The following is a 144,179-nucleotide window of genomic DNA, read 5'->3' on the forward strand; positions in this document are numbered from 1 at the left end:
GTGGTTATGCACATTTTATCAGAAAAATAGGTGAGGTTTATAATTTTTTAACATTTAAATTTTCGGTTATTGTGTGTGTGTAAAGGAACATTAGAACCCATTAATTTTTGTCCAGAAAAGCATGCATTTTTGGAGCCAAAAATGCAGTGGAAAAGCAGGTAAAAAGCATGAAAAACGCAGGAATTGTGATTTTGGTTGCGTTTTGCCATTTCTCATTGACTCCAATGTTAAGGAAACGCTGCAGAAATGGCAAAAACAACTGACATGCTGCTTCTTTTTAGCATGGTTTTTGACCACAAATATGCAAATTAAACGCTGCAGAAAAAAAAGCAAAGTGCAGACAGGATTTCTGCTTTTCCCATAGACTTTGCTGGCAATCAAAAAAGCATGCGTTTTAGCGCAAAAACGCTGCTGCTAAAAACGCTGCAGAAACGCGGAAAAAAACGCAACGTCCGAACATAGCCTTACACAGCCTGGAGGTGTGTTTGGGGTCATTGTCCTGTTGAAAAATAAATGATGGTCCAACTAAACACAAAACGGATGGAATAGCATGCCACTGCAAGATGCTGTGGTAGCCAAGCTGCCTCAGTATGCCTTCAATTTTGAATAAATCCCCAAAAGTGTCACCAGCAGAACACCCCCACACCATCACACCTCCTCCTCCATGCTTCACGGTGGGAACCAGGCATGTAGAGTCCATCCATTCACCTTTTCTAAGTCGCACAAAGACACGGTGGTTGGATCCAAAGATCTCAAATTTGGACTCTTCATACCAAAGCCCAGATTTCCACTGGTCTAATGTCCATTCCTTGTGTTCTTTAGCCCAAACAAGTCTCTTCTGCTTGTTGCCTGTCCATAACAGTGGTTTCCTCGCAGCTATTTTACGATGAAGGCCTACTGCACAAAGTCTCCTCTTAACAGTTGTTCTAGAGATGTGTCTGCTGCTAGAACTCTGTGTGGCATTGACCTGGTCTCTATTCTGAGCTGCTGTTAACCTGCGATTTCTGAGGCTGGTGACTCGGATAAACTTATCCTCCGCAGCAGAGGTGACTCTTGGTCTTCCTTTCCTGGGGTGGTCCTCATGTGAGTCAGTTCCTTTGTAGCGTTTGATGGTTTTGGCCACTGCACTTGGGGACACTTTCAAAGTCTTACCAATTTTTCGGACTGATTGACCTTCATTTCTTAAAGTAATGATGGCCACTCGTTTTTCTTTACTTAACTGCTTTTTTCTTGCCATAATACAAATTCTAACAGTCTATTCAGTAGGACTATTAGCTGTGTATCCACCAGATTTCTGCACAACACAACTGATGGTCCCAACCCAATTTATAAGGCAAGAAATCCCACTTATTAAACCTGACAGGGTACACCTGTGAAGTGAGAACCATTTCCGATGACTACCTCTTGAAGCTAATCAAGAGAATGCCAAGAGTGTGCAAAGCAGTAATCAAAGCAAAAGGTGGCTACTTTGAAGAACCTAAAATATGACATATTTTCAGTTGTTTTTGTTAAGTATTTCATTCCACATGTGTTAATTCATAGTTTTGATGCCTTCAATGTGAATCTACAATTTTCAGAGTCATGAAAATAAAGAAAACTCTTTGAATGAGGTGTGTCCAAACTTTTGGTCTGTACTGTACGTCAAGACGTCCCCAGAAATAGATGAAAACAAAGTGCTGGAGAGTTCTGAAGTGGTCACTAGTGATGAGTGAGAACTACCATGCTCAGTAGTCGTAAAAAGCAATTGGGTGCTCGGATGTTTGTGAGTTGAGTACCCGAGTAAAATGAAAGATAATGGGATACTCAAGCATTTTTCCTAAAGATTTTAGGGAAAAATGTTGGAGTCCCCCATTGACTTTTTTTCTCAGATACTCAACTCACAACCAACGGAGCATCCAACTGCTTGTTACGACTACTGAGCATGGTAGTGCTCACTCATCATTAGTGGCCAGCAATGAGATCTGGCTCTAAATCCCATTGAACACCTGTGGAGAGATCTTAAAATTGCTGTTGGGAGAAGGCGCCTTCCAATATGAGAGACCTTCAGCAGATTGCAAAAGAAGAAAGGTCCAAAATTGCAGGTGACAGATGTAAGATGCTAGATGATGGTTATAGGAAAGGATTGCAGTCATTTACTCCAAAGGGTGTGTAACAAATTAGGTTCAGGGTGCCAACACTTTTGTTCTTTTATGTGGATATGTATGAAATTATGTCGTTTCCCTACCTCATCAGTAAATGGTTCAAAAATAAAAATGTGAATGCCAGAATTATGTCGTTTTCAGCCGCACCCACAAAAAAAGGCCAATCCAAACATATCCACCCCAAATAGTTTCAATTAAATCATCGGCTCAGGGCACAAAAAACACAACTGACTCATCCCCATGGACCAAAAATTGTGAGGGGTTTCGCCATTTCACCATTCTTGGAAGATTTTTTTCCCCGCAATCATATAAAGTGTCATTCAAAAGTACAGGCCATCTTGCAAAAAAACAGGTCATCGTATGTATGTGAACGGGAAAATATAAAAGGTACGGCTCTGGGAAGAAAAGGAGGAAAAAACTAAAGTGCGAAAAGTGAAAGTTCGCCCATTCGGGAAGGATTTATACGTGCAGCCAGCCCATTTCTCTGGGTAAATGCCCCTGCTGGGCTGGATTTCTCCCATTCACGTCATCCTCGGGTTATACCTCTGACCTGACATGGCTTTGATGCATTTTTTTGGTGCATTTCCAGAAGAACAAAGCACAGAAAATGCAGGAATGAGTGTGAACCATGTACAGGACTATAGGCGCAAAACTGCTGCAGATTTCAGCTTAGTGTGAACAGAGCCTCTATAACCACAGGGACGGGTCACTACGGCTACACCTGCTGCCATGACTGCCTGACCATAATACACAATACAGAAAGGTATTCGGCGGGCGATTTCCCTCCACACGTGAGGGCAGACACGACCCCTGCTATCATTTCATGGCCCTGGTGTCTTGCACACGGTGCAGAGCAGCCTCCGCTGTCCTCGGTGCACACGGTGCGGAGCAGCCTCCGCTGTCCTCAGAGCACACGGTGCGGAGCAGCCTCCGCTGTACTCAGAGCACATGGTGCGGAGCAGCCTCCGCTGTCCTTGACTCGCCCACCCCAGGGCTGTGGGACACCCGGTGCCGGGCCGGACTAGTCCGGTGGTAGTCAGTGGTGGCTGGGCCCAGCTCCGTGGCCCTGGTGGGTGTCAGTGGAGTATGTGGCTTGAATTAAAGTTTGTGTTCGTGACGCCACCTGTGGTATGCGGCTAATAGGCCGCCGCTGCTGTATGAGGCCTCCGGGGGATGATATGGCAGCAATGGTGGTACTACTCCCCACAGGTGGAGCAATGCCCCGGGGCACACTGTTGGTGCTTGTGAGTGTCTATGCAGATGAAATAACAGAGGCAACTTCAAGGGTACAGTTTCAAGTTCTTTACTCACAATTCTTGTCACAGTCCTGCAGGGACCCTCGGACTGCTGGGACCACTGTCAGGGACCTCCGCCGTTTCTGGGTGATTCTGAGAGTAAAAGCCGGTACCCTTCTCTTAAGTGTCTCTACCTTCAGCTGTCTTCCTTAGCCTTGCCTTGGCAGGTTGAACCTGGCTTGGCCTCCACAACAGCCTCCAGGCTGGGGAGTCACCTGTCGGCTGATTATCCCTTTTCTGGGGGTACTGCTGTGGGCTGTGGCCCAGGGAGTTTACAACATTCCCTGGGCCTCGGTTTTTACTGTTTGGAGATGATTTTGCACTCCTCCGGTTTCTAGGGACCGTCCCCTGTTGCAGCTTGATCCCTCCACTGATGTTCTTGTGGAGCAGGCCACCGCAGCTCTACAACTACCCGTGGTACCTCTAGGACTACCCATGGCCCTGGGACCCTTTCTGTTCTCTGCGTGGTGTCACCTGGACCCTCTGAGTCCCAGGATCTTCATCAGGAAGCGTCTCTTTCTTTCTTTCAGCTCCTGTCTGACTTGGAGCTCTGTTTCCTTTTTTTTTCTTCTTCTCCTCCTTGCCTGCCTCCAGCAGGTCTCCTTCTCCTCCCTCTCTTCGACTAACTAAACTTGACCTTCCTTTCTGTGTCTGCTCTCAGATGGCTCCTCCCACCTCCCCAGTTGCTCTGATCTACCCTATAGGAGCAGGGATGGGTCTTATGACCCCCTCCCAGCATGCAGCATGGGAGGGTTATCTGCCACTTTCCCTGGTCCCAGTGTGTTCCTAGCAATGGGTGTAGTGTGGATTTACCAGGGGACCGGAGTTCACTCTCTTCCTCTCCCAGAATGGGGCATCACACCGCTGGATGGGTTGCAATGACCTGTGGCGACGGAAGCCTCAGGGGCGCCACATCCTCAGAGCACACGGTGCGGAGCAGCCTCCGCTGTACTCGGTGCACATGGTGCGGAGCAGCCTCCGCTGTCCTCGGTGCACACGGTGCGGAGCAGCCTCCGCTGTCCTCGGTGCACACGGTGCGGAGCAGCCTCCGCTGTCCTCGGTGCAAACGGTGCGGAGCAGCCTCCGCTGTCCTCGGTGCACACGGTGCGGAGCAGCCTCCGCTGTCCTCGGTGCACACGGTGCGGAGCAGCCTCCGCTGTCCTCGGTGCACACGGTGCGGCGCAGCCTCCGCTGTCCTCAGAGCACACGGTGCGGAGCAGCCTCCGCTGTCCTCAGAGCACACGGTGCGGAGCAGCCTCCCTGTCCTCGGTGCACACGGTGCGGAGCAGCCTCCGCTGTCCTCGGTGCGGAGCAGCCTCCGCTGTCCTCGGTGCACACGGTGCGGAGCAGCCTCCGCTGTCCTCGGTGCAAACGGTGCGGAGCAGCCTCCGCTGTCCTCGGTGCACACGGTGCGGAGCAGCCTCCGCTGTCCTCGGTGCACACGGTGCGGCGCAGCCTCCGCTGTCCTCAGAGCACACGGTGCGGAGCAGCCTCCGCTGTCCTCGGTGCACACGGTGCGGAGCAGCCTCCGCTGTCCTCGGTGCACACGGTGCGGAGCAGCCTCCGCTGTCCTCGGTGCACACGGTGCGGAGCAGCCTCCGCTGTCCTCGGTGCACATGGTGCGGAGCAGCCTCCGCTGTCCTCGGTGCACATGGTCTGTCCTCGGTGCACACGGTGCGGAGCAGCCTCCGCTGTCCTCAGAGCACACGGTGCGGAGCAGCCTCCGCTGTCCTCAGAGCACACGGTGCGGAGCAGCCTCCGCTGTCCTCGGTGCACATGGTGCGGAGCAGCCTCCGCTGTCCTCGGTGCGGAGCAGCCTCCGCTGTCCTCGGAGCACACGGTGCGGAGCAGCCTCCGCTGTCCTCGGTGCACATGGTGCGGAGCAGCCTTCGCTGTCCTCCGTGCACACGGTGCGGAGCAGCCTCCGCTGTCCTCGGTGCACATGGTGCGGAGCAGCCTCCGCTGTCCTCGGTGCACATGGTGCGGAGCAGCCTCCGCTGTCCTCGGTGCACACGGTGCGGAGCAGCCTTCGCTGTCCTCCGTGCACACGGTGCGGAGCAGCCTCCGCTGTCCTCGGTGCACATGGTGCGGAGCAGCCTCCGCTGTCCTCGGTGCACATGGTGCGGAGCAGCCTCCGCTATCCTCGGTGCACACGGTGCGGAGCAGCCTCCGCTGTCCTCGGTGCACATGGTGCGGAGCAGCCTCCGCTATCCTCGGTGCACACGGTGCGGAGCAGCCTCCGCTATCCTCGGTGCACACGGTGCGGAGCAGCCTCCGCTGTCCTCGGTGCAAACGGTGCGGAGCAGCCTCCGCTGTCCTCGGTGCACACGGTGCGGAGCAGCCTCCGCTGTCCTCGGTGCACACGGTGCGGCGCAGCCTCCGCTGTCCTCAGAGCACACGGTGCGGAGCAGCCTCCGCTGTCCTCGGTGCACACGGTGCGGAGCAGCCTCCGCTGTCCTCGGTGCACACGGTGCGGAGCAGCCTCCGCTGTCCTCGGTGCACACGGTGCGGAGCAGCCTCCGCTGTCCTCGGTGCACATGGTGCGGAGCAGCCTCCGCTGTCCTCGGTGCACATGGTCTGTCCTCGGTGCACACGGTGCGGAGCAGCCTCCGCTGTCCTCAGAGCACACGGTGCGGAGCAGCCTCCGCTGTCCTCAGAGCACACGGTGCGGAGCAGCCTCCGCTGTCCTCGGTGCACATGGTGCGGAGCAGCCTCCGCTGTCCTCGGTGCGGAGCAGCCTCCGCTGTCCTCGGAGCACACGGTGCGGAGCAGCCTCCGCTGTCCTCGGTGCACATGGTGCGGAGCAGCCTTCGCTGTCCTCCGTGCACACGGTGCGGAGCAGCCTCCGCTGTCCTCGGTGCACATGGTGCGGAGCAGCCTCCGCTGTCCTCGGTGCACATGGTGCGGAGCAGCCTCCGCTGTCCTCGGTGCACACGGTGCGGAGCAGCCTTCGCTGTCCTCCGTGCACACGGTGCGGAGCAGCCTCCGCTGTCCTCGGTGCACATGGTGCGGAGCAGCCTCCGCTATCCTCGGTGCACACGGTGCGGAGCAGCCTCTGCTGTCCTCGGTGCACACGGTGCGGAGCAGCCTCCGCTGTCCTCGGTGCACACGGTGCGGAGCAGCCTCCGCTGTCCTCGGTGCACACGGTGCGGAGCAGCCTCCGCTGTCCTCGGTGCACATGGTGCGGAGCAGCCTCTGCTGTCCTCGGTGCACACGGTGCGGAGCAGCCTCTGCTGTCCTCGGTGCACACGGTGCGGAGCAGCCTCCGCTGTCCTCGGTGCACACGGTGCGGAGCAGCCTCCGCTGTCCTCGGTGCACATGGTGCGGAGCAGCCTCCGCTATCCTCGGTGCACACGGTGCGGAGCAGCCTCCGCTGTCCTCGGTGCACATGGTGCGGAGCAGCCTCCGCTATCCTCGGTGCACACGGTGCGGAGCAGCCTCCGCTATCCTCGGTGCACACGGTGCGGAGCAGCCTCCGCTGTCCTCGGTGCACACGGTGCGGAGCAGCCTCCGCTGTCCTCAGAGCACACGGTGCGGAGCAGCCTCCGCTGTCCTCGGTGCACATGGTGCGGAGCAGCCTCCGCTATCCTCGGTGCACACGGTGCGGAGCAGCCTCCGCTGTCCTCAGTGCACACGGTGCGGAGCAGCCTCTGCTGTCCTCGGTGCACACGGTGCGGACTGCGGAGCACCACACTGCACCGCGCTATACATTCACTTCACAAATAACAGGGAACTGAATGGCGTTTACGCCTTTTTACTACGCCACACCTCAACCAAACTAATATTTAGAATAGAAGTGATCGACAGATAACAGCAGCCAATGAAATTGCGGGATAGTGCCCCAACGCCTCCTCGCCGTTCCATAGTAGTAAAGCAGATGGGGGCGTGGCTTTAGCGCAGTGAGAGCAGCAGGGTAGGTTGCAACTGGCGGCGGCTTCTGCTGCACGCAGTGTGTGTGGTGCTGCTGCTGGAGCGGTCACGTGTTGCTGAGACGGAGGCGGCGGGAGCTGAGAGAGGGGGCGGGGCTGCGCTCCCGGGAACTCAGACACAGACACAGCTTGTTTTGGTTTATTTCGCGAGGAGAGGCGGGGGGAGAGGACGCCTGGCAGAAACTCCGGCAACTCCTGCACCGAGCTCTCCCCGGAGCACTTCTTATCAGCGGAGCGCTGCAGCCACGGTCCGGCCGTGCTCCCGGAGTGAGTGAAGGAGGGGGACAAGTCTCCAGCCGGGGGTGAGGAGCCGGCGGGTGCAGAGACCTGCCAGACTGCCCATCACATGCCACTCTCTGCAGCGCGATGGGACTGAATGGGCAGCCAGTGACCCCCTCCCGCCAGTGACATTGCCCGCAGTGCCGCCCACGATGAGGCTCCCCGGGTGTGGACGCCTGCCCTCGGTCCCGCTGGGCTCCGCCGCTCTGTGGATGTCCTGATCCAGGGGAATACAACTCTGCCCAGTGCACGGTGCTGAATGAGCTGGGCACACTGACTTTATCTGCAAGGACTACGTATTGTCTGCATTTTGTAGGATTATTTATACTTTGGTACCATGGCCAGCCCCACAGATCCTCCACCTCAGGAGAACAACTTCTCTGATGTCAAGAAGGTAGGGTACCTTAGAAAACCCAAGAGCATGCACAAAAGATTCTTCGTGCTCCGAGCTGCCAGCGACTCTGGTCCAGCCCGTCTGGAGTATTATGAGAACGAGAAGAAGTGGCGGCACAAATCTGGGGCCCCAAAAAGGTCCATTCCACTGGAAAGCTGCTTTAATATCAACAAAAGGGCGGATTCAAAGAACAAACATTTAGTCGCCCTGTACACGAAAGACGAGTGTTTTGCCATTGCTGCTGATTGTGAACAAGAACAGGAGGGATGGTATCAAGCGCTAGTGGATCTGCATAATCGGGGTAAAACTCACCACCACCATCACTACAGCGAAGGAGCTGCCAATGGGGTGCATGACGGAGTTAATGGAGAGGATGTCTATGGGGAAGTGACCCCCCCTGGTTTGGCCTTTAAGGAAGTGTGGCAAGTGATAATGAAGCCGAAGGGTTTAGGACAGCTTAAAAATCTTGTTGGAATCTACCGCCTGTGCCTAACCCATCGAACAATCAGTTTGGTTAAACTCAATTCAGATGCGGCAGCCGTAGTGTTGCAGCTCATGAACATTCGGCGATGTGGACATTCAGAAAATTTCTTCTTTATCGAAGTTGGTCGCTCTGCCGTGACAGGGGCTGGTGAATTCTGGATGCAGGTGGATGACTCTGTTGTGGCGCAAAATATGCACGAGACAATCCTCGAGGCCATGAAAGCATTGAGCGATGAATTTCGACCTCGTAGCAAAAGCCAGTCTTCGTCTAATTGCTCCAACCCAATTTCTGTGCCTCTCAGAAGGCATCACCTTAACCATCCTCCTCCAAGCCAAGTAGGGCTAAACCGGAGAGCTCGTACGGAAAGTGTAACCGCCACCTCTCCTGCTGGAGGAACCGGTAAACATGGATCTTCATCCTCGTTCAGGGTTCGAGCTTCAAGTGATGGAGAAGGTACAATGTCAAGACCAGCCTCAATGGATGGCAGCCCAGTTAGCCCAAGTGCCAGCAGGGCCCAGTCGCATCGGCATAGGGGCAGTTCTCGACTTCATCCACCTCTAAACCATAGTCGCTCCATTCCCATGCCAACAAGTCGCTGCTCTCCCTCCGCAACAAGTCCTGTAAGTTTGTCCTCCAGCAGCACCAGTGGACATGGCTCCACTTCTGACTGCTTGTGTCCACGAAGATCCAGTGCCTCAGTTTCAGGTTCCCCCAGTGATGGAGGATTTATTTCTTCTGATGAATATGGATCCAGTCCGTGTGATTTCAGAAGCTCCTTCCGCAGCGTGACACCAGACTCTTTGGGGCACACGCCTCCAGCTCGAGAAGAAGAATTGAACAACTACATCAGCATGGGCAAATCTAACAATCTAATTCAGAGAAGCACACCACAAAGGTACCATTTAAGTAGAGGTGAAGAGAATAGCGACCTTGACAAAGTATTCAGAAAGAGGACTCATTCCTCAGGTACTTCCCCACCTACTGTTTCCCATCAGAAGACCCCCTCACAGTCATCCATGGAGGAATATACCGAGATGATGCCTTCCTATCCTTTGCGCCTCTCATCATTTAGGCACTCAGCTTTTGTGCCCACTTACTCATATCCAGAAGAGTGCCTAGATCTCCATCTAGAAAACAGACCAAACCACAGTGATGATGGCTATATGCCAATGTCACCAGGTGTTGCTCCCGTGCCTGCTAAAAATGGTGACTACATGCCCATGAGTCCGAAGAGTGTGTCAGCCCCACAGCAGATTATTAATCCGAGACGACATACACAAGTAGACTCCAATGGCTATATGATGATGTCTCCTAGTGGCAGTTGTTCTCCAGACAGCTGTAACTACAGCAAAATTTGGACAAATGGTGTCAACCCAAAATTGTCCATAGAGAGCAATGATGGTAAATTGGCTTGCAGTGACTACATAAATATGTCACCAGCTAGTGGTTCAACTACTAGCACTCCACCTGATTGCTATCTGAATTCTGTTGAAGAGCCATCGAAACCTGTCTATTCTTACTTTTCTTTGCCAAGGTCCTTTAAGCACGTCCACCGGAAGAATGACGATGGCCACTCTCGCTCATCTGTAAGTTCAGGTCATCCTTTATACACAGAGGAATCCTCCTCTTCTTCCACAAGCAGTGATAGTCTTGGAGGACAAGAAACCCAACAGAGCCGTAAAAGTGAAATTTGTCTCCATGGAAGAAGCAGCAGATTGAACAGGCCCACACGGTTGTCCTTAGAAATTAGTAGTAAGGCCAGCACGTTGCCAAGGGCTCGGGAACCTGCATTACCTCCAGAGCCAAAAAGTCCTGGGGAGTATGTGAACATAGAGTTCAATGAAAAGATATTCCCTGGGGGATTAATATCTTCAGTACATTCACCATCCTTTGTGCAGAGTAGAGTGGTTCCTCAGAGAGAGAACTTGTCTGAATACATGAACATGGACCTCAAGCACTGGAGGGCAAAAAATGCTTACACATCATGTAAACCTGTCAGCACCGTGTGCTCAACAGACCTGTGTAGTAGTCGTCCGCCTGTTCGAGGAAAGCCGGCTCAGCGGGACTATATGAGCATGCAACTGGGTTCCCTTTGTTCAGACTATAGTCAATTACCACCTGCCCGTACCACTCCCAAGCCAATCTCTCCATCTTGTAACAGTAATTATGCAGAAATGACAATTGGCGTAGTCCCTGATAATTTGCCTGCTCCCCCACCATCCGGTAATACAAGCCTAGCGGAAACATCCTGTCCTCTTCTGGGCCAGGGCTCTGGCCCCAGCGCATTTACCCGTGTTAGCCTAAGCCCAAATCGCAACCAGAGTGCCAAAGTTGTCAGGGCAGGTGACCCACAGGGTAGGAGGCGACACAGCTCGGAGACCTTTTCTTCTACCCCTACCACAGCCCGAGTTAGTGCTGGACCTGTTTCTGGAGATGATGTTAAGAGACACAGTTCTGCTTCATTTGAGAATGTTTGGGTCAGGCCTGGAGACTCTGTAAGGAGAGAGTCTCAGCAGCCTTTAGACCACCATCAAAATGGCCTCAATTACATTGATTTGGATCTAGTTAAAGATTTGACTGGCCTGGAACATTGTAACCCCCATCAGACTGTGATCACCCACCCCTCAGATGATTTGAGTGCTTACGCTAGCATCACTTTCCACAAGTTGGATGAACGCAGGAGCCAGACAGAGACAGAAGGTAGGTCACAGAATTGCTCCTCATAAAAACTTAGGTCCTTTGAAGACCAGTATGTGCATACATCTAGCAGGTCCTTCTCTCTAACCCTGGTGCTATTACAACTGGTTTTATTGTCAATTCTTACTGTTTGACCATATCTCACCCTGCCAGGTGTAGCAGACAGACAGGGTGTAGGGTGTTCGGTGTAGGAATGGTTGAGTAAATAGTTTAGCTTGTGTGTCATATATATATATATAATATATAATATATATATTATTTTATCCCCTCACTGGACGACCTTTAAGCTTTATCAAATGTTGCCCAATTCTTTGTATTTTGTGTCCTTTTTCGCAGGTGGGACAGGTTACACAAGCTTCACAGTTGTACATGTGGTGACAGAGGTCAATAAAGGTGGGGCACAATTGTCCTGCTCCTGCATCCGATCTGCTAGGTCCCTTTTAGGCTATGTGCCCACGCTGCGGATTTACCGCGGATTTTGCCGCGGATTTCCCGAAAATCTGCAGCAGCGGCACTTCCAAGCCATTTCAATGGCATTTTGGAAATGCTGTGTCCATGCTGCGGATTTTTACGCTGCGGATTTGCCGCGGATTTTGATGCGGAAAAATCTGCAGCATGTCAATTGTTTGTTGCGGATTTTGGTGCGGATTTGGGTATACAATGGGGAAAAAAAAAAAAATCCGCGGCAAATCCGCGGGTGCGGATTTGCCGCGAAAGTCACGGATTTTCAGGCAGAAAAGTCCGCAGATACATTCTACCGTGGACACATAGCCTTACCGTTCTGGTTTGAAATGAGTTTCTTTTACATTCTAGTTGTTTTTTTGTGTTGCAGAGGTGAATTTGTAACTTCATTATTGCATTGTGCGTGTATTGTATGTGCTTATCCTCCAAGAGACATGCCGGCAATGTTCTGCTTATCTTCTTACCATGTGATGTTGGAAGTTATTGTAGTGGGGCCACGTGTCTGATTCTGCCAGGGTGAGGCATGTGCGGCTCTGCGGAGGTCAGGAGTCTTCTGTGCCTGATGGTGGCATGTTTTCTTCATGGTTGTGGTGTCTTCTGTTGATTACAAATGTCAGTGTTGTGCCATGTGCTTAAACTTTGTGGCTTGTCATGGGGCTGATTTAGCTGGGAGCAGTCATTAGTCTTCAGTGCTCCTTTGTTTCACGTCTTTGTGTCTGGCTGGAGACCACCACACACATGAGAAGTCAGTCCTAAAATATTAGCATCTCTCCTTTGATATGCTCTGCTTTTACACAGCTGGATGTATTGCGCACTTTTGGCTGTGTGATAACATAGTCTAGACTGCTCTCCTTCACGCGCTTTACAACCGTCCCTTAAGATTGTGCTTGTTGATGCTTCAGGAGTTTATTAAAAATGAAATCCTAATGGGTTTAGCTTGAAATCATATCCTTTCTCTTCCGAGTTTAATTGCACGGTGAAAACCCAATTAGAGGAAATTCCGTTACTAATGTGATTGTTTTATTCTCCGCAGTAGTCAATTATTCTCTGTAATTAATTGCGGCTTTTCCAGGATATGATTAAAATATCCAAGAACAAAACTCTGCTTTCTGTTCATCCAAACGTTCCTCAGGTTCATGTGAAACCTAAGGTGCACGGATTGTTCTGCAGCATTTTCTAATGTTGAGTGCTATAGTCAGATTTATTAGAGACTTTAGGACATTATTGTAAATGATATATATACAGTGGTTGTGGAGCTTATTACAACATGACCTGAGTTTTTCTTTAGTGTATGTTTCTTAAAGTGACAGTGCCTATATAGAGTATATGCTGTACGTGTATGAGGACGTGGTAGGTAATAGGTTGAGGATGAGGGTGTAATCCTGCACTTTTCTTTAGTGGACCAGCAGAGCTTCATGAATGAAGAAATTAGAGCGTGGGAATTTGTCATTTCATGGGCTCATTGCTTCCATCCCGCCCTCTCTTCCTTCTTATTAGCACACATCCGCTTAACCCCCAAGCCTCTCTAACCATTTGGCAGCTGTATGCTCTTCTGTGTGTCAACTTGCTTACCCTTCCTCCTCCTGGATGGGCTCACACTGTGCTCCTTGTTTTTTTTTATGCCTTAAGTCAGTACATTGTCTCGTGCAGCCATCTTTTGCCATGACTTCCTTTACCCAAGCCCTTTTTGGCTCCTCTGGTTGGATGAGATACTCCACATCTGTCTCCATGTGCATCCTATTGTGGCTCCTCATAATGGTTCTTACAGAGCGCCACAAACTGATCACTTTCTTAACTCTTTCACTGCCTTGTTTGGTAGAACCTCACTATTTTCTTTTCTTTTTTTGTTTCACTTAGCCTTCTGATGATCAGACCCTTTCTAGAATGGAAAAACAACCTGCAGCTGGCGCAGTTGCATGTGCAGGGGCTGCCGGCAGGTGTGTGCAGTACAGCGTGCTCGCCGGAGACACCCTGTCTGCTTTTTGTGTCTGATATGGAGGGAATTGATGTTTACTGGTGGCCTGTCTGAGCTAGAGCCCTGCATCAGCAAAATATTTCGCCGGGATTGCGACTCCAGTTTCTGTTTAGATGGCCTTTTTTTGTTTCGTGTTGATGTTTTTACATAAACCTTTTAGATTAAAATGTAACGAGTCAGGAGTAAAGGTGACTGACGTGTTTGTTGTCTGTGTCCTCGGTAGGTAAACAGTTCCGTGTTTGTGTCCAGGTCGTAATGCTTTGGACCTGGCTTTGATTGTGATCCAACAAACGGCAATCTTTAGAGTTTGGACTCGCTGACTATGTGTCAATATTTATCATACGTGAAATGCCCTTTATAACTATTGATAACTTATCTCTGCAAATTCTTCTTGGACACTCTCACATCGCAACCTGTGTTGGGTAGAGACTGACGTATTAAATAATGTGGCATCGATAGGAGCTGTGCTTAATGAGCTAAGGTCATGTAAGGTAATCTGATCTTAGACGCTGTACGGAGCACATTGCTGGGAGTGTACACTAAGTACAGCAGGACGTTTTGAAATGAGTCTCACTCCCTTTAAATTACAACTTTAGAAAGTGCTTTTGGAAGAGAGGCCTGTGTTAATAATGTAGCATCAGATGTTAATAGTAGATACTGTATGAAGTGGTGAAAGTCATGTCAGTGATGGGTGAGTGCCAATGATCAGTGTTAGTATTTTGGATGCTGTGTGTTTTCGCTGCATCCAAAACACTGCATTGTACAGTACAAGCACAGCGGATGGGGTTTATAGAAATTCCCTGCCAACTGTACATCTTTTAGACACTCCATAAACTGACCTGCGGCGCGGCTTTCCAATCCACAGCATGACTATTTATTCTTGCCGAGCCGCTAGTGCTTTGAGCGGGCGAATACAGCAAAAAATATGTTGCATCGGTAACCCTGATTGTGGGCACGGGCAGCGCATTCTACCACACAGGACACTAGCATCTCTGGAAGAGAAAACACACTGCATCCAGACACTGACACTCCTGGTTGTGTGCACGGGCAGCGCATGCTACCACACAGGACACTACTGTCTGGAAGATTAAACACACTGCGGCCAGATCACTCTCCTGATTCTGGGCACTTACAGTGCATTCTCGCATACAGAACACTAGCGTTCCGGAAGAGAAAACATGCTGCATCTAGACACTGGCACTCCTGACACTGTGCATTCTCCCACATAGGACACAAGCATCTCCAGAAGTGAAAACACACTGCATCCAGACACTGGCACTCCTGATCATGTGCATGAGCAGTGCGTTCTCCCACACAGGAGACTAGCATCTCTGCAAGAGAAAACACACTGCGTCTAGAAAACAGGCACTCTCGATCGTGGTATTGACAACCCATAGGACACTAGCGTCTGTGCAAGAGAAAATGCCCATGTTGAGAATCTCAGGACTCATACTTACTTCCACGCAGTTTTTAAACACTTATAATGCCATATTATTTCCACTGGGTGTAACTTGTGCTGAGTAGTCACCTAAATTGTCCCAGCAGCAATCTGGTGATCTCAATCACATCATTGCATTCATTGCAGTAAAGTCGCATGTTCAGTATTCTTTGTCTAAGGCTAGGTTCACATTTCCGTTGTTTTTCATCAGTCACATGCGTTGCTTGACGCATGTGACTGATGCGTTGTACAACGGATGATAAAGAACAGAATTCTTTGTCGGACTCCGTTCTGTGCGGGGGGCGGGGCGCGAGGTGGGTGGAGCCGAGCGGGGCCGTGGCTGAGGACGTCAGTGCCGCGGGGACTGCAGGGCCAGGGACAGGTGTGCGTATGTATGTGTATATATATATATATATAATATATACACACACATGCGGAGTGCGCACTTATCCAGGGTAAATATCGGGTAACTAAAAGCAAAGCACTTTTTGCTTGGTTAGTCGATATTTACACTGGTTACCAGCATGCACCGCTTAGCGCTGGCTCCCTGCACACGTAACCAGTGTAAATATCGGGTAACTAACCAAAGCGCATTGCTTAGTAACCCGATGTGTATCCTGGTTACGGTGTGCAGGGAGCCAGAGAGAGTATGCGCAGTGAAATCCTACGCATTGCGCTGCTCAAAAACCGTTACAGGCTGCGTTCCTTCCGCCCGGCAGTCAGTCGTTCCACGACTGATCAGTCGGGCGGAGGGTGCAACGCAGCATCATCAGTCACAATCCGCCGCTCATACAAGTCTATGGGAACAACGTAATCCGCTAAACGTATTCCGTTGTTTACCAGAGCAGCGGATTGTGACTGATACAATTTAACGGAAGTGTGAACCTAGCCTTATTGTTTATTGCATTTTGTTTCCTTGTATCCTGATGCATTGCGGAGGGATGGCATTTGCCTGCATTATATGGCTATGAGATCTGTTCACTTGTTTATGGCTTTTGACTTGGAAGTGTCTGCATAGATGCTGATCTGTTTCCTCCACTTCTGTTGGATTGATCTGAACCTGTCACATGCTGTTTTTCGCTCTGTTTTTGGAGCCTTTGTTCCCAGGCCAGACTCTTTTTCTCTTTCCAAACCAGCAAAAGGCTAAAGAAGTGATTGACTGCTGAGAATGGCATATCAGTTTCCCATGTTCAGGCCAATCTACTAGAGTATTTTTTTACTTAATTAAACCACAGGAATGCCATTCCATTCCCAGAGCTCTGCTATATTGTTATAGCAGCGGTGCATTCACATCTTCTGCAGATAAAGAGCTTTCACTCTGTGGACGTCATTATTAATGTGTTTTGTTTAATATCTTCTATTTCGTGTCTTGTCTGCATTTATCAATAGCAAAGGAAAGCTGCATTCACATCATAGCAGGCCATATTTTGTCAGCAGTCGCCAGCTTTGTAAAGCGATGAGAAGAGTGGGCACCGTTTACTTGGAGTGGGCATGGTCTGCAAGTGTCGACAGATTTCTAAATACGACAGCCAGAAAATGGTGAACATTTTGTCATAAATCTGTGACCGTTCATAACAGGCGTAGATTAATTTTCTGGCTTTAGGACAGCCCTACGGGTGCCAGATTTAGAGACGAGTGCCTTTTTAAATAAATGTTATATTTTACTCCAACACCACTTTAAATTTTATCTTCCGCTGACATGAAACACCCCTCTGAACAAATCTGCCCCATTGTGTCTACCATGGACAAACACCCTCACCTTCATATTGTTTTATTAGTTTTCCAATGTGGTGTCTGGTGCTGTTCCCCTGCACTGCGGGAGGCCGGGACACTATTTAAAGGGAACCTGACAGGTGCAATACGCACCCAGAACCACGAGCAGTTCTGGGTGCATATTGCTAATCCCTGCCTAACCGTCCCTGTATACACTAGCATAGATAAAGGGATTTTTAGAAAAAGTATATCTAAAAATCCTTTATTATATGCTAATGAGGCCAGCAACTAGTCGGGTGTTTGTTCCCTTAGCTAGTCGGCTCACATAGCTTGTTAGCATACCCCTGTGGGTGTACTAACATGCTAATGAATGGGCAGTGACGCCGCACATACCTCACTGTTCATGGCGGCCAGCACAGGATGCATGTACCTGAGGCTTCCGATCATGCGGACTAAACTGATGCCGGGTGTAAGCTTCTTGGTTTAAGTGAGGTACAGTGCGCATGAACGTAAGTGCCGAGGACTCCGGATCATGCGCAGAGCGCATTCATTGTCTGACGGCCCCCATGAACAGTGAGGTATGTGCGGCGAAGCTGCACGCCCACAGGGGTATGCTAGCATGCTATGTGGACTGACTAGCTAAGGGAACAATCAACCTCGGGACTAGTCCCCGCCCTCATTAGCATATAATATACGATCTTTAGAAATACTTTTTCCAAAGATCTTTATCTATGCTAGTGTATACAGGTACAATTAGGCAGGGATTAGCAAAATGCACCTAGAACTGCTCGTGGTACTGGGTACATATTGCACCCAACAGGTTCACTTTAACAGGAAAAGACTAAGGCTGCTTTCACACCTCCGGTTTTTGCTATGCGGCACAATCCGGCACTTTGCAGGAAAATCGCAACCGTTTTTTTTTGCTGCCGGTTGCGATTTTCCTGCATAGACTTTAATTAGTGCCGCATTGTGCCGCATGGCCTTGCGTTCCGTCCGTTTTTTTGCCGCATGCGGCAGATTTAGCCGATGCGGCGGCCGGATGGAACGTTGCCTGGCACGTTTTTTCGTGCGGCAAAAAAAACCGCATCGCGCCGCATTCGGCCGACGCGGCGCATTTTTCAATGCATGCCTATGGAGGCCGGATGCGGCGCGATGCGGCAATAACCGCATCCGGCCGCCGCATGCGGTTTTTGCCACTGCGCATGCTCAGTAGCATGCCGCAAGCGGCACAAACCGGACTGGCCGCAAAGGAAAAACTTATGCAAAGGATGCGGTGTTTTCACCGCATCCGTTGCATAGCTTGCACAGCCGGATTGAGCCGCAGAGCTCAAGCCGGATGTGTGAAAGTAGCCTAAAGGGGATATAATACTGTGAATAGGCACAGCATATTTTTTTATTCTTGGGGCTCTAATTTACCTTAGATGAGTTTACGTATAGGGGGTTTTCCCATGAACAAAGTACATTTTAATCAGTAGATCTTGGAATAATAATAATTTCCCCAATTGGATGTGTTGAAAAAAAAAATGTTCCTGTGCTGAGATAATCTTGTATGTGTCCCTGCTATGTACTGTGTAATGGCCGTGTCTGACCTAGTCTGATCATACCACATCTCCTGGGATGGGGAGGACGCAATTGAGTATAATGACATTATAGGATGGAATCACAATTAATTATTTCTTTGAGGTAAAACTTTTTTAAAAACAGGTAAGGAAATGTTTTACCTCACAAAGAGAATCATCTGTGATCTCCTGCTGTAATGTCTGTATACTCTCTTTTGCATCCTCCCCTGCCCAGGAGATGTGGTATGATCAGATAATGTCCCTGTATGGTCAGACACGGCCATTACACAGTACATAGCAGGGGCACATATATAAGATTATCTAAGCACATAGGGAGAAGGATTAGGACTGTTGAAATTTCAATCCCAAATCCTTTTGTTTCTAATGGAGATTTGCCGCTGCCAGAGATGTCTTGCAGCAGCTTTCTCCTCTCTTTAAGGCTATATGCACACGCTGTATCTTTGTGGTGACCACAAACATGCATGTTTTTTGGCCCAAAAAAACGCTCCTGCAGCAAAAACGCATCCAAAAAACACATGCATTTTTTATACGTTTTTGTTCAGTGCGTTTTTGAGTTGAAATCGGTCTGGAAGGGCTCAAAAACGCTGGCAAAAAAAACTAAAGAATTCACATGCTGCAGTGGTCACCACAAAGACGCAGCCAAAATAAACTGCAACGTGTGCACCGCAAAAATTAAATCTCATAGACATTGCTGTGGAAGGAAACGCATGCAAAACTGCACCCAAAAACATGGCAAAAAAATGTAGTGTGCGCATGAGGCCTAAACACATGAATGCTTGGTTTTGGTTGAGCTGGGTGTGGATCCACTTGGGGACATTGGGAGATAACCTTTTAATGTCTGTGTATCCCTAATGATATAAGGATGGCGTATACTAGTAATATCATCTGTAGTCTGTTTTGTAAGTCCTGAAAGGCATAAATAATCGAATTGAACTTTTCCAAAAGTGTGGCACTACTCTTCAACAGCAGCACGGTCAATATTATACTCCTATACCTGTATCATTTATCATTTTCCATATCCTATATGTCATTCTTTTAAGACATTGTTATGGCCCCTTAAAAAGGACTGTCTCTTAAAGAATGCCCACTGGGGCAGATGGATTTCTAAGATGTTGCTTTTTGGACACAATCAAAGAGTAGACATGTATTATATGGTGGGCAGTTCACTTGATTCTAGTATTACACGTAGCATGTAATATTATATCACTGCTGCAGAAGATGCAGTATCCAGCAGCTGGACCTGTCCATCCGCTCATCGCCTTGCCTCAATTTACCGGTATTTGTCTTTAAGTTTTAAAATTGCCAACCTTTCAGTAGAACTTAAAAATATATTTCTTCAAAATGCTGAACGATATATAGATATATCTATATATAATATATATGGTCATTTTCCTGTAATTAATAATAATAATAATAATAATAATCTTTATTTCTATAGCGCCAACATATTCCGTAGCGCTTTACAATTCAGGAGGATCATATACAAACAAGTAACAGTTATAGAAATACAATATTTAGAGGGGAAAAAAAATACAACCCTGCTCGTGAGAGCTTACAATCTACAATGAGGTGGGGGGAGAGGCAAGGTTCAAGTGCTTATTTACAATGACAATCCAACCATCTCACGGAAATGGGGCTGGATAATGGTTTCCTGGACCAGTGGGCCCGAGCCTTGAGATGCCTTTGGGTGCCATGGAGGTAATTTTTCCTCTTTAACAAGGCATGTATGTATGTATGTATGTATGTATGTATGTATGTATGTATGTATGTATATGTATATATAATATATATATTATATGTATATACATACATGCCTTGTTAAAGAGGAAAAATTACAGGAAAATGACCATATATATTATATATATATATATATAGATAGATATATCTATATAATTTTAGACAAATGCGTTGTTAAAGAGGATATGTATGCATGTATGTATGTATGTATATATATATATATATATATATATATATACATACATACATACATACATACATACATACATACATACATACATACATACATACATATCCTCTTTAACAACGCATTTGTCTAAAATTATATAGATATATCTATCTATATATATATATATATATGTCATTTTCCTGTAATTTTTCCTCTTTAACAAGGCATGTATGTATATACTAATATATAAATATATATTGTGAGACTGTGACCGGGGTTATCTATGACGGCCGGTACGTCTCGCCCCGGTTGTGCTCACTCCATGATAGAAAGTAACTCCACTCCGGGGTTAATGCTGTTTCCCTACAGGCTGAAAGGAGGGTTAAAAGGAAACAGGAAGATGGGTGTGGTGGCCTAGTGTGAGGGAGTGAACACAACTCCCTGAGTTTCTGCCGGAGATAACACATGGGTGCTGTTGTGGACTTTTGTTTGTACAATAAACCGTGTGCTGTGACCATTGGTGCCTGGATCCCGTGTCTTCTGCCGCGCAGCCGACCACGCTACCTCACAATATATATACATACATACATACATACACACACACACACACACACACACACACACACACACACATACATATACATATACATATACATATATATATATATATATATATATATATATATATATATATATATATATATATATATAATAAAATATATTTTGTGAGATAGCGTGGTCGGCTGCGCAGCAGAAGACACGGGATCCAGGCATTAAGGTTCACAGCACACGGTTTAATGTCCAAACAAAAGTCCACAACAATATATCTGTGCCTCTCCAGCAGAGAACTCAGGGAGTTCTGTTCACTCCCTCACACCCGGCACACCTGCCCTTGTTCCTGTTTCCATTTAACCCTTCCTTCAGCCTGTAGGAAAACAGCATTAACCCTAGAGTGGATTTACTTTCTATCATGGAGTGAGCACAACCGGGGCGAGACATACCGGCCGTCATAGATAACCCCGGTCACAGTCTCACATACCCCCCCCCTCAGTTCAAGCGTGCGGGGTTGAACTCCCGCCATCAAACACGGGCCGCGGGACAAGGCATCGGCGTTGCCCTGCAACCTACCGGCCCTATGTTCAACCGTAAACCGGAAATTCTGCAGAGAAAGGAACCACCGGGTAACCCGGGCATTCCGTTCCTTGGTGGACCTCATCCAGACCAGTGGAGAGTGATCCGTCACCAAGCGAAACTGCCGTCCCAGCAGGTAATAGCGTAGGGACTCCAAGGCCCACTTGATCGCCAGGCACTCCTTCTCCACTACGCTATAATTACGCTCGGGAGGGGTGAGCTTCCTACTTAAGAAGGTGACGGGGTGTTCCTCCCCCTGAACCACCTGAGACAGCACTGCCCCTAGGCCGACCTCTGAGGCGTCAGTCTGCACTATGAACTCCTTCCGGAAATCAGGGTGTACAAGAACGGGCTGTCCGCACAGGACCCCCTTCAGGGCCCGGAAGGAGTCCTCGGCCTGCGGAGTCCAGCGCAGCATGACTGACTTCTTGCCTTTGAGAAGGTCCGTCAAGGGGGCTGATAGTCCCGCAAAATCCTTTACAAACCTCCTGTAGTATCCCACGATACCCAGGAAGGCCCTAACCTGCTTCGTGGTCAGGGGTCTAGGCCACTTCTGGATCGCCTCAACCTTGTTAACTTGGGGCTTAATCACTCCTTGGCCTATCACGTAGCCCAAGTAGCGGGCTTCCGTGAGTCCCAACGCACATTTCTTGGGATTGGCTGTCAATCCGGCTGTTCGAAGCGCGTCCACCACCGCTTGTACCTGTTCCAAGTGGGTCTGCCACTCGGAGCTGTAAATAATGATGTCATCAAGGTACGCTGATGCATACGCCTGGTGGGGTTCCAGCACTAAGTCCATCAACCTCTGGAACGTGGCCGGAGCGCCATGTAACCCAAAAGGCAAGACAACATAGTGGAAGAGACCCTCTGGCGTAACAAAAGCGGTTTTCTCCTTGGCGGACTCCGTCAGTGGCACCTGCCAGTACCCCTTGGTCAGGTCGAGCGTGGTAAAATATCGCGCCTGTCCCAGCCTATCAATCAGCTCATCCACCCGGGGCATGGGGTAGAGATCGAACTTGGATATTTCGTTCAATCTCCTAAAGTCATTGCAGAACCTTAAGGAGCCATCGGGTTTTGGTATTAGGACAATCGGACTAGCCCATTCACTCCGGGATTTTTCGATGACCCCCAGGCGTAACATTGTCTTTACTTCCTCCGATATGGCTTGTCGTCGAGCCTCCGGTACCCGGTATGACTTCAGGCGTACCTTCAGGTGGGGCTCGGTGACAATATCATGTCGTATCAGACTGGTCCTACCGGGCAGCTCGGAGAAGACATCGGGGTTCTGCTGAACCAACCGTCTGGCCTCTCGCCTCTGAGTCTTGGTGAGGGCTTCTCCAATCCTTACTTCCGGTTCGTCCTCTCCGGAGGTCGCTGGAGCCGGATGTGAACGACCCGAAGAGGAGGGAGATGGGGAAAAAACAGCCATCAGGCTTTCCCGTTCATGCCAAGGTTTTAATAGGTTGACATGGTATATTTGTTCAGGTTTCCGCCTACCGGGCTGCAATACATAATAGTTAACCACCCCGACTCTTTCCTTTATCTCGTAGGGGCCTTGCCACTGAGCCAGGAATTTACTCTCCGCCGTGGGGATTAATACCAACACCCGATCCCCGGGTTTAAAGGTCCGCACGGTGGCTTGTCTATTGTAGCGGCCGCTTTGTGCGGCCTGAGCCTCCTGTAAATGCTCCTTCACAATTGGCATGACCGCGCTTATGCGGTTCTGCATACCCAAAATGTGTTCAATCACACTTTTATGGGGGGTGGGCTCTTGCTCCCATGTTTCCTTTGCCAGGTCCAACAATCCCCGGGGATGTCGCCCGTATAACAATTCAAAAGGCGAAAACCCCGTGGATGCCTGTGGCACCTCACGGATGGCAAACATCAAATAGGGAAGCATCATATCCCAGTCTTTCCCGTCTTTTGAAATCACCCTTTTGAGCATGGTTTTCAGGGTTTTATTGAAACGCTCGACTAAACACGTCCGTTTAAGGATGATACACAGACGTACGCAACTGCTTGATCTGGAGTAGCCGGCATAGCTCTTTGGTCACTTTAGACATGAATGGGGTCCCCTGATCCGTAAGGATCTCCTTGGGCAACCCCACCCGGCAGAACACAGCAAACAACTCCCGAGCTATAAGCTTTGCTGCAGTATGTCTGAGAGGTATCGCCTCGGGATACCGGGTGGCATAGTCAACGATCACTAGGATGTATTGGTGCCCTCGAGCGGACTTTACGAGGGGCCCCACCAGATCCATCCCTATCCGTTCAAAAGGGACTTCTATAATGGGTAACGGTACCAACGGACTGCGAAAATGGGTCAGGGGTGCGGTAAGCTGACACTCCGGGCAGGTTTCGCAGAACCGTTTTACCTCCCCAAAGACTCCGGGCCAATAGAACCTTTGCAATATTCGCTCCTGCGTTTTCTTGACACCTAGGTGGCCACTCATCAGGTGTTTATGAGCCAAGTCGAGGACCCGCCGGCGATGCGGCTGGGGCACCACCAACTGCTCTACCCCCACGCCCCGTATTTCATCTACCCGGTAGAGTAAATCCTGCTTAAGAGCGAAATGGGGGTACCTTACCTGGGCACCGGGCAGCTGTGCCACCCCGTCAATTACTGTCACCCGACTCCGGGCATGTATTAATGTAGGGTCCTGGAGTTGGGCAGTCCCAAACGTATCCGGGGACGCCTCCAACTCCGGGATGGGTTCGACCGTCTCAGCCTCTCCTGCCAATACCTCTAGGGGCGACCTATTGGGTTCACATTCTGTCCCTATCATGGGGACCCCTACGGCAGGTGTCCCGGATTCAGGATTGTAGGGCTCAGGTCCCGGACAGACCAATATCTGAGGAGTCTTAGGGGGTCCCTTCCATAAAGTCCAAAAATAGGGCAGATCCCTTCCTAGGATCACGTCATAGGGAAGAGTGTTAAGAAGTCCCACCTCATGTTGCACCTGACCGCAAGGTGCTGTGATGGTGACAATCCCTGTGGGATAGTCTCGGCGGTCCCCATGTATGCAAACCACCCCCACGGTACGTCCTGTGGCCTTTACTTTAGCCCTCAAGGTGGATCGCACAAGGGTCACTAAGCTTCCGGAATCCAACAATCCTGTAACCGGACATCCATTCACCTGTATTTGGCACAAGTGGGGCTCCGTCTCTGGGGAGACCAGGTCAGCGGTACACACCACCTGAGCATACATTGAACCCCGCCGGGTAACCCCACAATCCATGGGCTCCGTGGTGAGTGGACACTGGGCTTCCATATGTCCCACCCGCTGGCACCGCCAACATCTAATGGGGACAGAAACCCCCTTGACGGGTTGTCGTTTAGGGTACAGAACCTTCCGGACCTCAGGAATGGCGGCCGCGGCCTCAGACGGGACGGTAGGGGACTCCTGCACCGTTGTCAGCGGTGGGTCCTTGGCCCTAGGCTTGGAGGGGCCGGACCGACGGGCGGTATGCAAAGTCTCAGTGTCCCGTATCAAGTCCTGCGTAGCCACATGCCGCTCTACCAGGGACACTAATTGGTCCAGGGTACTCGGGTCACCCTGTCCGACCCACCGTTGAACGGTGACGGGTAAAGTGCGCACAAAACGATCCACTACTACCCTTTCCACCATTTGCGCTGGGCTCAGAGTGTCAGGCTGCAACCACTTTTTTACAAGATGCAACAAGTCATAGGCCTGGGAGCGTACGGGTTTGGCTTCCTCATAGAACCACTGATTTACCCGCTGAGCCCGTACATAGGTATTCACCCCCAACCGAGCCAGTATTTCGGCTTTCAGGGTCACATAGTCAATGGCGTCCTCGGTACAGAGGTCCAGGTACGCTTTTTGGGGTTCCCCCGTCAGATAGGGCGACAATACCTCAGCCCACTGGGGGGTCGGCAGCTTTTCCCGCTTGGCCACCCGCTCAAACACCGCCAGGAACGCTTCCACATCATCCCCCGGGGTCATCTTTTGCAACGCTTGTCTCACCGCTTTACGGACGCTGCCGTCGTCACCCGGTCCCGGGGTTGTTGCTGCCGGTCCGGCACGGATCGACTTGGCCAGGAGAACCATCTGTTCTTGATGTCTTTGTTCCTGCAATTGCAAGGCTTGCTGCTGACGTGCATTGGCCTGAACCAGCTGTTCTTGGTGCCTTTTGTCCTGCCCTTGCAAGGATTGCTGCTGACGTTCCAACGCCCGGAGCAGGTGTGCATTGGTCTGTTGCTGCTGTGCATTAGCCTCTTGTAGCTGTGCATTAGCCTGTTGTTGCTGTGCATTAGCCTGAGCCAGCTGCTTTAGTATGTCCTCCATGGCGTCACCGGGTTTGGGCTGTAGTATAGCCGCTCGAATCCAGGACATGTGCTACTGGGTCACCAGGGATAGATGCTACACCTCACCGGCTGGCATGCCCGCATTCTCCACCATATGTGAGGTAGCGTGGTCGGCTGCGCAGCAGAAGACACTGGATCCAGGCATTAAGGTTCACAGCACACGGTTTAATGTCCAAACAAAAGTCTGCCCTTGTTCCTGTTTCCATTTAACCCTTCCTTCAGCCTGTAGCAAAACAGCATTAACCCTAGAGTGGATTTACTTTCTATCATGGAGTGAGCACAACCGGGGCGAGACATACCGGCCGTCATAGATAACCCCGGTCACAGTCTCACAATATATATATATATATATATATATATATATATATATGTATGTATGTATGTATGTATGTATGTGTATATATATATATATATATATATATATATTATATATAAAATATATAAATTTTATACAGAAATGCATTGTTAAAGAGGATAAAGGACAGAAAAAGGGCCATACATATATTGTGTGCGTACCGTATTTTTCGGACCATAAGACGCACTTTTTTCCCCCCAAATGTTGGGGGAAAGTGGGGGGTGCGTCTTATGGTCTGACTATAAGGCTGCGGGGAATGAGGGTGCAGCGGGTCATCGGCGGCACGAGCAGGCTGTAATAGCCTGCCGTGACCACGTGGGCCCGCTCATTACATATGCACGCCCATCCTCCCGCCCATCATCTCTCAGCGAAACCGGCGCTGACAGGTGGGCGGGGTGATGGGCGGGGGGGGGTGCGTGCATAATTAGCAGCCAGCCGTGATCACCCCTGGCAACTACAGCCTGGAGTGATCATGTGCGGCTGTATTCACTGCCTCCCGTGCATCATTATCAGCGCGGGGTGCAGTGAATCAGTGTACTCACCCGTCACCGTGTGTGGAGCCGCCCCCCTGCAGCATCGCGTCTTCCTGTCTGTGCCGGCGGTCAGCTGATCTGGACACTAGCGGCGCGCACCGCGATGACGTCATCGCTGTGCGCGCCGCTAGTATCCACCAGAATCGATCAGCTTACCGCCGGCACAGACAGGAAGACGCGATGCTGCAGACACCGGTGACGGCTCCACACAGCGGCACTGCAGCTGAGACAGAGATCGGTGCTTCAGGGAGTGAGGAAGGGTAAGTATAAACGTTTATTTTTTTTTTCCTGTGCCACAGGATACACGCCATTTACCAGGATGGGGGCATTTCATGAGCAGGATGGATGGGGGCATTTCATGAGCAGGATGGATGGGGGCATTTCTTGAGCAGGATGGATGGGGGCATTTCATGAGCAGGATGGATGGGGGCATTTCATGAGCAGGATGGATGGGGGCATTTCATGAGCAGGATGGATGGGGGCATATCATGAGCAGGATGGATGGGGGCATATCATGAGCAGGATGGATGGGGGCATATCATGAGCAGGATTGATGGGGGCATATCATGAGCAGGATGGATGGGGGCATATCATGAGCAGGATGGATGGGGGCATATCATGAGCAGGATGGATGGGGGCATATCATGAGCAGGATGGATGGGGGCATATCATGAGCAGGATGGATGGGGGCATATCATGAGCAGGATGGATGGGGGTATATCATGAGCAGGATGGATGGGGGGTATATGAGCAGGATCATATACAAGGCAGGAGGATCCTTATCAGAATGGGGTACCTTAGTAGAGAATTTGGGGACATTACCCCCATAACAGTGTCAGCAGCAGATCCTCGCCCCATAAAAGTGTGTCATGACCATATTTTTTGGTTAAAATCTTATTTTCCTATTTTCCTCCTTTAAAACCAGGGTGCGTCTTATGGTCAGGTGCGTCTTATAGTCCGAAAAATACGGTATATGTATGTGTGTATATATATATATATATATATATATATATATATATATATATATATATATATATATATATATATATATATATATATATATATATATATATATATATATATATACATATATAATACAATATATGTATGGTCATTTTTCTGTCCTTTATCCTCTTTAACAACCTATTGTACCATCACCCATTCCCTGTAGACTGTGGGCCCTCGCGGACAGGGTCCTCTCTCCTCCTATACCAGTATGTTTTGTACTGTTAATGATTGTTGTACGTATACCCTCTTTCACTTGTAAAGTGCCATGGAATAAATGGCGCTAATAATAATAATTATATATATATATATGAGTACATACATACATACATACATACATACATACATACATACATACATACATACATACATGCCTTGTTAAAGAGGACAAATGACAGGAAAATGACCATTAATGATGGTTCGTATTGACGCATGGGTTTTTGTGAACTTTGCGGCTTATACCTCCTGTTTGTGCTGTATATCTTTTAGTAGTCCTTCATTACTGCTCCAAGACTGTAAGGGGTGCTTCACACACAGCGAGCTCGCTGCCGAGATCGCTGCTGAGTCACGCTTTTTGTGACGCAGCAGTGACCTCATTAGCGATCTCGCTGTGTGTGACACTGAGCAGCGATCTGGCCCCTGCTGCGAGATCGCTGCTCGTTACACACAGCCCTGGTTCGTTTTCTTCAAAGCCGCTCTCCTGCTGTGACACACAGATCGCTGTGTGTGACAGCAAGAGAGCGACAAATGAAGCGAGCAGGAGCAGGAGCCGGCATCTGACAGCTGAGGTAAGCTGTATCCAAGATAAACATCGGGTAACCAAGGTGGTTACCCGATATTTACCTTAGTTACCAGCATCTGCAGCTCTCACGCTGCCTGTGCTGCCGGCTCCGGCTCTCTGCACATGTAGCTGCTGTACACATCGGGTTAATTAACCCGATGTGTACAGCAGCTAGGAGAGCAAGGAGCCAGCGCTAAGCAGTGTGCGCGGCTCCCTACTCTCTGCACATGTAGCTGCATTACACATCGGGTTAATTAACCCGATGTGTACTGTAGCTATGGTAGGAGAGCAAGGAGCCAGCGCTCAGTGTGCGCGGCTCCCTGCTCCCTGCACACACAGCTGTGCGCTGGTAACTAATGTAAACATCGGGTAACCATACCCGATGTTTACCTTAGTTACCAGTCTCCGCAGCTTCCAGACGGCGGCTCCGTGCAAGCGCAGCGTCGCTTGCACGTCGCTGCTGGCTGGGGGCTGTTCACTGGTCGCTGGTGAGATCTGCCTGTTTGACAGCTCACCAGCGACCATGTAGCGATGCAGCAGCGATCCTGACCAGGTCAGATCGCTGGTCGGATCGCTGCTGCATCGCTAAGTGTGAAGGTACCCTAACACACTGCTTGTTGAGAAAAGGAGGTAATGAAGGAATGCAATCCTCATTGGAAGCTCCATTTGCTACTGTTTATCTAGTAAAGCTTCATCACTACATAGCCCTTTATATGTTGTGCCAGACTGTGTGTATGCTCTGAATTATTAATGCCTCTCTGCTGTCTAGAATCATGAATGGATTAACTCTATATGGTTATAGAAACTTAAAGTAATGTATGTGTCTTTACATTGACAAGTGTGCGATGACCCATACAGTGAATTTAAGGGCCCCTGGTCATGTCCTCCTACATCACGGCTGGGAGAAATTACTTTCGAGCAAGGTGATTGTGGGGGGAGAAGGTGCTTAGCTTTTTTATTTCTAGTGGAAAACAATCTAAAAGGTTATCCATTCAGTAAGTCTCCAGGAGCAATGGCTGCCTGGACTATAATTGCACTGCACGTGGTCTGGAGGACTTCGTGAATGGGTTTTTGGATGAAGAACGAGGGCCATTTTTTTGATTCCTGCAGCTGATCAGGCAATTGTAATTGTTGTTTGGTTTTTTTTTTTTTGCTCATTAGAGTTAAATTATTGTTACACTAATGTTTTGGGGAATGTGGATTTCCACTGCCGTCTGTGAGACCGGTCACTGCCCAGTGTTGTAGTCTGGGTGAGGCTGCGTTGGAGATCATGCTCTGCAGCTTCCCATAGAGCCTGCACCTTGACTTTCCATCATATGGTATACATATGTAGTAGTCTGACATTAAGCAGCTAAGTAACTGTAAATTAGAAATAGGGGGACATCCAGATAGACCTGCTTGTAGGTGACATTTTGGATAGGTATTTGTGTGCTTTGGAGGATTTAGTAAGTGTGTCAAGATAAATTTGTGTTTCCGCTGCAGAGGATGTGCTTCCTTATTATCAGAGGGGAATCCAGTGATGCATGCAGATGTCTATGTGATGGGAAGACCAGGGGGAGTAGAGGACGCCTGCGCTAATCAATATAGGGTTCCCCAGATCAAACTGCTCTTGTATTGTTATAGGTTGTAATATGCCGTGACCCCAAACACTCCCCTGACTCAAATCTTACTGGTTTATTTATTTGTTTTATTTATTTATTTTTAGCAGATTCATTATACTGATAGGATAACCGGTAATAAAATCTATTTTTTTTCATTCTATTTTCTGCACTTGATTTCTTGAGGCACAAGCGTGCTTTATTGCCTGTGCAGAGGTCATTTCACAGGGAGGAGATCAGTCGTATGCAGCCCCACTTAATATAAGCAGAGGGTCCTGATTTTGTTATGTTAATAGGGGTTTTTTTCATTGTAATCCTGTCTGTGATGATAATGAAATGGCTGCTGAAAAGGGATCTCTGCAGAAGAGAAATTAGATGCCTATTACGAGGCTAAAGGCTAGGACACACGGTGAGTAAGACGGACCGAGTGGAATGTGATAAAAAAAATCGCATTCTACTCGGACCCATGTTACTCTATGGGGCCGTTCCCATCTGCGATTATTTTTTTCAGTCCTAATTGGGCCGAGAAAACAGTCGCAGAATGTTGCGGATGGAATCCGATCTGTATTCACTGGCATTCATACAAGTCTATGGGTGCGAGAGAAACATCGCGCTGTACTGGAATGACACCAGAGTGAAGTGCGATAATTGTATCAGCTGGCAATGGAGGAGATGGGGAGATTAATCCCTCCCTCTCATCCGCAGCTGTGATCCGATCTCAGTGGCATGACACTCGGCTCACACTTGCAGGAGAGCAGGAGCTGAGGATCATTAACATGTCGCATCAGATGCCATACACTAAAGTGAACCCAATTTACAAATGGATAGTGGGAGAAGTGCAGAATATCATTATCTTTTTACTGTGGATAGTGAGATGGAAAATATAAAAAATAAACCAATGAAGTATGTGTAGCATATAAACTATTGAAATAATGACTTTCTGACAATTTATGCCTTTTAAATTAATATTTTGCACTGACAGTAAATATTTTAGCTCCTCTTATATGGGAACCCCCTATAACTTTAGCAAACTTGTAATGTCAGAGGATTAGGACGGATGCATACAGGACCCGTGGTATCTGACGTCTGCTAGACCTTTTCCCACATGTAGAAAGGTATCTCCATCAGCCACACATCAGATCGAAGAAGCATGATAATGGCAGGATTTGTTATGGGAAAGGATCCGTTCCCCCAATGCTGTTGTGATGGGTCTAATGCTCGGTCTTCAAGGCTTATAGGTAATCTTCTGCCTTGGGCAGGCTATTCACTCTCTGGTAAAACATTGTTAGGTCTTTTGAAAATGATTAAGTTCTTCGCCACCAGGAGATTGCGTTATGCTCAGCTCTTATAGTAGGATCACATTTTTAGTGTAGTTCAGGCAAAAGCATCTTGGGATAGGATGAAATGACAATTTTGCTTGTTTTGTGTATATCTGGTGCAAACAAGAATGAAAATTGAAGAGATTTTCAACTTAATTATTGATAACCAGTTCTAGGGATAAGAACTAATTTCTTGCAGGAGTTTAAAGGGAATCTGTCAGCAGGTTTTTACTATGTCATCTGAGAGCAGCATGATGTAGGGACATAGACCCTGATTCCAACAATATATCACTTAGTTTACTAGGCACAGCAGTTGTGATGGAATCAGTTGCTGATCTAGCAAAAAATTGTTACTCTGTAATGTCTCTTATTGTCTGTACATATCTGCTCTGAATTGTGAAGTGCTGCGGAATATGTTGGCGCTATAGAAATAAAATTATCATACTTTATTATTATTACATTGCAAAATCTTGGTGACAGACTTCCTTTAAAGTGAACCTGTCAGGTCCCCAGTGCAGCCAGAATCACTAGCAGTTGTGGAGACATGTCTATAATCCCTCCATAACAGTCCCTTCTTATAGTAGCACACAAACATATCTTCAGAAAAAGTATTTCTAAAGATCGTTTACGAGATGCTAATGAGGGTTGTGACGATCGAAAGGGTGTTAAGCTGGGTTTACACACTGCAACATCTCAAACGACATCGCTGTAACGTCACCGGTTTTGTGACGCAATAGCGATGTCGTTTGCGATGTTGCAGTGTGTGAAACCTATCAGCGACCCGGCCCCTGCTGTGAAGTTGTAATCGCTACAAATCGTTCAGGACCATTCCTAGGTCCTTTGTTTCCCGCTGTGCAGCATGCATCGCTACAAAGTTTCAGTGTGTGAAAGACTTTGCAGCGACTTTGTTAGCAACTTCCCTTTCAAAAGGCTGCTTATCAACGTCCCCAACAACCAGCTAGGTCGCTCTGCAGGTCCGGATCGCTGTTGAGTTGTTGGCCAGGTTTGCCTGTTTGACAGCTCACCAGCGACTCACCAGAGACTTAGGGAGGTCGCTGTTACGTCACAAAACCGGTGACGTTACAGCGATGTCCTTTGCGATGTTGCAGTGTGTAAAGCCACCTTTAGTTCCCTGGCCAACTTAGCATGTAATCACACCCCTGTGGGCGTTACAACGTGCGGCCAGTGTCATGGGAGCGCAATATAAAGCCATGCATGCATGTGGCTTTGTTGAGCTTCTTTGATGCCGGGTGTATGCATACCTGGCAAAGACGCTCCCTGCCCATGATCTGAAGTCACCTGCACTTCCGGTTACGCACACTACTCCTCTCTGAAGCCGGGACACATACCTGGCTTCTTAGTATATGCGCATGACCGGATGTGAAGACTACTTTTGACCATGGGTAGTGAGCGTCTTTGAGTCAGGACGCATACACCTGGTGTTAAAGAAGCTCAGTGCTGTCCAGTACGAAGCCACGTGCATGCGCGGCTTGTATCATTCTGCCATGACGTTGGTTGTTATAAAGCAGGTTATCATTCCCACAGGGGTATGATAACATGCTAAGTGGGCCAAATGGCCAGAGAACTAACGCTCCTGTGACTAGTCCCAGGCCTAATTAGCATCCCATAAAGGATCTTTAGAAATACTTTTTCTAAAGATCTGCTTATGTATAACCAGTGAACGAAGGGACTGTTAAGCAGGGTTTATAGATATGCCTCCAGAACTGCTTGAGGTTCTGCGTGCCCAAGAGAACTGACAGGTTCCCTTTAATTCCTGACATCTTCTCTACTCAGCTGATCAGAGGCTCTGCACTATGGCACCCCCATAGTATACAAAAACAGATGTGGTTCTGCACCACCGCATTATACCTTGAAATGGTGTAGGGAAAGAGTAGGTAATGCTCTGCTCTTTATCCAATAGCACACTGCTCATGGGTGCTTGTTGAAGAGGGAAAATAATTCCAATATGAATCCCAGGAGATCAGAAGACAACGGCACAATACATTCGATATCCAAAACGTGCTTTATTCAATCCAAGTAGTGCATTAAAAAGCTGGGAGACAGCCGGGTGCAGGCCCCCAGGAGACAATGGCCGTTTCGCACCTCCTAGTGCTTCCATGGGTCCACTACCTGGTAGTAGTAGACCCGTGGAAGCACTAGGAGGTGCGAAACGGCCGTCGTCCCCTGGGGGCCTTGCACCCAGCTCTCTCCCCGATTTTTAATGCATTTCTTGGATTAAATAAAGCACGTTTTGGATATTAAATGGATGGCACCCTCATAGTCTCTTATACATGGCACCATGCCGTGCATATGGTTGTACCTGTGCTTGGTACTGCTACTCAGTCCTGCTGAAGAGAATGGGGCTGTGCAGTAGTACTAGGGACAGCTGCATCCATATGTGCCTGGATATACAAGGATAAGGAGTGAAATCTGGAAGTAAATCTACAATGCAGATGTTGCTGCTGAATGTGGTCAGATCTGTAGCAGAAATGTTTTACGCCATGCCTAGACTTGTCCTTAGAAATCCCTATCCATGCCCTGCCTATGGAGAATGCCCAACTACTAATAAGTTTAGCTGTGCTTCAAGGTGGTGCCCTAGTCCAGAACTGCACAAATGATAAAGCCCTTACTGATTATCATAGATTTATTTCCCTTGTGTGTTGTGTATTTTCTTGCAGTATAATTTGATTCTTTGAACAGAGAAGCCCACCCTGTATACCTCCGATACGCGCGGCATCATCAGCGTTCCTGCATTTTGCACTTTCCTTGCCTGTGTAATTTTCGGTAAATGCTTCTTTAAAATCCACGTTCCAGTGCATTAAAACGTAAGCCGAATGCCAATTGTTTCATTTAAAGTCATGTCTCTGGAAAGTGCCCTCCGCTCCATAAATCTCTAATTTCTTGTGAGATGGGAATGAGCGTTTCATTTGTTTAGTTTATTTGCTGGGGAGCATGGAGATGTATTGACGTGCAATTTTCTGATGAAATGTGACATTTCTGGGTCACTAACTCAGAAGATGTCTTCAGAGATTTATCCTTAAAGTAGCTGCGAGATGTTCTCTTTTTGTATTGTTTTTCTCAATAATGTTTTGCATTGTACAAGAGAAAACGATTTAGAAAGAGAAGTGTAAATTACTATATTTTTAAGCATAATGTTTAAGGATGGTTTAATTATATGGCTGCGCTGATTGCTCTTTCTTTTCCTAATTTGTATGTTGCATGTACCCATTATCCTGCACCTTTCTTACCATGATACAGCACCTAATCTGTACCTTTTTTCTGTTGCATGTACCCATTATCCTGCACCTTTCGTACCATGATACAGCACCTAATCTGTACCTTTTTTCTGTTGCATGTACCCATTATCCTACACCTTTCTTACCATGATACAGCACCTAATCTGTACCTTTTTTCTGTTGCATGTACCCATTATCCTGCACCTTTCTTACCATGATACAGCACCTAATCTGTACCTTTTTTCACTGAGAATGAGGGTGCAGCGGGTCATCGGCGGCACGAGCAGGCTGTAATAGCCTGCCGTGACCACGTGGGCCCGCTCATTACATATGCACGCCCATCCTCCCGCCCATCGTCTCTCAGCGAAACCGGCGCTGACAGGTGGGCGGGGTGATGGGCGGGGGGGGGTGCGTGCATAATTAGCAGCCAGCCGTGATCACCTCTGGCAACTACAGCCTGGAGTGATCATGTGCGGCTGTATTCACTGCCTCCCGTGCATCATTATCAGCGCGGGGTGCAGTGAATCAGTGTACTCACCCGTCACCGTGTGTGGAGCCGCCCCCCTGCAGCATCGCGTCTTCCTGTCTGTGCCGGCGGTCAGCTGATCTGGACACTAGCGGCGCGCACCGCGATGACGTCATCGCTGTGCGCGCCGCTAGTATCCACCAGAATCGATCAGCTTACCGCCGGCACAGACAGGAAGACGCGATGCTGCAGACACCGGTGACGGCTCCACACAGCGGCACTGCAGCTGAGACAGAGATCGGTGCTTCAGGGAGTGAGGAAGGGTAAGTATAAACGTTTATTTTTTTTTTCCTGTGCCACAGGATACACGCCATTTACCAGGATGGGGGCATTTCATGAGCAGGATGGATGGGGGCATTTCATGAGCAGGATGGATGGGGGCATTTCTTGAGCAGGATGGATGGGGGCATTTCATGAGCAGGATGGATGGGGGCATTTCATGAGCAGGATGGATGGGGGCATTTCATGAGCAGGATGGATGGGGGCATATCATGAGCAGGATGGATGGGGGCATATCATGAGCAGGATGGATGGGGGCATATCATGAGCAGGATTGATGGGGGCATATCATGAGCAGGATGGATGGGGGCATATCATGAGCAGGATGGATGGGGGCATATCATGAGCAGGATGGATGGGGGCATATCATGAGCAGGATGGATGGGGGCATATCATGAGCAGGATGGATGGGGGCATATCATGAGCAGGATGGATGGGGGTATATCATGAGCAGGATGGATGGGGGGTATATGAGCAGGATCATATACAAGGCAGGAGGATCCTTATCAGAATGGGGTACCTTAGTAGAGAATTTGGGGACATTACCCCCATAACAGTGTCAGCAGCAGATCCTCGCCCCATAAAAGTGTGTCATGACCATATTTTTTGGTTAAAATCTTATTTTCCTATTTTCCTCCTTTAAAACCAGGGTGCGTCTTATGGTCAGGTGCGTCTTATAGTCCGAAAAATACGGTATATGTATGTGTGTATATATATATATATATATATATATATATATATATATATATATATATATATATATATATATATATATATATATATATATATATATATATATATATATATATATATATATATACATATATAATACAATATATGTATGGTCATTTTTCTGTCCTTTATCCTCTTTAACAACCTATTGTACCATCACCCATTCCCTGTAGACTGTGGGCCCTCGCGGACAGGGTCCTCTCTCCTCCTATACCAGTATGTTTTGTACTGTTAATGATTGTTGTACGTATACCCTCTTTCACTTGTAAAGTGCCATGGAATAAATGGCGCTAATAATAATAATTATATATATATATATGAGTACATACATACATACATACATACATACATACATACATACATACATACATACATACATGCCTTGTTAAAGAGGACAAATGACAGGAAAATGACCATTAATGATGGTTCGTATTGACGCATGGGTTTTTGTGAACTTTGCGGCTTATACCTCCTGTTTGTGCTGTATATCTTTTAGTAGTCCTTCATTACTGCTCCAAGACTGTAAGGGGTGCTTCACACACAGCGAGCTCGCTGCCGAGATCGCTGCTGAGTCACGCTTTTTGTGACGCAGCAGTGACCTCATTAGCGATCTCGCTGTGTGTGACACTGAGCAGCGATCTGGCCCCTGCTGCGAGATCGCTGCTCGTTACACACAGCCCTGGTTCGTTTTCTTCAAAGCCGCTCTCCTGCTGTGACACACAGATCGCTGTGTGTGACAGCAAGAGAGCGACAAATGAAGCGAGCAGGAGCAGGAGCCGGCATCTGACAGCTGAGGTAAGCTGTATCCAAGATAAACATCGGGTAACCAAGGTGGTTACCCGATATTTACCTTAGTTACCAGCATCTGCAGCTCTCACGCTGCCTGTGCTGCCGGCTCCGGCTCTCTGCACATGTAGCTGCTGTACACATCGGGTTAATTAACCCGATGTGTACAGCAGCTAGGAGAGCAAGGAGCCAGCGCTAAGCAGTGTGCGCGGCTCCCTACTCTCTGCACATGTAGCTGCATTACACATCGGGTTAATTAACCCGATGTGTACTGTAGCTATGGTAGGAGAGCAAGGAGCCAGCGCTCAGTGTGCGCGGCTCCCTGCTCCCTGCACACACAGCTGTGCGCTGGTAACTAATGTAAACATCGGGTAACCATACCCGATGTTTACCTTAGTTACCAGTCTCCGCAGCTTCCAGACGGCGGCTCCGTGCAAGCGCAGCGTCGCTTGCACGTCGCTGCTGGCTGGGGGCTGTTCACTGGTCGCTGGTGAGATCTGCCTGTTTGACAGCTCACCAGCGACCATGTAGCGATGCAGCAGCGATCCTGACCAGGTCAGATCGCTGGTCGGATCGCTGCTGCATCGCTAAGTGTGAAGGTACCCTAACACACTGCTTGTTGAGAAAAGGAGGTAATGAAGGAATGCAATCCTCATTGGAAGCTCCATTTGCTACTGTTTATCTAGTAAAGCTTCATCACTACATAGCCCTTTATATGTTGTGCCAGACTGTGTGTATGCTCTGAATTATTAATGCCTCTCTGCTGTCTAGAATCATGAATGGATTAACTCTATATGGTTATAGAAACTTAAAGTAATGTATGTGTCTTTACATTGACAAGTGTGCGATGACCCATACAGTGAATTTAAGGGCCCCTGGTCATGTCCTCCTACATCACGGCTGGGAGAAATTACTTTCGAGCAAGGTGATTGTGGGGGGAGAAGGTGCTTAGCTTTTTTATTTCTAGTGGAAAACAATCTAAAAGGTTATCCATTCAGTAAGTCTCCAGGAGCAATGGCTGCCTGGACTATAATTGCACTGCACGTGGTCTGGAGGACTTCGTGAATGGGTTTTTGGATGAAGAACGAGGGCCATTTTTTTGATTCCTGCAGCTGATCAGGCAATTGTAATTGTTGTTTGGTTTTTTTTTTTTTGCTCATTAGAGTTAAATTATTGTTACACTAATGTTTTGGGGAATGTGGATTTCCACTGCCGTCTGTGAGACCGGTCACTGCCCAGTGTTGTAGTCTGGGTGAGGCTGCGTTGGAGATCATGCTCTGCAGCTTCCCATAGAGCCTGCACCTTGACTTTCCATCATATGGTATACATATGTAGTAGTCTGACATTAAGCAGCTAAGTAACTGTAAATTAGAAATAGGGGGACATCCAGATAGACCTGCTTGTAGGTGACATTTTGGATAGGTATTTGTGTGCTTTGGAGGATTTAGTAAGTGTGTCAAGATAAATTTGTGTTTCCGCTGCAGAGGATGTGCTTCCTTATTATCAGAGGGGAATCCAGTGATGCATGCAGATGTCTATGTGATGGGAAGACCAGGGGGAGTAGAGGACGCCTGCGCTAATCAATATAGGGTTCCCCAGATCAAACTGCTCTTGTATTGTTATAGGTTGTAATATGCCGTGACCCCAAACACTCCCCTGACTCAAATCTTACTGGTTTATTTATTTGTTTTATTTATTTATTTTTAGCAGATTCATTATACTGATAGGATAACCGGTAATAAAATCTATTTTTTTTCATTCTATTTTCTGCACTTGATTTCTTGAGGCACAAGCGTGCTTTATTGCCTGTGCAGAGGTCATTTCACAGGGAGGAGATCAGTCGTATGCAGCCCCACTTAATATAAGCAGAGGGTCCTGATTTTGTTATGTTAATAGGGGTTTTTTTCATTGTAATCCTGTCTGTGATGATAATGAAATGGCTGCTGAAAAGGGATCTCTGCAGAAGAGAAATTAGATGCCTATTACGAGGCTAAAGGCTAGGACACACGGTGAGTAAGACGGACCGAGTGGAATGTGATAAAAAAAATCGCATTCTACTCGGACCCATGTTACTCTATGGGGCCGTTCCCATCTGCGATTATTTTTTTCAGTCCTAATTGGGCCGAGAAAACAGTCGCAGAATGTTGCGGATGGAATCCGATCTGTATTCACTGGCATTCATACAAGTCTATGGGTGCGAGAGAAACATCGCGCTGTACTGGAATGACACCAGAGTGAAGTGCGATAATTGTATCAGCTGGCAATGGAGGAGATGGGGAGATTAATCCCTCCCTCTCATCCGCAGCTGTGATCCGATCTCAGTGGCATGACACTCGGCTCACACTTGCAGGAGAGCAGGAGCTGAGGATCATTAACATGTCGCATCAGATGCCATACACTAAAGTGAACCCAATTTACAAATGGATAGTGGGAGAAGTGCAGAATATCATTATCTTTTTACTGTGGATAGTGAGATGGAAAATATAAAAAATAAACCAATGAAGTATGTGTAGCATATAAACTATTGAAATAATGACTTTCTGACAATTTATGCCTTTTAAATTAATATTTTGCACTGACAGTAAATATTTTAGCTCCTCTTATATGGGAACCCCCTATAACTTTAGCAAACTTGTAATGTCAGAGGATTAGGACGGATGCATACAGGACCCGTGGTATCTGACGTCTGCTAGACCTTTTCCCACATGTAGAAAGGTATCTCCATCAGCCACACATCAGATCGAAGAAGCATGATAATGGCAGGATTTGTTATGGGAAAGGATCCGTTCCCCCAATGCTGTTGTGATGGGTCTAATGCTCGGTCTTCAAGGCTTATAGGTAATCTTCTGCCTTGGGCAGGCTATTCACTCTCTGGTAAAACATTGTTAGGTCTTTTGAAAATGATTAAGTTCTTCGCCACCAGGAGATTGCGTTATGCTCAGCTCTTATAGTAGGATCACATTTTTAGTGTAGTTCAGGCAAAAGCATCTTGGGATAGGATGAAATGACAATTTTGCTTGTTTTGTGTATATCTGGTGCAAACAAGAATGAAAATTGAAGAGATTTTCAACTTAATTATTGATAACCAGTTCTAGGGATAAGAACTAATTTCTTGCAGGAGTTTAAAGGGAATCTGTCAGCAGGTTTTTACTATGTCATCTGAGAGCAGCATGATGTAGGGACATAGACCCTGATTCCAACAATATATCACTTAGTTTACTAGGCACAGCAGTTGTGATGGAATCAGTTGCTGATCTAGCAAAAAATTGTTACTCTGTAATGTCTCTTATTGTCTGTACATATCTGCTCTGAATTGTGAAGTGCTGCGGAATATGTTGGCGCTATAGAAATAAAATTATCATACTTTATTATTATTACATTGCAAAATCTTGGTGACAGACTTCCTTTAAAGTGAACCTGTCAGGTCCCCAGTGCAGCCAGAATCACTAGCAGTTGTGGAGACATGTCTATAATCCCTCCATAACAGTCCCTTCTTATAGTAGCACACAAACATATCTTCAGAAAAAGTATTTCTAAAGATCGTTTACGAGATGCTAATGAGGGTTGTGACGATCGAAAGGGTGTTAAGCTGGGTTTACACACTGCAACATCTCAAACGACATCGCTGTAACGTCACCGGTTTTGTGACGCAATAGCGATGTCGTTTGCGATGTTGCAGTGTGTGAAACCTATCAGCGACCCGGCCCCTGCTGTGAAGTTGTAATCGCTACAAATCGTTCAGGACCATTCCTAGGTCCTTTGTTTCCCGCTGTGCAGCATGCATCGCTACAAAGTTTCAGTGTGTGAAAGACTTTGCAGCGACTTTGTTAGCAACTTCCCTTTCAAAAGGCTGCTTATCAACGTCCCCAACAACCAGCTAGGTCGCTCTGCAGGTCCGGATCGCTGTTGAGTTGTTGGCCAGGTTTGCCTGTTTGACAGCTCACCAGCGACTCACCAGAGACTTAGGGAGGTCGCTGTTACGTCACAAAACCGGTGACGTTACAGCGATGTCCTTTGCGATGTTGCAGTGTGTAAAGCCACCTTTAGTTCCCTGGCCAACTTAGCATGTAATCACACCCCTGTGGGCGTTACAACGTGCGGCCAGTGTCATGGGAGCGCAATATAAAGCCATGCATGCATGTGGCTTTGTTGAGCTTCTTTGATGCCGGGTGTATGCATACCTGGCAAAGACGCTCCCTGCCCATGATCTGAAGTCACCTGCACTTCCGGTTACGCACACTACTCCTCTCTGAAGCCGGGACACATACCTGGCTTCTTAGTATATGCGCATGACCGGATGTGAAGACTACTTTTGACCATGGGTAGTGAGCGTCTTTGAGTCAGGACGCATACACCTGGTGTTAAAGAAGCTCAGTGCTGTCCAGTACGAAGCCACGTGCATGCGCGGCTTGTATCATTCTGCCATGACGTTGGTTGTTATAAAGCAGGTTATCATTCCCACAGGGGTATGATAACATGCTAAGTGGGCCAAATGGCCAGAGAACTAACGCTCCTGTGACTAGTCCCAGGCCTAATTAGCATCCCATAAAGGATCTTTAGAAATACTTTTTCTAAAGATCTGCTTATGTATAACCAGTGAACGAAGGGACTGTTAAGCAGGGTTTATAGATATGCCTCCAGAACTGCTTGAGGTTCTGCGTGCCCAAGAGAACTGACAGGTTCCCTTTAATTCCTGACATCTTCTCTACTCAGCTGATCAGAGGCTCTGCACTATGGCACCCCCATAGTATACAAAAACAGATGTGGTTCTGCACCACCGCATTATACCTTGAAATGGTGTAGGGAAAGAGTAGGTAATGCTCTGCTCTTTATCCAATAGCACACTGCTCATGGGTGCTTGTTGAAGAGGGAAAATAATTCCAATATGAATCCCAGGAGATCAGAAGACAACGGCACAATACATTCGATATCCAAAACGTGCTTTATTCAATCCAAGTAGTGCATTAAAAAGCTGGGAGACAGCCGGGTGCAGGCCCCCAGGAGACAATGGCCGTTTCGCACCTCCTAGTGCTTCCATGGGTCCACTACCTGGTAGTAGTAGACCCGTGGAAGCACTAGGAGGTGCGAAACGGCCGTCGTCCCCTGGGGGCCTTGCACCCAGCTCTCTCCCCGATTTTTAATGCATTTCTTGGATTAAATAAAGCACGTTTTGGATATTAAATGGATGGCACCCTCATAGTCTCTTATACATGGCACCATGCCGTGCATATGGTTGTACCTGTGCTTGGTACTGCTACTCAGTCCTGCTGAAGAGAATGGGGCTGTGCAGTAGTACTAGGGACAGCTGCATCCATATGTGCCTGGATATACAAGGATAAGGAGTGAAATCTGGAAGTAAATCTACAATGCAGATGTTGCTGCTGAATGTGGTCAGATCTGTAGCAGAAATGTTTTACGCCATGCCTAGACTTGTCCTTAGAAATCCCTATCCATGCCCTGCCTATGGAGAATGCCCAACTACTAATAAGTTTAGCTGTGCTTCAAGGTGGTGCCCTAGTCCAGAACTGCACAAATGATAAAGCCCTTACTGATTATCATAGATTTATTTCCCTTGTGTGTTGTGTATTTTCTTGCAGTATAATTTGATTCTTTGAACAGAGAAGCCCACCCTGTATACCTCCGATACGCGCGGCATCATCAGCGTTCCTGCATTTTGCACTTTCCTTGCCTGTGTAATTTTCGGTAAATGCTTCTTTAAAATCCACGTTCCAGTGCATTAAAACGTAAGCCGAATGCCAATTGTTTCATTTAAAGTCATGTCTCTGGAAAGTGCCCTCCGCTCCATAAATCTCTAATTTCTTGTGAGATGGGAATGAGCGTTTCATTTGTTTAGTTTATTTGCTGGGGAGCATGGAGATGTATTGACGTGCAATTTTCTGATGAAATGTGACATTTCTGGGTCACTAACTCAGAAGATGTCTTCAGAGATTTATCCTTAAAGTAGCTGCGAGATGTTCTCTTTTTGTATTGTTTTTCTCAATAATGTTTTGCATTGTACAAGAGAAAACGATTTAGAAAGAGAAGTGTAAATTACTATATTTTTAAGCATAATGTTTAAGGATGGTTTAATTATATGGCTGCGCTGATTGCTCTTTCTTTTCCTAATTTGTATGTTGCATGTACCCATTATCCTGCACCTTTCTTACCATGATACAGCACCTAATCTGTACCTTTTTTCTGTTGCATGTACCCATTATCCTGCACCTTTCGTACCATGATACAGCACCTAATCTGTACCTTTTTTCTGTTGCATGTACCCATTATCCTACACCTTTCTTACCATGATACAGCACCTAATCTGTACCTTTTTTCTGTTGCATGTACCCATTATCCTGCACCTTTCTTACCATGATACAGCACCTAATCTGTACCTTTTTTCACTGAGAAAAAGCAAGAAACAGAATTTCAGGTAGATTTCACCACATAACACTGAAGATCATTGTACAATATTAAGTATTTTGGATCACCTGATTATTCTCCATTCCTGGCTGGATGGAAATGTCAAGCTGGGCTTCGTATATGGGGTGGTGACTCCCCAGAGTGAAATACACCCACATATTAGCATATGTCCAGGTGTTTTAGCCATCTAATACTGTATGTTGGAACGAAGCCTTTACAAGTCAACAAGTCAGATTTGCTGGGTGGTTGTGCTGTCTGTTCTTGCTACACGTGTGCCAGGCTTCACTGGTTTTATCGGAGCTTCCCGACGCTGACAGCCAGCTGCAGATTTGCATCCCACCTGCAGCTATCTAATTAGCACAATGTCTGAGATGCCTGAGAAAATCCCTCATTGTTACAAAGGGTTCATCAGGCAGACGGCAGCGGTACCTACTGCCACCGATATGAAAAGATATCATCTCTTCATAATGAATCTGCTGGGAAGATCACTAAAGTCTGTGCTTGGAGTCAGTAGCTGTGCACCTTCAAACAGAACATCCGCTATGATTTGTTACCTCCTTTCAGAAAAGCAAATTAGAATTGTACTTCTACACTCTTCTGGAACTTCATAAACGGAGGTAACCTTGCCTCAAACCTATCCTCAGGCCAAGTTAATTTTCCAAGTGTAGCTATCTACTATGAGGTTGGCCACTACTTCTACATTGATGGGCTATCATTAGGATAGGTCATCAATGTTTGATCGGCTAGGGTACGATATCCTGCACCCCACAAATTAGCAGTTCTCTGTGTCAGTTGCGGCAGCTGGAAATGCTCGGTACCAGAGCTGCCCTGTCAACTGATAGTGGCCAGGTACTGTACATCCGACTACCAGGCAGATGTGCAGTACCCGGCTGCGGTCGCTATCAGAGAACAGTGCAATTCCGGAACTGAGCATTTCCGGCTGCCACCGCCAACACCAAGAACAGCTGATCAGTGGGGGGGGGGTGTTGTATCCCGACCAATCAGACACTAATAACCATATCCTAAGGATCAGCTATCAATGATAAAGTAGTAGCCAACTTCTTTAAGGCTGCAATGCACATTTGTCTTGATTCATCACCCCGGTCTTGAGGGGCAATTCTAGTTAGACAATCATGATTCCTGAATCCGGGCCATCAGACAAATGACGTGCACCTCGCCACAAATATTACTCCAGTTAGGGATTTGAGTAAAAATTACATTGTAAGAAACTTCCATACCTCCACTCGCCCCAGCTTTACCAATTTTCTTGGAGCCAGGTGATGGAGTGTAACCGGAATGTAACCGCCAAAAGTGACTACATTTTACCACAACCTTGTGCTGCGCCAACATTTTGCAACTTATCAAGGCTTTTTAGTCCAGAATAATGGCATAAAAACATTGATGGATAGCATTCATTGGGTGTAAATGGTATAAATCCTCTGATTTCTGTGTTACTGGATGACCATCTAATATGTATAGGGGTTTCCTCACTCTCATGGTAGCAGATAAAAGGAAAGATTCTTGGATTACACATTTTCAGTAAAAAAAAAAATTAAAAACCATTTATCACGTTGAGGGGGCCACTACACCCCCAATGCACCACCCTGATGTCCCCCTCCCAAAAAAACATGAAAAAAATGTCTTAGTATTTGAGAATAGAATGCAGAATAATACAACTGCAGGTAATTCCCTGTTGTCCTTGAAGCCTCTACAATTTTGGTGTCTGACCCCCCCCCCCCAGTGCTCCATGGTGCAGTATAATTGGATCCTGATATTTGGGCTTACAAGTAAAGGCTAATCTGCATATTACCCATGTCGCTGAATGCTGACCTTCAGTCATAGTCTTTATGACATTGGGAGGAAATCGAGCTGACTGCCCATCCCCCCTTCTTTTCTATTAAATAAATAGTCAATAATTTGTGGATTAAACATGTTCTTCCACATATTTGTGCAGCTAGCAAATACACCTTATTAATGGCACACAAAATAGCAGTTTGTCTGTGATAACATCCCTCCACCCATCAGAGCATTGTCATGGAGAGCATTACATAGGCCTATGGTGGTTTGTGCTTGGATGATTTGTTAGGCCTCTGCAGTCAGCATGGCTGAAGCTCTCAGGCAGCTATAGGGTGACTATCATGCGGCCCCTAGTGCTGTCCCTGTAGGCAATATGGTGGTCAGCGAGTTGTATATGTATATTGATGACTGCACCATGTGTCCCCTAATGCTGTCCCTGTAGGCAATATGGTGGTCAACGAGCTGTATATGTATATTGATGACTGCACCATGTGGCCCCTAGTGCTGTCCCTGTAGGCAATATGGTGGTCAACGAGTTGTATATGTGTATTGGTGACTGCACCATGTGGCCCCTAGTGCTGTCCCTGTAGGCAATATGGTGGTCAACGAGTTGTATATGTATATTGATGACTGCACCATGCGGCCCCTAGTGCTGTCCCTGTAGGCAATATGGTGGTCTACGAGTTCTATATGTGTCATGATGATTGCACCTCACTTTGTGATTATGTCATCAGATGAAAATTTTCTTTTAGTTTTCCATTTTGGCTTGTAAAATCCAGGTCACTTTCTGGAATGTGAGTAATCAGATTAATGCCCTATGTCCCTTAGTCCCCGGATAATGCGCTGCAGTATCGGAGAATTCGGTTCAGTTTCTGAGGTCACATCATTTCTGAAGCCATGAAGTGCATTATAAGGATGAGATGCTGTTGTGAACAGGTTAATCTTCCAGCAGAAAGGTGCAGCTCTGGCATGTTATCTTGCAGGCCTTTGAACTTCTGGTTAGGAATGTGCTTCAATACAGAAGAGCGAGTGGCTGTTTTTGGCGCTGCTGAACCCGCGGGGCTTGAAACTCAGCAGAGGAATGTTATTGTGTCTTCAAAGCTTGTTTCACACAGGCCTTTGTTGGGCCGGATCTCTGGGGCAGAGGCTTGCTATTATCAGGCGTACACAAAGCCCCTCCAGCCTTCCCATTCTGATCTAATTGGGTGGCAATGTCTATTCATCCTCGGGTCTTCAGTGTTTTATTCAGTAGGACATTGCATTGGAATCCGGTTTTAGTGAATCATCTCTGAATAGCCGTGGATGTTTTTGGAGTTTGGTCTTTTTAATGATTTATATTTTTGCAAACATTGGGTATGATCTGAAACTTGTAAAAAGGGAAAGCTCCTCTATTACCTTCATGAAGAGACCACATCGACTACCAGGTCCTGCCGCCTTGCTTGGATGGATTTGAGCCAGTACTACCTGAAATCTGGGGACAACTAATAATTACAGGGGAGATGAAACTGTTTCAGATCATAAAAGTAGTCAGAAGATAGCTGTGTAAGATGTTACTTCCCAAATGGACCTCACGGAGGATGGGAATCTAAAACTAAGAGCAGTAGTGACTGCACAAATGGCGCCCGGCCAACTGGCCATAGATGTGTTCCAGCATCTATTGTCCTGCTGCTCTAGTATGCAGACTATGTAGGAGCTGTGCAGGGCTTTTGCTCCTAGCAATGCAAATATATCCACAGCTTGTCTTCTCATAATTCTGTTTAAAGACAACTTAGGGAATTAATTCTAGACTCCGGAAGAGTTTATTGCCAATTGTATTTTTTTAGAGATATTTCTGTATTTGTTTCTGTGGCTTTTGAAGTACGACCAAAGTTTTTGTCCGCAGCAGAACTGTATGGTTTACATTATGCTTTTTTGGACTTGTTTATTCCCTTCTTCCTTTTTCCTCCAGCATGTAACATAGCAACGAGTAGATTTTTAAAAAAAAATTAAAAATGTGTTCCGATTTGTACAGGTATTAGTCTGGCTTAAAGGAATCCTTTTCACATAGCTTGTTTGTCATTTCTTTGTTTTACTATTTTAGGGCCATTTCACACTGCGTTCTTCCCCACTCAGTGCTCCCATTGGGACTTGCGTCCGATTCCTCCACCCACCCGCAAAACTGAATTCAGAATTATGCGCCTACGGGGCCATTGAATGTAATGGAGCAGACGGAGTCACCATGTGTTCTGTCATGCACTATTTTTAGGTGTATATACCTATTGGAGAAGAACACCCAGCCGTAGTAGACCACATACTATATACACCTTATACACCTGAAAATGGTGCACGACAGAGCACGTGCTGTCTCCCATATGCACAATTATATTAAATGGCCACGTAGGTGCATACGTCTCAATCCCATTTTGCGGTAGCAGGGGGTTTTGATGTAAGCCTTGTCAGGATGACTGAATGTGGGGAAGAATGCAGTGTGAAAGGGCCCCACCTGTGTACTATGGTTAAAATCCAGTCCTTAAAGGGAACCTGTCACCAGGTTTTTGCCCTATAAGCTGCGGCCACCACCACTGGGCTCTTATATACAGCATTCTAACATGCTGTATATAAGAGCCCAGGCCGTTGGGTAGAACATAAAAAAACACTTCATAATACTCACCTAGAAGGTCACTCCGGTGCACAACGGTCGGATGGGTGGCGCCGTTCTCCGGGACCGGCACCTCCCCTTTTGGCCATCTTGGTCTTCCTTCTTCTGAAGTCACGGTGCATGACGTGTCTACGTCATACACATGTGCTGGCATTGAGGTCCTGCGCAGACGCACGTTGATCTGCCCTCCTCAGGGCAGATCAAAGTATTGTAGTGCGCCTGCGCAGGACCTCAATGCCGGTGCGTATGTATGACGTAGACTGATGCACCGCGGATGCATATATTTGTGTTTCTTCAGATATTTTGTCATACCAGTTAGCCATTAAAAGGTATCACAACTACAAAATTGTAATTTTGTTTCTCTCACTGAGAGCAATCAATAATCTACGTCATACACACTTGCCAGCATTGAGGTCCTGCGCAGGCGCACTTTGATCTGCCTTGAGCAGAGCAGATCAAAGTATTGTAGTGCACTTGCATGGGACTGGCGACGAAGATAGCTGAAAGAGGAGGCGCCGGCACCGGAGAACGGAGATGCCCAACTCCACCACAGCGACCGTTAGGTAATTATTATAAAATGATTTTTTTACGTTCTACTCAGCGGCCTGGGCTCTTATATAAAGCATGTTAGAATGATGTATATAAGAGCCCGGTGGTGGTGGCCGCAGCTTATAGGCCCCCAGACTGGTGACAGGTTCCCTTTTTAAAGCATTGTAGTTTGTGTGGTCTTGTTACATATGTCCTATAGGGTTAAATGTGGAAGTTTTAGGATTCCTAAGGTTCTGGCAGGACTTGTGTATCTTGTTTAAACAACCTCACTTCTTAAATTCTCATTGAGTATGAAAACACGAAGTATTTTACTACCCTCCACCCTTTCTAAACAGTCTGACCTTGAATTCCTAGACGGTATTACATATTTTCTGTGATTCGTGTCCTCGATTCATCTCCACTCTAAACCTTGGCAGAAAGCAGTCTGGTCGCAGGCCAGTTTAGACGCACAAGGCTGAGATTAGGTTAGGGATATTGTAATGAAATTAATGGTGTATCATCCGGACTCCCTGACTTTGCAAGGCTCTAGGAACAGCTCTCGAACTGACAGACTTCTAATCCTCCCCTTCCAAATACATTTTTCAACCAGCAAAGTGCACGTGCCTCTAATATTCTGTGCCCTTCTCTTTGTTTTTCTCTTTTACGCAGATTTTTGCTGAAATATTTCAACAGCTTTAGAAATACAATGTATATAGTTCCCATTGTGTTGTACTTATTTTGTGTTTGTTTTTGTATAGGCATGGCCAAAAGTGTTGGCACCTTTTGAAATTGTCCTAAAAAAATTATGCAGTTACACATGTTTTGTAATACTGCTGTTTATTTCCTTTGTGTGAATTAGAACCCCCCCCCCCCCCCCCAAAAAAAAAAAAAAAAAAAAATCAACAAAAAGGCAAATTGGACATCATTTCACACACAAGCCCACAAATGGGCCGTACATAATTGTTGGCACCCCCCAACTTAATATTTGTTTGTACACCCTTTGGAATAAATAATTGCAACCAATCACTTCGTATAACCGTCACCAAGCTTCTAATTTGGACCACTCTTCTCTTGCAAACTGCTCTACGTCTCTCCTATTTAAAAGGAACCTGTCAGGTCCAATATGCACCTAGAACCACGAGCAGTTCTGAGTGCATATTTCTAATACCTAACTGTCCTAGCATCTAGTGGCATACATAAAGAGATCTTTAGAAAAAGTATTTCTAAATATCCTTCATGATATGCTAATGAGCACAAGGGCGTGCTAACATGCAATTCAATGCCCAGCGTCATCGGCATAGACATGTGTACCTGTGTCCGCTGTCACTGCCTCAGACGCCGGGTTTAGGGTCAGTGTGCATGATCAGAAGTCTCTGCACTTCGGTCACGCACACTATGAAGGCAGGTGTACGAATCCCAGCTTCAGAGAGGTCTAGTGCGCATGACCGGAAGTGCCAGGATTTCTAATCATGCGCACTGAGCCTAAAACCAGCGCCTGAGGTTGTAACAATGGACACAGGTGCACGTGTCACAGCCGATGATCCTGGGCATTGAATAGCATGTTAGCATGCCCCTGTGAAAGTGCTAACATGTTAAGAGGGGGGACTAGTCGGAGGAAATAACACCCTTGCGACTAGTCCCTGCGCTCATTAGCATCTCATTAAGGATCTTTAGAAATACTTTTTTCTAAAGATCTTTGTTTGCTACTAGATGCTGGTACAGTTAGGCAGGGATTAGAAATATGCACCAGAACTACTCGTGGTTCGGGGAGCATATTGGACCTGACAGGTTCACTTTTTAAAGGTCGCCTTCTCATAACAGCAATTTTAAGATCTCTCCACAGGTTTTTAATGGGAGTTACATTCAGACTCATTGCTGGCTACTTCAGAACTCTCCAGCGCTTTGTTTCCATCCATTTCTGGGTGTTTCTTGAAGTATTTTTCGGGTCATTGTCCCGTGTACCCATGACCTAGGAGGCAAACCCTGCTTTCTGATACTGGGCACCACATTGTGACCCAAAATCCTTTGGTAATCTTCAGATTTCATTGTGCCTTGCACACAGTAACTCATTGGCTAACTGCAGTCTAGATTTTTTTTATGTCTTTGTCAGCAATGGGGACCTCCTGGGTCTCCTGCCATAGCATTTCATTTCTTTGAAATGTTGACAAATAGTTTGTGCTGGTACTGATGTACCATGATCCTGCTGGACACATACTTGCCACATTTGAGTTTGAATGAGCATGGGGGTGGGGGGGGGTTGTTCCGGTACACACAGGAAATACCAAAACGTGTAATGGGAAAATCTTCTGAGAGAAATACTTCTCAAAGTGTTTTGGTATTCTTCATCAGGGTAGAGGCACCCTCTTAAGGATGTTTCTCCCCTGATGAAGAATTAATACCAATACACTTCGAAACGTACGTTAGGCATTTTCCTGAGGGTCTTTACGGTGACCGGCCGTTTATTCTGCTTTTACCATCGCCGCTGGTAGTTATCCACTGCCTAATATTGTTTGTATATTCACGTATATGGGATTCTGAGGGGATATGTCCATTATGGGCATTGTCCAATATGGAATATATTATAATAACAATAGCGTCTTACAATTTTGTAAATGCTTTATATATCCTGAATCCCTAGCGATTTGTATATAAGGCCTGGTCCGGGTTCATTTTATGTGCTTTTAATGGATGTTCACCCTATGTCTCAATAAACTTTTGTACGATTTTGCACTATAAAAACTCTATCTTCCTTTTTTGCATTTATTATGATCCTGAGTTTGTGCAATAAGTGGGGATTCGGCAGAATCCATATCCACAACAATCAGTGTATGGTGTTACGGAGCTTACTGGTTATATATGTATCTGTATTGCAGCTGCTTAACAGATTGATGTAATAACCATTTGTGCAATTGAGGTTCCAATATAGAAGCTACAAGGGCCCAGATTATGTGATGAATGTGACGCTTGCCCTATTATGAGCGCTTTGTGCCAAATTCTGTTTGTATAAATAAGTGTCTCCTCCATTACAATGTTTTTAGCTATTTAGGAGCGCCTGCAATGCCTACCATTTTCTCACCTACAAACTAGTTAAGCAGCTGTTCATCTCTGAAGACTTTAGAAGATGTCTCCTAGGATTGCCCTCCCCTGCAGAAGGCGGAATGACTTCATGGGGCTTCCTAGTAGCGCTGCACAGGTGTCAGAAGCTCTGCTCTCCTTTTACAAGTATTCTTTAGATTTAATGAGGATTATAATGATCACTTTCATGTATTAGGGCATGGCTTCAGTAATGAGTCCTTAACTTCAGAGTAAACTGTGGCCAGAAGTAGACAACCCGTGTCTGTACAAGGGTGGAGAACAACAAGCTCCAGGTAGAATGCAAAAGGAACCCAGTAAAAAGTGGAGGGCTTTATTCACATATCACTGTTTCCTATGGTGTGTATTTTACGCCTTGGAAAAGGTGACAAGCGTTCATTATGGACCAAATGCAGATAAAAATTTTCTGCAAAAGTGCATGAACCCTTTATATTATGGAAGGTAAAGAAGTGGAGCAGCCCTATTTAATGACAATGAGGTTGATGACTTGCAAATAGATTTGAGCAGATCGGTAATAATCCGGGTCCGGCGGATCAGTGGCGGGTTGAGAATGAAGTCCAGCTCCGATCTGGAATCCGGCCCAATATATCAATGAGGAGCGCCATCCGGGACGAGTGACGAGTGTGTGAGAGTGTGTGAGAAAAAAAACAAAAAGCGAATCCGGATCGAATTCCAGGTCGGATCTGGATCCACCGCTGAAACCGCGCGGATCCGGATTTTTCAAGTACGGGTCCGCTCAACACTACTTGCAAACCATTGGGGGTCTGACTGCTGGGATCCACTGACTAGTCGGAACCCCACTGATGCACAAGATAACACCTTTCCCTTTGAGTAGGTAATAACATTTAATGATGTCTATACCACTTTTAAGCCCCTCCAATGGGGGCTCCCCATTCTCTCTGAATATTGTCGGGGGGGGGGGGAGGTCAGGGATCTTGCATTTAATTGCTGGGACCTTTTGTTTCCCCAGTCACACAGGCGATTGTCACAGGCTTATTGTGTGCTATCCACTATATAATAGTGATTTGTCGCTCGTTTACGGACAATGATGGGGTCAAAACGATTGCTGTATGATTGTTCTGTCCTATATGGAATCCTATTATCCACCGCATATCTCCTGTTACACAGGGCGATGTGCTGACAACAAGGATTTTTTTCTTCTCCGATCTAAACCAATCATTCAACAAATGAGCGCTGCCATATTCACATGGACAGATTCTTGGGAAAGCGCCCCAACACTCGTTAGATGCACCATTACTCCTTACTTTTGAAAGGAGCGAGCTTGCACGTGTATCAGTCGAGAAAACCGCTGCTGGGTAAATGAGTGTTTAGCTGACCGCTAAGGTGTACGGTCCATTTTCGATTCGGAATCCGCGCTGAAATACTTATCAAACCCTGAACGTGGACTCTTTTCAGTCCCTAACCTCCCTATTCCACCCTCTGAGATCCGCAGTTGTTTGCCACATCTTTCCTCTCCTTTCTTCTCCAGCAGTATGCAGTGCAGCAGGACTGAGGGGGTGAGGAAGAATAGGAACAGATGTGAATAATAGACATGAATAATTTTGCATTCTAATGCAGATTAGCCAAGGTGGAGCTTCCCTGTAAAGGAGGGAGGGCAGCTTTTGGGGATGTATACATTACTGCACCAAGTCTTCAGACTGGGCGTTTTAGAACACAACTACGGTATTTTTTTCTCCCATTGCCTAGTAACTTGTGATCAAAATGGAGCATAATGTAATACAGTTGAACTGTACTGGAATTTAGACTGTAAACATCTTTCTGGAGAGCACATGTTTGGCTCTGTGTGTAGCCACGATGGCTGTGAGCTCGAAACCCCAAGAGGGCTTTACTTTTAAAATGTGTCCTCAAACGTGAGGTCACGCAGCTGATGGAAGTTCTGTGCGATCGGAAAACGATACGCAGGGAAAGCAGGGAGCAGCAAAGAATTTAATGGCTTTGGGCCACAGCTCACAGCTATCCGATAGCTTGCTCTCCGCCCCTACAAAGCTGGAGGTTTTAGCATAAACTGGATCTTCTGGAGAAAGAGCCTGTGAATGCCTGTGGAGGCAAAGAGCGCTGTCGATAGGGGTTCATATTGAGCCTTTGGATATTCTCTTATAGCAAGATGTCTGTCTATTCTTATTGCAGTGCTAACCCTTTAAAAAGACCAGTGCTTCTGCTCCGAAGTGGATTATCATAATCTCGTTTCAGATATGGGGCTGCACTGACCCATTGTGTGTGGATGTGCACCTTGACATTATCATTTGCCGGTTTACTCATTGTAAATATTCAATGTACGGTATTAGGTTACAGTCACACTTTAGCGACGCTCCAGCGATGCCACCAGCGATCTGACCTGGTCAGGATCGCTGGTGAGCTGTCAATCAGGCAGATCTCACCAGCGACCAGTGACCAGCCCCCAGCGACGCGTGGAAGCGATGCTGCGCTTGGTAACTAAGGTAAATATCGGGTAACCAAGCGCTTGGTTACCCGATATTTACCTTGGTTACCAGCGCACACCGCTTAGCGCTGACTCCCTGCACTCCTAGCCAGAGTATACATCGGGTTAATAAGCCAACCGCTTCGCTTATTTACCCGATATGTACTCTGGCTACGTGTGCAGGGAGCCAGCACTGGCAGCGTGAGAGCGGTGGACGCTAGTAACCAAGGTAAATATCGGGTAACCAAGCAAAGCACTTTGCTTGGTTACCCGATATTTACCTTGGTTACAGCTTACCGCAGGCTGCCAGACCCCTGCTCCCTGCACATTCAGATCATTGCTCTCTCGCTGTCAAATACAGCGATGTGTGCTTCACAGCGGGAGAGCAACGTCCAAAAAACGAACCAGGGCTGTGTGTAACGAGCAGCGATCTCACAGCAGGGGCCAGATCACTGCTCAGTGTCACACACAGCGAGATCGCTAATGAGGTCACTGCTGCGTCACAAAAACCATGACTCAGCAGCGATCTTGCTATGTGAGAAGTACTTGCAAGTGGCTAATGTATCCTACAAGCTGATACTTGATATTTATAGTCTTGTATTCCATGTTTTTATCTAATTTCAATGTACATTTCATTCACCATTCACATGGTGTGTATACTGTATATACTCGGCATGATGGAAATGTGAGTTGCTAAAGTCCCCCATAGACAATTGGACTAAAATCAGCAGGATCCCCTGAAATCAACGGGCTCAGCTGACAGTCTGTGTATTGGGAGCCCTGACTCCTACGCCCCCCCAACAAATGACATCGACGGAGGATGTGTTATGTCCAATTTTCTACTGACACTCCTTTTGTACCATCAGATGTCTGTAGGCCGTCTCTTAGAACACCGGAGCACACGCTCTGCTGTATGTATGAGCGAATCCTGCAAGATTGCAAGACAATCAGACAAACCATCCATGTAAAGAGTATGTGGGGCTTAAAGGGGTTTTCCCACAAGCAAACCTTAACTTTAAAGTTGATTTTAATCCACAGATCTTGGAATAATAATGATTTCCACAATTGGATGTGTTTTAAAAAAAAAAACAAATTCCTGTGCTGAAATAATCTCATATATGTGAATTTCTGAAACAAATCGAAGTTTTATTATATGTGCACTTGGATGCTGGACCTTCTTGCTTAATTTGAAACTGGATTTGCCTCCCTTTCCGTGCACCATCCCAAAGATTTACTCCATGTGTGTTGAGCTGGATTATCTTTTGCTGTTTCTAGATGGAATCAGCTGTGATCCCATGCTGTGCTTTCTGTGAGGTAAAGCATTTCCCAGCCTGTTTTTTTTTTTTTTTTCCTAAATGTTTTACCTTGAAGAATTATGTGCAATCGTGTGCTCTAATGTCTGTATACTTTTTACTTTCTCCCTGGCCCAGCAGCTGTGGTGTGATCAGACCATGTCCCTGTACTGTCAGACACGGCCATTACACAGTACATAGCAGGGACACATATATAACATTATCCCAGCACTGGAACATTTTATTTTAAACACATCCAATTGTATAAATTATTATTATTCCCAGATCTATTGATTAATGGCAACTTTAAAGTGAACGCTGTGCTTTGAAAACCCCTTTAACTTTAAAGATAGATAATGTTTATGTGTAGAAAGAGCAGCTTAAAATACTATTGTGAGAGAGGGGTTTTGCACGTAGTTTGATAGTTTTGTTTTTAATGCTCCATATTGTCTCAGTTCCTTTTTGTATTTGTACATTGTAGAGTATCTAATAAAGATCCCTCCTTTTTTTAGCAAACACAACCATATAGAAATCTAGTACTAGCTTCAGGGCAGATGACTATATATTCCGATCTACTGTACATAAATAATATACATCTTGGAAGCGCTGGCTTGTTTGAGCTCTGAGGCTGCAGCTACTGTAGACACCCATGGGATTCCATGGATTTTATTTGCACCACTATCCCTATACAAAGGAATATTCTCATATAAGGAAAGGTTGTGCCTCCTCAAAGTATAGCATATTCCAATCCAACTGGAAAACTATATTTATTTTATGGACCGTTTTGCATCTTTCAAACAGCAGAAGTCCACATGTAGTCCCGGCCTTTGGGTTGTCCAACTCCAATCATTTTTTTCTCAAATGTTCTATGATCTAAACCAACAAAAGGACTAAAGCGGGCTTTACACGGGAGCGATATCGGTGACGATATCGCTATCGTGCGTACCCGCCCCCTCTTTTGTGCGACACGGGCATATCGCTGTCCATCGCGCACAAAATCACACTCCCCCGTCACACTACTTACCTGCCCTGCGACGTCGCTGTGACCGGCGATCCGCCTCCTTTCTAAGGGGGGCGGTTCGTTCAGCGTCACAGCAACATCATAGCAGCGTCACTGAACCGCCGCCCAGTAGAAAAGGAGGGGAGGAGATGAGCGGCCTCCCAGCCACCTTCTTCCTTCCTCCTTTTCCGGTGGAAGCAGGTAAGGAAATTTTTGTCATTCCAGCGGCGTCACACACAGTGATGTGTGCTGCCGCAGGAACGACAAACCACATCGCACCGTCGCTGCAGCGATATTATGGAAATGAGCGACGTGACAACGAGCTACGATATAGCACGTATTTGCGCTCGTTGATCGTCATTCATTTGCTTCACATGCTGCGATGTCGCTACCGGCGCCGGATGTGCGTCACTACCGAGGTGACCCCGTCGATATATCAGTAGCGATGTCGCAGCATGTAAAGCCCGCTTAATACCTTACTGATCCAATGCGGCATCAACACTTCGTCCCTGTGTACCCGGCTGAGCATCATTGGCCACTACAGCCAAAATAATTTTTTGATCAGACATATGCCAGATATTGGTGAAGGAAAAGCCTGAGGTGACATTGTCCTTCTCCGTAGGGGTCTTGGCACATTTTACACACAGATCTAAAGTGTATAAAATTGTGATCCATACGTATCCTCAGTTAGAGCCTTCTAGAACCTCCTTTATCTGTCTGTCTTTATTAGTATGTGTTTTTATTCCATTTATTATACATTACACACAAAATTAAAGCAAGATATTTACCACATTTTGTCTTTTTAGACCTTTTTGGTATCTTGCCCAATAAGGCTAAGCTCACACATCAGTTTTTTTTTTTCTGTCTGGCCGAATCCGGCTCAAAAACCTATGCAACGGATGCGGTGAAAAAAACAGATGCGTTGCATAAGTTTTTCCATGCGGCCCGTTCGTTTTTTGCCGCATCTGGTTTGATACTGAGCATGTGCAGTTCAAAAAACCGCATCCGGCGGCCGGATGCGTTTTTTTTTGCCGCAGGACGCCGCATCTGGTGTCCATAGGCTTGCATTGTAAATGGCGCCGCATTGCGCCGGATCCGGCACAATGCCGTTTTTTCCGCTGCAGCAAAAAAAACCGCAGCATGCAACGTTTTATCCGGCCGCCGCATACGGCAAAAAACGGACGCAACGCAAGGCCATGCGGCACAATCCAGCGCTAATGCAAGTCTACGGGGGGAAAAACCGGATGCGGCGACAGCTGTTACCGCATCCGGTTTTTCAGAAAAGCGCCGGATTGTGCCGCACAGCAAAAACCTGATGTGTGAACATACCCTAAGGGTTATGTTCTAAATGTAAAACTGTCGCATCGAGCAAGGTGGCAAAGTTTTGATGAAAGCTTCTGGCACAAAGTAGCCATCTCATAGGTGGTATAAATTTAGTCCAAACTACATTTAGGTAGCCTAAAGAAGCTCCAGGTCTATCAAACCACATGAATCACTGATAAAGTGACACATTTTAAGTCTTCATTTGCGCTCTCTAGACTATTGCCGTGGCCAATCAGGCGGCTTAGGAGCGTCTTGGGTTAATATGTACTTCACAGTGATGAGACTGGTAGCTTTTTCTTGTGAGCTGCTTTAAGCTGTGTAACTCTGGGTATTTGACGCGTGGCACAATCGGTGCTGTTATGCGGTTTTGCTTCTAATGTTTTTGGCACGCCTTTACGCTCTATTCTTCCCAGGGAAAATAAAGCTCTCAATGCTCTGCATACTTCTAAAGACTGTAAAACCACAAGATGATATAAAAGGAAGGCACTGAGAAAATGCAGCAATCTGAATGAAGAGACTAAAAATAGTCCGAAGCACAGCAAAACAAACCGCTTGAGAACGCTATGTGACCGGCCTTGTGTTTAGAGGAATTTCTCACATTTACAGCATATATCATCAGAATGGCTCCTTCTTAAAGGGAATCTGTCTATAGGTTTTTTCAATGTAATCTGAGAGCAGCATAATATAGGGCAAGAGAATTTGATTCCAGCGATGCATCACTTACTGAGCTGCTTAGTGCAGTTTTGATAGAATTACTGTTTTCTCTGCAATATATGTATCATTGGTCAGAAAGTTGAGCCCTGTATAACCCGCCCACTCCCCTGTCTGGCTGGTGCCTGTGTGCTATACATTGTCAGAAAGTGGTAATGGGGGGTGAGGTTATACAGATTAGCTGGACTGCCTGGCACATGACACACAGTCCTGCAGTGATCATCTCCTGCTGTTAAAACACTAATGCTATTTAAACTACAAGTGACACATCACTGGAATCTAATTCTCTGCCCCTTCATTATGCTGCTCTCACATGAAATAGCGAAAACTTACTGACCAGATTCCTTTAAGGGGATCTATTTCATTGATCGTTAAAAAAAAGTATGGCCTCATTTCCTTGATGGTGCTAAATTACAAATGCGTGCCATGTTGTACTACTCCGAGCCTCGCTTTGCCTTCTCTTCCTCACCTTTTCTTTTAAATATGAAGTAATCCCATTTTTATAAATCTGAGGATAAGAAACCAGATTCCTCCCTTTCTGAGCCGCTTCTTTAGCCTGTGTCCAGGAGTGGCATTGGACCTAGGCCCTTTATCAATATCTGTAAGATTTAATGACTGGATTGTGGAGATTCCGGAAACATGAGATTAGTGGTTGATATGTGGCAGGTTGTGATATATGGAGTTCTCTCCTGGCAGTCACTGTTGGATATGGAGGGCACTTTAGTTCCTGGATCATTCTTTGATATTGTACCTATATAGAAATAGACGTGGGATTAATACATTACCTAGGGAACAATAGTGACATTAATCAGCATTATAGACACATCGGACTGTATAATGGACTGTATCCAGCCCTACGCCATTGCATGGAGCAGAGGTGCAGTTCCCCTGTATAACCGGATGGAGGCGCATCTGTGCAGGGGAGGACGGTGAAGGGGCCAAAACACATTCCTTCTTTCAGTTAGTTGGGGGTCACAACATGGACCCACACTGATTATAAGGTTATTGCCTATTCTGCCCTATAAGATGGGAATACCCTTTTACGTCTGTCAAATGCTGGTTGTACCATTCTACTAATTTGTGACAAAGGTCTAAGTGGAGATGGATTCCCTCTGAGAAAATACCCAACAGTTGTTCTTTACGTTAACAGCTGACTAAGGGATCACTTGGGTGTTTTTAAGGAGTCGAGGACTTTGTATGTAATGCATATGGAGCTCTTCTGCATCATGTAAGGTGCCCAGATTGGGCGCGGGCATAGACGATCAGCTACTTTTTTCCACTCTGCTTCATTCCTGTCTTCAGAACATATCTGTATCGTATCTACGCACAATTTTGATTTATATTCCATGGTGCCTGTTTCAGCTACTAACTTTAGCTTCACATAAACAACACACATTGCAGCTTGGAGGTATTGGTTTTCATGGAGGCAGCAAGCACAGGCAGCGCTGAATAGTCTACTATATTAGACGATCGGAGCAGAGCTGGCTTCCCCGCTCTGTAGTTACTGTTTTGTTGGGAGATGGCAGCTTTTTTGGGTTGGCTCTAATGTATGAAGAATGGCTCTAAGGTGTGCACTTTCCATCCGAGACTCTGTAAAAGGCTGAAAAACATTCCCCAAAGCCACACACAGTATAAACGGAGGACAACGTCACGTTTGCCTTTCTGCCAACAACATTGGACCATAGCCTCAAAATCCTCCTAGAAAGGGCGCTCTCACACATCCGGCTTTTCGCCTGTTTGACGGCTGCGGCGCATGTCAGTACAGTGTATACAGTACACTGGCAGCGCAACAAGCGCCGGTCACATGCTGTCATGTGACCCGGACATTGCGGCGCTGCCACTGTACCTGTATCATACTGTACTGGCGTGCGCCGCATCCGTCAAACCAGTGAAAAGCCGGATGCGTGAGAGCGCCCTTATCGGCTCTGAATATACTTCATATTTAGGCTGTGGTAACGTTTGCTTTGTGGCTTCCTTTCATGACAGATTCTTACCGTCTAAAGAACATGTTGAGTAGAGCACACATTTGCCTTTATATATGTATATTGCGGTATCTCTACCCTGTAGCTGGTGGATTGCAGAATGATGCCGGTGGCAGCTTGTCGCCTTTTTGTTTGTAATCCAAGTTTTTGTGATCCACATTGCCCAGGTCCTTTCACAGGGTATTGCTGCTGTGTGGCGGCCATTGTTGCGGTGGTTGACAGTGGGCAGTGTGGCCTGGAGTCATGGGGCCTCAGCCTTGCAGCATGGGTGTTGTGAGGCACCAGGTCTCCTGCCCTGCGGATGTACCATGTGGTTGGCATGCGGCACCTTACCCTTAAGGCTTCATATAAGTTAGGGAACCACTTGGAGGTTCACCATGATGTGGCAGGGGCTTCATACAGTCTACTCAGAGTGTTAACCCTAGAACCTCATGTTCAGGTGTATACATGTTAGATCAGCTGATAATTTTTGGATATGCGGTTGTATTTTTCGCCAGCTATGTTGCAAGTTTTTCTAATTGCTAACCGTCTCTATTCATGTTCCCTCTTGGAGTGGTTACCTGTGCTCTGTATATATAAATTATCCGTGCACCAGAAATCCCTTTAAGGAGGGACAAGTGCTAAGGTTTACAGTGGCTTTTCCATTTGCCATGGTGCATCTAGAGTAGCCGCAGCCGGCACGCCTCAGTGTGTCTGCTTCCACCTTTCGTTCTGCTAAAAGATGAGAAAAGTGAATATTGGCCGACATGACAGCTCAGTAAAACGGGTTGTAGCATTGGCAGATCTCCACATCCCTCCCTGTGTGATGGCAGCTCTGAAGAGAAGGCTTCTTTTGAAGCATGCGGCACCTCTCGGCAGAGAGTTGCGGGCACGTGCCTGCCTGTTCTTGTGATCTCCCATTCATGATGGCTCTAGCTATAAAACCATCACATGCCGCAGCTTCATGGACCTGGGCTGGTGCTGCCTGTGTTCTCCGCACAATAGGAGACATCTGTTTAATTAGTGTTTAATGTTTCAGAACATGTAGCAGCTGTTGTGATTACGGGGAAAGGATGACGATCTGCATACATGTTCCTCATTACGGGGCTCGGCATCCTACATGGTTTTATCTTCTTTTCTTTCTGGATCAGGAAAGTTACATTACATAATCTTTGTGTGGCGCTGGTTCAGCATGTTTTGCCAGTGGATGTGTTTCTTTGTTAATCGGGTCACAATGTGCTTCTTTTCCTTTTTTCCTACTTAAATACAATAAAGTAATCTGGAATATAATGGAGACAAACAAACCATTTCTTCTGATTCTGTAAAGTAGTGGATTCTCCTTTTTCACAGTATATAATTGGGGCTTGTTTACACGTTGCATTTTTTTCCTGTAGGTTTTTGTTGCAGGAAAAAAAAAGCATTTGTGTCCCAACAAAGGGAGTGAGGTCTGAACACTCATGGACGTTACTTATTCTTTTTTTCTTGCAGATTTGAACCTTCAAAGTTTGGGGGGGGGGTTTTCTTTTTTTTTTTTTTCTTTTTTCAAATCTGCAGCATGAATAGGAAAAAAAAACAAAACACAAAAAGCTCATATTTTACAGAGCATGTTTCCTGCCAACACTCTGTCACCGGCTTCTTCTGCCAGAAACGCACGTGAAGCCAAAGAAATGAGCAGGAGCATAAGTCGGTATACATGCGGCTTATAGGAGCATGTTCACACTGGTCATTTAAAAGACATAACCTCAGAAAGAATATGAGCACATACTGTGCTGCAAAAGCAAGTAAGGCTGCTTAGTAGACCCTATCTTTCATAACATTAAAAAAAAATAAAATGTAAAAGCCATCCGATTGCAACGAGATGTGCACCAATTGGAACTGTCCTACCTCTAATATTAAAGCTCTGTGTGTGTCAGCTGACCTCAATGTAGATGGGGCAGAGCAGGATCGGGCCCCGACTGTTAAAGCACCTGCCTATAGGAAGTATATAAATTCTTAGCTCAAAAAGGGGAATAGGAAAATACAAAAACGCATATATTTTACAGTTTTTTTCTGCCAACACTCTATTACTAGCTGCACAAAGCCTTAAAGCACCCCTCCAGCTTTATTTTTTTTTTCAGTGGTGCTTTATATCTAAGTCCCCTGCAATTTCTTATCCTCGACCTCCTGTGTTTTCATTCATTTTTGGCGCCGCTCTTGTCCCATGTCATCATCTTCTGCTCTTAACTTCTGACTTTCGGCCAGTGCACACATTATGGGCACAAGAGCTCAGTGCAAGTCTATGAGAGCCAGAATGAGGCTATCATAGAGATGTTTTGAATTGTGACTTCCAGCACGATTCATGAAATACTGGGGCGGCCGGTAAGTTACAAATTGCTAGACTAACCAGAGCGATGCTGGTAATGGAAGAAGACAGCGGCAAGTGAGTATGAGACGGGGGGGCTGGGTACTTAGAATTAAAGCACCACTGCAGCGCTGAAATAAAAAAAAAAATTGCTGGAGTGGTGCTTTAAAGGGAATCTCTATTCTGGAGAATCTTGAGCGAGCTTTAGTTTACACACAGCGACATCGCTAGCGATGTTGCTGGTGAAAGCACCCGCCCCCGTCGGTTGTGCGTCACAAGCAAACCGCTGCCCGTGGCGCACAGCATCGCTTACACCCATCACACATACTTACCTGCCTAGCAACATCGCTGTGGCCGGCGAGCCACTTCCTTTCTAAGGGGGCGGTTCGTTCGGCGTCACTAAGCGGCCGCCCAATAGAAGCTGAGGGGCGGAGATGAGCGGCCGTAACATCCCGTCCACCTCCTTCCTTCCTCATTGCGGGCGGCCGCAGGTATGGTGGTGTTCCTCGTTCCTGCGGTGTCACACGTAGTGATGTGTGCGGCCGCAGCAACGACAAACAACCTGCGTCCTGCAACAGCAACGATAATCGGGATAGGTCAATGATCAACAATTTGGTAAGTAGTTTTGATCGTTAACGGTCGTTCCTGCGTTTCACACGCAACGACGTCGCTAACGAGGCCGGATGTGCGTCACGAATTCCGTGACCCCAACAACATCTTGTTAGCAATGTCGTTGCGTGTAAAGCCCGCTTTAGTTTCGCCAATGGTCGGCTGATTGCTCAACTTGGCTTTTTGCTCAAAAAACAGTACAGATAGATCTTCCTTTTAGTCTATAAAGAAAATTATAGATACTGTGTTTTTCAAAAAATAAGCCCTCCCCCAAAAATAAGGCCTAGCAAGAATTTTCAGCATTTTCGGAGCAAGGCTTAAATATAAGCCCTCCCCTGAAAATAAGCTCTAGCCTTGGTTCAATAATGAAATGTCTATGCAGCTAAAAAAGTTAGATACTGTAGGACACTTCATTATAGACAACGGGCTATGTGCACACGCTGCAGTTTTTTTTGCACACAAACTGCAACCAAAACTGCACCTTGTCAGGGAGAGCCTGGAAATGTAAAAAACCCGCCTGTAATGTAGGTGCATTTTTGATGCGTTTTTGATGCATTTTTAATGACAAAAATGCACTAAAAATGCATGAAAAACGCACCAAATTGACCATGTGTTTTTGATGCGTGTTTTTTGTGACAAATGTTGACAAAAACGCTAGAAGAATGAACATGCTGCTTTTTTGTCACAAACTTTTGTCAAGAAAACGCTGAAAAATAAACTGCAACGTGCGCACAGCAAATCTGACTTCTCATAGATTTTGCTGGGAAGTCCAATATCAGAAAGTTCTGACAACAAAACTGCACCAAAAACGCGACAACAAATGCAGCGTGTGCATGTAACTTAAGGGTACATGCCCACGAAAAGTGTTTTGCAGTGTTTTGGATGCAGTGTGTTTTTCGCTGCGTCCATAACATTGCGTTGTACACTACAAGCACAGTGGATGGAATTTCTAGAAATCCCATGTCTATGTACATGTATGGCCCGCAATGAAAACTGACCTGTAGTGCCACTTTCCGAGCCACAAGCATGTCAATTCGTTGCTGCAGAGCAGCAACCATTTTCCGTAGGGAGAACACAAGCGAGAGACCACAGCGCCCCGAAAACTGATCATTGGCATGAGCAGCTGCTTTCTCCTGTGGAGGAGACTCGCGGCCCAGGTGGTCAGCACCCACTGGGTCCTGATCTCGTGGGCACGTACTTTTAGTGAGCACTTCTGCTGTGCCGAGATAATCCATGCACATCATAGGTGTGGCATATCCAAGATGCTGATCAGGTGGCATGATTATTACACAGGTGTGCCTTAGGCTGATCACAGCAAAAAGTCACTCTAAAATGTGCAGTTTTATCACACAGCAAAATGCCACAATGTCACAAGTTTTTATTGGCATACTGACTGCAGGACTGTCCACCAGAGCTGTTACTCATGAATTGAATGTTCATTTCTCTACCATAAGCCATCTCAAAGACACTTCAGAGAATTTAGCTGTACATCCAACCGGCCTCACAACCGCAGGCCACGGCTAACCAGCCCAGGATCTCAACATCCAGCATCTTCACCTCCAAGATCGTCTGCCAGCCACCCGGATAGCTGCTGCAATAATCAGTTTGCATAACCAAAGAATTTCTGCACAGACTGTCAGAAATTGTTTTGGAAAGCTCGTTTTCCTAATCGGGGTCTTCACCTGACTGCAGGTGGTCGTTGTAACTGACTTTAATGGATAAATGCTCACATTGGCGTCTGGCATGTTGGCGTTTTCTCTTCACAGATGAATCCCAGTTTTCACTGTACAGGGCAGATGGCAGACTGCACATATGGCGTTGAGTGGGTGAGCGGTTTGCTGACATCAGCGCTGTGTATCTAGTGGCTCATGGTGGCAGTGAGGTTATGTTATGGGCACGTGTATACTATGGGCAACGAACACCGATGCATTTTGTTGATGTCATTTTGAATGCGCAGTGATACCGTGATGAGACCCTGAGGACATTGTTGTGCTCACCCAGATTTAGGCTATGTGCGCACGTAGCGTTCTGTCCCTGCAGAAATTTCTGCAGCGATTTTGAACAGCACACGTGCGCTTCAAATCGCTGCAGAAAGAGTCCATAATGAAAAAAAAAAAAGCCGATTCCATGCGCTCTGAGTGCAGCCCCTCCCATAGACAGAGCGGGGGATGCATGCAGAGAGCACGGAAGAAGTGACATGTCACTTCTTAGAACGCGCGCTTCGGGCAGCAGCCAAAGCACTGCGCTCTAAAACGCCACGTGCGCACGGCTCCTGCATAATCTTCATAGATTGTGCTGGGGACGCAGGATGCATGCAGTTACGCTGCGGTGCAGATTGCAGCGTAACTGCATGCAAATACGCAACGTGCGCACATAGCCTTAGACAAATTTGTGATCCGTATTTGAGAGAGAATCTCTGCACTCACCTCAAGAAAAATGGAGGCAAAAACTAAAGTGTTGTGTTTTATAGTTTTAAGTGTAAAACTTCAGAAAATAATTATGGAGATCATAGGGCAACTATATAGGCACATTCGCGGTTTAGGAATCCACTTTACTTTTTTCGTATGTGCGCTAATTTCTCTTACTTTGCCGCTTACAAGTGTCGGTCTTCCCTACAGTTGTGGAATTCTATTCACAGAACACTGTTATCATGGATGGTAGAGTAGGAAATCCGTTAATTTAGTGCAGTGCAGCCGCTGTAATCGGTATATAACAGACCTCTCCCCGGCACATGTGACAGTAACTGATTTGTGCCCCGGCTGCTCTGAATATATCACACATGGTTTTCCCTTTTTTTGCGCCTAATTATAATTAATGACCAGTTATAGGATATTTCCTTCTCCCCCCACATCTAACCGGACTTCTGAGTGGTTTAAAAATAATGCATCTGTCACACATGCAAGGCCACCACATGCGTTGTGAGGCTGGGAGTGCGTCATGTTCCCCAGCTGGCAGCATTCCAGCTGTAGGGGTCCAGGGGAGCATTGGCTGCTGCCCTCCCACCCTGCCGCCTGCTTAATTCCTACGTAAGCTCATCCCAAGAGCATGTCAGCGCCATTCAAAGTCAAACCTAGGAAGGCCCGGTCTTGTGACATCCTCGGTGATTATACTGTCTAGTACTGTGCTATCCTTCATCTGTTACATAACTCCGTGTACTTGGCTTCTTACCTCTTGCCTACTGTGGCCCGGAAATAATGTTATTTACTTTATTATTCAATTTGAAAGCCGATTTTTAGAAAAGCAGAAATGAGTGAACCATATAGGTTGGTGATAAAGCAGAAACTTGTATTTCCACGGCTCCGTCCTTTTGCGTTTCTCTCTGTGCTGCAATTTCCTCCCAAGTGCTGATATGTTATCTTCTACCTGAGGCAGTGATGTGTCTATGATAGGAAGACTAGATTGTAAGCATTACTGGACGCTTTTGATAACTTTGTTAAGTTGTGGTCACATCTCACTTTTCTCTACGTTGATGCTTTACACCGGGAGTGGGGTTTGTCTTATAACGTCGATGTAACCATAGGCCCCCATTTATCCACGTTTCCTTTTGGCATACACTGCACCCAGTATGCATTAACACGCCCAAGTTTGTTTTCATTGAGAAATGTGTGAGTTTAACATTTTAGTTCTTCATTCACATTAGATGGCTGTTGTCCAAATGAATGATTGGGTTGGCTCACAGCTATCTCAGCCATATCTCCCATACACAGGGGCATTCTCAGCTGAGCACCCCTCTGTTCTCTGAGACTTTTCTGTTGGGATCATCTCGGAGAGAATAAATGGATCTCAAGTTCGAAATCAGGCATGATCCATCGTTAAAAGGGTTGTCAACTATATGGACAACCCCTTCTCATTCCGATGTTTGCTCCCGTTAAAATAGAAAAGCTTATACTCACCTGCGCTGTTCCAGCGATGTCGGCACTTGCTCTCCAGGAGTTCACGGGAGGTTGACACGTCACGCAAACTCTGCTCCTGATCAGCTTTGGCTTCCCTTCTCCACCTTAAGATGTATAATAATCACCAGGTAGAGAGAGCTAGGGCTGCCACTCGATTCTTTTTGATTATCCATCCAAAGAGGGAAACCAGCGTTGGCTGTAGGGTTCATGTGACTTAACCTCACGTAAGTCCTGGTAAAGCGAGTGACTATAAGGCTTTCTATTTGAACAGGGGCAAAGGTGTGGAACTAGAAGGGGTTGTCCTTTATCCTCCACCATCAATCAATTGTCTGGAGCTCCCATACACATGAGTATTTGCCAAACAGTGCCTTAAAGGGGAGGTCATCCAGCATTAGTCTGATGTTTATGGGGGCTTTAGTTATACTATTTTTACCAATTAATAGTTCAATGTTTAAACATTGGCAACATTTGTGTTGTAGTGCAAAGAAGATCCCATCCCAGAAATCATAAAGACTAGCATGTTAAAATGGCCACTATCTGAAGACTACTCTAGCGGTCTGCGCGTCCCCAATGTTGCCGGGTACTGCATAATTAGGCTTGGGGCGCTGCACTTCTTCCACTTTAATTTTGTAATCACAAAACGACTCAACCTTCATTAAAGAAATCTAACGCTCCAACAAAAGCCTAACCCCAAGTCGTTATTGATCTGATTTTATTCGCTACACATTGCTTTCCTCGTGTTTTAACCGTGTCTTCTCATGTAATAAGCATGGATGACCCAGCCAATGTCAACCAGTTCTTCCCAGGTCTGAAGCAAAATCACATGCACCAAGCAGTCCAGAGGTATAAACAGTGGCCCGGGGACACTCGTTTCGCATTTGATTTACGGCCGTATTTCAGTCTATCCAGAGCTGGTCTTGAATATACATTATAGTCTTGGCACATTAACTTTTACTACGAAAGGCGCTTTCTCTATCACATGTCTTGAGCCCCTTTAAGTGTCTGCTTTGCCTTTCTCGTTTCCTTGTGTATGGAAAACTGTTACTTTACATATTTGGGCCATGAGAACGTTTCGCTGCTGATGATAAATGCAGTGACTTGCTGTAGTCGTTTGAGACCACGGAGTAATTCGAGTCTCTCATGATGTACTTTTCCTTTGCATATTTTGGTCTTGGTACAAATACTTTTCAGATGTGAGTTACGATGCCAGATGGCATTCAGGGACACTTAACGTGGGTCATTTTTGAGATTTGTATATATGGCTATGGCAGATTATTAATCAGACAGGGGGGTAGTTGGCTACATGCTAACCTACACGGTGAGGTCACATCACCCGGATCACTTTTGTGTTCACATAATTCGAATTGAATTTTATTGATTTGTGTTATTTCTTTTTATTTCATGTTGTGATTTCTCTTATATACAGCTTTTACTTAGATGGGTATTCCCATCTCAAAGATCCTATCCTATTATGTAATAGGTGTAATAATAATAATATTAGCAAATCCCTCCAATTATAAATGTAGCATAGTTCTCCTGATTAGCCATGTCTCTTACCTTTTGTGCACGGCATTTAGTAGCTTAGGTATCAATGATTACAACCACTAGCAAACTATCTGTCATGAGTGGTCATAACCATGAATACCTAAGCTAAAGTCAGACGGGCGGGAATAGATAGCAAGACCCACCCCTGTTGCACCTGTTAATAAAATAGCAGTGCATTGCTGAAACTTTACTTGCACATATTTCTGAAATAAAACATCCAATCTCTGTAGAAAAGCTATGCTTACATTCAGCGTCCTAGTGCCAGTATAGCACTGGCTTTACTTTACATATGAAAATCCTGCTGGTTAGTTCCCTTTAAATGCATTTAGAGTATCTGAGACGGCAGAATGACCCCCCCCCCCCCCCCCCCCCGCTCACCCACAAGAAATAGAGATCTCTATCCAGGGATAGGTGATGTTCTGATATTACTGTTCTGAAATTACCAGTAAGGGCTCATTTACATGTCCCGATTTTTTTTCCACATATGAGAAAAACTGACCCATGCGTTTCAATGAAATGTTTTTCTCGTATTTTGGAGAAATCCTAATGAAAATTTTTACTCCAACTCCTCCGTTCTGACAGTCCATGAAAATCGGACCTCACTTGGATGACATCCGAGTGTAGTTCGATTTTTAAACAGACCCAATGACTTGCATTGCTGATTAAACTCAGACATATCTCAGCAATTTTCTGCCGACCAGACATATGAATGGCCTCATACATTATCACATGTACGAGTGCTAGCTATGAAAAAGAAAACCGCATTTAGACATGTGAATGAGCCCTTAGTGTTTTGGTGTGGGTTGCTTCCACCTTCTTAGACTTTTATGGTCATGTCACACACAACAACAGCGACGACGATGACGTTTCTTCTAAGTCACCATTTTCTATGACGTAGCAGCGACGTCGTTGTCGCTGTCATTGTGTGTGACATCCAGCAACAACCTGGCCCCTGCTGTGAGGTCGCCGGTTGTTGCTGAATGTCCTGGACCATTTTTTGGACACTGCTCTTCCGCTGTGAAGCACACATCACTGTGTGTGACAGCGACAGAGCGACAAACTAAATGTGCAGGGAGCCGGCTTCTGCGGACGCTGGTAACCAAGGTAAATATCGGGTAACCAAGCGAAGGCTGCTTGGTTACCCGATATTTACCTTCGTTACCAGCGTCCACCGCTCTCAGGCTGCCAGTGCCGGCTCCCTGCACACGTAGCCAGAGTACACATCAGGTAAATAAGCAAAGCGGTTTGCTTATTAACCCGATGTGTACTCTGGCTTCGAGTGCAGGGAGCCAGCGCTAAGCGGTGTGCACTGGTAACCAAGGTAAATATCGGGTAACCGGCGAAGCATTTTGCTTGGTTACCAGATATTTACCTTAGTTACCAAGCGCAGCATCGCTTCCACGCGTCGCTGCTGGCTGGGGGCTGGTCGCTGGTGAGATCTGCCTGTTTGACAGCTCACCAGTGACCATGTAACGACGCAGCAGCGATCCTGATAAGGTCAGGTCGTTGTCGTGATCGCTGCTGCATCACTACGTGTGACCCTAGCTTTAGACACACTGCTTTCCAATACTCTGCATTGCAGTTTTGTCCTTTCATCATAATGGTGAAGATTGGTTGAATGCAGTTTGATAGGCACTAACTGGCTTAGCCTTCTAGGGTTGGTACGAAGGATGAATACATTTTTATCTAAATCCCTAGCTATATATTGCTCTAATCTAAGCTGATTTGATTTTTAATATGGTTGCATTAAAAATTCACTATCCTTCCCTCACTACACTATCTAGCGTCTATTGATTTTTTTTTTCCCCCCTTCCTTCCTGTCTAATGATGCTTCGTTTCAGAATCCCAGTGTACACTGGAATACTCTAATAAAATGTAATTAGGGGGCAGAGGCTGCATTCACTGCTACCGCCTCTTCCATCTCCCTGAAACAAACCGTCATTAGTGACACTCGTTTCATGGGCTGGTTTGGTCCCTGCTGTAAACCTACGTGCTGTATTTGTGTGATCTGCACAATGGCAGTGCACTCTATGTTGCTGGCTGAGATCAGTAGAGCTGAGAAAAAAGCAGCGCACATGTTCAGTGCGCAGCATCAGAGTACCCAGCGGCATTCAGAGACCAAACCGCCCCTGCAAGTGACGTAATTTGAGCATCATCACACGAAGTAAGGAAAAATAAATAGAAGTGAAAATAAATAGTGTAGTGGGTGAAGTACTGTATAGGAAAGTTTAAATGCAGCCAAATCAAAAATTAGGGTAATAGTGATTCAGATGAAAATGTATTCAGCCTTGAGACCTTCCCTTTAAAGTGTCAAGTGCACTTGGCGTCTGTGAACTTAGCTGGCAAGATGCATCGAGAGTTTATCCCGACTTATCCTGTAGCGTGACCATTGGCTGCCATTCATCAGATCAAGGCCAAAAGTGTCTTCTTTTGGTATCAATCTGTAAAGTGTATGCTTGCATATGTGTTTGTTTTTTACTGTGTAGAGGAGGGGTCTCCAACCTATAGCTTGGGATCCACATGTGGCTCGTGGGCTTGTGATGTGTGGCTCACGGCTGTCTTTAAGCTTGATGCATCTAGCAAATCGCTATGAAGATCACGTCTCCAGATGGTGACTTTTGTGAGTAGCCCCCACACAGAAGAGATCTTAATGGAGGTAGGGTAGGAACCCCTGGATCTTGGTATACTGCCGCAGTGTGATTTCTGTGGAAAATGTTTTGCTGTCATTACACTGGTAATGGGGACAATGGGTGTCATTACTGTAGCGCCAGCTGGGTGTGGCTTGGGAACCTCTCTGAGCTGGATGTGGCTCATGACCATCTTTCAGATCTGAATATGTGTCTCATGCTCAGAAAGGTTGGGGACCTCTAGTGTAGAGAAACCCATCAGACTGCTGTTTCCTATAGAGGGGGAGGGACAACAGTGTATACCATGTGGTCGCATGTGGAGCACCCCACGGGGCATGAGGGGTTACTCATCGCCGAGCCGGTGAAGGGTCAGGGGGATGTCACGGGTGGCCTGCCCGATTTCGTTACCCCGAGTTGTCCACGGAAAGGAGGGGGGATGGATAGGGATGATTGTCGTGAGGCCACCTGCGGTATGCGGACAGGGATTTGCCGCCACTGCTGTCACTGTCCTCCAGGGCGGATGGTAATGGCAACAAGGATGGTTTTGCTCCCCACAGGTGGAGTGGGCCCCGGGGATGATTGATGAGGGGAGTAGTACTTCGCTGTTGGCGCTGAAGAGCGGGGCGATGGCAATAACAGGCTCACACAGTCTCTGTGGTTCCAGGTAGCTTTACTCAGTTATGCTGCTCACCCGGGAAGTACCGGTCACCCGCTGTGATGGGCCCAGTAGAACCTGGATCCTTTGGAGGTCAGTGCAGTGGTCAGTGGGCCCTTCCTCTCAGCGCCGTGTAAGATGGATTCCCGTGGCTTAAAGCTACTTGAGGACCCCAGTCCGTGTTGAGTGAAACTCCCGTCCCGTTTGCAAGTGATGTGGTTCCGCAATGGGGCCTGACTCCGATATAGGCCCCGGATCCTATGTAGCACTGTGCTCCGGGCACTGTGTTGGCCAGAGGGATATACAATCCCCTGTCCAGCATATTCTGGAAAACAATCTTGAAGTATGTTCTCCCCTAGGGTTCTGCACCCTGTGCTGCGCTGGTCCCGAGGGAGCAATCAAGTTCTCCCTTCGGCGACTGTGTAAACTCCTGCGTCCCACCAGAGCCACCGGTAAGACCGTCTCCTCCTTTCCTCTCCTGCTGGAGAACTTCCTAACTGTTGTGTTTGCTCCTAACTACCTTTGGTGGCTGCTCCTCCCCCGGTTGCCTGTCACTAGTGGGTGGCTGCCCCCCCATTTTGGTGACTGCCTTTAAGACCCGACCCTAGCCCGGTCCCCATTGGGCAGGGCAACCTGGTTGTGTATATGATTTGTAAGTGATGAAACCGGTACTAACCTCCTCTGGATCCGGGTTAAGCACTGCACCTCGTGAGGTGCAGTACCATGTGGAAACTGAAGCTTCAGGGGCACCACATATGCGTTTGATATTTTGTTTGTTTTTAATCACTGGGTTTCTATTGAGGACACATGACTATGCATTCATCCTGATAATCAGTGTGAGCAGCACATAATCCGGATGGGTTTTCTGCCTTTGAATGTAACTAAGAAAGTTTCTACTTACTGACAGCAAGCAGAGGATCCTAAGCCGTGTTGCTTGAATCATACCAATCATGAGGCATAACAGGTATCCGGATTAAACACGCAAGTAAGCTGAATGTATTCTTCCTAGAAACAGCCAGCCATTGCCCTAAACCTTGCACAGGGGTCACACTCCTCTCAGCGTCACCTCGGTATAACCAGTGTGAGAGCGTTCCCTGTATTCCCCTGCTATATGTAATGGGAGGAAAAATAATAAAACCCACTCCTGGAACTATGGAGGAGATGCAGCAGTGTCCTGATTTGCCCGCAGGGGGCAGCAACATTGAGATGCTTGATATTTGCTTATTCTGTGAAACCTCTCCTCCATTTTGTTTTGCTGTTTGCATGTCGTCACAGGATATGGTAAATCATTTAGGGTCTGGCAAGTTTTGCTTGTGCTTTTTCCAGAAATGCATACCAAACGCATTACATGGAACTTTCTATCCGTCTGGGATCCAGCTCTGCTAACAGAAAACAAATCTATTGACATCTTTGCTATATACTGCACCTTGCAAATATTGCCATTGAGCACAGCACTTTGTTTGGTTGGGGGGGTTGTCTGAGGTTTGCATCTAGAGCTAATGGTCAGCGAGGGGTTATCGAGTGCTTAGGTTTGCTCCAGCATTTGAACTGCAAGCTAAGCATTGGCAACCTTGTTTAGCATGTGAGAAGCTTAAAAGATTTAGTAGATTCCTCCTTTGATGCCGCAGGTTTGTCTGCAGCCTTACATAGAGACCACCTAGGGCAGTCAGGAGGTGCGAAGTCTGTAGCCCCCGTACTGGTTGTGGAAAATCTGGGAGGGCGGGGGGAAGAATCGTAGAGGAACAAAGGCACTCCCTTAGGTAGTAATGTAAATGCAAAACCTTGTGCATTTTAGGGTACGATGACACGATCCAGATAATGCGTTCTAGACGCAGTGTCCTCCTTCTCCGGAAATGCTAGTGTTGTCCGCAGGAGAACGCAGCGGTCCGCACCCATTATCTGGTACCTGTGGATTTTCACCATTTTCTCCCCCCTAAGACCACTCTGGTCTTCACAAGGACAAGTTGACATGCTGCAGACATATGCAGCAGCTCGGATTGACGAGCCGCAAATGGGTTTACTTTGCATACAATAGAAACACAGTACATCTCAGCGTTTTGGGTGCAGCAGAAATACACTGCCTCCAAACACTGCTAAGGCTGCTTTCACACTACGTTTTTTTTAACATGCGTCATGAACGTTTTTTTGCTGTAAAAGTGGATCCTGTTTTTACAAAGAAAAACGCATTCAAACGCATGTGTTATTTTGCAGGATCCTGCCACTTGAAGTTTATGGGCGGGCATTGAAGTCATGTGATCGGGAGTGAGGGGAACTGAACATGATAGACTGGGAGCCGGCATCTAACAGCTGCAGACGTTGGTAACCAAGGTAAACATCGGGTAACTAAGCAGTGCTTTGCTTGGATACCCGATATTTACCTTGGTTATGAGCGTCCGTAGCTGCTAGGAGCCGGGCTGCCTGCTCCCTGCACACATAACCAAGGTAAACATCGGGTAACTAAGCAGTGCTTTGCTTGGATACCCGATATTTACCTTGGTTACGAGCGTCCGTAGCTGCTAGGAGCTGGGCTGCCTGCTCCGTGCACACATAACCAAGGTAAACATCGGGTAACTAAGCAAAGCGCTTTGCTTGGTTACCCGATATTTATGTTGGTTACGAGCGTCCGCCGCTCTCAGGCAGGGGAGAGAGAGGGAGGGGGAGACACTGATCACGCGAGGCTGGTTTCTGGGCATGCTCAGTAGAGCAAGCAGGATCCTGTCTATCAGCATGCCAGTGTTCACATGCGTTTGCGTGCAGTATAGTTAGGATCCAGTGAAAAACAGTATTTGGACGCAGCTCAAAAACGCTACAAGTAGTGTTTTTGAAAAAAGTTAAAAAACTGCTATTCGCTGGATCCTCACTATAACGCACGCAAACGCATGTGAACGCATGTTGACGCAAGTCCATTGCAAATGCATTGAAATGAAAACGCATTTGCACTGGATCCGTTTTTGCGTTAAAAAACGTTCATGACGCATGTTAAAAAAACATAGTGCGAAAGCAGCCTAATCCTGATTTTGGGAGCCCGGCCTTGGTAATCTCACCTTGTGAGCCATGCATAAATAACTGCGGCCTCTACCTACTATTATAGTCCTAAATGTCGGCAGCACAAATAGCACTGCTGAAATAATCTTCAACCTTGTCTCTCGTCTCTGATCCAGAACATGATAGATTCCTATATATGCCCAGAAAAGCCATTTCTTAGTTGGTAATGACAGTAATTTAGCGTTTAAAGGAAAAGGTTTAGTCCCCTTAAGCACACCTTAGAGCAGACGTGAAACACAAGACTGATGCAATAATCCCCCCTTTGTAGCCTTCTTTACTTCTTCCTCTTGCCAGGAAGGCTTGAGTAAGCCAGCAAAAATGTCCATCCCAACCACAAAGCTGCACTATCGGGGACTCCAGCTATTGCTGGCGGTAAGTGGGAAATAGATTAAACACAGGTTTCCCCTGTTCCTAAGCTGCCAGCAGTGATGTCAGTGACATTAAATGATCCTGCGCTGAGCTCACTGTAGCCCCAGATCCCCTGCACTAAGCCATTTGTGTGGAGCCTTGTTTTATAGGTTGTTAAGGAAATACTGACTGTTGTTGATGAGAAACAATGGTGCGTCCAGACACAGATCTGTGCTCGGAGTTCAGCACTCGCTGTCTTCACTTGATAAGTCCATTATGAGCGGCACAGGCTGCATTCGTTGTATCATGTGGAAACCTTGCGTTCTTTCTGCTTACACTGTTATGGATGATTATAAAAGCCTAAAATGATTGTTATATTTATAACTTGTGCAAATCCAAACTGCAGAGCTCTGTGTGATCATGTCCTCCCATACCCTATGATGCCGTGGTATATACGTAGCAGTATCCTGCGCCACGAGGGTCTGCTTTCATATTCCTTTATATACACTCCAGCCGTAACTTGCCAGAATTGTCATTTTTTCACCAGGTATAAATGGGTCTATTCTCCTGAATCTGGCGTGTTTTGTTTTGTTCGTGCACCTCCCCATTTTTTTTAGATATGGTCTCAACTTCCTTGTATATAAATGCAGTCTTGTTAGCCGAGCGGCATTAAAGGTCGCTTTACACGCTGCGATATCGTGACCGATATCGCTAGCGTGCGTACTCGCCCCCATCGGTTGTGCGACACGGGCAAATCACTGCCCATGGCGCACAACATCGTGTGGACCCGTCACACACTTACCTGCCTAGCGACGTCGGTGTGACCGGCGAACAGCCTCCTTTCTAAGGGGGCGGTTCGTTCAGCGTCACAGCAGCGTCACTGAACTGCCGCACAATAGAAGCGGAGGGGCGGAGATGAGTGAGACGTAACATCCCGCCCACCTCCTTCCTTCCTCATTGCCGGCGGCAGCAGGTAAGGTGAGGTTCCTTGTTCCTGCGGTGTCACACATAGCGATGTGTGCTGCCGCAGGAGCGACGAACTACTTCGTACACCGATCAGCAACGATATTTGAGAATGGACCCCCATGTCACCGATGAGCGATTTTGAACGTTTTTGCGACGATTCAAAATCGATCATAGGTGTCACACGCAATGACATCGCTAAAGCGACCGGATGTGCGTCACAAATTCCGTGACTCCAACGAGATCGCTCGGGCGATGTCGCAGCGTGTAAAGCCCGCTTTACTCTTCAGTGGAGGTCCTTTTGAAAACCATACTCCTATAGTCTTCATCTAGACTAGTTTTTATATACAGGATAGAGGGGGCCATATCCCGTGACTTGGGAGGAGATGGGCAAAAAAATAAACCACCCCAGATTCAAGGAAAAAAAAATGTCGCATTAAAATAATAACATATTTTTGGCAGAGGACAAGTTCCATTTAAATCTTCCCTGAATCTATTCTACCTACGTAATTTGCTAATCCCGAACAATAAATTTTTGAAGGAGTTGTCTGACAGATGTCCCCCTCACCTCAGCCATAGAAACTAATACCGATGAGTTGGAGGAATTGAGGGTAGGTCCACTTGTGGTGATTTAGCAGCATGATTTGCTACGGATTCACCAGATCTCCCTGCATTTACCGTTCTGAAATCCGTGGTGGGTATTCACTATAGAAATTGACATTCTGCAGTTGTTGGAATTCACGCTGCATGTCACTCACCTGGTGCTGTAAACCACTCTGTACTTTACTTGCCTGAATCTGCATTCACTGCATTTCCATCATGGGTAGACTTATTCTAGAGAGGTTTTCTAAGGGTACGTGCCCACCATCAGGATTAGTAGCATGTTGGACAGCTTATTTTCACTTTGTCCACTGCGTTCTCCCGCGCAAGCGACTCAGATGTCTCCGCACTAGAAATTGACTTGTCAGGCACAAAAAACCCGCACCGCAGGTCAGATTAACGTAGTATTTAAAAAGCACAGTGGGCAATAGATTTGTATAAATTCCATCCACTGTGCTTCTACTGTACAACACTACTAATCCAAGCGCCGTGAAATAAATGGTGCTATAATAATAAATAATAATAATAATCCTGATCATGGGCATGTACCTTAAGGGTGCATGCCCATGATCAGTGTTAGCAGCATTTTGGATGCAGCGTGTTTCAGCTGCGTCCAAAACGCTGTGTTGTACAGTACAAGCACAGTGTATGGGATTTCTAGAAATCACATGTCTACTGTGCGTGTACGGCCTGCAGCGAAAACTGACGTGCGGTGCGGCTTTCCGAGCATGTCAATTCTTTGCTGCGGACTCGTGAATGCTCTTCATAGGGGGAACAAAAGAGAGAGATTACAACTGCGTTCTTCTGCGGAGGAGACTCGCGGCCCCGCAGGTCAGGACCCGCCGCGTCCAAGATGTAACAAGTCCTGATCGTGGTCACGTGCGCTAATAAACTGTTTAAATGATCCATGATAATGAAGGGTCACAAATCCCTGTTCTTAGCAAAAACGGTCACCCTGTGCATAGTCACTCTCCATCCTGATGAGAATGTTAGTTTTTTTTTAATGGTTGTTCACTTTTTGCTCTTGTTTTCTTTATGTTGATAATGTTCCATGGATGGTAAATTTAATATATTCATGTTTTGTATTTTTTTTTTCTTTTGTTCTCCAGAATAACAACCTCAACAACCTCAGCAAGATACCCGTTCAATCTCAAGGGATTATGGACTCTCAGTAACCTCCACACATCACAACCAGGACCTCACATCCTCCTCTACAATAGATGGTACGCTGCATCCACTTCACTTTGTTTACTACACACGCAAACCTCAGGAGTCGGCTGACTGAACCGCACCTTCTCTGTTGTGCCAAGCAAAAAGCACTGTGACGTCTGGACAGAAGCAATCTGCTCCTTCTACATCCGTGGAGACCACCTCAGTGACCCGATCGTCCCCGCGCCTGCTCACGGTGCGCCCGGACTTGCATCCTCGCACATTTTTTCTCAATTCATTCAATTTTAAGTTGCTGCTGAAAATTTCAAGAAAGAAAAACTGTATTACAAAATCTTTGGTGTAAATTATTAAGTACGAAAAAAAAACTGTTAATAATGATTGATGAGAATTAAATATTTAACATAGGTTTTGATTTATACAATTTTTTTTTTCTTTTGTTTAGCGCCCATTTTTACGTGGGCATTTGAGGTATTCTGTTGTAAACAGACTTTGGATAATTGATTGCTAAAATATGGCTAATAAAATAAGTAGGGTACTATTCTCCTTTGTAAGAAACAAAGCCGGTCCTAGATTGCTAGGACTCTTTTATTTTGGGTCCTTTATGTAGTGACACTTGTAATATAAGTGTATGTAAAAAAAAATACATCCGCACTCCCAGCAGTGACGTGCTTTAACTCCTTCTGTGCCAGATGGGGCCGCAGTTTTTCAAAAATGTTTTATGGAAACTGAGGACCCTACACATGCTACTCACAGGTGTAAAAGATTTTAAAAAAATAAAACACAATTTTTTTTTTCCACTGCACAGGTACAACAAAATATAAATATGAAATCAAGAGTCTTCCATTGTATATAATGTAAAACGAAGAAATAAAAACATAAAATAATGAAAAAAAAATAAAAGGGAAAAAAAGTGAAACTTGGCTGAACTCTTTAAATGAAACTCCCTGGAATGAGCAATGTGGCTGTTTGTAAATTCTGGAAAAACTTTCTATATGTAATAAACTAGATACTGTTTAATTTTTTTCTGGTAAATGATGTGTATGTTTTTTTCTTTATATATATATATATTTGATATTAAAGTTTAAGCAGTTTTATGCACAAAGTGGTAGCTGCCACTATGGTGAAATGTATGGCGAAAGGATTGTTGGGTAAGGGGTAAAAGTAACTAATCCTATAGTTATGTAATTGTAATGAAAAACTGGCAAACTAATGGAATGAGCTGAAGGGAACCTGTCACCAGATTTGGCGATTATAAGCTGCGGCCACCACCACTGAGCTTTTATACAGCATTTCAGAATACTGTATATAAGAGCCCAGACCACAGTGCAGAACGTAAAAAACACTATTATAATACTCACTTAAAGGGAGTTCCGGTCCGATGGGTGTTGCTGCTCTCCGGTCCGGTGCCTCCTCTCTCCGGCGATGGCCGTCCTCCTTTTCCTGTGGCCTGTGTGAATGACACGTTTTACATCATGCACGCTAGCTGACATTGAGGTCCTGCCAGGTGCACTTTGATCTGCCCTGGTTAAGGGAGATATATAGTGCCCATACGCGGGGGCGGTCTTTAACCTTTTCTCGCGCCTGCGCATTACAGTACTTTGATCTGCCCTCAGCAGCGCAGATCAAAGTGCGCCTGCGTAGGACTGCAATGTCGACTTGTGTGAATGACATAGACGTGTTATTCACACTGGGCAAGGAACAAGTAGAATGGAGATTGCAGTTGACAGGAGGCGCCTGACTGGAGAGAGGAGGTGCAGGACTCCGGAGAGCAGCGACACACATTGGAGTAGACCACCACCCCTGGGTGAGTATTGTAAAAGTGTTTTTTAGTGCCACCTGGGCTCTTATATACAGCATTCCAGAATACTGTATATAAGAGCTCAGTGGTGGTGGCCGCAGCTTATAGTCGCCAAATCTGGTGATAGGTCCCCTTAAAAGTGCATCTGCCAGCAAAATCAATACCCCTAAACCATTTACATAGGCATGTAGGTCAGTAGAAAAGAAAATAATTTATTCCTTTTATAACCGCTATTTGTTGCCTGAATATAGAGAAATCGCCTATTTCCGCTATATGTGTATTATACCCCCAGATAACTGGGCAAACCTCTGCCTCTGGAGGCTACTTCCATCCTTGGCACCTCCCGTTCTGAGTGATTGCTCAGTGTGTCTGACAGCCACTGTACAGGAATTCTAGAGCCTATGTAGATCAGTTTTCCTCACTTTTGTGCACTAAGGCGCCCTTCATAAGGCCACTGGTTTGTGTGTTCTATTAGTGCATGTGCCACCAAGCCACAACAGACACCTGAGAGAAGAGCAATAAGAACACTTAGTGATTTTGATACAACAGTGTGGCTGAGTGGCGCATGTGCAGTAGAAGGCTGGTGCCATTGCCTTTAGCTGGGCACCATAGCGCACAGAAGCAAGAAAAGTGATGATTTACACAGCTGAAGATGTCTGTGACATCAGGCGCAGGAAAGCCTGTGTAAATCATCCCATCACTTTCCTCACTTCAGTGCACTAGTCCCTTGCTAAAGGCAATTAAATCAGCCTTCTACTGCACATGCGCCACTCAACCACATTGTCCCATCAAACGTGCCAAGTGTTCTTATTGCTCTTTCAGGTGTCTATCGTGGCTTGGCAGCACATGCACAATAGAACACTGAAGCCAGTGGCCTTATAAAGGGCGCCTTAGTGCATATAAGTAAGGAAAGTGGTAGTCTACATAGGCGCTAATTTCCTGGAGTGTAGCTGATGTCAGACACATTGAGCTATCACTTGGATGCATTGCATATGAAAGTATTGTCAGGAGGTTGAGATTTATCCATTCGTCCTCTGGGCGTGATAAAGTACTTCATGCATCATTTTCAGATTGTGAAAAACAAGAATAGATAGATGCGGTGCCGTACCGCCGTGTCACCTGATTCAATACTGCGAAGGAAAGGAGGAGCGAGGAAATCCACCAAGGCTCTATGTAGCGGTGCTCACCATAGAGGAACCAGTCCAACGGAGATCAACGAAAGAGAAGATGAAATTGTGGCACAACGCTGTTACGTAAAAAGTCCATACATTAATGTGGATACATAAAAAGTGAGCGGGTCCAAGACCAGATGCTGGCATGTCGCAGGACAATGGTCGTTCAACGCTGTTGCGCTTCTACGGGTCCTTGAACCTACGGGTTCTATGGAACACTCTAGATTCAGGCAACAGTTAGCGGATATATACAGTTAGGTCCAGAAATATTTGGACAGTGACACAATTTTCGCGAGTTGGGCTCTGCATGCCACCACATTGGATTTGAAATGAAACCTCTACAATAGAATTCAAGTGCAGATTGTAACGTTTAATTTGAAGGTTTGAACAAAAATATCTGATAGAAATTGTAGGAATTGTACACATTTCTTTACAAACACTCCACATTTTAGGAGGTCAAAAGTAATTGGACAAATAAACCAAACCCAAACAAAATATTTTTATTTTCAATATTTTGTTGCGAATCCTTTGGAGGCAATCACTGCCTTAAGTCTGGAACCCATGGACATCACCAAACGCTGGGTTTCCTCCTTCTTAATGCTTTGCTAGGCCTTTACAGCCGCAGCCTTCAGGTCTTGCTTGTTTGTGGGTCTTTCCGTCTTAAGTCTGGATTTGAGCAAGTGAAATGCATGCTCAATTGGGTTAAGATCTGGTGATTGACTTGGCCATTGCAGAATGTTCCACTTTTTTGCACTCATGAACTCCTGGGTAGCTTTGGCTGTATGCTTGGGGTCATTGTCCATCTGTACTATGAAGCGCCGTCCGATCAACTTTGCGGCATTTGGCTGAATCTGGGCTGAAAGTATATCCCGGTACACTTCAGAATTCATCCGGCTACTCTTGTCTGCTGTTATCAATAAACACAAGTGACCCAGTGCCATTGAAAGCCATGCATGCCCATGCCATCACGTTGCCTCCACCATGTTTTACAGAGGATGTGGTGTGCCTTGGATCATGTGCCGTTCCCTTTCTTCTCCAAACTTTTTTCTTCCCATCATTCTGGTACAGGTTGATCTTTGTCTCATCTGTCCATAGAATACTTTTCCAGAACTGAGCTGGCTTCATGAGGTGTTTTTCAGCAAATTTAACTCTGGCCTGTCTATTTTTGGAATTGATGAATGGTTTGCATCTAGATGTGAACCCTTTGTATTTACTTTCATGGAGTCTTCTCTCTACTGTTGACTTAAGGCTACTTTACACACTGCGATATCGGTCCCGATATCGCTAGTGTGCGTACCCGCCCCCATCTGTTGCGCGACACGGGCATATCGCTGCCCGTGCCGCACAACATCGCCCAGAGCCGTCACACATACTTACCTGTCCGGCGACGTCGCTGTGACCGGCGAACCGCCTCCTTTCTAAGGGGGCGGTCCGTGCGGCGTCACAGCGACGTCACTGAACCGCCGCCCAATCGCAGCGGAGGGGCGGAGATGAGCGGGACGTAACATCCCGCCCACCTCCTTCCTTCCGCATAGCGGCCGGGAGGCAGGTAGGGAGAGCTTCCTCGCTCCTGCGGCGTCACACGCAGCGATGTGTGATGCCGCAGGAACGACGAACAACCTCGTTACTGCTGAAGTAACGATAATTGGGAATGGACCCCCGTGTCGCCGATTAGCGATTTTGCACTGTTTTGCAACGATGCAAAATCGCTAATCGATGTCACACGCAACGGCATCGCTAATGCGGCCGGATGTGCGTCACGAATTCCGTGACCCCAACGACTCCGCATTAGCGATGTCGTAGCGTGTAAAGCCCGCTTTAGAGACAGATACACCTACTTCACTGAGTGTTCTGGACTTCAATTGATGTTGTGAACGGGTTCTTCTTCACCAAAGAAAGTATGCGGCGATCATCCACCACTGTTGTCATCCGTGGACGCCCAGGCCTTTTTGAGTTCCCAAGCTCACCAGTCAATTCCTTTTGTCTCAGAATGTACCCGACTGTTGATTTTGCTACTTCAAGCATGTCTGCTATCTCTCTGATGGATTTTTTCTTTTTTTTCAGCCTCAGGATGTTCTGCTTCACCTCAATTGAGAGTTCCTTAGACCGCATGTTGTCTGGTCACAGCAACAGCTTCCAAATGCAAAACCACACACCTGTAATCAACCCCAGACCTTTTAACTACTTCATTGATTACAGGTTAACGAGGGAGACGCCTTCAGAGTTAATTGCAGCCCTTAGGCTCTGTGCGCACTGGGAAATGAAATTTCCTTGAGAAAATTCCGCATGCTCTCAAAGATTACCGCACCCGCGGTAAAAAACCGCACCCGAAAACCGCATGCGGTTTGCCGCGGTTTGCCGCGGTTTTACCGCGGTATTATTCGCGGTATTGCCGCGGTTTTGCCGCGTGCGGGTTGGGATGTGCTTTATTGCATTCAATGCAATAAAGCACATTGAAGGAAAAAAAAAAAAAAAAAAGTAATTTAATATCCTGAGATAGTAGATAGACAGAAGAATAGATAGAGGGATAGATAGATAGACAGATAGAGGGATAGATAGATAGAGGACAGATCGCTGCATTTCCCACGGTCGGCAGTGAGTTCACATTACCGGCCGTGGGAAATGACCGGTAATTACCTCTGCTGTCTGCTGCATTCAGCCTGTGTCTGTGACAGTCGCGGCTGGATGTCAGCAGTGCAGGACGCCGGAGCCGGAGCTGTGGATTACGCCGGAGCTTTGTTTGGTAGGGGTTAATAAAAGGGTGAACGAGGCTTGTTGGTTTTATTTAAAATAAAGGATTTTTCGGTGTCTGTGTTTTTTCACTTTACTTACGGGTTGATCATGTCAGCTGTCACATAGACGCTGCCATGATCAAGCCTGGGGTTAATGGCGGTGATCCACTGCCATTAACCCCTTGTTATATTACCCTGACCGCCACTGCTACACGGCGGCAGGAAGAGCCGAGGACACTCCCGGTGCTGCCGCATAATGCATGCGACAGTGCCGGGGCAGCTGCGGGTGATATTCTCGGCTGCGGGAGGGGGAGTGAGGCGGGGGACATTATCCCTGCTCCTCTCCCTCCCCAGCCTGAGAATACCGGGCTGCCGCTGTGTGCTTACCTCGGCTGGAAGGTAAATATGCAGCGGAGCCCACGTTCTTTGTTTTCTATATTTCCGTTTTCTTTCTATGTGTGTTCTATGTGTCTGTGTCTGTGTTCTGTGTCTGTGATGTCTGTGTGTGTCTGTGATGTGTCTGTGTGTGTGTCTGATGTGTGTGTTTACTCTCTGCACGGCTTCCTCTATCTGTAATGACATCACTTCCCTGCAAAACCGCAGACAAGCGATGCACATTACCGGAGGTAAACCGCGAAATACCGCAGGGAATAACGCAGGAAAACGCAGTGAACCGCACAGAATTTGCTGCCTGCGTTATTCCCTGCGGGATTTCACGATTAACATTGAGTCAATGGAGTGAAATCCTGCAGCGATGTGCGGAAAAGAAGTGACATGCACTTGTTTTTGCTGCGGGATTCCCGCAGCAAAACATGCAGCTGTCAAATTCCGCCCAGTGCGCACAGGATTTTTTTTCTCCATAGGATTTGCTGGTGATTCACTGCAGAGATGTTATGAACATTTTCTTCAGCGAAACATGCAGCAAATCCGCGGAAAATCCGCGGCAAAATCCGGTAAGTGCGCACATAGCCTTAGAGTCCCTTGTCCAATTACTTTTGGTCCCTTGAAAAAGAGGAGGCTATGCATTACAGAGCTATGATTCCTAAACCCTTTCTCCGATTTGGATGTGAAAACTCTCATATTGCAGCTGGGAGTGTGCACTTTCAGCCCATATTATATATATAATTGTATTTCTGAACATGTTTTTGTAAACAGCTAAAATAACAAAACTTGTGTCACTGTCCAAATATTTCTGGACCTAACTGTAGTTAGCCAAAGTGTTAATGTGGGCATGTAGGTCATGGTTGTTGATCTTTCTAACAGTCAAAAACAAAAGGGAACATCGAACCACTACAATCAGACTGTATCTGAGACGTTACATTTTGTTAACTTTTATGCAGCGGCCATACATGTGGACAGCGACATACGCTCTGAGGTGGAGTGCCACATACATTGATGCCACCTAATGAATTTATTATAAGCTCTGGTCATGTGATTTATAGAAGACTATTGTGTATAATATATTTGCATGGAATCTTCTCAATCAAAAAACTAATTTGAACATCTCCTTAGTAGATCTATTAGCTCCTTGGCGTTCAGTTTGGTTTTCCTCTATATAAAAGCGTTCTCGTTTTTATCTGGGACAAGCCACAGAGATTAGCTTCATGTCCTTTAAGGTAAAATAATGACGTAATTGTGTCTCTGCTCCCCATTTGGTGTTCAAAGCTGTTTGCTGAGAGAAAAGCATGCTGTACGTGATCAACTCCTAGACTAGATATTCAAGAGAGGCCCAAGCGTGGGGAGCCACATCCGTCACACCAGGCTGAAAACATGCCTGCAGTAACTAGTAAAATTGTTCCATGTTGTTTTTCCTGCTCCTCAAACCTCGTCCTGATGAATACTGACCATAATATAGTAACAAAGTGCTCATTCATTAAATTCTTCATGAAGTTGATTCTTTCTTTCCTTTACACAGTTCCCATGATAAATAATGTGCACCATTAAAGCCACATACGGTATATCTTTTCCCCAAAATGTACTTTGATAATCTTTCCTATAGCCTGTAATTACTGTCATTTATCAGTTAATACATTCAGAAAAATGTTTCTTTTTTTTTATTTTGTAGCAGCAAGATATGCATCTGTAAAGAATATTTAAACACAACCATCTCCCATAACTAAAGGCTCTTCAATCGTATAACCAAAGAAGGGGCTAATATTAATCTTTAAGTCCCAAACAACTAGACAAAAAGCTAATTCGAAACACAAGGGGCTCAAATATAATAAACACTGATTCTTTACTGATAACACAATTTTATAAAAAAAACAAAAAAACTTCAACATACAGTATTTCTTATTGTATCAAATTGTGGTATCCATAAAGATTTTTGGTGTTTATGATATTTGAGTCCCTTTTGTTTCGAATGAGACTTATTTCTTTAATTGTGTAGTTGACTATTTTTGAAAAGTTGTGTGACCACCACTTTTTAGACTCCTGAATGGCAAAACTGACTAGTTGCAAAGCAATAAATCACCAGCTGGAGAGCTCAAATCAGAATATATGAAGTAGATTGTGATTCCTATGTGCTGCTCCTGTGACCACAAAGAGTTGGATGATCAATTAGTAGGTTTATTAATCTACGCGCCTCAGAACAATCTGGCCCACATGGTTCGATCCTGCAGAAGGGGACAGATAGCTCCGAAACGCGTAGATTGATAAACCTCTTAATTTTTTATCCGACTCATCGTTTTTGGTCACTGGGCAGCGTAGAGGAACCACTAGCTACATATATTCTGGTTTGGTGTCTCTACACACGTGGATAGGCAGCAGCCTTTATGCCTACATAGTGGTTGTGTCTCACACAACCACACCAGGTGAGGAACTTATCTATCCCCCTCACCCCTGCTATCAGGTATCATCCTATTGCGCTTTTCATTTTTTCACCTCCAGTTTGCTTCCAGCTGGAGAGATGTCATTCAGGAGTTTTGGAAAGTTGGGTAGAAAGTAGTGTTGAATGAGTAGTTGAGTATTCGTACTCTCTATGCTGTTAGTGAGTCCTGTTTGCGACTCGCATATTCGTTACAAGTAGCAGGCGCAATATAAGTCAATGGGTAATACTCGCTAAGTAGCGAGTAACCCGAAAGCCGTACTATTCACTACTTGCACAAAAAGTACGGCTTTCGGGTTACTCGCTACTTAGCGAGCATTTCCCATTGACTTACATTGCGCGCACTACTCGTAACGAATATGCGAGTAGAGGACAGTACTCGCTAACAGCATAGCGAGTACAAATAGTCAACTACTCGCTCAACACTAATGGAAAGGTCTGTGGCAATTTGTAATGGTTTCTACTAGAAACTTATCATCTGCTGAACCAAAATATCTCACAAATCCAAAAATTCACACAAGAAATGAACTCTTTAGGCCTCATACTGATCTATTTGCGTTATTTTTTTTTACATTTCTAAAACAGAAAAATCATCTGTGATGTGTACTATATAATAACCAGTTTGTTTAGTGTAAGCATACCCGATGAAGAAGATGGAGCGATGTTGAAACGTGTGATATGTTAATAAAACGTTTTTCTCAACACCTTTATGATCTCGTGATAGCTCTTGGAAAGATTACACTGCAATCACTTTATCATGAATTTTCCACAAAATGAAAAATGCTCTTCATGTTTATCTTTTACCATTTTGCTTTGTTTTTTAACTTCATTCTAGACTAAATTACAAGTTACGCTAAAATGTGGCAAAATTTGCACCAAAAATTCCTGGCTTATATAAATTCACTCCATGAGGGGCCTAAAGTACATTTGTGGAAACAAGTTGTCTCTTTTTAACACTAGAAGTCCCAGAAATTTTGAGCTCCCCCTGAAGTCCCGAAAGAGGGTCAAATGACCCTTAGTCCAAAGTGAATAGAACTAACTAGAAACTAAATGGCTAAACTCAATGGAAAACAACAACCTCCTGTGGTGCGACAGTAATGGCCTTAATTACAGAACAAAAGACGGTGATTATATGATGTTAGCTAAAATCCTTCAGGTCATTCAACCCGTCTCTGGGTTCCAAAGGTAGAAATGTTAAATGACCCCTCTCTGGGACTTCTAGTGTTAAATAGTCCCAATTGATGAATCCGCTGAAAATATCTCGAAGCTCACAACTACAAAAAGAAATCAGAAACACATAAAATTGACTATACAATAGGCACAAATGAAAAGAATAAACTGCAAATGAAAAACCCCAACAACTAGACCAAAAAGGCACAATTGCAATGAATAGGGCCATTCAACTTCTGCTTATTTATTGATCAGCTTTAACATTAAAATTATCCTTCTCCCCATAACTAAAACAGTTTTGACCCATCAAGGCATGGCAAGGTGTCCTATATGGTACCTGGCACTAATACATTAGATCTTTTTATGTAGTGCAGTGAGGCCTCAATGAACTGGACTTCATTGATTTGAAGATTTGAGCAACGTCAATACCTTGTACTCTTGTCATGTTCCTCAAACCATTCTGTAACAATTTTGCCGTTTGGCAGGGAATATTATCCTTCAGATGGATGCCACTGCTCTTTGGGAATATCATTACCATAGATGGATCCAGGTTTTCCACCACCCCTCCTTTGCTCAAGTGGTTTGAGTAGTCGTCATGTGACCGCTCATATGCAATTTGTGCGCTTAGTCATGTTCCGAAGAGCTGCTCTTCCTATGGCCTAAGCCACACAGCATAAAAATCGGACTGAGTGGAATGCGATAAAACATTGTATTCCATTCGGACCAATATTAGCCTATGTCCCAGCACCTACGAGCGATTATTTTCTTGGCCCCAATCGGACCAAGAAAACAATCGCAGCATGCTGCGATTGTAATGCGAGACTCACACCCATTCAAGTCTATAGGGTGAGAGAAAGATCACACTGTACTCGCGGTACGTTGGTGTACCGCGAGTGCAGTGAGAGAATGGCAATAGCCGGCTACGGAGGAGAGAGGGAGAAAAATCCCTCCCTCTCCTCCGTGCCGGCCAGCCCCTCAGCGCTGGCCCGTCCCTCCTCAGTGCTAGCCCGTTCCCTGCAGCTGAGGTCCCATCGCATGATCGGACCTCCGTCGCAGTGACACTCGCATGACACTCGGCTCCTGCTGTGCTGCCAGCGTGAGCTAAGTGTCATGCGAGAATCGCATTAGTCCCCGTGTGGCTCCGGGCTAATTCTCTCAATGTTCACTGAAAAACTATAGCTTCTGCTACACTGAGAGAAGCAAGAAGAAAAACTAGTTGTCATGTGACCGTAGGTATGAACATCAAATATGAATGGTCATGAGATAACTGCTGGAACTAGTAAACAGAGCTGAATCCTGACAGTGAGTATATTACAGTCATATGAAAAAGTTTGGGCACCCCTATTAATGTTAACCTTTTTTCTTTATAACAATTTGGGTTTTTGCAACAGCTATTTCAGTTTCATATATCTAATAACTGATGGACTGAGTAATATTTCTCGATTGAAATGAGGTTTATTGTACTAAAAGAAAATGTGCAATCCGCATTTAAACAATATTTGACCGGTGCAAAAGTATGGGCACCCTTATCAATTTCTTGATTTGAACACTTCTAACAACTTTTTACTGACTTACTAAAGCACTAAATTGGTTTTGTAACCTCATTGAGCTTTGAACTTCATAGGAAGGTGTATCCAATCATGAGAAAAGGTATTTAAGGTGGCCACTTGCAAGTTGTTCTATTTGAATCTCCTATGAAGAGTGGCATCATGGGCTCCTCAAAACAACTCTCAAATGATCTGAAAACAAAGATTATTCAACATAGTTGTTCAGGGGAAGGATACAAAAAGTTGTCTCAGAGATTTAAACTGTCAGTTTCCACTATGAGGTACATAGTAAGGAAATGGAAGAACACAGGTACAGTTCTTCTTAAGCCCAGAAGTGGCAGGCCAAGAAAAATATCAGAAAGGCAGAGAAAAAGAATGGTGAGAACAGTCAAGGACAATCCACAGACCACCTCCAAAGACCTGCAGCATCATCTTGCTGCAGATGGTGTCAATGTGCATCGGTCAACAATACAGCGCACTTTGCACAAGGAGAAGCTGTATGGGAGAGGGATGTGAAAGAAGCCATTTCTGCAAGCATTCCACAAACAGAGTCGCCTGAGGTATGCAAAAGCACATTTGGACAAGCCAGTTACATTTTGGAAGAAGGTCCTGTGGACTGATGAAACAAAGATTGAGTTGTTTGGTCATACAAAAAGGCGTTATGCATGGAGGCAAAAAAATACGGCATTCCAAGAAAAGCACTTGCTACCCACAGTAAAATTTGGTGGAGGTTCCATCATGCTTTGGGGCTGTGTGGCCAATGCCGGCACCGGGAATCTTGTAAAAGGTGAGGGTCGCATGGATTCAACTCAGTATCAGCAGATTCTTGACAATAATGTGCAAGAATCAGTGACGAACTTGAAGTTACGCAGGGGATGGATATTTCAGCAAGACAATGATCCAAAACACCGCTCCAAATCTACTCAGGCATTCATGCAGAGGAACAATTACAATGTTCTAGAATGGCCATCCCAATCCCCAGACCTGAATATCATTGAAAATCTGTGGGATGATTTGAAGTGTGCTGTCCATGCTCGGCAACCATCAAACTTAACTGAACTGGAATTGTTTTGTAAACAGGAATAGTCAAATATACCTTGTTCCAGGATCCAGGAACTCATTAAAAGCTACAGGAAGCGACTAGAGGCTGTTATTTTTGCAAAAGGAGGATCTACAAAATATTAATGTCACTTTTATGTTGAGGTGCCCATACTTTTGCACCTGTCAAATTTTGTTTAAATGCGGATTGCATATTTTCTGTTAGTACAATAAACCTCATTTCAATCCAGAAATATTACTCAGTCCATCAGTTATTAGATATATAAAACTCAAATAGCTGCTGCAAAAACCCAAATTGTTATAAAGAAAAAAGGTTAACATTAATAGGGGTGCCCAAACTTTTTCATATGACTGTATGTGCTGGTAGGATTGGGCATGCTACAGTGTTTAATTTTTCTCTGCATTATGCTGCTCTCAGATGAGGTAGCAAAAATCTGATGACAGATTCCCTTTAATAATATTAACATAAAGACAAATTTTGTAACTCAACTTGTTAGACGGCACAATATTTATTAACAGCCATTCATCATGTAATCTTCTAAGATATGGATTGTTACATGTGAACAGAACCAATAACAGCACAAGAACACATCACCAGACCCACTAGCAGTACAAAAAAAAATCACTACCCAGTCTCCATTCTCTGCCCCATCAAAGAAATGTTCTCTGTGTTTCTGTCCTTATTGTCCTGTGTGTGTAATAATATTGGCAGCAGCAGAAACCTTGATGTGTGCAGTAGGGCAAAATATTTGCTAATGTGGCAGGATTTTGGGTGCAAGTACACTGGCCAATTACCCTAAATAAGTTTCCTAGGTATGCTTGTTCCCCAATAATCAGCCAGTGTAAGCAGGTTGCCAATCATCTGCTGAATGAAGACAGCAATTGTTCATTGGGTGAAATGATTTTGAAGCTTGCTTAAAAATGATTGTTTTTGGATGCACTTTGTCCTGAGTAAGCTATTAAACAACCGCTGATTGGCAAGCATGTAGCTAATCAGCTGTCGTTTAATATCTGCTAGTGTAAATGGGCTCTTAAATACTGGACTGTATTAAAGGGCCCATTTGACCTGTCTGTGACCTTTGAAAACAGAATGCTGGTGATTTTACTTATTAACTTTTATTAGCAAAACAATTTCCCTAAAGCAGGACTCAAGGTCCTGAGTTTCTAGCAAACATTGGATCCAAACTGTATTTCGGAATGTGGGATTCCAGCACGGAGCGTAGGATCCCACAGCCCCTGTTACAGTGACAGACGTTTCACACTCCGCACACAGTCCAGTCGCTCAGGAGACTGGGGCACCCCTTGGTGATGTCGTGTCAACTAGAAGTTGACGTGACATCACCGGATCTCAGTGGTCACAGCTTCCAGGAGTCACGTGATGGGCAGGAGCGGACCGCAATAGCGCCGCTCAGAGGCACAATTGACTACACAAGGTATTCGAGAAAAGCCTTCTTTATGAGTTGTACATCGATGTGTGGCCACTATGCTGTGTAGTGGACCAGCTCTTTAAAGGGGTATTCCCATCTCTAAGATCCTATCCTAATATATAGTAGGTGTAATGATAATAATAATATTAGCAAATACCTCTAATTAGAAATGCAGTATAGTTCTGATTCACGATGGCATTGCAGTACCTCAGGTATCCATGATTAAGATCATGAGCAACTAACTAACTGTAACTAGCTGCATGGCCCTAACCATAGAAACCCAAGGTCCTGCAATGCCCTACACATGAGGTAAGTGACATAGTGAATCAGAATAACTATTCTACATTTCTAATTGGAGGTATTTGCTAATATTATTATACCTACTGCATATTAGGATAGGATCTTAGAGATGGGAATACCCCTTTAACTAAACAGCTACTGATTGGTAAACACTTAATAAATGATGCAGGACCCCTGACACATGAGACCTCAAGCTTTTTACAATGGAGGGTGCATAGCAGTTGGGGGATTCTGCTTTACATGCTGGCATCCATCAACCCGAAAGTTTGGATCCAACTTTTGCTAGAAAGTTCAGTTCTTTACTAGAGTTGAGCGCGGTTCGAGGTTCTCCAGTTCGCGGCTCGAGTGATTTTGGGGGCTGTTCTAGATCGAACTAGAACTCGAGCTTTTTGCTAAAGCTCGATAGTTCTAGATACGTTCGAGAACGGTTCTAGCAGCAAAAAGCAGGGCTTTTTACAGCTACAGTGTGAAGGAGCCATCGCTGGCAGCCTGCCAGAAGCTGGTAACCAAGATAAACATCGGGTATCCAAGCAAAGCGCTTTGGTTAGTAACCCGATGTTTATCATAGTTACGTGCAGGAAGCCCACACTTCCACGCTCAGCTCACTCCGCCCCCTCCTGCACGCGGCATGTACACACACACACACACACACTCACACTCACCTGTCCCCAGCCAAGCAGTCCACGACACTGACGTCCTCAGCGCCACCCACTTCGCACTCCGCCGGCAGCACACATGGCTCCGCCCACCTGCACTCTGCACACATGGTCCCGCTCGGCTTACCTGCGGTGATGAAGTCCCGACCTCAGCGCTGTCACTGTCCTCCATGGCCGCCGCTTGTCACACCACCTTCTCTCGCTTCCGACCCGAGACTGACTAGCGGTGACGTCACGGGCCGCTCGCGATACTTGGCTTTGAAGGCGGCGATCATTGAACTCAGTGACAGGTGCTGTCAGCAGTGCAGTAGATAAGCGCAGGTAATGTACCTCGCTGACAGCAGCACTTGTCATCCCCTGCAGTGACCTGGGCTGACCCATTGATGTTAGCTCAGGTCACTGCACTGCTCTCCCAGCCAATGGGGAACATCCTGCTCTTCATTGAGTGGGACAGTGTGGATCGTCATGGCAACCCCTTGGATTACACCAGACCTGGATTTGTTTTTCTTTCTAATAAATTGGTTAAAGAGGGAATGTATTGGGGAGTGTTTTTTCAAATAAAAATGTGTTTGTCATCTATTTTTTTTTATTACTGACTGGGTTGGTGATGTATGGTATCTGATAGACGCCTGACCTCACCAACCCCAGGGCTTGATGCCAGGTGACATTGCACATCTGGTATTAACCCCATATATTACCCCGTTTGCCACCGCACCAGGGCACGGGATGAGGTGGGGCGAAGCACCAGGATTGGCACATCTAATGGATGCGCCACTTCTGGGGCGGCTGCGGCCTGCTATTTTTAGGCTGGGGAGAGTCCAATAACCATGGACCTCCCTAGTCTGAGAATATCAGACCCCAGCTGTCTGCTTTACCTTGGCTGGTGATCCAATTTTGAGGGGACCCCTACGTGTTTTTTTTTTAATTATTTATTTAATTTAAAATAACAGCATGGGGTGTCCTCAGTTTTGGATTACCAGCCAAGGTGAGGCTGCCAGCTGTGGTCTGCCGGCTGCAGCCGTCTGCTTTACCCTAGCTGGCTACAAAAATAGGGGGAACCCTACGTCATTTTTTTTTTTCATTTTTTTGGCTAAATACAAAGCAAAGCACCCCTTAGTGCCACATGAAAGGCACCAAAGGGTGCAAAATTACAAAATGCAGGAGAGTGGGACATTATGTGTCTTTCTGCCATTATAATGACAGAAAAGACTGATATGAGGTGCACAAGCACAAGAAAATCACCAGAGCGCTCTACGCTGTGAAAAGCAGTAGAAAATGGCACTGGAGTGAACATGTGACCGCCTCATGTAGGATGAAGCTATCGATCCTGGGTAAATTTATGTATTTTCCCTCCTTCAGTTTTTTTGAAGTACACAAAAAAAAACGGAAGGCACACGGATGACAAACAGATGACATACGGACCGTCTACGGAACGGAAACGGATGCCACATGGATGCACCCGTGAAAAAAACTGACTGTTTTTTGCAGACCGCAAAAATGGATCGGTCGTGTTAATGTAGCCTTATTCTGATCTGCCATTTATAAACAGCAGGCAGAAATAAGTGAATAACGCCCCCCAGCGTCAGAAAATCTCCGGGGTTTCAGGGCTAGCTGAGACCCTGGAGATCATGATTCAGGACGTTTTTTCCGGTCCCCGCTCACGTGATCACAGGTATACACCGTAGACCGATGACAGTAAATGACAGCGCCGGTAAAAAATTATTTATCTCCCATCTGGCATGAACAAACATGATAAATCTCCTCCCCGGTCCCCTCCGGTCCCCCGGTGTCGCCAAAGTGCCCCCCCCTGATGCCCTCCAAGAAATCCAAGATGGCCGCACGCACAGCAGCGCGCCGGCCGCATTCACCCTACTCCTCTGATTTCTGTCGCATGTGCCATGACACATGCGACAGAAAACTCCTCCCCAGGCCCTGCCAGGTCACCCCCTATAACCCCACCGGTGTTCCCCGGTGTCCCACGGTACCTGTGCAGCATTGATCCCCCCACGACCCTCTCCTTCACAATAGACACTGCCGCATGCACAGAGCGGCTGTCAGCTCAGCTTCCTGTGTTCAGACACAGTGAGTGGTGGTTATGCATCTGTAAGCTAAATGGGCGGCACGGTGGCTCAGTGGTTAACAATGCAGTCTTGCAGCGCTGAGGTCCTGGGTTCAATTCTCACCAAGGACACCATCTGCAAGGAGTTTGTATGTTCTCCCCGTGTTTGCGTGGGTTTCGTCCTGGTACTCCGGTTTCCTCCCACACTCCAAAGACATACAGCGCTATGGAATTAATAACGCTATATAAATGAATAAATTATTGTTATTACTGCAATGCCCTGCTCATGAGGTAAGGAACATAATTGATCAGGAGAGCTATATACTACATTTCCAAATGGAGGGATTTGCTTTTATAGTTTCCCTGCTGAACGACTACCAAACATAAGAGTCCGTTATACGCCACAAGAAAACACATCTAAATAGCGAGCTCTGTTGTTAAGTATTCATTCAGCTGGATAACTGGACTTAAAGGGGTATTCCATCTCCAAGATCCTATCCCCAATATATAGTAGGTGGAATAGCAATAATATCAGCAAATACCAATATTTGGAAATGTAGAGTAGTTCTCCTGATTAGGCATGCCCTTACCTCATGAGCAGGGCATTGCAGCTTTGGTAGCAACCATTACGACATGGACTCTGCTGCTGTGGACCCGGGGAGAGTGAGTGCAGATTCATTGCACCCACACTCTTTACATGAAGGGTCTGCACTCCTAGAAAATGGGGGATACGTTCTCTGAGTGTCTCCCCCCCATATTCTAGACAGTCCAGAGTCGTTGTGGGACCCCTTTATTTTTTTTCTTACAATAAATTGGTGAAAGAGGAAATGTTTTGGGGACTGTTTTTTCAAATAAATTTCTTTTGTCGATTTTTTTTTTGTTAGTACTGACAGTTTATGATGTTGGGTATCTAATAGATGCCATGACATCACAAACTGCTGGGCTTGATCTCAGGTGACTTTACAGCTAGTATCAACCCGATTTATTACCCCGTTTGCCACTGCACCAGGGCACGGGATGAGCTGGGGTGAAGCGCCAGGATTGGCGCATCTAGTGGATGCGCCACGTCTGGGGTGCCTGCGGCCTGCTATTTTTAGGCTGTGAAGGCCCAATAACTATGGATCTTCCCACCCTGAGAATACCAGACCACAGCTGTCCGCTTTACCTTGGCTGGTGATCCAATTTGGGGGGGACCCTACTTTTTTTGTGTAATTATTAATATTTATAAAATAATTATAAAAAAAGAGCCTGGGGAGACCTCCACATTGGATCCCCAACCACAGTAAAGCTGCCAGCTGTGGTTTTCAGGCTACAGCCGTCTGCTTTACCCTAGCTGGCTATCAAAAATGGGGGCACCCAACGTCATTTTTTTTTTAACTATTTTTTAAATAGAAAAAATTAATGGGCTTCACTGTATTTTGATTGCCAACCAAGGTAACGGCAGGCAGATGGGGGTGGCAACCCATAGCTGTCTGCTTTATCTGTGCTGAGAATCAAAAATACCGCGGAGCGCTACGTCATTTTTTTTAAAGATTTATTTTTACAGCACTGTGATGTCCAGCAATCAAAATACAGGGAAGCCCATTTTGTTTTTAGTTATTTAAATAAATAATTAAAAAAAATATATATATGGGCTCCCGCTGCATTTTTTGTATTGCTAGCTAAGGGTAATCCAAGCAGCTACTGGCTGCTAATCCCTACTGCTTGGTGTTACCTTCACTGGCAATGGAAAATCCAGGGAAGCATTTTTTATTTCTTTTGCCAAAAAACTACAAAAAAAGGACGTGAGCTTCGCCATATTTTTGTATGCTAGCCAGGTATAGCAGGCAGGTGCTGGAAGAGTTGGATACAGCGCCAGAAGATGGCGCTTCTATGAAAGTGCCATTTTCTGAGGCGGCTGCAGACTGCAATTTGCAGCAGTGGGGCCCAGAAAGCTCAGGCCAACCTGTGCTGCGGATTCCAATCCCCAGCTGCCTAGTTGTACCTGGCTGGACACAAAAATGGGGCAAAGCCTACGTCATTTGTTTTCTAATTATTTCATGAAATTCATGAAATAATAAAAAAAGGGCTTCCCTTTATTTTTGGTTCCCAGCCGGGTACAAATAGACAACTGGGGGTTGGGGGCAGCCGTACCTGCCTGCTGTACCTGGCTAGCATACAAAAATATGGCGAAGCCCACATAATTTTTTCAGGGGGCAAAAAACTTCTGCATACAGTCCTGGATGGAGTATGCTGAACCTTGTAGTTCTGCAGCTGCTGTCTGTCTGTATGGAGAAGAGCAGACAGCAGCTGCAGAACTACAAGGCTCAGCATACTCCATCCAGGACTGCATGCAGAAGTTTTTTACCCACCAAAGAAATGACGTGGGCTTCGCCATATTTTTGTATGCTGGCCAGGTACAGCAGGCAGCCACAGGCTGCCTCCAACCCCCAGTTGCCTATTTGTACCTGGCTGGGAACCAAAAATATAGGGAAGCCCGTTTTTTTTTAATTATTTCACTTATTTCATGAAATAATTAAAAACAAATGACGTGGGCTTCGCCCCATTTTTGTGTCCAGCCAGGTACAACTAGGCAGCTGGGGATTGGAATCCGCAGCACAGGTTAGCCCGAGGTTTCTGGGTGCCTCTGCTGCGAATTCCAGTCCGCAGTCGCCCCAGAAAATGGCGCTTTCATAGAAGCGCCATCATCTGGCGCTGTATCCAACACTTCCAACAGCCCTGAAGCCGGGTGGCTTGTTGGGTAATAATGAGTTAATACTAGCTTTGTTTTACTAGCTAGTATTAAGCCAGAGATTCTTAATGTCAGGCACGTTTGACCCGGCCATTAAGAATCTCCAATAAAGGGTTAAAAAAAAGACACCACACAGAGAAAAAATACTTTAATAGAAATAAATACACAGACACATTAGAGACTCCATCTTTATTACCCCCGTCAGCCCTCCACGATCCATGGTCTTCTGTCTTTCTCGTTCAACAAATGCAGCTCTGCTCCATCACTGCTGCATGGGGGAAGACGCTGCTTCCCGTGCAGCCTTCACTCCGTGAAGACTGCACGGGAAGCAGAGTGCAGCCTTCACTCCGTGAGTGATCAGTGCTGCTGGCTGTTAGCGGTAACAGCGGTAACGCTGACAGACGCCTTACCATAGCAACGGTGCTCCGATCATGTAATTCCCGGAGCCGCAGTTAGCGGTAACGTCACCGCTAACTGCATTGCTATGGTAACGGTGATCTCCGTTAATGACCGGCTGTGTCAGCTGGTCCCTAACGGAATGGGGAGTCGACCGTGTGCTAGAGCATGTCGCCGGTACACGGCGATACACAAATGTGCACCGTGTACCGGAGAGTGCAATGACAGGACCTAGGACAGGACATGACGTCAAAGCCATGTGACCAGTCTGTAGCCAATGAGATAATAGCCACGTGACTGGTCACATGGCTATTTTGACGTCACGATAGGTCCTGCATCACTGCTGGCAGTGCTGGTCACCGGGAGGATTCAGCGATCATCGGATGGAATAGCGGCAGGAGACAGAGTGCAGGAGGGATCGCGGGGACCGGTAAGTGTTATGGCAATGTTTATTAACTGTATGTGTTCATTTATAATGCGTTTTTATGTGTTTGTGATTGCCTCCCATTATTTCCTATTGGTTCGAGTTTGGTTCGTCGAACGTTCGCTGAACTGAACTCGAACGAGACCTCCGTTCGACGAACCGAACTCGAGCCGAACCACGGCCGGTTCGCTCATCTCTATTCTTTACAGTGGATACGCAAAGTATTCAGACTCTTTAAATTGTTCACTCTTTGTTTCATTGCAGCCATTTGATAATTCCAAAAAGTTCATTTTTTTTCTCATTAATGTACTCTCTGTACCCCACCTTAACAGAAATGTGGAAATTTTTGAAAATTTATTAAATAAGAAAAACTGAAATATCACATGTTCATAAGTATTTAGACCCTTTGCTCAGACACTAATATTTAAGTCACATGCTGTCCATTTCAAGCCACACATCCAAGCCCTCTTCACCTCCTGCCTTCTTGAACTCAAAAATATTTCCCGGATCCGTACATTCTTATCCCAAGAAGCTGCAAAAACCCTTGCATGCCCTTATCTCCCTTCTGGATTATTGCAACCTCCTGCTCTCTGGCCTCCCTTCTAACAGTCTCACACCTCTACAATCTATTCTGAACTATGCTGTCCACCTGTCCCACCACTACTCCCCGACCTCTCCTCTCTGCCTATCCCTTTACTGGCTTCCCATTGCCCAACGACTCCAGTTCAAAACCCTAACCATGACCTACAAAGCCATCCACAACCTGTCTCCTCCCTACATGTACATGTGACCAAGTCTCCCGGTACTTACGTGCATGTAACCTTCGATCCTTACAAGATGTCCTTCTCTACTCCCCTCTCATCTCCTCTTCCCACCATCGCATATCAGATTTCTCCTGTGCCTCCCCCATACTCTGGAATGCTCTGCCACAACATATCAGACTCTCGCATACCTTGACAAGCTTCAAAAGGAACCTGAAGATCCACCTCTTCCGACAAGCCTACAACCTGCCATAACCCTCAGTCTTATATAGCGCCGCACGACCAACCCTACCCTCACCTACTGTATCTTGACCCATCCCTTGTAGACTGTGAGCCCTCGCGGGCAGGGACCTCTCTCTTCCTGTACCTGTCTGTGCCTTGTATTGTTTATGATTATTGTACTTGTCCCTATTATGTATACCCCTTTCACATGTAAAGCGCCATGGAATAAATGGTGCTATAATAATAAATAATAATAATCCTCCTTCAGATGGTTCTACTCCTTTTTTGGAGTCCAGCTGTGTTTAATTAAACTGATAGGACTTGATTTGGAAAGGCACACACCTGTCTATATAAGACCTCACAGCTCACAGTGCATGTCAGACCAAATAAGAATCATGAGGTCAAAGGAACTGCCCAAAGAGCTCAGAGACAGAATTGTGGCAAGGCACCGATCTTGCCAAGGTTACAAAAGATTTCTGTAGTACTCAAGGTTCCAAAGAGCACAGTGGGTTCCATAATCTTTAAATGGAAGACATTTGGGACCACCATAACTCTTCCTAGACCTGGTCATCCAGCCAAACTGAGCAATAGAGGGAGAAAAGCCTTGGTGAGAGAGGTAAAGAAGAACCCCAAAATCACTGTGGCTGAGCTCTAGAGATGCAGTAGAGAGATGGGAGAAAGTTCAACAAAGTCAACTATCACTGCAGCCCTCCACCAGTCGGGCCTTTATGGCAGAGTGGCCTGATGGAAGCCTCTCCTCAGAGCAAGACATATGAAAGCCCACATAGAGTTTACAAAAAAACACATAAAGGACTCCCAGACTTTGAGAAATATGATTCTCTGGTCTGATGAGACAACTTTTTGGTGATAATTCTAAGCGGTATGTGTGGAGAAAACCAGGCACTGCTCATCACCTGCCCAATACAATCCTAACATGAAACATGGTGGTGGTGGAATCAAGCTATGGAGGTGTTTTTCAGCTGCAGGGACAGTACTGGTTGCAATTGAAGGAAAGATGAATGCGGCCAAGTACCGAGATATCTTGGGAGAAAACCTCTTCCAGAGTGCTCTAGATCTCAGACTTGGCCAAAGGTTCACCTTCCAACAAGACAATGACTGTCAGCACACAGCTAAAATAACAAAGGAGTGGCTTCAGAACAACTCTGTGACCATTATTGACTGGCCCAGCCAGAGCCCTGACCTAAACCCAATGGAGCATCTCTGGAGAGACGTGAAAATTGCTGTCCACCAACGTTCACCATCCAACCTTACGGAACTGGAGAGGATCCCCAAATCCAGGTGTGAAAAACTTGTTGCATCATTCCCAAGAAGACTCATGGCTGTACTAGCTCAAAAGCGTGCTTCTACTCAATACTGAGCAAAGGCTCTGAATACTTATGACCATGTGATATTTCAGTTTTAAAAATTTTCAAAAATTTCTACATATCTGTTTTTTTATGTCAAGATGGAATGCAGAGTGTACATTAATTAGAAAAAAAATTGAACTTTTTTGAATTTACCAAATGGCTGCAATGAAACAGAGTGAAAAATTTAAAGGGGTCTGAATATTTTCCGTACCCTCTGTACATTGGCATTTTGGACCCTTATGTGCATTTTAGTAAAATAGTGTCTATTGCTACCAACAGTTTTGTTAAAAAGGGCAGCCTCAGAGACAAGGGGAAGGTACTCATTTTGTTGAATGGTGCCCAATATCCCTTCCTAATAATGCTAATAATGTTTTCTTGATGTCTGAGCTCTTTTTGCCAATAGCAAGAACAAAGCAATAAAAAAATACTGTGAAAAGGGATTTTTTTCTGGGATTTATTTGAAATTACCGAAAAATATAAGGTAAAAGACATCTCTATATTCACATAGGTATAGTACAGTTCCAGAGACATACAGAAGTATAGTATGGGCTCTTGACGTCTCTGGGACTGTATGACGACACAGTAAAATGTGAGCTTTTCATATTTTTACCACAACCATGACTTGCCATGATAGTAACTTATTGATCAGTGGCGTCTTTCAAATTGTGTAATTGTCATATCAGTCTGGGCTTTTCATGTAAATATCTAGACAATACAATGAGTGCAGCATAGATGCAAAGATGTGTAGCATTAGAAAGTGTGACCTAGTTGTTAAGAATTCAGTGACTTAATCCCATCGTGATGTGTGCACTATACATAAAGAATATAAATTATGTTTCTAATACTCCTAATCTGCCCAGATACATAGTAATTGCTGCCCATAAGATCTTTTGGATAAAAAAATGTGCTCTTTTCATTGCCTTATTTATATTTCTATGCAAAAGGCGATTGTGGCTGCCTATTGTCCTCCAACCATGCCATGGTAAATGTCATGAGGCTAACGTAGTAACTGAGAACAGGGGCTCCTAAATTGTCCCTCAGGCTAGGGTCCCTAACTGTCGCTTATACAAGGGGTACTTCTGAAGGTGAAAAGGTCTGGACCGCCAGCGTAGCCCTGACTCCTGGTCAGCCCTACGTCTAAAACCTCTTCAACCCCAAACCAGGAGTGGGCCAGGACTGGAATGATAAATTCCACACAGAAAGACAGGCTAGGGGAAACCCAAAACACAAAATCACAGCAATCACTCACAGAGATAGAGACAAAAAGTGCTCAGGAGGAAATATAGTAAAGGAAGGAAATCATGATACGACAAGAGTATTTCCACAACACACCAGAATAGCATACAGCATTTCACCAGAACCTGGATCACCATGCACATAGACTATTATTGCATAAAGCTATTATCAGCATGGAGAAGAAGATTCCACCATCTTTTATAGGGCGCTGGCGACCGTGATGGGTCTCCAGAAACCCACAACCCTAAGAACAATTCACAAGCCAGCAGAAATTAAATCCTGCTAGATCAATCATTAGTAGGCACAAAACAGGTCGACACCTGGCTCTCAGTGAGCAACTCAAAAGCACCAGGTGGCTTGTCAGACTCTGCAGTGTGAACAGAGTCAGAAGGCACCATCACACCTAGTGAGTTTAGAGCTGAACACCATGTGACAGTAAAGCTATAAAGTCTATTTCCACCTTCAGCTGATGCCGGTAATGTATTGCATTATATAGGCTATTCATTATGATGGAAATCTATCAGATAATGCATTTAAGATACATTATTTGAACATATTAAAATTAGAAAACAGATCTTCCCACACAAGTCAAAGGTCATTACACCCATGGTCAGTTAAAATTATGGGTGAAGAACTGTCCCTGTATTAGACTTATATGAAATTGTCTTTACTTCACTTTGGGTTGTCCAGATAAATAGAATTAAATCAGATTCATTTGCTAAGAATTCTACTTTTTACCTGTACTGATGTTCCACGGGTCAGTAGTGCTAATGGGCTATCAACAGGTTAAAGACATTATAGCACAATCATAATGAATCCTGTACATTATTATCTTATTAGACATACAGTGGAGATCCAAATTAGAGAACAATGTATGATCACTTCCTTTTTTCTGAAATAATGTTCAACATTTGAAGTTTTTTTGTAAGGGGTGCACCATGCCACTAGAACAGTGTTTTACAAAAGATCCAATGTTTATCACCATAAAACCTTTATTTTGCCCAAAACATAATAATCATAATTAGAGAACAACAATGACTGTATCACAGAGAAAGATTATAACTACATTTTCTGAAGGTAACAACTGTCACCAATCAGTTGGAAGTGTACAGACATTTGCTTTGAATGACTTCAGCACATCTGCGGTCACAGGACATCACTAGTCTCTCACACTGTTCTGGTGCGATTTTGGTTCACTCTTCTTCCAGTCTCTTCTACGGTTCTTTGACTATTGTTGGTTTCTTGGCCATGACTTTGTCAACAAGGATTTTTCAGAGGTTTTCTATTGGGTTTTGATCAGGACTCTGGGTTGGCCATTTCATTGTTTCATTGTTTTCTGTTTCAAGGAACTGCTTTACACGTTTTGCTGTGTGACAGAGGGCATTGTGCTGCATGAAAATTGCTGTCTGATTGAATGATGAATGCAAGTAAGGAACAACGTGTTGTTGAAGAAGGTTCTGATACACACTTATATTCACTCTGCCATGTATCTGTATGAGAGGTCCAACTCCTGCTGCATCAAACATTCCTCTAACCATGACACTTCCTCCACCACCTTTCACTGACTTCTTAACACACTTTGGGTTCAGTTTTTCCCAGTTTGTCGATGAACACAATGTTTCCCATTAGACCCAAATAAATTAACCTTGCTTTCATCACTAAAATGAACTGTGGACCAGTTCTCCTCTGTCCACACAACATGCTCCTCACCTAAGGTGAGCTTAGCCATTTGATTCTTTATGCTAGGTTTGGTCACTGCAGAGTGGGTTTTCAGTCCAAATACTCTTAAACATCATGACACTGTATAATGAGACAGATCCTTACCCTCGTCAGTGCAAACTGCCAAGCAATTCCAGCTACAGTGTTGAAACGATTACCCATTGAGATCCTCTGCATTATCCTGTCCTTTCTTGTATTTGTATTTGAGGGCAACTCGCCTTCTTGGGCGACTTGAAAGTGTTTGTGATGTAAGGATGCAATATTCTTGAAAACACAGACTTGGAACGTTTAATGTCTCGTGCTATTGCTGATAGCGTCACACCTTTCGTCTTCATCTAGACACCCTGCTGCCGGAGGGTTTCAGTGACTTTGAAACGGCACACTATTTTAGCAAAGTCAGTGCAAACTGGAAAGTTAGGCTGCCAGTTACATAGGGATTGTCAGATATTTAAGGAACTTAGCATGGTGCCAGATTAACACCAATAACTTGCAGGTATCTGAAAGTGTTCTCTAATTTTAATCTGTATTCTTTTACATTTATCTCATTTACATTTTTATTATGTGCTTTGCAATAAATTCAGTTTATAAAATAAGCTTAAAATACCGCTAGGTTACTCATGTTAGGAATGGATATAATCACATATGACTGAACAATTACCTTAACATTAGAAAATTGTGTGTTGTTCTCTAACTTTTATCTCCAGTGTTCATCCTGGTGATCACCTAAAGGGGCATTTACACTGCAAGATAATTGTGAATGAGCATTGTTATAAATGCTTGTTTCATAATTATTTTTCAGAGTAACAGTATGATGATCACCCAGTGAATAAGCACATTCATTTATAGAGTGAAATTATATTTTCTGCAGCACAAAAAAAAAATCATCATTCTCAGTGGTGCATAGTCCTGTGTAAACAGGACGCGATGTCGAGAACAATGGCAGCCTACGCACACTGTGTGATCTTGTATAGAATGCTCAGTGTGAATAGCTTACTTTTATCTGCCTGTGTTAAATACCCACTGGTTGTTAATAGTTTTTGGATTGTCGGCCATATTGTGCGGGTCAGTTGCGGGGTGGACATATCATTGGTGCAACCTGTACAGGGGCCCAACAGGTAAGGGGTCCCATTTCCACCTCTAAAACAGGTGGAATTGTGTATGATGATGAGCTAGTGGATTTCAAAGGGCCTATATACTGTTCTTGCACAAGGGCCCTTTTCTGTCTGTGTCCACCAATGGTCGGTCTATGTAAATAGACCAAAAGCCTTATACAACCAGCATGGAGATTGTATAGTAATTTATAGAGTATTATTTGGTCTGTACTTAACTTGTGTTTCAATGTGCAGGGCTTTGGCCAGTGGAATATGTATAAAACTCAATACATACAGCCTATAGGCTCAAAATAAGGAGTATACAATGCTAGAGTAAACATTTCATGAACCTCTATGAAAGTCCTATTATGCCTTTGTACAAGTGAAAAAGTTACATACTGTATATTATAAATATTAATAATGCTTAAAGGGATCATGTCTTGATGAACATGCAGTCTCATCAGTCGACATCACATTATAGCACAGGAGAAGCTGAATAAGATTGATATACAGTTTTGTAGGAGTACATTCAGGGAAATATGTTTATTATTCAATGAAATCTCTTCTTTATCGGACGTTAATGGGTGGTCTCAATCATTGACTGACAGCCTTATCTTTATGAGCAGATGTACTCAACTATTTGTCAATCATGGATTAGGACCACCCACTGGACTCAAAAGCTAACTGAATAATATGCACATTACACTGAATCATTTTCCACAAAATGATATATCTATCCAGCATCTTATGCTATGTAATATGTTGGCCATCGATTGCACAGCATTTTCAAGCTGACTGGTTCCTTTTAAAATATGAAACAAAAATAATCCAAAAATAAGAAAATGAACAATTCTCAAAATAGTACTAGATAAGAAGACATATAATAATTAATATGTAAATCTCTTGTTAAGGAGGACTATCCATAGATAGTCCTGATCAAATACTTAATTAACCGTGAGCCGTAGGGGATTGGTGGAAAATGGCCGATGAAATTATCTCACCTCACATAAACCTGGTTCAATGGCTAGAAGGTTGGAGGAGTGTTTAAACTAGGAATGGGGGGCGAGGGTATTCACTTTATAGAAGGGGAATGTAGTGCAGATAGTGACCAGGGCACAACTAATGAAATTGGGGGTGGTACGGGGGGAAGGGTTAGGACAGTTAATACAGTAAGCAGGAATACAGGTACAGAGTCATACGTAACGTGCATGTACACTAATGCCCGAAGCCTCACAAATAAGGTGGAGGAATTAGAATTAATATTGTTGGAAGAAAATTATGATATAGTGGGGATATCAGAGACATGGCTGGATGAGAGCTATGACTGGGCTGTTAATTTACAGGGTTATAGCCTATTCAGGAATGACCGTACAAATAAGCGAGGGGGAGGTGTGTGTCTATATGTAAAATCATCCTTAAAACCCATCCTGCGTGACAACATATGTGAGGGTACTGAGAATGTAGAGTCCCTATGGGTGGAGATAAGGGGGGGGAGAATGAATAATAAAATACTGATAGGGGTGTGTTATAAGACGCCGAATATTATGGAAGAGGTAGAGAATCTCCTCATAAAGCAAATTGATAAAGCAGCGAGTCTCGGAGAGGTAATTATTATGGGGGACTTTAACTATCCTGATATAAATTGGGGAACAGAAACTTGCAGTTCCAGCAAAGGAAATAGATTTTTGATAACAATGAAAGATAATTACCTTTCACAAATGGTACAGTACCCCACAAGAGGGGGAGCACTACTAGACCTTGTACTAACCAATAGGCCAGACCGCATATCAAATATACAAGTTGGGGGTTACTTGGGGAATAGTGATCACAAAATAATAAGTTTTCATGTATTCTTTAGTAAGATGTCTAGTAGAGGGGCTACAAGGACACTAAACTTCAGGAAAGCAAATTTTAAATGGTTGAGAGATGATCTTAGTGCAATAAACTGGGATGATGTACTAAGTAATAAAAGTACACAAAGCAAATGGGAGACTTTTATGAGCATCCTGAATAGGGCTTGTGCAGAAAATATACCCTATGGGAACAAACATGCTAGAAATAGGAGGAAACCCCTATGGCTAAATAGAGCTGTAAGGGAAGCAATAAAAGAAAAACAGAAAGCCTTAAAAGAATTAAAGAGGGTAGGTAGTGATGAGGCATTATATAATTATAGAAAATTAAATAAAATATGTAAAAAGTAAATTAAGTTAGCTAAGTTTGAGACAGAGAGACTCATTGCGAGAGAAAGTAAAAATAATCCTAAAATATTCTTTAACTACATAAACAGTAAAAAACTGAAAAGCGATAGTGTTGGCCCCCTTAAAAATAGTCTTGGTGAAATGGTGGAAGGGGATGAGGGTAAAGCCAACCTGCTGAATGACTTTTTTTCTACGGTTTTTATACAAGAAAATGCCATGGCAGATGACATGACCAGTGATACCATAAATTCACCCTTGAATATTACCTGCTTAACCCAGCAGGAAGTACGCCGCCGCCTCGAAATCACTAAGGTTGACAAATCTCCGGGCCTGGATGGCATACACCCCAGAGTACTACAGGAATTGAGTTCTGTGATAGATAGACCATTATTTTTAATCTTCTCAGATTCCTTAATAACAGGGTCGGTACCGCAGGACTGGCGCATAGCAAATGTGGTGCCAATATTCAAAAAGGGGACAAAAACTGAGCCGGGAAATTATAGGCCGGTAAGTTTAACCTCTACGGTTGGTAAAATCCTTGAGGGTTTCTTGAGAGATGCTATACTGGAGTATCTCAAGAAAAATAACCTTATGACAGAGTATCAACATGGGTTTATGAGGGATCGATCCTGTCAAACTAATTTGATCGGCTTCTATGAAGAGGTAAGTTCAAGTCTGGACCAGGGAAATGCAGTGGATGTTGTGTATATGGACTTTTCAAAAGCTTTTGATACGGTGCCACACAAAAGGTTGGTACATAAAATGAGAATAATGGGGATAGGGGAAAATATGTGTAACTGGGTTAAAAACTGGCTCAGTGATAGGAAACAAAGGGTGGTAATTAATGGTACGTACTCGCTTCTTTTCAACATATTTATAAATGACCTTGTTGGGGGCATGCGGAGTAGAATTTCAATATTTGCAGATGATACTAAACTCTGCAGAGTAATCAATACAGAGGAGGATAATTTTATATTACAGGGAGATTTATGTAAATTGGAGAGTTGGGCTGAGAAGTGGCAATTGAAGTTTAATGTAGATAAATGTAAGGTCATGCACTTGGGTAGAGGAAATAACATTTATGATTATGTACTTAATTGTAGAACACTGGGTAAAACAGACACAGAAAAAGACCTGGGTGTATGGGTGGATGGTAAACTTCACTTTAGTGGACAGTGTCAGGCAGCTGCTGCCAGGGCTAATAAAATAATGGGATGTATTAAAAGAGGTATAAGTGTTCATGAAAAAAATATAGTTCTACCTCTGTACAAGTCACTAGTGCGACCGCACTTAGAATACTGTGTACAATTCTGGTCACCGATATATAAGAAGGATATAGCTGAACTGGAGAGGGTGCAGAGAAGAGCGACCAAGATTATTAGAGGAATGGGTGGGCTGCAATACGAAGACAGGTTATTAAACTTGGGGTTATTTAGTTTGGAAAAACGAAGGCTTAGGGGGGATCTAATCAGAATGTATAAATATATGAGGGGACAGTACAGAGACCTTTCCAAAGATCTATTTACACCTAGGCCTGCGACTGGAACACGGGGGCATCCGCTACGTCTTGAGGAAGGAAGGTTTAATCATAATCACAGACGAGGATTCTTTACTGTACGAGCAGTGAGACTATGGAACTCTCTGCCGCATGATGTTGTAATGAGTGATTCACTACTAACATTTAAGCAGAGCCTGGATGCCTTTCTTGAAAAATTTAATATTACCAGTTATGTATATTAGATTTTATGACAGGGTATTGATCCAGGGAACTAGTCTGATTGCCGGATGTGGAGTCAGGAAGGACATTTTTCCCCATTGGAACTTGTTTGCCACATTGGGTTTTTTTTTGCCTTCCTCTGGATCAACATGTTAGGTTACGGGTTGTACTAGATGAACTTAGAGTCTCCCTTCAACCTTAAAAACTATGATACTATGATACTATGAAACCTGTTCAGATCACACACGTGACATAGATCTAAAGATAATACTGATATTTCTGGCACGCATAGGAAAAAATATTTAAATATGATATTGAAAAATATTTTATTTTCATATTCTGCAAAAGGAGTCAACCAAAATGCCAACGTTTCGGCTCACATTTGAGCCTTTTTCAAGGCATATATATCTCATAACAAAAATAAATATAAAGACAATACACATCGTTAAGTGTGATATTCCATATGTTCATGGTTATGGTGTACTATGTAACCCGTGCACATATCTGTATATACTTTGTTTTCTTTTGTTTATTTTTTATGTTTTCCTTTGACTGATATTGTCTTTATATTTATTTTTGTTATTAGATATATATGCCTTGGAAAAGGCTCAAATGTGAGCCGAAACGGCATTTTGGTTGACTCCTTTTCCAAAATATGAAAATAAAATATTCTTCAATATCAAATTGAAATATTTTTTCCTATGCGTGCCAGAAATATCAGTATTATGTTATACATTTTTTTCTGAGCACCAACGTATTACATGGTTGTAGCAGAGCTTCTCCCTTCTTACAGATCTAAAGATGACCTAATGGACCCACCCACTGATGACCTCATGGACCACCCCACTGATGACCTCATGGACCACCCAACTGATAACTGATGACCTCATGGACCCACCCACTGACCACCAATGGACATGTCCGAGCATTCCCAATATAAAGCCGACCACGCCCCTTTTCCTTGTTTATACACGTAAGTCGATGCTCTGTTGAAATAAAGTCTCTTGGAGCCGCGCCATACTCTGATCAAGGAGAGGCTTACATCTGACTCTGTCTGATGTTATTCTTCCATGCATGCACTTGATCCACAGGAGCAGGCAACCAGTGAACATTTCAAAGTGTTCACCCCAACACTATTCTAGACAATGCACAGCATAATTTAAGAAACATGTGTCTAGGCAACAGCACTAATCAATACCCATTTATCAGAGTCTCGGGCAACATTTTTGAATTAGCAATCATGGCAAAATTCCTTTTCTATTTTTTCATCTGAAAATAATCCTCAGTTTATGCACTCTGTTGTACCAGAATTGAAACATATTGGCTTAGAAGACTCTCAACCATTAAGATGATTTCTTCCAAAAATTTGTGTAAATTTAGCTATCTTTTCGATCATCTTCATGGTGAAAAAGGGGCTACTGCCAAGGTGGTCTGCAACGAGGTGTGGATACATGTTACATGGTACATGTTAAAGGAAATCCCAGGACATAAAATGTTGCAGTAGAACATTGCCCAGAAATTCCCACTTCTTCTGCTGGCCCAGTTGTGCATTGTGAGTCCCATTTATTCCTAGGGACACACATGCATCTTGCCTTGCACATCCTGTGGAAGAAAATATGATTTATAAGATAAGGACATCTTCTTCCATTGCTCCTTCATTTAGTTCTGATGCTCAAATGCCCATTTTAGGCACTTTTGTGATGCAATGCATGTTCTGACACCATGATATCACAGCCAGCCTTTACTTTTTCAATAATTTCTGCATTTCTGTGTAATTCAGTCAGAAAAAAGGGCCTTAAGCATCAATCACCCTGTTGCTAGTTCATCAGTAGATCTCTTTGATAGTAGTAACCACTGCACACGGGAAGCCCCTCATTACACCTACCATTTTGGAAATGATCTTAATCTGTTTTCTGGCCATTACAATTTGGTCATTTCAAGTTTAAATGATTATTATTTATCTTAAAGTCCTATTAAGTTCAGGGTGTTGCACATGTAAAGAGGAGTTACATACATATAATTCATGTATAATATACAAATATATTATACCCAAATATAACATATACTGCCCTCACCTATGTAATCCTCACTGCTGGAGATGGTAAGGTGGCAAGCATGATGGACCCACTGGACCACAAGGGGAACAAGGGCTTACCCTTTAGTGGGTGGGGCTTTACTAAACACCCACCGTGACGCAGATGCCATGTGCCACTCCTAGGTCAGTGACTGGGACTGTGACAGCTGAACCCCAGGACAAGGACGGATGCAAGTGCAGACAGGCAGAAGCTCTAGTGTAAACAGGGACCACTGGGACAACTGAAGCAGATAGTAAGGCCAGAATGGACAGAGTCACTAGTGTAACAGGTGCAGCTGGGACGGTTGAGGCAGATGGTACAACCAGGCTGGATGGACAGAGTCATAGTGTAGCGGGTGCAACCAGGATGGCTGGCACAGATGACACAACAGGAATAAGCCAGTACCTGTGTTATGGCCTAGGCACAGAGCCAAGGAAAGGTAATGCACACTGAAACTGGGGAGCACAGTGGACAAGGGGACTTATCAACTAGCTGGCTAGTGCACGAACCACTAACTAACCACGTTGCTCAGGCACCTCTCCTAGTGGGACAGTACCTTAAGTTCTCAGTATCTCTCAACGATAAGCTGAGAGGCACTCCCAGAAAATGGCCTTTTAATAGAAGGCAGCTATGCATTTGCACGCCCTATGAGCACTCCCGGAAGACCTGTGCGGTGTACACAGGCCCCAGGTGAAGGAAGCAGGGAAGCCAGGCAAGGCAAAGTGGGATGGCTGCAGCGGAAAGTGAGTCGGCGTCCCTGCTGGGAGGAGGGCAAACGGTGCAGGGACATCAGCGCTACAACCTAAATATAATCTAAAGGGCTTTATGAAGGAGATAGCCCATGTTTGTAACAACTCTGCTGGTAATGAGGCAGCAGCGGGTTTATTGTAAACATTCCTGAAGAAATGGGTTTTTAGGTTATAGTGTATTTTTTACAACATAATGCCATTTGCTAGATGCCTTCATAATAATATGGCTCATCTGTGTATACGAGAATCTATCCACTCACATCCCTTTGGCCTTGTTATCCACTAAGTATCTACCATAATGATTCTATGCTCTTCTTAAATAGCTTTAAGGGTATTTTCAGATGAATGTTTCTTGTTCCGAGTGCAGTCCATTTGAAAACTAGAAACGGATTATTAATCAATGTGTTAGTACAGTTACATGTTTTTAACAAGGATCAATGGTTTATATGAAAAACAACATTTAGCATGAGCTAGTCTCATTCATTTTTCAGATGAGACACACCTATACATTGCCATTGGTGCACAAAAATAAACAAACCACAAATGCTACATGAACATCATCCATATAGCATCCATATTTATTTTTAAGATCTATTGCAATGATTCACATAGAAAACTGTATTCGGACTTGGATTTTTTTATATAATTAATGAGGTATCAAAATGGATGACATACATATGTCAGAAACATTACATACGGATGGTATATACTGGTAGGTGAGACTACAGACGAAAAATCATCCTTTTTGAACCAGAAAAATGTATGACTTTTCATACAATCATCTAAACTTAAGAGGACTTTACACACTACGATATATCAAACGATATGTCGTCGGGGTCACGTCATAAGTGACGCACATCCGGCATCGTTGGACATATCGTAGCGTTTGACAGCTACGAGCGAGTGTGAACGAGCAAAAATACTCACCTTATCGTTGCTCGTTGACACGTTGCTCATTTTCTAAAACTCGAACGTCCGGTTGTTCATTGTTCCCGAGGCAGCGCACATCGCTCCGTGTGACACCCCGGGAACGATGAACACAGCTTACCTGCGTCCCGCCGGCAATGCGGAAGGAAGGAGGTGGGCGGGATGTTTACGTCCCGCTCATCTCCGCGCCTCCTTTTCTATTGGCCGGCCGCTTATTGATGTCGCTGTGACGCCGAACGACCCTCCCCCTTCAGGAACAGGATGTTCGCTGCCAACAGCGAGGTCGTTTGGAAGGTAAGTACGTGTGACGGGGTAAACGACTTTGTGTGACACGGGCAAGAAATTGCCCGTGCCGCACAAACGATGGGGGCGGGTGCGATCGCTCATGCGATCGCACGAGAAATTGCAGCATGTAAAGCAGGCTTTAGCCTAACTTAAAATTAGACTCGGATGGCCTATGCTTAAATCAGGGGTTCAACACTATGAACATTGGCTTACAGAACTCTGCAGTACAGTATATAGCTTTCTATTTGGAGCATGTTAGTCAAGAATCTCAACATTGGCAGATAAATACATTCCCCAGAACTTATTAAAGTCAGTATTTTTATGGCGTTGGTTTGGGCCATCTGCATGGCAAAGCTGGAGATTAGGAAGATGTCACTACGTTATTCCAACAGCTCAGCTGTTAATATCATCATTGATCTCATTATAAGTGAGCCAACCAAGCCATTGGTCTAAATTTACACAGTGGTTTAGCAATCTGTGTTAAATGATGACTAAGAAACACCATGTGCATTGACGACAGCTGGGCTGTCAAGATAATACATGTGCACTCCAAATTCCCACCTCCACCCCTTAGTACCCTGTGCCTATGTAGAAGTTCCAAATACGCTGGCTTTGGCACCCTGGCTTAGCTATAATGACAATCAATATATACAAATGTGTCCCTGAATGATCACCAGAAGTCATATCACATAATGAAATTCTCTGATCAAATATCTGCAGGATTTGACTAAAACAAGATCTTCAGTTAAACATAATTTATTGCTAAAGGAAACAATGCTTTGATTCTGTAAATGTAGCCAAAGGCTGAGATATTTTACTGTGTCCGTTTTAGCAGCTGCTGCCTTCACAGACTAGAAATAGTTCTATAAAATTGTAAAGACTTCTGCATTCTTTATATCGGAAGTATTTATTAATCCTTCCTATCATCAGATTAACTGCTTTTTACTACTGTCATAACAGGGGCTATGATACTAGAAGTAGGACCCGTGGACCCTCATTTCTTCCCATTTCCAGGCTAAAACTTTGAAACTAAGATGTTGTGCTTGAAGGGCTTGTCGGGGCATAAAATATCAATGACCTGTCCTTAAGATTGGTCATCAATATCTGATGGATGAGGGTCCAACACCTGACTCCCCTAATGATTCACTGTCATTAGCTCATAGAGCAGCCAGATGTCAACACCGAAGAGAGCTTAACAGCCTGGCTCTATTTAACCCCTTTGTGAGAAGCTAATTTTGACCTTTATGACCACGCCAAGTTTTAAGATTCTGACCAGTGTCACTTTATGCGGTAATAACTCTGGAACACTTCAATGGATTCCAGTGATTCGGAGAATGTTTTTTCATGACACATTGTACTTAAGGTTATTGATACATTTCTGTCAGTTTTCTTAGCATTTATTTGAGAATTCTGGTAAAAGAAAATAATTCACATACAAGTGCATCTCAATCAATTAGAATATCATCAAAAAGTTAATTTACTTCCGTAATTCAATACAAAAAGGGAAACACATATATTATATAGAGTCATTACACACAGAGTGATCTATTTCAAGTGTTTATTTCTGTTAGTGTTGATGATTATGGCTTGTAGCCAATGAAAACCCAAAAGTCATTATCTCAGAAAATTAGAATATTATATAAGACCTATAAGACCAACTGAAAAAATGATTTATCTTAGAAGTGTTGGCGCCTACTGAAAAGTCTGTGCAGTAAATGCACTCAATACTTGGTCAGGTTCCTTTTGCTTGAATTACTGCATCAATGTGGTGTGGCATGGAGGCGATCAGCCTGTGGCACTGCTGAGGTGTTATGGAAGCCCAGGTTGCTTTGATAGCAGCTTTTAGCTTGTGTGCATTGTTGGGCCTGGTGTCTCTCATCTTCCTCTTGACAATAACCCATAGATTCTCTATGGGGTTTAGGTCAGGCAAGTTTGCTGGGGCCAATCAAGCACAGTGATACTGTGTTTATTAAACCAGGTATTGGTACTTTTGGCAGTGTGAACAGGTGCCAAATCCTGCTGGAAAATGAAATTTCCATCTCCAAAAAGCTTGTCGACAGAGGGAAGCATGAAGTGCTCTAAAATTTCCTGGTAGACAGCTGAGTTGGCTTTGGTCTTGATGAAACACAGTGGAGCTACACCAGCAGATGAAATGTCTCCCCACACCAACACTGATTGTGGAAACTTCACACTAGACCTTAAGTAGCTTGGATTGTGGCCTCTCCACTCTTCCTCCAGACTCTGGGACCTTGATTTCCAAATGAAATGCAAAATTTACTTTCATCTGAAAAATCCAGTTCTTTTTCTCCTTGGCCCAGGTAAGACGCTTCTGGCATTGCCTAATGGTCATGAGTGGCTTGACACAAGGAATGTGACAGTTGTAGCCCATGTCCTGGATACATCTGTGTGTGGTGGCTCTTAAAGCACTGACTCCAGCCCAGCAGCAGTCCACTCCTTGTGAATCTCCCTCCATATTTTTAAATGGCGTTTTCTTAACAATCCTGTCAAGGCTGCAGTTATCCCAGTTGGTTGTGCACCTTTTTCTACCACCCACATTTTTTTCCTTCCACTCAACTTTCCATTAATATGCTTGGATACAGCATTCTGTGAACAGCCAGCTTCTTTAGCAATGACCTTTTGTGGCTTACCCTCCTTGTGGAGTGTGTTAATGACTGCCTTCTGGACATGTCAAGTCAGCAGTCTTCCCCATGATTTGTAGCTTACTGAACCAGACTAAGGAGCAATTTTCAATGCAGAAAGCCTTTGCAGGTGTTTTGTAGTAATTATTCTAATTTTGACTTTTGGGTTTTCATTGGCTGTAAGCCATAATCATCAACATTAATAGAAATAAATACTTGAAATAGAGCACTGTGTTTGTAATGGCTCTATATAATATATGTGATTCCTTTTTGTATTGAATTACTGAAATAAATTAACTTTTTGATGATATTCTAATTTATTGAGATGCACCTGTATGTCTACTTTACATCTGCCTCATTTTTCAAACATCTTTTTAGTTTGTTAGGATCTTAGAAGGGTTAAAAGTTTAGCAGCAACTTCTCAGTTTTTTTGCAAGAAACTTACAAAACCTATTACTTTAGGGACTTAAAATTTAAATGGACTTTGCGAGGCCTATAAATTGGAACCTCCCCAGAAGTGATACCTTTCAAAAACTGCACTTCTCAAATAATTCAAAACTAGTGATGAGTGAATCTGTGGATATTTAGGTCCACCGAACCAACACAGGAAAAAAAAATGAGATTGACGAGTGAACATGACTCTGAACTTAACCCAGAACAACAAACTCCATACAAGTCAATGTGGCTGAGACGTTTGGGGTTTTAAAATGGCCATAGTAAGCGCTAGAGGACTGTGGTGGAAGCTAAATGGTAGTAAGAGCAGGATAGCTATACAGTTGAAACCAGACGTTTACATACACTATCTAAAAAGACACATATGCATGTCTTTCTCACTATCTGACATGGAATCAGAATAAACCTCCCATTTTAGGTCCATTTGGATTGGAAGTTCTCACCTGTGACCACAAATTACCGCTGATTGCTCAGCTCAGTCTCTGTTGGTACTCATAGTGGGCAGTTGTGCTTTATGGCCGCTCACTGTGACTTACATGTAGCAGAGCTGAATCCTCGTGGGACCTCATGTGAAGTACATTGGACCTGCAGGTGTGTTTTAGGTGTAATAAAATGGTGAAAGAGGGTGTTTTTTGTATTTTATTCAAAATAAATGATTTTTTCATTGTTTGTGTTTATTTACTTTCACTTACAGATTAGTGATGGGGGTGTATCATAGATACCTGCCATTACTAATCTAGAACTTAGTGGCTGCTGTGGGGTGCCATTAACCCCCTCAATACCCCGATTGCCACTGCACCAGGACAATCGGGAAGAGCCAGATAAAGCCCAAGGCTTGTGGCATCCAATGGATATGACAATCTTGGGTGGCTGCAGGTTGCTATTTTTAGGCTGTGGAGCTGTCCAATAAACATGGACCTCCCCAGTTTGAGAATACCAGCCCCCAGCTGTCAGGCTTTATCTTGGCTGGGTATCAAAATTGGGGGGACCGAACATCATTTTTAAAATTATTTATTTAAATGATTAAAAAAAGCCGCTCCTCTTATTTTAATACACAGCCAAGATAAGCGCCCGGCTGCAGCCTGTAGCCATGGGTTTTATCTTTGCTGGGTATCATAATATAGGGGGACCCGCAGGCCGGACCTGTGATTGGTTGCAGTCAGATGCTGTCACACAGGCTGGGGGTACACGACTGACCACAACCAATCGCAGATGTCAAAACGGTCGGTAGGCGGGGAAAGCACGGAAAGCAGTGCACATGGATGAGCCTAATGTGCAGCACCGGAAATGAATGCGTGACCTGGAAGCAGTGTGCCACCATGACGGAGCCTTGGTAAGTATGAAGTGCTTGTTTCATTATTATTTACTTAATTTTTCCTTTATTTTTTTTTTTAATTTCTCGAGTGCCAGATCCGGATCAAACTCCCGGCACCCGGGTAGCATTGAAGCTGTATGAGTCCGGACTTTTACAGTCTGGGTCCGCTCATCTCAACTCATTTGCAGTGCCCCTGAGGTACCAAAAACAGCAGAAACCCCCCAAAATGACCCCTGTTTTTAAAGTAGATCCATCAAGGAATTCATCTAGGAGTGTAGTTGAACCCATGTGGACGTGGATGTGAAAACAGAAATTATGTTTTTTTTCCTCTAAAATGTTGTTTTAGGTCCAAATTTGTTTTAGGTCCAAATGGATAATTGGAGAAACTGACCCAATTATTTGTTATGCAATTTCACCCGAATGCCGTTGTGAGAAACTACTGTTTGGCCACATAACAGGGCTGAGGATGGTGCGCTATTTGGTTTTTAGAGCACAGATTTTGCTAGAATAGTTTGCAGGCAACATTTGTGGGGCTAATAAGGTGTCAGAACACAGAAGCCACCCAAAAATGACCCATTTGTAGAAATGGCACCTCTCAGTGAATCAATCTACAGCTGCAGTGACTATTTCGTAACATCTACTCCATGCTCTTTTTTAGAGAATTGCAAACATACCAGGTTAGTACCCATACATTGTGTCCAGCTTGTGTTTCTGGTTTCATGCACCCCGTTAATTGTTAATTGGACTCTCTCTGCTACAATAATGCCAAACATCATGTGCCCACTTACTACAGGTTAGGCACTGGGGGCTCAGAATGAGGGGGAGCGCAGATGTCGCTGGATTTTATTTGAGGGGGTGGGAACCATTGTGTTTCCTGAGTCTTTGTTCTACCAGGAAGTTGGGAAACCCCCTATATTCCCAGTAACAGATGATGGACTTGAATGGATGCTTGATTTGTGCGGGATAAGTTAGAGGTTTTATTGGTAACATTTTGTGGTAGAGAACATTTTTTGATCGCTTTCAGTAGAAGGAGGGGGTCACATTCTTGTGTTCTGCTTTGAGCACTTACATCGGGATCTCCGTGTAAATCCTACAAACATGCAATTCGGAATAAACCCCCCGCGAGACCACTCACTATAATAAGTCAGACAACGACACTTTGGACTCAGTTTGGTGTCTGTTCTGATGTTATCCATCTTTTTAGGCATGATCAGAACTGTAGGTGTCCGCACCTGTACCTTAAAAAGAAGCCACAAATGATGGGACACTGCCAAAACAGAGACTAGACAGAGTTTATCCATCTGCCTCAATATAGTGAGTGGTTTCGTCGTGGATTTTGTCTGAATCACAGTTTCTGGAATTTAAATGGAAACTCTGACGTCAGTGCTCAGCGGAGAGCAAAGGATAAATCCAATTTTTGGAGGTAGAATGAACAAATAAACAGCAGTACAGTAATAGGTCTCATTTTTATTTTTGTGCAGTTCACCCTGTAGTATTAGTATAACATGGATTTATTCTCCGAGTCGGTGTGATTACAGCAATACCAGTTTTATATTATATAGTTTTCTTTTGTTTCGCTGCTATCACACAGTAAAAATGCTTTTTTATAATAAATAGTTTTTTTGTCGCCATGTTCTGAGAGCTGTAACTTTTTTTTTTTTGGCAAACAGGGTTGTATGGGGGCTTATTTTTTGCACAGGTGAGTGGAAGATTTTTTTTGCACCATTTTTCAGTAAATAATTTGATTGCTTTTTATGTAGACTTTTCAGATGCAAAATGAACAAAAAACGTAAATTCACTTATTGTTTTAATTTTATTCCTTTATTTTTTTGCGCTGTTCACTGTGGTAAAAGTGATCAAATCACTTTATTCTTTGGATCAGTACGGTTACAACGATATAGAATTGTTATGTTTTACTATTTTTACACACTAAAGCAATATTTTTCAAAAAGTAATTTGTTGTTGCATGCCTATATTCTGAGAGTTGTAACTTTTTATTTTGTTTCCGAATTAGCCAAATTAGGACTTGCTTTTTGCAGAACAGTTTGGCATTTTCATCCTTACCATTTTTTTTACATTTGACTTGACTTTTTGATTGTTTTTTGTTCAATTTTTTCTGTGTCAATATGATGAAAAAGCAAGATTTTTGGCGTGTTTTTTATTCATTTCTTTTACTTTGTTCGCCACACTGAATAAATAGCATGACAGGTTTATAGATCGAGTCATTCTGGATGCCAATTATGTATATTCTTTTTTATTTTTGTTTAAAAAAAATGCTTTATTTTTAGTAGCAAAACAGATTTTTGGGATTTTTGTGCATGTTGTGTTTGTTTTTTCCTTTTTTTTTACAAACAGTTTAATTTAACTGTTTTACTTAGGGGTACTTTGCACGCTGCGACATCGCTAGCAATGCCGAGCGCGATAGTACTCGCCCCTGTCGCATATGCGATATCTTGTGATAGCTGCCGTAGCGAACATTATCACTACGGCAGCTTCACACGCACTTACCTGCCCTGCGACGTCGCTCTGGCCAGCGGCCTCCTTCCTAAGGGGGCGGGTCGTGCGGCGTAACAGCGACGTCACACGGCAGGCGGCCAATAGAAGCGAAGGGGCGGAGATGTGCGGGATGTAAACATCCCGCCCACCTTCTCCCTTTCGCATTGCCGGTGGTCGGCAGGCGCAGGTAAGGAGATGTTTGTAGGTCCTGCGGCTTCACACACAGCGATGTGTGGAGCTGCAGGAACGACAAACAACATCGCACCTGCGGACACACCGACATTATGAAAATGAACGATGTGACACAGATCAGCGTTTTTTGACTGTTTCACGCTCGTTCATCTTCTCTCCTAGGATTTACACGTTGCGACGTTGTTACCGGCGCCGGATGTGCGTCACTTTCGATTTGACCCCGACAATATCGTAGTAGCGATGTCGCAACGTGCAAAGTACCCCTTAGTCCCACTGTGGGACATGAATATTTTTTTTTACTTTCATCAGTGGTCTCATGCACTGCTGTACTTGACTTCGAGGTTGAGGCTTCTTCCCCTTTTTTCGGGCCACCATTCCAGACTTGTGTAACAGTGCTTGTATGTACATCTGTGATCTCACTATTATGAAGCATACAAGCCACCTCCACTGCTTTGTTTGTGGCACCAGAACTGATAGACATGGTGATGAGCTGACTTGTTTACTCCGTCCACCTTTTCAGATTTGAATGGATGCATGGACTTCATATTCTTCTTTCTGTCATGGCACTCACATGATGCAGGTTGACAATTTTCTGGGCCAAGAGACTGCTCTCGATGAACTGGATGATGCTGTTTCCCTTGTCTTGGGAAATCTTCTTCATGGATGCTCCTCGATTTGGACCAGTGACTTTTTGTGTGGGAATCAACCTAATAACACACTAAGCTATTAGAGAATGTGAGAACAGGTTGCAATTTGTAGTATATAGGAAGAAAAACATTTTTCCACCTCCAGGAGAAAACAGTAACAATGCAGTGACATGACAAGACTCTGAATAACTAATTATATGCTAAATAGCTGCAAGTCAAATTTATGTATGAGATAACCAAGATGATTGTCTAAAAAAAGGATGGTACTCTCACTTTGAAAACTGTTGTGGATAGTGATATATGGAGCCTGAAAGTCAAAACTTCAAAACATTGTTACCCTTTTTGCTTGTCAGTGTAAGGATAATCAAATTACTTATTTCCAAGGAGTTTTGCAATTTAATAAAAAAAATATTTTTTAGGCCTCTGCCACACTCACGTGAAAATCACGCACGTGTTGTGAGACGCGTATTTTCCCTGCGTGTTGCGTGTAGGTAAGTACGTGTCTCCGGTACGTACGTTCTCCGTGTGCTATCCGCGATAATACACAGAGAACCGGTAATTTGCATACTCACGTGGTCCTTCCTGCTGTCCGTGGTACTGAACTTCGGTCTTCCGCCCTGCCGACTCCCCGCTGCTGCCGGCCGCAGTGAATATTAAATGAGCATAATGAGTGGCGGTCGGAAGCAAGTGACAGCAGCGGCAGAGACAGGAGGGCTGGAGAAGGTGAGTAAAGATTTGTTATTTTTTTCTCTGACACGTGAGTTTTCTCCGGCGCGTGTCACACGGGACCGCATCCACACTACATCCGTGTGGTACGGGTGCGGGCCGTGTGACACCCGTGATGCCAGAGAAAACGTCAGCGTGTTGGAAAACGCACACACGTACAAACGGACACGGACACACGTTGCGTGTGGTTTTACGTGTGTGTATAACATAAGGAACCATAGATGAAAGTTATAGGCAACAACTCTATAGATAACTACATTCAAGGGTGGAAGAGTCTTTACTTTTACCAAAGTTTGAAAAATACCCAGATAACACCATAGTACAAATGTATAAACATTTTTATTTTAATCAATGCATAGGGTATACATAACAATGATATAAGATTGATTTAAAAGAACCGGAGTGAGAAAGTGAAGGAGGGGGGAAAAAGAACCCCACGTGACCCAGGCAAGGATCTCAGATCTCACATAGAATCTGCAAATAAGGTTTGAAAAATGCCCCCAGGTAACCTCATGCACGTGCAGAATAGGTGCTGACACAATGGAAACAAAGGTCTCCTGTATAGCCAGTCAAACAAGGGGCTTACCTAGCAAGCAGATCAGCAGTTAGTCCTGGTGTACATGTGGGGACCAGCGTCCCAACACGTGTTTCGTCTAGTGCTTCGTCGGGGGACAATGATTAAAAGTGCTCAGTGTGGGGTTTAAGAAGGGAACCTAATTGTCGTAGTCACGCCTCTACACCCACGCTCATGGTGTGACTCACCGCTACGGGCCGCGCTGTGGCTCAGTATCGGCAGCGAAGAACCGGCGGAAGACAAACTTCCGGTGACGTCACCAGTACTTCCGGTTCTTCGCCGCAACGAGCGTCGCCACAGACGCGGACAGAGGGGCGGAGATCGCACCAGCAACATGTGAAAATGCCCCTCCCATCAGAGAGATGGTAGGTCCAGCTCCGTAATTCAAGTCAGAGACAATATGGCTATTAACATATAAATGTACCATCGGCACTTGCATATAATTTAGAACATTAGATGTCCGCTTCAGCCAATTGTTATGAATAAGGATAGGAAGGAATAAGGTTAAAGAAGACATTTAGAGGAAAGAGAAGCAGACGTCTGCAAGAGTATATAGAGGACATGTAGATATAAATGTAAATAAAGCATATAACAATATAAACATAAATATAACTGTAAGCAAGCGACGTCTGTTTCCTTCATAAGTCCAGAGCCTTTAAAGCTCCTTAGTAAGCCTCCATTCCTTCCAGGTCCAGCTGAAGAGAGGATCGATCCCCTTTAGACTAAACAAAATAAAAAGACACACTGTTAATGAACGGCTCTCCTTCGCCCCGTTCCTGTGATTCTCTAATTCCCATTTTTTAACCATTTTCTAACATGTTGTGTGTTTGGGTGAATTCCATTCGGGAATTCTTTCTGAATGGATTTCAATCCATCCATGATCTGTGGGTTTTGATTGTGGTTGATCCACTATGAAAATCTAAAATGTAATATTATTGCGCTGGCTCTTTTATACAATAGTATTTATGTTCATGCTGTATTTGCTTTGGTTATCCTAGTATGACTCTTTTAACAGTGTGTCTTTTTATTTTGTTTAGTCTAAAGGGGATCCTCTCTTTGTCAGAAAAACACTGCTTCCCCCCCCCCCTCCCTCCCCCATGATACCCCTGGTTCAGCTGGACCTGGAAGGAATGGAGGCTTACTAAGGAGCTTTAAAGGCTCTGGACTTATGAAGGAAACATACGTCGCTTGCTTACAGTTATATTTATGTTTATATTGTTATATGCTTTATTTACACTTATATCTACATGTCCTCTATATACTCTTGCAGACGTCTGCTTCTCTTTCCTCTAAATGTCTTCTTTAACCTTATTCCTTCCTATCCTTATTCATAACAATTGGCTGAAGCGGACATCTAATGTTCTAAATTATATGCAAGTGCCGATGGTACATTTATATGTTAATAGCCATATTGTCTCTGACTTGAATTACGGAGCTGGACCTACCATCTCTCTGATGGGAGGGGCATTTTGACATGTTGCTGGTGCGAGATCCGCCCCTCTGTCCGCGTCTGTGGCGACGCTCGTTGCGGCGAAGAACCGGAAGTACTGGTGACGTCACCGGAAGTTTGTCTTCCGCCGGTTCTTCGCTGCCGATACTGAGCCACAGCGCGGCCCGTAGCGGTGAGTCACACCATGAGCGTGGGTGTAGAGGCGTGACTACGACAATTAGGTTCCCTTCTTAAACCCCACACTGAGCACTTTTAATCATTGTCCCCCGACGAAGCACTAGACGAAACACGTGTTGGGACGCTGGTCCCCACGTGTACACCAGGACTAACTGCTGATCTGCTTGCTAGGTAAGTCCCTTGTTTGACTGGCTATACAGGAGACCTTTGTTTCCATTGTGTCAGCACCTATTCTGCACGTGCATGAGGTTACCTGGGGGCATTTTTCAAACCTTATTTGCAGATTCTATGTGAGATCTGAGATCCTTGCCTGGGTCACGTGGGGTTCTTTCCCCCCTCCTTCACTTTCTCACTTCGGTTCTTTTAAATCAATCTTATATCATTGTTATGTATACCCTATGCATTGATTAAAATAAAAATGTTTATACATTTGTACTATGGTGTTATCTGGGTATTTTTCAAACTTTGGTAAAAGTAAAGACTCTTCCACCCTTGAATGTAGTTACGTGTGTGTGTGCCTGCATTGGTGTACATGTCTCGGTGCCGCCGGTACGTGCAAAAACGTACCAAACGTACTGACGGCACGGATGTGTGTCGGAGGCCTTAAATGGGGCAACGCCATTTAATATAGTGATTGTTACAAGATGCTGCTGATCAGCTCCTCTTCAATGATTAGGAGCTAATTTGCGGTTCTCTGCAGCAGCTGCTACACATTAACCCCTTACCGCATGTCAATAGACTGCCCGTTAAGGGGCCTTATTCCTTACTGCCATTTTAAAACAGTAGTAAGAAATAAGTGGAGAGCCCCACCTGTGAGCGAAAATCCTGCTGACCGCTATATATGACAGCTGACGCTTGTCGGCATTGGCTCTGACCAGTTTTGAAACCAATCAGGGCAGATTAACCTCTTAAATTGAACTGTTAATTGCTACAGCAGTATCTAAGAGGTTAAAAGGAGGATAAAAGAACCCTTCTAGCATGATTGGCCCCCAATAATTGTAATCGCAGATGACGATTGTTGCCATAGCACCTGAGGTCATCTGATGACCCCAGGGTACAGTGGCCTGTTAAATCCTGCTATAAGCAGGGTCTTAAGCGGGCTTTACATGAGACGACTGATCGTGCGATGCATCGTCGGTGTCACGGTTTTCGTGACGCACATCCGGCATCGTACACGACGGCGTCTCGTGTAACACCTCCTAGCAACGCAGTATTGCTCACAAATCGTGAGTCATGTACTTGTCGCTAGGTTTCATAAAATTGTTTAATTAAAATGGCGGCGGTTGTTCATCATTTCCGTGGCATCACACGTTGCACCACGGGAACGATGAACAGCAGCTTTACCTGCCTCCCGGGGCACCCGACGGCTTAATGGAAGAAAGGAGGTGGGCGGGATGTTTACATCCCGCTCATCTCCGCCCCTTTGCTTCTATTGGCCGGCTGACGTGTGACGTCGCTGTGACGCCAAACGTCCCTCCCACTCCAGGAAGTGGACATTCGTCGCCCACAGCGAGGTCGTCCGGAAGGTAAGTACGTGTGATGGGGGTTAAACGAGTTTGTGCGCCACGGGCAACTAATTGCCCGTGACGCAAAAACGACGGGGGCGGGTACGATCGATCGTGCTATCGCACAGTTGGTCGTATCGTGTAAAGCAGTAAAGCAGGCTTTAGGCTAAGGACACAGGGGCATTTAGCATCCAATGCGACAGCATCAGATGCGTTATGCTAATGACCCCCGACTCCCACTCTGCTGCAAGTGTAAGCCGAGTGTCATTATACTGTGATGCGATCCTGCAATCGGAGTACAGCTGCAGAGGAGAAGTAGGGACTAATCTCCACATCTTCTCCATTATCAGCTGATGCGATTGTCACACTACACTTTGGTGTAATGCGAGTGGAGTGCGATGTTTCTCTCGCACCCATAGACTTGTTTGAGTGTGAGTTAAAACAAATCGGATTCCACCTGCGGCATGCTGCGATTGTTTTCTCGGTCCGATTGGGGATGAGAAAAAAAAATCGCAAATGAGAACGACCCCATAGAGTAACTTTGGCCTGAGTGGAATGCGATTTTTTTTTATCGTATTCCACTCGTTCTGTTTTATTCGCCTTGTGTCCTTACCCTTACAAGCACAGTCAGTAAGAAAGGCATGTATGACTTCAGTTTTGCGCTGAGGAAGAAGTGTGGAACACTTCAAAACACGTCCTCAATAATCCAAAGGTTTTTTCCCGTTCCTCCTGGTCCCCTTTTCTTCACACCAACAGCAGCACGGATAAGCGTTATTCTCGTGTTGTGGTGACCACTTCCACACAAGGTGAGCAAGTTATCTTTGCAGACCATAGATATATAATGGCTAAGACCCTATTGCACTTTTTTTAACCTCTCAGCTCCTGCACTTGGAGTCAACAAGCTGACTCATCACACTGTCTATCAGTTCTGGTGTGACACACAGCAGTGGAAGTGGCTTCATAAGGGTACGCTCACATTAGCGTATGATTTGCGCGAGTCTTGCGTCTTGCATCGCATCACCCAGCGTGGCCGCACACTGTCCTGACAGGAGCGGGTTGGCTTCATGTATTTCTATGTAGCTGACACACTCCTGTCCAGAAAGTGTGCGGCCACGTTGGGTGATACAATGTGAAACTCACGTGAGTCATACTCAAATGTGAGTATCCTACAAGATGAGTTACTTTGTACACTTGATTACTATATGGTTATGAAAAGGACGACACAGTGTTCCAGCAGGATAGCGACCCAAAGCATACCTTGAGAATGGTGAAGAAATGGTTCAATGACAATGAAGTGCGAGTGTTGGATTGACCCCCACAGTCCCCAGACCTCAAACCAATCAAACACTTGTGGGGAGAGTTGAAGAAAAAGCTGTATACATACCCAAGTGAGACGACCAGTATGTACCAAGATTGGGAACGTGTAGAAGAGACCTGGAATCAGATTTTTGTCCAGATATGCTTGAATCTGATTGAGTGCATGCCCAGAAGGATTCAGGTAATGTTCAAAGACAAAGGTAGATTTACGAAATACTAACAAAATAGTAAAAATAAAAATTCAGAAAACAGTAACAATGCAGTTACATGACAAGAGTCTGCATAGCTAATCATATGCGACATAGTTACAAGTCAATTTTATGTATGAGATAGCCAAGATGATTGTCTATAAAATGAATGTAGTTTCACACTCAAACCTGTAGTGGATGGTGAGATATGGAGCCTGAAAGTCAAATCCTTTTGCTCAACAGTGAATATGCAGTATAGTCCTATTCCATTCAACTGTTTTTGAGATATCGTGAACGTCAAAATCAGTGGTCTCCATCCTTTCTTTACGTGGAGAGTGCACACATTCAGCTTTGAATGAGGGTCACGAGCCACATCCAGACCTCTTGCTCACCTCCTTCAAAATAGTTATATCCTGCTCCAGCTCTCTCAAATTAACGATGCCCAAAGTCCACATTACTGGTATAATAACAGCCAAAGCTGTCCCACAGAAATCATACCACAACAGTATACCTAGATCTAGGGGTTCCCACCATACCTCCACTCAATATTCTTGCATCAAGCACTTCTAGCACACTATCACATCCATCTTTAGGTACCTCCTCCAACTGGCAGTATCATCCTATGTCCAGATTACTATACTTAATTTGTCTCGAAACCCCCGAGGCCAGTATATGAATCCAGATTTGTTCCTCTGTAAGTGACTGCTAACAAAAATTGCCATCTGGCATCTGCCATCACCCATTCCCTGTAGACTGTGAGCCCTCGCGGGCAGGGTCCTCTCTCCTCCTATACCAGTCTGTCTTGTACTGTTAATGATTGTTGTACGTATACCCTCTTTCACTTGTAAAGCGCCATGGAATAAATGGCGCTATAATAATAAATAATAATAATAATAATCTGGAGACCTGATCTTCATAGATGTTTGCTAAATCTGGTGCATTAAGGCGGCAGACAGCCGCAAGCCACACATCACAGACCCATGATCCACATATGGTTTCAAGAGACAGGATGGGGGTCCCCTGCCCTAAACAATCAACAAATAAACATAATGAAGCATAAATTTACATTGTTAGGAAATCTATCTCTATGATAATGCAGATTTATCCACCTTTTAGTCAGTAGAAAGTGTATGCTTACACAGTTTTCTCATCCGTAGCATCTTTGTTCAGGAGAGGTTAACAAACGAGCAAAAGACCGATGACTATTGTCATCACTTGTGTTAGATATTCCATCTGAAGTCCCATTCACCTTAATGGGTGGAAAAACTTCACTTATTTCACCACTGAGATCAAAGCAAGAATAGTCTTTCCGTTTGCTGTCTTCTTTTTACTTGAACTTAATGACATGATGCATAGAAAAAAGCTGATATTATCCACATCCATTATTCAAAAGAAAAACTCAGTGAAAAATGAGGTGCCTCAAAAGATGGAATTTGTAAAGATTTAAAGGGAACCTGTATGGTCCTGTATGCACCCAGAATCATGAGCAGTTCTGGGTGTATATTGCTAATCCCTGCCTAACCGTCCCTGTATCTAGTAGAAAATAAAGAGATCTTTAGAAAAAGTATTTCTAAAGATCCTTTATAATATGCTAATGAGGCCAGCGACTTGCGACTAGCCAGGGTGTAAGTTCCCTTGGCTAGTCGGCCTCCTTAGCATGTTAGCACGCCCCATGGGCTAATGAATGCGCAGCATCAGAGTCATGGTCGATCTCACTGCTCTCTGCTGCTACCTCGCCCAACACTGGATTTTGGCTCAGTGCATATAATCAGAAGTCCCAGACCTTTTGTCATGCGTACTATGAAGCCTGGTGTACGCTTCCCGGCTTTAAACTGGTGTAGTGCGCATGACCGGAAGTCCGGGGACATTCTGATTGTGTGCACTGAGCTGAAAACTGGCAGCAGAGGTGAGAACAACCATGCCTGTGATGCTGCACATTTATTAGCATGTTAGCATGTTAGCATGTCCCTGTGGGCGTACTAAGGGGGCCGGACCAGCCAAGGGAACTAATGCCCTTGCAACTACTCCCTGGCCTCATTAGCATATCATATGGGATCTTTAGAAATACTTTTTCTAAAGATCTCTTTACCTATTCTACTAGATACAGGGACAGTTAGGCAGGGATTAGCAATATGCACCCAGAACCGCTCGTGGTTCTGAATGCATATTGCACCTGACAGGTTCCCTTTAATACTGTATGTAAAATGATGGCATATTTCTGACACACGTGACTAAGGGACTAAAGGTGCCAATAGCTGTAACACTCCTTCATTAGTATCAATACTTATCTCAATACTTATCTCCCTCGACATCATCCGTCATGGTAGAGTCAGGGGACTCTCATACATATTAGATGGTCTGATGATTCCACCACAGTTTAATTATATTTTAAATCTAATATGTATTTTGTCCCAAACATAAAACCTGTGACTTGGTGTGTTCAGAATTATTCCTCTCGGCATTTGGAGTCCAACAGAAAGTGTCATGTACTTTTCTTACTTAGAATCGGAAAAAGAAAATACCGCTGTATGAAACTGAAAAAAATCTGAAGGTAATGTCATAGAGGTATGCTCCCCATGTCACCACTAGCTGGATTAGTCCAAAACAAAGCCATGATACGGCCATATTCATGAGCTTTTCAAAAATTCCAGTAAAGGATGGTGCTAGTTGGATTGGGAGTGCCATAGTTTTGTAATTTTGTGGTGGTCCTCGCTCACAGATAATACAAATGTGATCATCCCATACACTTAATTAATAAAGCAAATCCTAGTCTTTGCAGTGTACAGATAATGCAGCCCCATAAATATTCTGTAGATTAGTAAAAGTCCAAATTCTGCCCCATTGCCCAAACCACAGGGCAGGAGCACTCAGCTTCTCTCCTGTATGGACCAAATAGAAAGTTTGTGGATTGGTACATCACTGTGCACGTAGCCAAGCAAGAACCGAACACGTCTGCTTGGTGAGCAGACTGTTTCTCCACTGACGTCTGAATGGTCAGGACCTGCACCTTCTCCCATGTTTGTGGGTGTTCTCAATGCTGCATTGTAATTAAAATGTTTTGGGTTTTTTTGTTTTACAAAGGCTCTGTTACACTTTAACGGGAGTCTGTCAGCAGGTTTTTGCTACCTCATCTGAGAGCAGCATAATGTAGGCAAAGAGACTCTGAATCTGACGATCTATAACTTAGATTACTGGGTGTAGCCATTCTGACACAATGTGCATTTTTAACGGTCCCCCGAGGAAGCCACACGAAACACGTGTTGGGACTTGTCCCCATGTGTGTCCACATGCAAGTTGTTTTATCCTGGTAAGCTCCCTCATTTTAAGTATAGTGCTGTGGTGATACTCATGCTTTTCTGTCTTGCAGCATGCAGCCCTCTGACTTTGTTCAGTGTATGTAGTAAGGTGCTTTGCTGCAAACGGCTTTCTTACCTGTATATGTGATTTTCTGACTCAGCACTTTATCAGGGAGCAAGTATATACATTGTCTTGACATGTGGCCCCACATGGGGTGTTTTTCACCTTTTTGTGTCATTTTCCTGGTCATAATATATTTCTCTGTACTTTTATATCCCATGTACTCTATGGTCAAATAAATTTCTATGTTCATTATAGAGCTTTTTCCTGTTTATCTTTGTGATCATGGGATGTATGGATATATTTAGGCAAATTTAAAGACTTCTGTCTTTTCTTATATATTTACACTAATTGAAGTTGCTGCCTGTGTACTTTCAATGTAATCCACTTTTGCTGCTCAAACTTTTTCAAATAGAAAGTTTGTGGATTGGTACATCACTGTGCACGTAGCCATGCAAGAACTGAACACATCTGCTTGGTGAGCAGACTGTTTCTCCACTGACGTCTGAATGGTCAGGACCTGCACCTTCTCCCATGTTTGGGGGTGTTCTCAATGCTGCATTGTAATTAAAATGTTTTGGGTTTTTTTGTTTTACAAAGGCTCTGTTACACTTTAACAGGAGTCTGTCAGCAGGTTTTTGCTACCTCATCTGAGAGCAGCATAATGTAGGCAAAGAGACTCTGAATCCGACGATCTATAACTTAGATTACTGGGTGTAGCCATTCTGACACAATGTGCATTTTTAGCTTTAGTTATGTAGGAGAGTCCAGAGGGCTGTCCTCGCCCACACCAGGCTCTCTATAGAGAGTGTACATTGACTGTTAGGTGTCAATCACAGCAGGCGGCATGCTGCACAACATGGCACCAGGGAGCTAGCAAGAGCAATGATAAGGATCTGGCTTCTAAAACAAACCTGGCAAATAAACAAAAGTTTGGACTGTGAAAACACAGACATACCTGAACTCTCTGTGTTATCCCTTGCAGCATGCTGGCTTCAGCTTATTAAGCAAAAACCTGCTGACAGATTCGCTATAAAGGGGTTGTTCCTTTTATCATAGGGATGCAATAACTAATGGAAGTGTTATCCGCCCTAGGTCCAGTGCTGCCTCTGTGCTGCTGTTACAGTAGTTGTTGATTAGCTGCATCGGTGTATAGTGCTTGTAACATAGAAGACAATCATTGGGCTCAGTGGTTCATGTTTTCAACATTGGAAGACATGGAGACCCAGTGGTTGGCTGCAGCGGAAACGAGCACAGAGACGTGACATCACTGCTGCAGATGATCAACAAAGCGAAGCGCATCGGACCTACGAAGGGTGAGTAACAGCTCCATTTGTTATTTTACGAACAAGCAACCCTATAATGCAATACCATTTTTAAAGGTACAGCCACTTTACTTAAAACCAGAGGTTACGGATCAGACAAAGGATGTTACTTGTGCATGCACCATAAATGTAGTCCATCATCGTCATAAACTTAAAGCTGTCTTAATGAGTTACCCATGCCAATTTCTTTTAAATGACTTCCTGAAAGTATCAATCACATTGCAATGTACCATTATAGTTCCAACAGTTTGTCCTGTAAAGGAATATAGAAGAATAGGAAGCAGAAATAGAAAAACTCTTAAAGCAATAGAGGTCAATAATCTCCTCTGTATCCTTCTTCTTCCATGTCCCGGTGCAGGACTGCCGGTACTGAGTGTGAAATGGCACTGCTTGCTTCACCTCTAGTAACTGTTTTGTAAGACTGAAGTTCGCATGTATCCTATTACTTTAAAGAATTGTTAACACATGTAGTCATTACTTCAGAGTCCACAGAGCTGTCACGTTGGATTTCATACATTATTGATGGGGAACACTGTTCTCAGATAATGAAAACTGATTATATTGTGCCTATTGCTACATGTCGTTATCATGGTGGGATTTGTACCAGTTTATATTGCAGTGAATTATCAGTGTCTTTGCCTCATTGCTTCTCACGATCCCACCTGCAGCTACATTTACATAAAATATGGTAGACATATATCACACACAATTTCTTAAATTAACAGAAGTATCATTACAGACATGTAACACAAAAACCTGATTTAAAAAAATATGGCCTTTTCTGATGAGAACTTCCCTTTAAAGGGAACCAACCAGCAGGATTTTCATCTATAAAGTAAAGCCAGGGCTAGTATGCTGAGTGTAAGCATAGCTTCTGTTCTGAGATTGGATGTTTTATTTCAGAAATATGTCCAAGTAAAGTTACACCAATGCACTGCTAGTTGATTGACAGGTGCAACAGGAAGGGAATATGTGGATTGAGTTTTGCTGTCTATTCCCACCCCTGTCTGCCTGCCTGATCTTCCTCCCCCTGTCGCTGTCATAGACGTTAATTCCAACACAGGCAGACAGACAAGAGCGGGAATAGATAGCAAGAGCCAACTCACATATTCCCATCCTGTTGCACCTGTCAATCAAATTGCAGTGCATTGCTGTAACTATAACTGCCCATATTTGTGAAATAAAACATCCAATCTCACAACAAAAGGTATGCTTACATTCAGCATCCTAGTGCCAGCATAGCACTGGTTTTACTTTATACAGTTAGGTCCAGAAATATTTGGACAGTGACACAATTTTCGCGAGTTGGGCTCTGCATGCCACCACATTGGATTTGAAATGAAACCTCTACAACAGAATTCAAGTGCAGATTGTAACGTTTAATTTGAAGGTTTGAACAAAAATATCTGATAGAAATTGTAGGAATTGTACACATTTCTTTACAAACACTCCACATTTTAAGTCAAAAGTAATTGGACAAATAAACCAAACCCAAACAAAATATTTTTATTTTCAATATTTTGTTGCGAATCCTTTGGAGGCAATCACTGCCTTAATTCTGGAACCCATGGATATCACCAAACGCTGGGTTTCCTCCTTCTTAATGCTTTGCCAGGCCTTTACAGCCGCAGCCTTCAGGTCTTGCTTGTTTGTGGGTCTTTCCGTCTTAAGTCTGGATTTGAGCAAGTGAAATGCATGCTCAATTGGGTTAAGATCTGGTGATTGACTTGGCCATTGCAGAATGTTCCACTTTTTTGCACTCATGAACTCCTGGGTAGCTTTGGCTGTATGCTTGGGGTCATTGTCCATCTGTGTTATGAAGCGCCGTCCGATCAACTTTGCTGCATTTGGCTGAATCTGGGCTGAAAGTATATCCCAGTACACTTCAGTATTCATCCGGCTACTCTTGTCTGCTGTTATGTCATCAATAAACACAAGTGACCCAGTGCCATTGAAAGCCATGCATGCCCATGCCATCACGTTGCCTCCACCATGTTTTACAGAGGATGTGGTGTGCCTTGGATCATGTGCCGTTCCCTTTCTTCTCCAAACTTTTTTCTTCCCATCATTCTGGTACAGGTTGATCTTTGTCTCATCTGTCCATAGAATACTTTTCCAGAACTGAGCTGGCTTCATGAGGTGTTTTTCAGCAAATTTAACTCTGGCCTGTCTATTTTTGGAATTGATGAATGGTTTGCATCTAGATGTGAACCCTTTGTATTTACTTTCATGGAGTCTTCTCTTTACTGTTGACTTAGAGACAGATACACTTACTTCACTGAGAGTGTTCTGGACTTCAGTTGATGTTGTGAATGGGTTCTTCTTCACCAAAGAAAGTATGCGGCGATCATCCACCACTGTTGTCATCCGTGGACGCCCAGGCCTTTTTGAGTTCCCAAGCTCAACAGTCAATTCCTTTTTTCTCAGAATGTACCCGACTGTTGATTTTGCTACTCCAAGCATGTCTGCTATCTCTCTGATGGATTTTTTCTTTTTTTTCAGCCTCAGGATGTTCTGCTTCACCTCAATTGAGAGTTCCTTAGACCGCTTGTTGTCTGGTCACAGCAACAGCTTCCAAATGCAAAACCACACACCTGTAATCAACCCCAGACCTTTTAACTACTTCATTGATTACAGGTTAACGAGGGAGACGCCTTCAGAGTTAATTGCAGCCCTTAGAGTCCCTTGTCCAATTACTTTTGGTCCCTTGAAAAAGAGGAGGCTATGCATTACAGAGCTATGATTCCTAAACCCTTTCTCCGATTTGGATGTGAAAACTCTCATATTGCAGCTGGGAGTGTGCACTTTCAGCCCATATTATATATATATAATTGTATTTCTGAACATGTTTTTGTAAACAGCTAAAATAACAAAACTTGTGTCACTGTCCAAATATTTCTGGCCCTGACTGTATATGAAATCCTGCTGGTTGGTTCCCTTTAAATTAGATAATTACCATATTACAAACCTTGTGGCTTCTCTGTCCTATGGTTATTTAACCTTATACTTATCAGATATACTGACTTCATGTGTTATGAAATGCCACTACCTGTTTTTTCCCTGTTTTCAGGCCATGTGATATCACGTATTAAATCTGTGTTTGTATCTATACAAATCTTTTATGCTTACGTATGTAAATGCATGAATATGCAGTTACCTATATGTTTGTTCGTCACCCTTTTATTTACATATTACCTAGAACATTACACAGAACACAGAGTGAGTCATTTTCTTAGAAATGTTGCATGGTTTATACCTAGACAGTTTTACGATAGTTGTGGGGCTAATTTGGTAGGCAGCATATATTTTTTTTCAAAGCACTTATGAAACATTGCTTCCTGGAAGAATTCCAGTCTTGTCATTACTTGTATCAATGATGAAAACGTTACTCAATGCCTAATGTTTGTGGAGTCGAAGGGCAAAACCATTGACGCACCAAAATTAGAGACTTTACACCTTAGATTACAGTCCTTGAGGAAATGTAAGAACATTCGTGATAGAGAATAATATAAACACTGGTATTCATTGTATCTGGATGATATCGATGATCTATGATTCTTGGAACCAATGGCAACATTATCAAGTTTTAATAAGAGCATTAACCAGTAAAGGTAGATTCCAACTTCAGGTACCTCTTAAATAAAAATACATGTGAACTGAGTTTATTGTTAATGTGTGTATGAATTGCTGATGACATCAGTAAAGCTAATCAGAAAGCAATGTTGTTAAAATGCACTTCAAATGCATATTGTAGCCAGTATGAGTATTTTTTGCACAGTACGTTATTGTCACACGGTGTTTGTCGCTAAACTCAACTAGTGTCATAGCAACATCTGATCCTGTTCACACAGCAGTCTGACACTCCTCACTATACCTCCTTTGGTGCTTCTGAGTTACACAGACAAGCTCAGGCATTGACCAGCTGTGTTCTCATTAGTGATAGGGCTTGCAAGAGTTAATTTCTGCTAGCCTGCTGGTTACCTCTTGGATCACATGTTGTGGGAGACCTATCACAGTCACTCCCTGACTTTTTAAGGTAGAGGAACCTGTCTTCTCATGGCAACTATAGCTTTAGTTACACTGTTCCATGTGCTGTTGTATCCCAGTCCTGCTCATGTCTGTTTTATCTATAACCAAAACTACCATATACTGATAGGAGTAATTGTAGCATAGACCAAAAAGAAAAAAACTCCTAAAAACAATTATTTATTTATTAATATTAAAATTGTAGATATAGCCACTGCTAATCCAGAATAACTACAGTGATATGTTAAGGTGAGTGAAATAGGGTGATAGACTCGATTGGTGGGGACAGTGCAAATAATTTCCTGTTCTCAAGGTAGGGGCAACGTTAGTAGTTGCACTAGTCTTATTCAGATTCAAGAAAGCGTGGTTTAGGGGATGACCTATCTCTCCCTCCCTTGCTCCTACCTACCAGCAGAGGTGTACCATAAATTATTGGGTACCCCCCGCTCCACGTCGTCTCTCCCTAATATCTCCCTTCAGACCAATCGCCAAGACCCGGGAGACCCACCACCAAAGAAGATATGTGCAATTAGTCACAGTACTAAAGGATAATTAGATATTTTAAAACTTAATCTAGATATTAGATAAATCTCAGATCAAAAATAGTTCTTATATATACATGGATATAAATTCCAGCAGGAATTGGTTTGTCTGCCGAAATCATCCAGTATAAATCCCAATTTTTGTTTATCTATGAACATGGATATAAAGTCCCAGCAGGGAATAACTTATCTGCCGAGACCATCCAGTATTCTATCCCTAGATATTTTAAAACTTAATCTAGATATTAGATAAATCTCAGATCAAAAATAGTTCTTATATATACATGGATATAAATTCCAGCAGGAATTGGTTTGTCTGCCGAAATCATCCAGTATAAATCCCAATTTTTGTTTATCTATGAACATGGATATAAAGTCCCAGCAGGGAATAACTTATCTGCCGAGACCATCCAGTATTCTATCCCGACGCGTTTCCCCCCTATGTTTTTTAGGGGTTCATCAGGGGACTGATCCGGATTAATTCTAGGAAAAAACAAAATATCCAAGACATAATATCAGAGTCTATCTCAATAGACCATACAATACATAATAAAGGAATGGAACTGCCAGTAACAGCAAATGGAGGGGGCATACCTTATATCTTAATGACTGATGGTCGCATCAACAGTGTGGCACCAACCGCCCATCACAGGGGCATTTACTCCGTCCTGAGACACTGCTCTCAATAATCTGCAGGTCCCATAACGTCAACTACCAAAAATAACATATAATAATATATTTTTGGCTTCCTTTCAAACAGCCATAAGGTTCTCACATAGGCTATGGAGCTCCTCACATTGTCAAAGGAAAAAAGACATACCTTATAACTCAAAGAGTGTCAGTCACTGCGGCAACATGGCATAAATCGCCCACAATAGAGCACCCAATCTGTAGGGGAACGCCGCCTCTGTTGTCCCGCAGGTCCCACGGTGTCAGCCTGCGTGTCACACATCTTCCCCCTCTCTCTTTCAGTGTCTTATACACTATGGGAACTCACAATTCCCGCCTCCCAGTGACGCGAGCCGGAAGTGCCGGGTGTCTCACCTCCGTATCCGCTCCCTGGGATTCTAGTATGCCGTGCCACATCAATCAGCCGGAAGTGTTCCGAGGATCGCTTCCGTGCCTGCGCAGTACAGTGTGTTCAATGACACGCAGCCCGGAAGTAGTCTTCCCACGTCACATCCGGTGCGTATCCTTTAGGATCATCCTCACAGTCTGCCGGACATAATAGCCCACTGGAGGCAATCTGTGACGTCATTTCCAACGTGCAGCTCCTAAATGTATCCCCGCATATGCTGCATGCAGCAGTTCCTAGTAGAAATTAGTATATGTAATTCACCTATCGTTAGTGAAAACCTGCACCTAACTGCACCCATGTAAGATAGATATATGTACAAGTAGATACGGCTACTGACAGCAAATATCACTGTCAGGCAAAACAGCAATAAAATTATTGAAAATTATTCAGGCTACACATATACTTATAATACCTCTCAGGTATAGCTATTTATACTCATTTGATGCTTTTTAGATGAAACTGGTATAGCTCAGAACCTCATTTAGTCCATTTGGACTGACTGTTTCAAGTAGAAATGTCCACCGTGCCTCTCTCTGGAGGATTTTAATATCCCAGTTCCCTTTCCTGATTGGTCTTGGGACAACTTCAATTCCCTGAAATCTTATACTTTTAGGATCTCCTCCATGACACATATTAACATGCCTCGCTATAGGCGTCTCTCGTTTATGAATTATATCGCCTACGTGTTCCCCTATACGGACACGCAGCTGCCGTTTTGTCTTACCGATATAACTAAGCGGGCATGTACAGGTGCATCTATATACTACACCCTCCGTCCGACAGTTCGTGAAGTCCCTAATGTGAAAAACCCTTCCCGATTGTTGGTTGTTAAAGGTTTTACTCTGATCAATATATGGGCAAAACTTGCAGGACCCACACCTAAAAGTCCCATGAGGCTTTCTTTCTAACCATGATCCTGATGCTTTCTCTGCCACATAGTGGCTATGGACCACAAAATCTTTAATGGTTTTGCCTCTTCTGTAGGTGACACTCGGGTGTGGTGTAATATATTCACATATATCAGGATCCGATCTCAAGATCCCCCAGTGTCGTCTTAGTATGTGCATGATCTTACTATTTTCATCATCATAGGAGCCAATCAGTCTAGTGATCTTATCTTGTCCAGATTTAAGTTTTGGGGCTAACAATGTGACCCTCTTTTGGCCCCAAGCAGATCTAAAGGCTATATCCATGTTCATAGATAAACAAAAATTGGGATTTATACTGGATGATTTCGGCAGACAAACCAATTCCTGCTGGAATTTATATCCATGTATATATAAGAACTATTTTTGATCTGAGATTTATCTAATATCTAGATTAAGTTTTAAAATATCTAATTATCCTTTAGTACTGTGACTAATTGCACATATCTTCTTTGGTGGTGGGTCTCCCGGGTCTTGGCGATTGGTCTGAAGGGAGATATTAGGGAGAGACGACGTGGAGCGGGGGGTACCCAATAATTTATGGTACACCTCCGCTGGTAGGTAGGAGCAAGGGAGGGAGAGATAGGTCATCCCCTAAACCACGCTTTCTTGAATCTGAATAAGACTAGTGCAACTACTAACGTTGCCCCTACCTTGAGAACAGGAAATTATTTGCACTGTCCCCACCAATCGAGTCTATCACCCTATTTCACTCACCTTAACATATCACTGTAGTTATTCTGGATTAGCAGTGGCTATATCTACAATTTTAATATTAATAAATAAATAATTGTTTTTAGGAGTTTTTTTCTTTTTGGTCTATGCTACAATTACTCCTATCAGTATATGGTAGTTTTGGTTATAGAATTGACATGGCTGGCTTCCTCTCGGGACCTATTAATAGCAATAGATGGCTCAGTGATGCTGAAGAGGTTTTCTCTGACAAAAACCTTGAAACAAATCCAACTAAAAGAAATCTCAGAGTGGTGTTTTCTGAACTACAAACAGCTTACATAGATAATGCAAAAAGCTGGTGGGAACTACAATCCCTGGAACACTATATAAAAAATAATATAGTGCCCAGAGGATTGAGAATCAATCTGATTCCAGCAGAAAGAGTAAGGACCCCCCTCCTCCTGAAAAGGTGGGAGGAAGAGTGTGTGGCCTCCTCACTTCGCTTCATGAATATCCTCCTAGAAGAGGAGAAAAAGAAATTTGAGGAGACCAACAAGATCCTCACTACTCTCAGGGAAGAGGCCCTAAAATTTAATAACGACTCTGACTTCCAGATCAAAGAATTGGCACTACAAGGTGCAGTGGAGAAATACCAACAAAACCTTAAGAGCCGTAAACACAAACACTTTGTCAGGGATCTGGAAGATTTTAAAGAGAGAAGGGCCTTTAATCTCACAGAAGGAGGAGGTGATATATCATCCTCGGACCTCTCAGACTCTGAGAGCAGATCCAGAGAGAGGGGTCAAAATAGATCACGGGGAGGTGTACAGTCTGCTGGACGTGGTGGTATCAGAGGATGTGGTGCCCTGGGGGAAAACAAAAATCATTTTGGGAATCAGGACCAACGGGGAGCACATACCTCGGGTTCAGAATCCTCATCTTCCTTTGGACCACCAACCTCCTTTGTGCACCAAAACAATTTTTTAGGGATGAGGGACCCCTATCCCTTCCGAAAAAGACAGAACAGAAGGGCCAAAAAATGGTAAATGGAGGCCAAACAGATGGCCAACAGATTGTCAATCTATCTGATTATAGACTGTCCGAAATGGAAGAGAGGGTCCTTGGATATGGTCTATCCTTTGTTCCCACTACACGGTTTGATTCCTTTGTCTGGGCTAAAGACCTCGAATTATTCCTGAGGAAACTCAGATGGAGGAAGTACTTTAAGCACAATGACCTGAACGAATGTCAGAAACTAGGAATATCCCCTGATATGCTCCCAGACGTGAGACTATTGGCAAGTCTATCAGAGGATAACAGGACGGATAAGGGGTTTGGTCCATTCACTGACCTAAAACCAAAGAACAGGAAGATGCCTCCCCCCACTGAGTGTACGAGTATTGATATATTCTCTTCACTGGTGACCAAGGAGATACGTAAAATAAGACCTGGATTAACCAGCAGTAAAAGTAATTTGACACAAAGAGAAAGAGAAGCCCTTGTGTCCCTTGACCAGAATAAAGCCATAACAATAAAGCCCTCCGACAAGGGGGGCAATATTGTGGTTATGAATACGGAACAATACCGCTCTATGTGCCTCCAATTACTCTCAGATAGAGCCACATATGCAGTCCTACCAGGAGATCCTACATCTGCATTTATGATAGCCCTCACTGAAATTGTACAGGAAGGCTTTGAGTTGACCCTCATATCGAAGGATGAAATGGATTTTCTGGCTCCAAAGGAGGTGACAATAGCAACTTTTTACTCCACACCCAAAATCCACAAGGGGATACATCCCCTTAGGGGACGACCCATAGTGTCAGGTATTGATGCTATGGGCCAAAACCCCAGTATCTATCTGGATAGGGTTCTGAGGGAGTTTGTGAACATACAGCCCTCGTACATCAGGGACACATCAGACCTACTGAGTAAAATAGAAGGTATACACATTGATGAGGACACTATACTTGCATCAATTGATGTTGAACAACTGTATAGTTGTATACCACATGATAATGGTATCAGAGCGGTTGAGTATTTCCTGGAGACAAGAGGGGTACAATATAGAGAACACAATAGGTTCATAATCAAACTCCTTACCTTTGTGCTTACTCATAATTACTTTACCTTCCATAACAAGTTCTACCACCAGCTCAGGGGTACCGCAATGGGGAGCCCCTGTGCTCCCACTTTTGCAAACATATACCTGGGCTGGTGGGAGGATGCAGTGGTCTTTGGGGACGAGGATGTCACGTGGAACCCCCAGATTACCTTCTGGGGGCGCTACATAGATGACATCCTCGTCCTCTGGAGGGGGGATGCAGCATCCTTCCTGAAGTTTGTGGCACACTTGAATAAGAACAATTTTGGACTCAACTTCACCTGTGAGGTGGGAGGTGATAGACTGCCTTTCCTAGATATCCTGTTGACTAAAAATGTTGATGGGACCCTGGGAACTACAGTCTATCGCAAACCAACGGCAACAAACAGTTTGCTGAGGTGGCAGAGTCACCATCCGGAACCTCTACGTAGGGGCATACCAAAGGGGCAGTTTCTCCGTTTTAGGAGAAACTGTTCCTCGCTACATGATTTTCAACAGAGGTCAGTGGGACTTGGAGATAACTTCAGAGATAGGGGGTACCCTGAACACGTCATTCAGACAGCCTTTAGATCTGCTTGGGGCCAAAAGAGGGTCACATTGTTAGCCCCAAAACTTAAATCTGGACAAGATAAGATCACTAGACTGATTGGCTCCTATGATGATGAAAATAGTAAGATCATGCACATACTAAGACGACACTGGGGGATCTTGAGATCGGATCCTGATATATGTGAATATATTACACCACACCCGAGTGTCACCTACAGAAGAGGCAAAACCATTAAAGATTTTGTGGTCCATAGCCACTATGTGGCAGAGAAAGCATCAGGATCATGGTTAGAAAGAAAGCCTCATGGGACTTTTAGGTGTGGGTCCTGCAAGTTTTGCCCATATATTGATCAGAGTAAAACCTTTAACAACCAACAATCGGGAAGGGTTTTTCACATTAGGGACTTCACGAACTGTCGGACGGAGGGTGTAGTATATAGATGCACCTGTACATGCCCGCTTAGTTATATCGGTAAGACAAAACGGCAGCTGCGTGTCCGTATAGGGGAACACGTAGGCGATATAATTCATAAACGAGAGACGCCTATAGCGAGGCATGTTAATATGTGTCATGGAGGAGATCCTAAAAGTATAAGATTTCAGGGAATTGAAGTTGTCCCAAGACCAATCAGGAAAGGGAACTGGGATATTAAAATCCTCCAGAGAGAGGCACGGTGGACATTTCTACTTGAAACAGTCAGTCCAAATGGACTAAATGAGGTTCTGAGCTATACCAGTTTCATCTAAAAAGCATCAAATGAGTATAAATAGCTATACCTGAGAGGTATTATAAGTATATGTGTAGCCTGAATAATTTTCAATAATTTTATTGCTGTTTTGCCTGACAGTGATATTTGCTGTCAGTAGCCGTATCTACTTGTACATATATCTATCTTACATGGGTGCAGTTAGGTGCAGGTTTTCACTAACGATAGGTGAATTACATATACTAATTTCTACTAGGAACTGCTGCATGCAGCATATGCGGGGATACATTTAGGAGCTGCACGTTGGAAATGACGTCACAGATTGCCTCCAGTGGGCTATTATGTCCGGCAGACTGTGAGGATGATCCTAAAGGATACGCACCGGATGTGACGTGGGAAGACTACTTCCGGGCTGCGTGTCATTGAACACACTGTACTGCGCAGGCACGGAAGCGATCCTCGGAACACTTCCGGCTGATTGATGTGGCACGGCATACTAGAATCCCAGGGAGCGGATACGGAGGTGAGACACCCGGCACTTCCGGCTCGCGTCACTGGGAGGCGGGAATTGTGAGTTCCCATAGTGTATAAGACACTGAAAGAGAGAGGGGGAAGATGTGTGACACGCAGGCTGACACCGTGGGACCTGCGGGACAACAGAGGCGGCGTTCCCCTACAGATTGGGTGCTCTATTGTGGGCGATTTATGCCATGTTGCCGCAGTGACTGACACTCTTTGAGTTATAAGGTATGTCTTTTTTCCTTTGACAATGTGAGGAGCTCCATAGCCTATGTGAGAACCTTATGGCTGTTTGAAAGGAAGCCAAAAATATATTATTATATGTTATTTTTGGTAGTTGACGTTATGGGACCTGCAGATTATTGAGAGCAGTGTCTCAGGACGGAGTAAATGCCCCTGTGATGGGCGGTTGGTGCCACACTGTTGATGCGACCATCAGTCATTAAGATATAAGGTATGCCCCCTCCATTTGCTGTTACTGGCAGTTCCATTCCTTTATTATGTATTGTATGGTCTATTGAGATAGACTCTGATATTATGTCTTGGATATTTTGTTTTTTCCTAGAATTAATCCGGATCAGTCCCCTGATGAACCCCTAAAAAACATAGGGGGGAAACGCGTCGGGATAGAATACTGGATGGTCTCGGCAGATAAGTTATTCCCTGCTGGGACTTTATATCCATGTTCATAGATAAACAAAAATTGGGATTTATACTGGATGATTTCGGCAGACAAACCAATTCCTGCTGGAATTTATATCCATGTATATATAAGAACTATTTTTGATCTGAGATTTATCTAATATCTAGATTAAGTTTTAAAATATCTAGGGATAGAATACTGGATGGTCTCGGCAGATAAGTTATTCCCTGCTGGGACTTTATATCCATGTTCATAGATAAACAAAAATTGGGATTTATACTGGATGATTTCGGCAGACAAACCAATTCCTGCTGGAATTTATATCCATGTATATATAAGAACTATTTTTGATCTGAGATTTATCTAATATCTAGATTAAGTTTTAAAATATCTAATTATCCTTTAGTACTGTGACTAATTGCACATATCTTCTTTGGTGGTGGGTCTCCCGGGTCTTGGCGATTGGTCTGAAGGGAGATATTAGGGAGAGACGACGTGGAGCGGGGGGTACCCAATAATTTATGGTACACCTCCGCTGGTAGGTAGGAGCAAGGGAGGGAGAGATAGGTCATCCCCTAAACCACGCTTTCTTGAATCTGAATAAGACTAGTGCAACTACTAACGTTGCCCCTACCTTGAGAACAGGAAATTATTTGCACTGTCCCCACCAATCGAGTCTATCACCCTATTTCACTCACCTTAACATATCACTGTAGTTATTCTGGATTAGCAGTGGCTATATCTACAATTTTAATATTAATAAATAAATAATTGTTTTTAGGAGTTTTTTTCTTTTTGGTCTATGCATGTCTGTTTTATGCATGGAGTTCTCACATCGTCTTGTTATGTCCTACCTGCTGTTATTTTCCTCCTTTTCCCTTGTTGCCTAAAACCTCTGTGTGAGTGTGCTGTGTGATCAAGTTTTGAAGTTTTGGTTTCCCCTCCTGCTTGTCCTTATCTGTGGATTCTACCACCCCTTTCCCGGCCCTCTCCTGGGGTGAGAGAGAGGGGCTATTAGACCAGGGCTGTACAGGAGCAGGGTAAGGAAGGCGGCCCAGACATCATCATCAGACGTATCTTTGAGCTCAGAGCCAGCTAAGGCCCACCTTGCCTTAGGACCAGTTTAGGAGCCCTGGTCTCCGGTTATTCTATCACACTAGTGATGGGCAGTCCGGCTCTTTTTGGTGATCCAGTTCCCATGGCTCCGCTCACCAAAAAGAGCCGGCTCATTCAGATCGTTCTCAGCTCCTTATTAAATATGTGTTCACCCCAGGTGAACACATATTTAAGATTATAGTAATGCCGCCGAAACCACGCCCACCTGCGGCTAAACACCGCCCACTTACAAGTGACCAATTAGATCGTTGAGTAGGCAGGGTTTAGCCTCGGGTGGGCAGGGTTTCAGGAGCAAAAAGAGCCATTTAGAGATTTTAGTGGCTCTCACTGGTGATCCGGCCCCTGTCAGTCACTGCAGGGAGCCGGATCTTTGTGTCGGATCGTTCGC

At 44.7% G+C, this 144,179-nt stretch overlaps 1 protein-coding gene and 2 long non-coding RNA genes across 3 annotated transcripts; 2 read left to right on the forward strand and 1 right to left on the reverse strand.

Moving 5' to 3' along the window:
• Positions 1-7,492: 7,492 nt before the first annotated feature.
• Positions 7,493-78,932, forward strand: IRS1 (insulin receptor substrate 1). Its single transcript, XM_075340768.1, has 2 exons — positions 7,493-11,222; positions 77,840-78,932. Exons 1-2 carry the CDS (start codon positions 7,982-7,984, stop codon positions 77,842-77,844), a joined length of 3,246 nt encoding a protein of 1,081 aa, XP_075196883.1. The 5' UTR covers positions 7,493-7,981; the 3' UTR covers positions 77,845-78,932.
• A 56,803-nt stretch (positions 78,933-135,735) lies between these two features.
• LOC142295491 (uncharacterized) lies at positions 135,736-136,530 on the reverse strand. Its single transcript, XR_012751470.1, has 3 exons — positions 136,295-136,530; positions 136,069-136,185; positions 135,736-135,957 (listed from the first exon to the last, which is right to left on the reverse strand). It is a non-coding gene; the product is annotated as an uncharacterized LOC142295491 (long non-coding RNA).
• Positions 136,531-142,024: 5,494 nt separating this feature from the next.
• Positions 142,025-142,819, forward strand: LOC142295492 (uncharacterized). The gene is made up of 3 exons (XR_012751471.1): positions 142,025-142,260; positions 142,370-142,486; positions 142,598-142,819. It is a non-coding gene; the product is annotated as an uncharacterized LOC142295492 (long non-coding RNA).
• Positions 142,820-144,179: the final 1,360 nt, after the last annotated feature.

This window comes from Anomaloglossus baeobatrachus, chromosome 3, assembly GCF_048569485.1.
Source record: "Anomaloglossus baeobatrachus isolate aAnoBae1 chromosome 3, aAnoBae1.hap1, whole genome shotgun sequence".
NCBI classification, from domain to species: Eukaryota; Metazoa; Chordata; class Amphibia; order Anura; family Aromobatidae; genus Anomaloglossus; species Anomaloglossus baeobatrachus.

Excerpts from the sequence above, each read along its gene's own strand:
- IRS1 (XM_075340768.1), top strand. The coding sequence starts at position 7,982 with ATGGCCAGCCCCACAGATCCTCCACCTCAGGAGAACAACTTCTCTGAT.